General features: G+C 41.0%; 5 protein-coding genes, 1 long non-coding RNA gene and 2 pseudogenes across 7 annotated transcripts; 3 read left to right on the forward strand and 5 right to left on the reverse strand.

The window, feature by feature from the left end:
* The first annotated feature begins 3,547 nt into the window (after positions 1 to 3,547).
* Positions 3,548 to 7,000, forward strand: LOC143136787 (mucosal pentraxin-like; annotated as a pseudogene).
* A 39,822-nt stretch (positions 7,001 to 46,822) lies between these two features.
* LOC143136567 (C-reactive protein-like) lies at positions 46,823 to 59,570 on the forward strand. Its single transcript, XM_076297282.1, has 6 exons — positions 46,823 to 46,859; positions 47,023 to 47,094; positions 56,253 to 56,415; positions 56,804 to 56,928; positions 58,484 to 58,586; positions 58,863 to 59,570. The coding sequence occupies exons 2-6, from the start codon at positions 47,037 to 47,039 to the stop codon at positions 59,368 to 59,370; spliced, it is 957 nt and encodes a 318-aa protein (XP_076153397.1). The 5' UTR covers positions 46,823 to 46,859; positions 47,023 to 47,036; the 3' UTR covers positions 59,371 to 59,570.
* Positions 59,571 to 63,846: 4,276 nt separating this feature from the next.
* On the reverse strand, positions 63,847 to 66,904 carry LOC143136568 (angiopoietin-4-like). The gene is made up of 7 exons (XM_076297283.1): positions 66,793 to 66,904; positions 66,318 to 66,395; positions 66,182 to 66,209; positions 65,977 to 66,068; positions 65,584 to 65,701; positions 64,848 to 65,033; positions 63,847 to 64,664 (listed from the first exon to the last, which is right to left on the reverse strand). Exons 1-7 carry the CDS (start codon positions 66,793 to 66,795, stop codon positions 64,363 to 64,365), a joined length of 807 nt encoding a protein of 268 aa, XP_076153398.1. The 5' UTR covers positions 66,796 to 66,904; the 3' UTR covers positions 63,847 to 64,362.
* A 2,763-nt stretch (positions 66,905 to 69,667) lies between these two features.
* Positions 69,668 to 70,608, reverse strand: LOC143136788 (protein adenylyltransferase SelO-1, mitochondrial-like). Its single transcript, XM_076297463.1, has 3 exons — positions 70,322 to 70,608; positions 70,030 to 70,195; positions 69,668 to 69,886 (listed from the first exon to the last, which is right to left on the reverse strand). Exons 1-3 carry the CDS (start codon positions 70,606 to 70,608, stop codon positions 69,668 to 69,670), a joined length of 672 nt encoding a protein of 223 aa, XP_076153578.1.
* A 6,577-nt stretch (positions 70,609 to 77,185) lies between these two features.
* On the forward strand, positions 77,186 to 78,895 carry LOC143136569 (uncharacterized). Of its 2 annotated transcripts, XR_012989345.1 has the most exons (3): positions 77,186 to 77,595; positions 78,296 to 78,388; positions 78,793 to 78,895. It is a non-coding gene; the product is annotated as an uncharacterized LOC143136569 (long non-coding RNA). The 2 variants fall into 2 exon arrangements; XR_012989344.1 differs by lacking the exons at positions 77,186 to 77,595; positions 78,296 to 78,388 and adding an exon at positions 78,473 to 78,567.
* A 26,247-nt stretch (positions 78,896 to 105,142) lies between these two features.
* LOC143135992 (angiopoietin-related protein 5-like) lies at positions 105,143 to 108,035 on the reverse strand. Its single transcript, XM_076296391.1, has 7 exons — positions 107,947 to 108,035; positions 107,587 to 107,664; positions 107,451 to 107,478; positions 107,246 to 107,337; positions 106,853 to 106,970; positions 106,114 to 106,299; positions 105,143 to 105,870 (listed from the first exon to the last, which is right to left on the reverse strand). The coding sequence occupies exons 2-7, from the start codon at positions 107,662 to 107,664 to the stop codon at positions 105,569 to 105,571; spliced, it is 804 nt and encodes a 267-aa protein (XP_076152506.1). The 5' UTR covers positions 107,947 to 108,035; the 3' UTR covers positions 105,143 to 105,568.
* A 4,183-nt stretch (positions 108,036 to 112,218) lies between these two features.
* Positions 112,219 to 120,047, reverse strand: LOC143135991 (protein adenylyltransferase SelO-1, mitochondrial-like; annotated as a pseudogene).
* Positions 120,048 to 121,702: 1,655 nt separating this feature from the next.
* On the reverse strand, positions 121,703 to 125,594 carry LOC143136789 (tetraspanin-7-like). The gene is made up of 2 exons (XM_076297464.1): positions 124,489 to 125,594; positions 121,703 to 121,751 (listed from the first exon to the last, which is right to left on the reverse strand). Exons 1-2 carry the CDS (start codon positions 125,592 to 125,594, stop codon positions 121,703 to 121,705), a joined length of 1,155 nt encoding a protein of 384 aa, XP_076153579.1.
* Positions 125,595 to 144,179: the final 18,585 nt, after the last annotated feature.

Below are 144,179 nucleotides of genomic sequence, written 5' to 3' on the forward strand. Positions count from 1 at the left end.
AATGTTTTTGACCTGTCGTGGTCAGAGTCATCTTGTCTTAGTAGAAAGGTGGACTCATCCAGCGTTGTCTGGCGAAAACGCACCTGCTGCAATATCTTTTTCTTCGACTTTTTCATTTCTCCCTTCAGCACCTGAGAAGTGTTGCCTGCAAAGTTTCTGGGAAGAGATCTAACGAGACCTGCCACCTAGTGATAAACCCACGAAAATAAATGACCTGATTTTGACCTGGCGTGCATGTCACTGATAGGCTAATCAGTGACTGATTCGAAACAAAGCGGCAACCATCAAAAGCCGAGTTAAGATCAAACATCCAGATAAAATGTCCAGATCTTGTGTTTTCATGAGTTTTCGATCGTCATATATTTCATTTCCATTCATCACAGAGTTCCCAAAATCACATATAAGGTGTGTTAGAGTGTCTAGTTTCGTAATTTAAAAAAAAGCTAAAAACGTAATATTACGTTTTTGGCACTCAACGCATTGGCACTCAATGAGTTAAGTACAGCAGTCAGATTATCACCACAACTCACCTTCAAATTGTAACCCTATATCTTTTAAATATCCTTAATGAAACACAAAGCCAGAGAGAGGTCAGTGGATGAGGTGTCCTCACACAGACTTCACCATCATTCGAGTGGCTTGTAGGGAGTACGGGGCCGGGCCTTTCCACGTGCGCCAGTGCACCCCTGACGCCCAGCCTATGTTGTCCCCCGCTGGGTGCCAGTCTCCGTGGAGGTTGGCTGAGCCACAACGGCTGAACCACAAGCCGCCCCCACCCTCTGATGAGCTGCATTCGCTCTCAGCGATGTCTCCAAAGATGCACGGGGAGCAGCCGTCATTGTCTCGGTCCTTTGTGCTGAATCCAAAGCCATTCTGGTCAATGCCACCATAGACATAATGCCACTGTATGCTCCGTGTATAGCATCACCTGGTGGTCACTATGAAGTTACAGAAGAGGTCAGGCAGTATAGGGACATACAGGAGAAAAATAACTTCATAAAATTACGCAAAAGTTCTAAGGAGGAGGTCAGGCACAGTATCAACATAATAGAGACTCTGCTTAATTATTGTTTATTGCCGGGGGCCAACATCTTGAATTTCCCCTAGGGATCAATAAAGTATCTATCTATCTATCTATCTATCTATCTATCTATCTATCTATCTATCTATCATTTATCTCCCCCTCCGGCCCCTGACCCTTCATATTGAGTAATGCTACTTCATATGAGTAAAGCGCTGCAACGTGAGAACAGTCTAGTAAATAATAATCTGATGCACTCTAATAATTATTATAACACCATAATCAGAAACGCACCGCCACCCCTACTGCAGATCAGCATTAGTCCTCCATGGCCTGGGTCTCCTTCAGAGGGAGAGTATAGACTCAACCACAAGGTGGCAGCATACCAGACAGGAGGTAGATTGCAAGTCCCATGGATGGTGAAGTGGAACATGGTTGAACTTCATAACCACTTCTTGCATGCGCAAGCCATTACAGTTCTCTCAGTTGCTAAAACACTAAAACCCATTGGCTGAAGAAAGTTCTCAGTGCTTGAACTCATTAAGCTACTTGTTCAGTCTGTTGTCAATACCTTACCATTTCACATGGTAAAACACAATTTGCAGATCTCACTTACAATTTTTAGCAAAACTTTGAACACATTCTCATTCTCAAAACACATTCTGCACTCTAATGCACATGCCGGTAAACACAAGTGGCAAAAATTAAATAGACAGACATAAACATGTCATTGATCACACAACCATTTAAAATTTATTTCCCTTGTTTCAAATGATGTGACACAACCAATATAAGCCAGTTCAGAGAGCAAACAGGTTGTTGAAGGTAGGAATGAGAATGGAGAGAAGAAACTATGTGAGAGGACGAGGACGAGTGCATATGTGAGATGAGGGACGAGGAGGAAGGAGATTAGGGCAAGAAAGAGGATTTGTATTGGACACTGTACTGTACAGTGCATTGTAGGCTGTTACTGTACAATACTGTAAACAAGTCATATGGCCCTGAACATTGTGCTTTCCATTTGTTTACAGTACTGACTGATTTTGACTGGTTGCAAGTTCACATCAACAAAGAACAAGAATCAAAGGACAAGTTTGTGAGATGAAGGGTATTGTAAAAATAGGGGTACAAGGAGGAGGAAGAACAAAAAAAATGCAAAGAGCAAAGCAAAGTTATGTAAGTAATGTTGTAATGTTGCAAAATACTGCAAAGATTTCCTCTAAAATGCTTGAATTGTGAGGATATGCATTTCTGAAGGAGACATGTTTACTAGTAGTGGATGTTTCACAACAACTGACAATTACCATAAAAGCTAAGAAATTAATATTATAAATGCTTTCCAGTGAAGCACTGTAAGGATCTGTTCCTGTCTTCCTTGTCTGGTGTTTTTCCATCATGTCTGCTCCTCTTGTGTCTTCCTGTTTGCTTTGTTTACTTCCTGTGTCTTGTGCCATGTGCTCCTTTGTTTGATGTTGTAATGTGGTTGTCCGTATTAAAGATTCCGGTTTTGCGCCAAGCTTGCCTCTCCTCAACTTGCCTTGCACTTCGGTCCAGCTCTCCCCAGCAACCGTTACAAGCACATATCTGAAGGCACTGTTCAATATATGAGAAGTTTACAGATAAATGCTTGCTGGTTGAGAATTATATAATTGAAAGTCACCAGGGAATCATACCATACCATCATACCATCAGAACCATAAGAGAAAGCATAAACATGTTTGACAATATGTATTAATTATCATCATGTATTTTCATCATGTTTAGCCGCATGTAGATGGCATCTGGCCATATCCGAGGTTCCAAATGCTTAAGGCATCATGTTGCCACTATTTGCAATGGAAATGCCCTCATGCCATGTCATGTGCAAGGGAGATGTATTTGCAAGATGATGCGTGCCAGCTTAATCCCTTAATTGGGTGTTGTGCAAAACATTTTGTGAGGGGCATGGGGTTCTTCCCCAGAAAAACGATCGATCTTACATTTCATATAGATAGATACTTTATTTATCCCCAAGGGGAAATTCAAGAAATGAATATATTCAATGCTCAAAGATTTTGGGGATGGGTTATTGTAAAACTTAACCAAATCTGTTTCTGTAACTTGATAATCTTTCACTTTACTGTATATTTGAGAAATACTGAATTTATTGGTAGATGTAATTCATGCTGCTATCAGGTTACACCACTGATTTCCTTAGCTGGTTCAATGTCTTGGGAAAGCCCATAGAGCATTTAGATTAAAAACATAAATGTGAATGTGGTAAAAATGGAGGGGAAATCATAAAGCTCAGCTCTTTGTAGTGCGCTTCAGACTTCAGCGCTGACCCCAAAAATAGTCTTAGCGGTCTTGTCAGCCTCAAAATGAGCGAACCAATCAGCCACCACAGTTGGCCTTTTCTATTTATGCTCCTCCCTTTGAAGCTTGTTTAGAATGGAACATTTTTCCAGGTATATTCTAGTTAAAGGTATACATGTTAACAATTGTTAATAGTTATTATATTTGTTATGGTTGACTAAATACTGTTTGATGAACCTGCAGTCAAATCCACCACAGTTCACACAAAGAGGATTTTTAAAAGAAAAGTTCTGTCCCCCAGTTATTCAAAGCCTACTTAACGGACCTGAGGGTAAATCAAACAGTGAAACCACTGATAGAGAAGGTGAGTTACTTAAGAAAAAAATAGTGAAAACAGAGTAGATGATATTCAAATCTTCACACAAATTTGTACCCAAGGGTTTGCCTATTGAACTGAAACTTAAGATCACTCCTCTGAGCCATTTGATGGTAACATAGTCAAATGTGCTATAATCTACTTTGGAGACAATATGTCCTGATGAGATATTGTAATATAATTGGATTCACTTGGTAAATATTAATATTCCTAAAACAAGGTAATGAGCATTTCTTTGTAGTCATGATAAGGACTCATTGCAGTTAGTCACTGGTATGAACAAATGCAGTAAGTGCACTTGCAGTTGTGGGGTAGAGACATGATAGGTGGGGCACAACAGACGGCAGGAAATGTGAGCTTTATTGATGCCTGTCTTTCTTGACAATAAAAGATCCTACACAAAACAACCACACTCAAACAAAGGAGTCATTAATACAACTTGTTACTGACGCACTAATTGTCACAATTAATTAATTTAAAGGGATATTCCACCATTTTCCACCTCCCCTCGAGTTAACCCTCAGAACCCTAGACTGCTTTAAGGGCATTTTCACTACCTGTAGTTAGAAGCATTTATCCTGGTCATACACACATGCTATATATATTGTTTTTACAGCAGAGGCTAGGCTACTCAGATCTGCCACAATTTAATATATTGTAATAAACCTCCTGGGTAGGAAAAGGTCCCCCTCTAGCGACCCCCTTTGTCCCCCAGATAGACAACTCAGAGAATGGGCAGACCCCACACCACCACGGATAGTACAAAAGTAGCTTTATTTCATAGACGCAGCCAGGCGGCTCCGGACATTATAGCCCATCAAATGACAGATTTGGGGATCCTCACCAACAATCCGTGCAAAACAGCAATCCAATAAATAAGCACAACAATTCATAAACACCACAAAGAGGAAAACGTCTCCATTCGAGTATCACAGCACACCATTCCAGTGTTCACAATAAAAGGTTCCCCGCACCCCTGTCACTAGGGTATGACTGGTATAATTACAATGTGTACACATGTCAATGTAAAATGCAACACATTGTTTTTCTAAGCATATACTTCCTTGGAACTATTCTCATTCAGGCGAAGCACTGCTATACTGCAGCTTTTCAGATGCTGCGTGCAAATCACTCTCCGCAAAAGTAGCAGTGTTTTTTTCTGAATGAGAACATAGTTCCAAGTTTGTATACATGTATGCTTAGAATACTGCCTATTTGTAGCCTATATTTTGTATCTATATGTCACAACATGTAAATGGAAAAATCCCTTTGTCATGATGCACTTCCTGAACTCGTCTCTCACGTGCGTTCATGCACATGGGAAAAACATTTTTCCTAGTAAACACATCATTCACGTCACTTTATAAGGGAATAAGAGGTGGGAAAATGGGGGAAGATTTTGCTACCTGAGTTGCCCAGTTGGGGGCTCGTAGTCCATGTGACCTTTCATGTCCAACAATTTTAATGTGAACTTGGGAATTTTCCATTTTTATTACTTGAAAATTGCATATCTTTAACAAACGTCTTACACCATGGACCCCATTTTGGCAATTAGAAACGGATGGTCAGAGGCGTAAAGTTTCTTAAAGCTGAGCTGTGCTTAAATTGTTCAATAGGCCTACATGATTTCATAACAGGCCAAATATAAAATAAATATAAATATTAAATATAGCCTAGATATCTGTAAATATTAGATGATTAGATGATTTACAGTTCTATGTAATATGTCATGTTTCATGTTTTTGTAATGTTTCATACAGTGATGCAGGTCTACTGCTGTGAATAGGCTAAATACAACTTTGATCATTTTTATAGCCTACTAATGTACAGTTAACTTTGGCCTTGGTGCCCTGACATGTGGCCTTTGTGCCCCCCACCAAATATGCCCAACTGAAGGCCAAGTGGCCTTGCCCCTAAAATTGTGAAATTCCAAGCCTGGTTGTGCATCCATGTTTTTCACACATTCCAACAGCAAATCACATGAACACTCGCAGTGACGAAAACAACGTAATCACAGGGGCGGTCCCTGATATTCCAGACCATTATTCATCTCTCGTAGTCTTATGATCTCTTCATGCCACCTGGGAATATCAGGGACCACACTTGTGATTGTGTTGTTTTTCTCGCTGCAAGTGTTCATTGTGCTTTGCCGTTGCTTTAATATACAGTAAGACGCTTCTGAGAGAAGAATATGCAGCTTTAAGTGACCAAAACGGCAAATTCCCAAGATCACATTAAAATTGGACTACAAATTAACTACAACATAACGACAAAAGTGACGAGAGCACAACTCAGGTAGCAAAATCTTCCCCCAGTTTCCCACCTCTTATTCCCACATGAAGTGACATGAATGACAATGTTTTCACATGCAGCTAATTAATTGAAATAATAAATTACATTCATGACATCAAGCTTAGCATGAGCCTTGAAAATATTTCTCACAATACATCACTTTAACAAATATCATTTTTATCACTATTTCCAATCACTGTTTTCTGAATAGATCTATCAGGCAAAATGTTCACCTTTCCTGAGGAGTCCAACACTGCTCGAGTCAAACTCCAACCATCACAAAATAATTTCAGCTCGGTGACAGTCTGCCTCTGGTTGGTGTCAGTTCATATTCATGATTTTTTACTAAAATTGCTTTGAGTTTTTCTTTTTTTTTTTTAATTTGAGTCATCTTCTGTTTACTTTATTTCAGTCTCCATGTCATGTGTCATATATTGTTAAAACTTAAAATGTATCCAACAGTACACTGCAAAATTCATCCCTACCTACATAAACCATGGCATTGTATTTTTTCTTTTCCAGGTTCCTTACTCAACTTGCTCGAGACTACTCTCTCTTTTCTTTGGCATCCGATGCCAGTGATAATGACTAATTAATCTATAGAAATAAAGGGGATTTTGAGGTGGAAACACGTAGCAGAATTGTTAATTTTCAGGGCCTACCAAATGAGCAAAACGCCTGGTACTCCATTTGTGCCACCTGGGAATCCAACTCTGGATTGTCTCAGATTTGGATCAATGGGAATCCAAGTGCAAGGAAGGTTGGATTCAACGGTACTCTGGATAAAAATCCAACTATCATCCTGGGTCAAGAGCAGGACCGTGTGGACGGAGGTTATGATTCTAGCCAGTCATTCGTAGGGAAGATGACTGATGTCCATGTGGGACTATGTCATCTCTGCTTGTGAGAGCCAGCGGTTTGCTAACAACTTGAATTTCACCCCTGGTAATGTCCTCAACTGGAAGGCCCTTGATTTCACCATCACTGGAGATGTTACAGTTGAGGACGAGGGTTAATATTTGCCAGAGCAAGCTGGAGAATGCTCCGGAAACCCTAGAATTAAACCCATTTTCTGTAATATTTAATGTTTTCACTCATTTCTCATTAAGGTTTTTTGTAAATCGCTTGTTTGCCTATGTTTGATGCATTTAAACCAGCAAAAGTATAAATATAATGTCATGGTTAATGTACGTATGGATGGCTTTCTGTAAGAAATGTACAGTATATAGCATTGATTTTAAAGTATTCCTGCTGTTTTTTAAATCATTGCATGAAACAGGGTCCAACTATCTAGGAGACATGTTCCATCATATGCCCACTCAACCCATTAGATCACAAGAGAGACTTTTACTGGTTGAACTCCCAAACCAAGTGTGGTTAAGCTGCTTTTAGTTAGTATGCAGTACAGTCAGATTGTGGAACCAACTATAACCACAGCAAAATTGCCCTGACAACTTCAAGACTAGATTTAAAACATTTTTTTCCCTCTTTTGCATTTTCTTAGCTGATCTTATGTATTTTTATACATTTTTATTCAAATGTATTTTACCTCTCTTGTGTTTTTCTTTATATTTTTATTTATCCATTTTATGTGTTCATTTGTGTTTATCTAGATTTATTTAAATGCATTTTACCTTACTTTTATCCTTTTGTTCTTTAATCAGAGAGAGAGAGAGAGAGAGAGAGACTACAGTAACAGCATCAACTAGAGCCTCAAATAGCCGTCTGTTTTATCAATCAATGAATCAAATCATTATTTCAGACGCCAAAAGGGTCCATAGCATTAAGAAAATGTATAAATATATTGGACATGTACATGAATCAGGCAGCACAACTATGCAAAGTGATTATGCACCTGGTCATTTGTCATGGTTCAAGAATATCATTTTGAGAATAAAAATATGAGCAATGAGTATATTTGCATAAATCGTTTTTTATTTTCTGCTTCTTCCTATGTGAAATGATTTATTTCTGTTCAGTGCAAGATTTTGCTTATTAGCAAGACCAACACTGTACAGTGTTCGCTTTGTCAGTTTTGAATCTTGCAGCAGATTTGCTCATTTCCTCATTTGAGAGGATGCAATGACTCCTTGTAAAAGGTGTTTTGTGTGATCATGCCAAAGACTACATCCATAATGACCCAGAGATGCAAGGGACAGGAGGTGCAAACAGAAGTAGCACACAGAGATTGAAACTTTATTTATACTTAATATACACTTTATTCCTACATAATATCCACTCAAAGCATAGTCAGAGCCCAGTTAGTAATACACACAGAACGTAGACACAAGGCACGTGGAAGAAGTTCCCGTTAAAATAATCAGCAGTCATAGAACAGAACCTGATCATAAATCAAAATGCTCACAAAGCAAGTCAAAGAACATTCCAACATTTAGAAGAGCAGAACTCCCACTAAAAAGATCCAGAATGGACGGCCAGGCCATAATTGAAAACAAAAAAAAACCCAATGAGGACATAGGAGTGGCCCATTTATGCACAGTACTGTATGTCGGGCCACTTCACAGGGTATAGACATTTGTTTGTGATTACTGTATGTATACTCACTCCTCTAAAGTAGTAATAGTCTTATAACAGCAGTCACCTCAACTAGATGTACTGCAAAGCTGTGCGTAATGCAACTGCCGCCATATAAAGTGAGAGATTGAGGAGAACTAAGAGAAATAAGAACACAATTTTCACTCAATGAAATTACTGGAGCAAGCACAGAAATCTTACTGAACCAGAAGCCTGAGTGTCTCAGACTAAACCCTCTGAGTGTCACACTGGATGAGGTTGCCTCACACAGACTTCACCATCATTCGAGTGGCTTGTAAGGAGTATGGGGCCGGGCCTTTCCATGTGTGCCCCTGACATGATTACTAGTAGTGGATGTTTCTCTACAATTGTCAATTTATTAACACCATAAAAGCTAAGAAATAAATATTATAAATGCCTTCCAATGAAGCACATGCTGTATATCAAGTAATGAAGACCCCACTGATCAATAGAGACATGAGAACTTTACAGATAATTGCTGGCTGATTATGAATTATTGTACGGTATCCTCAATTGAAATTATTTTTACCCAATAAGAGAAAGAGACACAATAAAGTCTTCATGGTCACTGGTTTAACAAAAAAATATTAATATGAAGCAACAAATGTTTATGACAATATGTATTAATTATTATCATGTATTTTCATCATAAATGTTTAGCCACATATAGATGGCATCAGACCATTTCCGTGATTCCAAATGAATAAGCCTTCATGTTGTCAGTATTTGCATTGGAAATTCCTTAATGCCTCAAGGGAAATGTATTTGCAAGTTGCGTGCCAGCTGTCTACAGAATACGTGTAATACCTGTTAGGTTTTAATACCTTAATCCCAGGTTGTTGTGCAAAACAACATTTTGTGAGGGGCATGGGGTCCTTCCCCAGAACAAAAATAAAGATGCAATTAACATACATTTCACATGCTCAAACATGTGGCCGCCACTCCCCATACCCAGAGTACGCAGAGCGTGTAGGGCCCCAAATACCTGGCAGGGGCCCCCAAAATTAAGGTTGCTAAAAAATGTTATAATTATTACATTACAAAAAATATATAAATTAGTTATGAACAGGTCCACAGTTGTTGTTTTTTCTCAATTGTGTACCCTATCACTCAATTTGGGCAAATTAGGTGTTTTTACCTAATATATAAAAAGAGTTATATAGTTATAAAGAAATTATATAATCTAGATTTCACAATGCATCATGTGACAAGTTTGCAAATAGTTGACAGTTGTCAATGTATTGGGCGCCTTATATGAAGTCAACAAAATGTTAGACTAGCAGTCTGTGCGTGCAAAGTGCACTGCAAGATTAGAAGTCCCTCTGCCCTGCTTCAGTTCAAAGCCTTTCTGCAAAGGCTACGGTGACAACATGATCAGTGAACAGAGATTAGACAGGCAGAATTTTTATTTAAGGCATATGCATGTAATATATCCATTAGATTTTAGAATTGGTCGTGGTTGGGCCAAAATATAGTATCTTCACTTCACTACAAAATGCATCCATTTTTTTGTTTAATGTGTACAATTACAGTATATAGACATGTAAGGTTTTGTATATGTTCCACTAAGTAAGGGATAATGTATAGAACGCCGGTCATTATGGGGAAAACTAGATGTACCGCATATCGGTACAAAATATGACCGCCGCTCAGTCCTGTAGCCTACATCCATTCCGCGAAAATAAATCATATTAGTGAATTTGTCTCCATCTTCTTCAAATGAAATACCAGTAGTCTAAAACAAAATGCCGTTTTACCCAGTGGAGCAAATAACTGACATGTCCAAAAGGGCCTTCATGAAATGCGTTGCGATACTGTTCATACACATTTTAACGGGCAAAGTTGAAGAGCTACTGTCCGTTATTGTTTGTGCAAATAATATGCTGATTCGTGTTCCCTTGCAATTTGCAATCTTTTGACGCAATCTTTTGATTTTCACCCAGCCTAGTCCATTCTAGGCGCCCGATAGAAATATTGTTTAATTTTGCGATTGAGATATCCACGCACTGGCGCCCCCCCTGCGACGTGTTCGCCCCCCGGTTTCAGAGCTAAATGCAAAAATGCATAGAGGGAGTTATGACAAAACCGTGACTGTTAACAAATATAAGGTAGGCCCTATGCTAGGCCTATTACACAACACAAATTGTCAATATGCTGGCGACCCAAATAAAATCTCCTTTGGAACCAATGGCTTACACCCTACAGTATCAAGCTGCCACCTCTTGGGGAAAAGTTATGCATATCAGTAGTAATACATTTCAAGTAGCTGTGTGAATCACCGAAAGGGCGAATGAAGTGGACACTTCTAAATGGAACCCAACCCACTGTACAGTAGCTCAAGGTCTGTGGCTAAAGCAGCCATAATGAAAGCGTTATCATTGTTTGGATACTTCACACACACGTGTTTTTTAATCGCATAGACTACAACTACCAAGCTGGAATCAAAGCACATCGACTCCCCTCTCACACCCTAAACACGCACTTCGAACAAACAAAAAGCGCCTCAGTCTCACGATATAGCCATAGGCAAAACTGTATCTGACCGGTGTAACGTTGGTACTAAATCATTCATCGCAAAGAATGATTTTTGTAGCACGTGCAACAAATATGTGTAGGTAGCCTACAGCCCTGCCCTGAATACATCTCAACGTGCGCTCTAAAACATCTGGTCTAAATGGAGATGTAGATCATCACGGGTGCGTTAATAAATCTACATTGCGGCGAGTTGACACCAATTATTCACTTTGACGAATTTATGTAGTTTCAGTTACTTTACTTTGAGCCATGCTCTTCCTTACTTGAATCACCTTTGAAAATAGAGGATTGAAGTAGCCTATATGGGTGTTTGGGAATGAACGTTGACCTTCAAAAAGCATCTGAGTCAACGTTCATTCCCAAACACCCATATAGGCTAGGCTACTTCAATCCTCTATTTTGAAAGGTGATTCAAGTAAGGAAGAGCATGGCTCAAAGTAAAGTAACTGAAACTACATCAATTTGTCAAAGTGAATAATTTGTGTCAACTCGCCGCAATGTAGATTTATTAACGCACCCGTGATGATCTACATCTCCATTTAAACCAGATGTTTTAGAGCGCACGTTGAGATGTATTCAGGGCAGGGCTGTACCTACACATATTTGTTGCACGTGCTACAAAAATCATTCTTTGCGATGGATGATTTAGTACCAACCAGAGCCATAGAAAAAGAGAGTTGCGACACTCCCATAGACTTCCATAGGAGACAATGGCGGCGCCTTTTTCACGCTACTTCTGCTTTATGCTGAGCTCAACAGTTCCTAACTTTGACATTCATGGCTGTAGCCCCATTCACTTCCATTGCTTTCTGCCTGATATTGTCAGTGGTAAATAGACGAAGTTACGACGTTTTTTTAATTGGCATATGCATTTCCTATACCAACTGCACTGCTAGATACTGGTATTGTTCTTTGAGGTTTATGTGCTGCTTGTTTAACTGATATTTATAGCTTAAATGTTGACCGACATTTCAAAGCTAAAAGTTAGCCTGCAAGCCTTGATACTTAAAGTTAGACAGAAATTGGCAGATTCGCAAGATTCGCGTTTTGCGGTTCAATAAATCATAGCAGAAACGTTTTTATTGCACAATAGAGAGCTCAATCTAACCGTAGTAAGGTAGACAACAAGCTACAACCCTGTTTTCATCCGAAAGAACCGTGTACATATGTGGATTAATAAAACGCATCCCTGTGAGCGTTAGCTTTCAGCCGAGCGTCTAGGGACCGTCTACAAAGTGCAAAACTGAAAGTGGACACAAAGATACATTTGAATAGCTTCGCTGTTATTGAGCCTAGAGCTTCCAAAATCATAGCACACAGCTAGTGCTCCCCTAGAAACACACTACACCTGCCAATTACAGGAAAATTGACTCACCCTATTTATAATATATATTATAATTAATAATATTTTATTGGGGGTAAAATTCAATAGCTTCACTGTTATTGAGCCTACTGCTTCCAAAATCACAACACACATCTAGGGCTTCCCAAGCGTCATACTACACCAGTCAATTATGGAAAAATGGACTCGCCCTATTTATAATATATTTTTAATGGGGGAAAAAATTCAATAGCTTCGCTGTTATTGAGCCTACTGCTTCCAAAATCACAACACATGTGTAGGGCCTCCCAAGCAACATACTACACCACCTAATTTTGAAAAAGCTGACTCAGCCTATTTATAATATATTATTAAAGGGGGGAAAATCCAATAGCTTCGCTGTTATTGAGCCTACTGCTTCCAAAATCACAACACACATCTAGGGCCTCCCAAGCAACATACTACACCTCCTAATTTTGAAAAAGCTGGCTCAGCCTATTTATAATATATTATTAAAGGGGGGGAAATTCAATAGCTTTGCTGTTATTGAGCCTACTGCTTCCAAAATCGCAACACATGTGTAGGGCCTCCCAAGAAACATACACCGCTTAATTAGGGGAAAATGGACTCGCCCTATTTATAATATATTTTTAATGGGGGAAAAATTCAATAGCTTCGCTGTTATTGAGCCTACTGCTTGTTTTGGGAAATTATGCTCAGCCTATTTTTAATGATTTTGTATTGGAGAATAAATTCAATACATTATAAATTCATTATTGAATTTAGTGCCTCAAAAATCACTCCACAAATCTAGGGTCTCCCTAGGAACATACTACACCTTGTAGTTTGGCAAGATCTGGCTCAGGCTATTCTTCATGATTTATTTCAGAGGAAAATGTCAATGGCTTCACTGTTATTGAGTCTAGAGCTTCCACAATCCTTCCACACATCAAGGGTCTCACTACGGTTTTACTACACACATCTACAGTCTCTTTATTGTGACAGCCCAGCTCTAACATGCCAGGTCTGTCTTTCTCCCTGGATGGCCTTGCCACTTACCTTGACTTTTTCTTCAATAAAGATTAATGAAAGATAGGCTGATCAAGAACTTCCCAAAGTAGCAGGTGTAGCACGATAGGGAGACCCTAGATGTCTGGAGTGACTTTGGAAGTGCAAGACTCAAAAATAGTCAAGCTATTTATTTTTTTCAAATAAAAATATATTAGAAATAGGGCGAGTCAATTTTTCCATAATTAGCTGCTGTAGTATGTTGCTTGGGAGGCCCTAGATGTGTGTTGTGATTTTGGAAGTACTAGGCTCATTAACAGTGAAGCTATTGAATTTTCCCCCAGTTAAAAATATGTGATAAATAGGGCGAGTAAATTTTTCTATAATTAGCTGCTGTAGTATGTTGCTTGGGAGGCCCTAGATGTGTGTTGTGATTTTGGAAGTACTAGGCTCAATAACAGTGAAGCTATTGAAGTGAGAGTCCATTTTTCCATAATTAGCTGCTGTAGCATGTTGCTTGGGGGGCCCTAGATGTGTGTTGTGATTTTGGAAGGAGTAAGCTCAATAACAGTAAAGCTATTGAAAATGTCCCCCATTAAAATATATTATAAATAGGGCGAGTCCATTTTTCCATAATTAGCTGCTGTAGCATGTTGCTTGGGGGGCCCTAGATGTGTGTTGTGATTTTGGAAGGAGTAAGCTCAATAACAGTGAAGCTATTGGATTTTTCAACCTTTAAAAATAGATTATAAATAGGGTGAGTCCGTTTTTTCCATAATTAGCTGGTGTAGTATGTTGCTAGTCAGGTCCTAGATGTGTGTTGTGATTTTGAAAGCACTAGGCTCAATGACAGTGAAGCTATTGAATTTTCTTCCCAATAAAAATATATTAGAAATAGGGTGAGTCCGTTTTTCCGTAATTGACAGGTGTAGTGTGTTGCTAGGGAAGCACTAGTGTGCTATGATTTTGGAAGCACTATGCTCAATAACAGTGAAGCTATTTAAATGTATTTGTATCCACTTTCGGTTTTGCACTTTGTAGACGGTCCCTAGACGCTCGGATGAAAGCAGAATGCTCACAGGGATGCGTTTTATTTATCCACATATGTACACGGTTCTTTCAGATGAAAACTGGGTTGTAGCTTGTTGTCTACCTTACTACGGTTAGATAGAGCTCTCTATTGTGCAATGGAACTTTACCGAAGTAGCCTTGATGTGGAGAGAGGCTAGCTTGAAGATAATGTTCCTATGTCAATAATGAATTTCAGACAAAACACATTTGGTTAGCCTATTGTAGTAGGGCAACTTTAGATGATAGGTTGGTTGTCAACAGGTTTTTATAATGATTGCGTTAGCTTACGTTAGCTAGTCAGCTCATTCACGTACATTGTGTTAACGCTATACATGCTATGAGGGGGAACACAAACTTTATCTTGATAAAAAACATTTCATTCAGCATGATAACTCATGGTATTCAGATGTGCTATTATCAATGGGTTTGTGATTAACGCTTTTCATGTGAAACATGGAGCAAATGAATGTGATTATTGTCTTTAAACCTGATATAGATTAGCTTGCTAGATGGCGAGTTTTATGGTGTGAACTGAACCGTGGGCTGAACATGACATGAAGTAGGCTACTGTCCACTACTCGTGAACGAGGGGATTTCAGTTATGAATTTCAGGGGAAGCCGTAGGAGCAAAACCTAGACTATATTATAAGTTACTGTTGTTGCTACTGGTGCGTGGCTCTTGTATCTCTTGCCAGCCCAGTCCTGTGCCACTATAACGTTACTGTTCCAAATAGGACAGTGGCACAAGCGGTAGGCTAGTGTGGCACGAGCGTGGTCGTGGGACAGTGTAGCCTACAGTAGGAGTTTTTGCTCCAACTGATGATCGATTTCAGGTTTCAGTTAATTTAGTTTTAAGTGATTTTACATTTCGTATTGGTGTTGGTGTAATAATTTTGTCTGCCAAGTAATTTGTCAAATACATAGCGAAGTTTGCATGAAAGAGACTGACGTGACGAGGGCATTGCCTTTCATTGGGTCAGTGATCTTTGTCAGTAGGACAAATGTCTTTTTTGGACAACTGAAAAGTGTAGTCAGGTTGATAGGGCATAGATCACTCTGAAAGTGATCCCCAACAAAATCATTGGGGGCCAAGCAGCGAAGCTGCGAGGCAACCCATAGTGATTCTACGTATTCTTATTGGGGGCCAAGCAGCGAAGCTGCGAGGCAACCCATAGTGATTCTACGTATTCTTATTATTATTATTATTATAACGAAACGCTAATTTGCCATTAAACCATACAGTAAAAAGTTGGGATATTCGGCACATTGATTCGGTTCAGTCATATCTTTAATTTATCAAAGTTTCAAGTCTGCACTTTGAGTGCTCTAGCGCCACCAACATTTCAAATTTTTTATTACATCTATGCACATAACGTTTGAATGGTACACCACATTTTGAACATTAAGGTATATTTGGAATCCTTGGATGAGACCGAACTCAACGCAGATGTCAATTTATGGGGTAAACGTAATTGATCAGGCTGCCATATTGGATTTAATCAAAAACACCTAAAAGGCATCAAAGTTCGCAAAGTTTGTCCGATTTTCACGAAACTTGACGCAGATGATCTTCAGACTATGACTCACAAATGTTATTGCTTTTCGGAGCCATATTCAAAACCCATCGCCCGTCGTGACCAATCAAGTTTGGCGGCGAAGCCGCCAAACAGGAATTGAAGTGATCTCAGCAAGGCTTTCGCGTATCAACACCAAACTCAGTACAGGGTCTCAGGACCCAATTAGGAGGAGGCTCAATAAATTTGGTGACTTTTGACCTATAGGTGGCGCTATAATTACCAAAATTACGTTTTAGCCTGTAACGGGTCATGTGTTTGGAATTAAAGCATATTAGTGATATCTGTTAATACCTTGAGAGGTCCTTAGGCCGCCACATGCCAACATGTGACGTCAACATAAATGATCCAACCGCCATATTGGATGTCATCAAAAACACTTAAAAGGCATCAAAGGTCACAAAGTTTCTCCGATTTTCACGAAACTTGACGCAGATGATCGTCAGACCATGTCTCATAAATGCATTGCTTTCTGGAACCATATTCAAAACCTGTTGCCCGTGACAACCAATCAAGTTTGGCGGCGAAGCCGCCAAACAGGAAGTGAAGTGATATCTCAGCAATGCTTTCACATATCAAAACCAAACTAGGTATATAGGTTCAGGACTCAATCAGGAGGACACTCAAGAAATGTGGTAAATTTTGACCACTATGTGGCGCTATAATCACAGGAAGTGGGCTCATATTTCTGCAATGCTTTCACGTATCGAAACCAAACTTGGCTCATTGACTCGGGACCACATCCTGAGGACATACAATAATTTTAGCGACCTTTGACCACTAGGGGTGCTATAATTTGCAACACTTTCTCGTATCAACACCAAACTTGGTATATGGACTCGTGACTACAACCTGAGGACGCACAATAAATGTGGTGACTTTTGACCACTAGGGGTGCTATAATTATCAACACTTTCTCGTATCGACACCAAACTTGGTATGTGGACTTGTGACTACAACCTGACTATGCACAATACATTTGGTGATGTTTGAGGTATGCATATGTATGGGGGGTTATTGGGGTGTGTGGGAGAGGAAGTTTATCTTTGTATATGTGTGTGTGTGGGACGGGTGGTTAATTGGGTGTGTGTATAATGTAGCAACATTGGGTTGCCATGACAACTCCTGCTCAACTGCTTGGCCCCCACATTGCTGCTTGCAGCTATATTTATTATTATTATTATAACGAAACGCTAATTTGCCATTAAACCATACAGTAAAAAGTTGGGATATTCGGCACATTGATTCGGTTCAGTCATATCTTTAATTTATCAAAGTTTCAAGTCTGCACTTTGAGTGCTCTAGCGCCACCAACATTTCAAATTTTTTATTACATCTATGCACATAACGTTTGAATGGTACACCACATTTTGAACATTAAGGTATATTTGGAATCCTTGGATGAGACCGAACTCAACGCAGATGTCAATTTATGGGGTAAACGTAATTGATCAGGCTGCCATATTGGATTTAATCAAAAACACCTAAAAGGCATCAAAGTTCGCAAAGTTTGTCCGATTTTCACGAAACTTGACGCAGATGATCTTCAGACTATGACTCACAAATGTTATTGCTTTTCGGAGCCATATTCAAAACCCATCGCCCGTCGTGACCAATCAAGTTTGGCGGCGAAGCCGCCAAACAGGAATTGAAGTGATCTCAGCAAGGCTTTCGCGTATCAACACCAAACTCAGTACAGGGTCTCAGGACCCAATTAGGAGGAGGCTCAATAAATTTGGTGACTTTTGACCTATAGGTGGCGCTATAATTACCAAAATTACGTTTTAGCCTGTAACGGGTCATGTGTTTGGAATTAAAGCATATTAGTGATATCTGTTAATACCTTGAGAGGTCCTTAGGCCGCCACATGCCAACATGTGACGTCAACATAAATGATCCAACCGCCATATTGGATGTCATCAAAAACACTTAAAAGGCATCAAAGGTCACAAAGTTTCTCCGATTTTCACGAAACTTGATGCAGATGATCGTCAGACCATGTCTCATAAATGCATTGCTTTCTGGAACCATATTCAAAACCTGTTGCCCGTGACAACCAATCAAGTTTGGCGGCGAAGCCGCCAAACAGGAAGTGAAGTGATATCTCAGCAATGCTTTCACATATCAAAACCAAACTAGGTATATAGGTTCAGGACTCAATCAGGAGGACACTCAAGAAATGTGGTAAATTTTGACCACTATGTGGCGCTATAATCACAGGAAGTGGGCTCATATTTCTGCAATGCTTTCACGTATCGAAACCAAACTTGGCTCATTGACTCGGGACCACATCCTGAGGACATACAATAATTTTAGCGACCTTTGACCACTAGGGGTGCTATAATTTGCAACACTTTCTCGTATCAACACCAAACTTGGTATATGGACTCGTGACTACAACCTGAGGACGCACAATAAATGTGGTGACTTTTGACCACTAGGGGTGCTATAATTATCAACACTTTCTCGTATCGACACCAAACTTGGTATGTGGACTTGTGACTACAACCTGACTATGCACAATACATTTGGTGATGTTTGAGGTATGCATATGTATGGGGGGTTATTGGGGTGTGTGGGAGAGGAAGTTTATCTTTGTATATGTGTGTGTGTGGGACGGGTGGTTAATTGGGTGTGTGTATAATGTAGCAACATTGGGTTGCCATGACAACTCCTGCTCAACTGCTTGGCCCCCACATTGCTGCTTGCAGCTATATTTCTTCATGTTATTGTTATAGTTTTTGTGTGGATGTGTGGCACCCCCAACCAGCCTTGCAAATGGTTGGCTGTGTATGGGTAGGCTATGTAAAACTCTGGCCTCTTGCTGGAGATGGCCTCTTTTAGGTTTCTGCTAATTACTTAATGTGTTGTCCCAAGTATACACTGAGTGTTACCTGCTCTGTTCTCTCCCTCCATTCTCCACTGTGCCTGTTCTTCTTATCCAGGACCAAGGATGCAGAGGACAAGAAGGGTACGCGATATATGACTGGAATGGTCCGATAAGATCATTTTTTATGTTTGAGGTCCCCACGATGGGACCGTCTTACACAAAGGGAGTTGTGTTGATCCAGCATCTTCCACACCTCCCATAACACTCCTGACTCCAGCCAAATCTGCTGCATCCTCCTTACCATGTCCCTCTTATAGTTGTACAGAGTATATGGAGAGCTACCCATCCCTTCTACATTGTGTCTTTTGTGTAGTTCACACACAATTGTTGTTCAAACTTTGGAAACTGAAATCTTTTTTTTTTTTGGAAACATAAATGAGTGTCAGACCTCCTTTTTATGTTACAGTGTCACCATACCTTCCTCTCAGTCTTTTTTGCCTTTGTTCCTGTTGTTTTAAACAGACATTGCAAACGTAATAAAAAATCTATTGAACATGTATCAGTCATCCTTTTAATGCTGTAGTCTCACCAGCCTGCTGAAATATAAGTTATAAGTATTTTATTGAAACTGTTGATTGCTTATTGTGTAACAAGTGTGTTATGGAAACAGTGGGTGTCTTATCTTGCAGTATTGAGCAAACTTTTCACATTTAAGTTGTTATTGATTCTAATTTAGCCTATGTGTTTTTGACATGTTTATGGCTTAGTCTTAATGTTACCAAGGCTGTGTGGTGGCAACCTCTATGCTATTTCTCCAAAAGAACTGAATAGATTTAATGCATTGATCAAACTTTAAAAATTTAAGCTGTTAGGCTACTGATTGCTATTTATATATTTGATAGACGTTTATTGCTAATCTTACAATGACCAAAGTTGTGTGGTAGATGGGGGTGGGGGGCATCTTCATCTCACCAAACGAACTGAAAAGGACTCTGTATCTAATGACCACACACAAAAAGGATACAAAATGCATAGCCTACGTTTTTACAATGTAAGTGAAGTATATGTAGCATGATACAGGCAAATGTAGGAATCCAATAACAGCTTAATGTCCAGCAAGGACACAAACGTTCAATGTTAGAACTACCAAATAACATATTTTAGATAGATGTTGCAGACCAATTATACTCGCAATATGTAATTGACACTATAATATAAGCATGTTAACACGTAATAATACTCGTTTTTGGTTTGTTGTAATGTTTCCCGTTCAATAACGCACTCGCTGCTGTCTCTCCCATTGATAACACGACACGCAAAGAGCTGTTTGGAACTGTTAAAGCGTACGTGAACCACGTGACCGCGTGGCGGCGACTTCAAAGAGTGTCACAACTCTCTTTTTCTATGGCTCTGGTACCAACGTTACACCGGTCAGATACAGTTTTGCCTATGGCTATTCAGTGAGACTGAGGCGCTTTTTGTTTGTTCGAAGTGCGTGTTTAGGGGTTGTGGCTAGATGGGATACAGCTAACAACGGAAGTCACGTAACAGATAGTGAAATCTCCAGTGAAATCTCCATAGAAATAAACAGTATCAGGACAGGAAGTAACCTAACCCTTAGCTGTATCCCTTCTAGACACCACCGTGTTGAGGGTCTGAGAGGGGAGTCAATGTGCTTTGATTCCAGCTTGGTAGTTGTAGTCTATGCGATTAAAAAACACGTGTGTGTGAAGTATCCAAACAATGATAACGCTTTCATTATGGCTGCTTTAGCCACATACCTTGAGCTACTGTACAGTGGGTTGGGTTCCATTTAGAAGTGTCTACTTCATTCGCCCTTTCCGTGATTCACACAGCTAGCCTACGTGAAATGTACTGATATGCAAAACTATTAACTTTTCGCTAAGAGGTGGCAGCTTGATACTGTAAGGTGTAACGGTGGGTTTCCACCATAGACAGTAAAAGAAATGGACGAACAGACTCCGTCGTTTTCAATGGGAGGGCACTGAGTCAAATAGAACGATTTTTCAGTTGGTCCCCCCAGTACTGCGCAGACTCACACATAACTTCGTGACGTTAGCCATCGAACTGAATCTTGTAACTCATATGATAGATACACAGAAATTCTTCTCACACTTCCTTCGCCTTCAAAGTCATCAAAGTTAAACATTTATTTATGTATTATCATCCTCACCAAGTCGAGTTAATGTTGAAGCTACCACACATGATCATCTTCAAAAACAGTCATGCTAAAACAAAACAAAGTTATAGCCTTGAAGCTAATCTTCTTTCCACTTTTCTGACCTACGGTCAATCCATCGAAAACCTCTGAAATGATTAGTGCCCTTTTTAAAAAAAATTAGGTTTACTTTTTTTATTATTATTAGGTTCCCTCTGTCGTGTATGCTAGGTTTTGCTTATGAGTTACCGTCAGACAGTAAGGTGGACTGAGCTTCTTATCCAAACAATACGGTTATCTCCCTACGGCGCGAAAGAGAGATTACGTCAAAGCTAGCTTCCCTCCAACCGAACAAGCTAACCGTTCTTCTTACGGGTAACCAACGTTACGGACGAGGTAGTGGAGTCTGTTTTGCCTTTGTAGTGTTTATGTGGATTACACAGAAGCTACAATACCGGCACAGGATATATGTTATATGAAGTTATGGTATTTCAAAAAAATCCTACAATGAATGGACTTCTATGGGAATTAGCAGAGAGGTGGTCCCTCCAGCCTACGTCGATTCTTCTACTTCCGGGAATTCGCCTGCCCCCTTGGTTTCCACACAGCGAAACACCTCGCGATTTTCGGCCAGCGAAATTTCGCCTCGGGGGCGTGACGGCGAAACCGCTAGCTGCTAACCTTTTGACTGCAGTGTCTAGCCAGTGGTGGCAAGCGAGCTAATTAGGCTAATCAGCTAATTCAAACGTTTAAGTACTTAATGAAGATATCCAGGGGTCTTTATGCCTCGACTAAGTTGATGTTGCCTATAAACAACAATTCACGTTCATAGAAACAACAAGGTCAATAAGACATAATATATTTCATACCTGTATTGCAGCATGTAGCCTAGCTGTCTAGCTAGGTTTACAATGCAATCCAATGTCCTAAAATACTAGCATTTCGCCTTTCAGCTAGCTAAAAAGATCGAGTGCTTAAACTAACATATATAGTGGTCTATTTAGTGGTGTATGTGCTCTGACTAAGTTCGTGTGGCATATAAACCACAATTCGTGTTGATACAAGTGCCAATGTTCGTGTACAAACATTTTAATCACATACAAATGTTCGTGTTACAGCTCAGGTAGTCTCCGCCATCTTGGTCAGACTTTTTTGTAACTCCCGCCTCCAAACACAAAGACGCGGACCTGATTGGTTCTCGAATGGTCCTCATTTAAATAAAGTTAAACTTTGGCCAACTTTGTTTCGCCTGCCTCTGCGATTCGCTTTCATTTCGCCCAACTAGGGCGAATTTCGTCTCCATTCAACCTCAATGAGAGCGACGCGAAATTTCGTTGTGTGGAAACACACCGTTAGCCATTGGTCCCAAAGGAGATTTTATTTGGGTCGCCAGCATAGCCTAGTGACAATTTGTGTTGTGTAATAGGCCTAGCATAGGGCCTACCTTAACAGTCACGGTTTTGTCATAACTCCCTCTATGCATTTTTGCATTTAGAATAGCTCTAAAACCGGGGGGCGAACACGTCGCAGGGGGGGGCGCCAGTGCGTGGATATCTTAATCGCAAAATTAAACAATATTTCTATCGGGCGCCTACCATGGACTAGGCTGGGTGAAAATAAAAAAATTGCGTAAAAAGATAGAGCTTAACCATGGACCTCATAGTTGCAAAATGCAAGGGAACATGAATCAGCATATTATTTGCACAAACAATAACGGACAGTAGCTCTTCAACTTTGCCCGTTAAAATGTGTATGAACAGTCTCGCAACTCATTTCATGAAGGCCCTTTTGGACATGTCAGTTATTTGCACCACTGGGTAAAACGGCATTTTGTTTTGGACTACTGGTATTTAATTTGTGCATTGACAATAAAGCTGAATATCATTTGAACTAGATGACTAAACTTATGCATATGTAGAAGAAGAAACTAGAGTTCTCAACGGGCCAGAAAATTACAACCCGACCCGACCCGGCCCGTGGCTTTTAAAGCCCGGACCCGATGTAACCCGACACATCAACATGAATTATCTGCCCGAACCCGGCCCGCGGCCCGACGTAAAACATAGGCTACGTTTTGACTGTTAAACCCTGACTTTATTTAGGTGAAGATTCAACACATTAGCGTGACAATTTACTTAAAACGGTGATTTTCTCCTCTTCTGGCGTATCGTGACGGAAGAACCATGCACTCTAAACCCGAACTAGTTGTCATTACTAGAAAATTGCGTGGAAACCGATTGCCTTAAACCATTCTAGTTTTTACAAAACATAAAACTAAACATGTTTAGTTGTGTCAACTAACAACCTTATGTTAATGCTGTAGACAAAATAAGCTTACATTAGTAGTCTTTACTAAAAACCTTTAGTTCACTTAACTTATTGTTTCATAAGTTGCAGTTGTATAAAATAACTAGGTTAAAATGCATGTTAACAAATTCATTAAAATATGAACTAAGTTCTGTAGATAGGCCTATTGTTTTTTTATTTAAAGATTAGGGTACTGTATTAATTTAATTGTTTTATTAAAAATTGAAAAGAAATTCATCACAATGTATAGGAATGCCTTTTATTATTGATAAAACATAAACAAACAACATTTAAACTCATAAATATTCCACATCCACTGTAGATGAAGAACCTATAAAAAAAAGACGAAGAACCTATAAAAAAAGAACATAAGAAAACAATTTATTAGTCCATGTTCATTTACACAGTTGAAATAAAAGTTTGTTATATCACCTATGAATGCAACAAATAAGAGAATGGACATCGGCTAACATTAGCCAAAAGCTAACCAACATGTGCTGCTATGGTTAGCTAAAACTGTCTACAGACAGAAACACCTATTTCAATCATAAAGTCTGAATTAAACTTAGTAGCACCAAGACAAGTATATTTACACGAAAACATATGTGATATTGTTATAATCTGGCATACACACCCATTGGAAGGTAGCTACCATGAGCTAACTGTCTGAAAGACTACTAGCATGCTAACAACGGAGCTAATGTTACCTTACTTTTCTCAGGTTAATGTAAGTTAATCACGTAAACAAACATTTAGCTAACTATTGGTCAAACTGAACATAATTTTCGGTTATTTCATCAGAATTTTAATTTTTCAACAAGTTCATCAGAAAGTTCACCCACCATTTAATGTAGTAGCCTATTTGGCACAGCAGCATGAGGCATGGAGTCATTCATCTGGACTGAGAAGCAGAAGGAACGGTTGATGGGCAGAATTTTTTGAGACCCCTCCTCTGCCTTGCAAAAACATAACATTTATCGTTGTCTCTGCTTAACATGATCAGTGCACTGTATATTTCACTTAAATAGTACAATCAACTCATTTCTTTTAGTTATGACATAGAGTTTTCACAAAACACACAAACATTAGTAGTGACCACCTAACATATTTATTACAACTAAATCTGGGTTTAGAGTGTGGCAACTTTGGATGCGGTTATCTTAGTGATACTTTTTGCAATAGGCCTACCCTCGATATAGCCTACATATCGTTGGAAAGCTTAGTTAATGGCCGTTCCTGTGAGCACAATAACTTAATTTTGTAAATTTTACCAAAGCGACTGGTTTCGCCTTGCAGGGTCACATATTTCATCCGCACCATGCATTTTGAGCATTGCACACCTGTAGAATTTTCATCAGAATCCAGCACCACTCCAAACACTTTCCAAACCTCTGATTTCCCCACTCCTGTAGTAGTGACGGTGAATTCACCTGCGGCAAGTTTAGCCTAGGCTACTCTTCACCAACTCCATCTTCTTCTCCAGGCTAAAGGCGTGCACGCAGCGTCTGCCCCTGCCCCTCTCCATGATGCACGTTGCACGCAGCAGCAGACTTTCTTTACGTGAACAGCTGCGATGATTAATAAATGTTTTTTTTTTCACTGAGCAGAAAAGATTAAGCCCGAGGTCCGACCCGAGTCATTTGCTTATATTTTCGACCCGAAACCGGCCCGAACCTGCGGGTCCCGTCGGGTTTGTCGGGCCGACCCGACCCGTTGAGAACTCTAGAACAGTGTTTCTCAAACTTTTTCAGACCAAGGACCACTTAACCAATAAATAGAAACCTCACGGACCACTAGCTAAAAAATAAAAAACAGTAGACCTACTTCAACAGTATATTACACAATAGACATAGCCTACTCACTGAACAACCTTTCTTATTGTCTTGGCACCTTGATTGTGTCAGAGGACTCATGATTTAAACTGGCGTAGCTTACACAGTGTTGCAGAACTGTTTGGATTTACATACAAGTTGGTTCAATATTGCAAACAACTCATCTATATTATATTTTACCACGCCTGCCCGCGGACCACTTGGGATAGCTTGCGGACCACCAGTGGTCCCCGGACCACACTTTGAGAAACACTGCTCTAGAAGAAACATTCACAAAAAAACATGACATGACCTCTCTTCTTGATAGCTGTTGAAAACTGCATGGAACTGACGGATTGTTTTGTTTAATAATAAATAAATAAATACATTATGCTGCTACCTTCTGCTTTTCCCAAATACAATGTAGCCTACAGGTGTACCTTTCATCAGTCCAGTTGCAATGGACTTGTGATTGTTTAGAGATTTTAAAGGTTTTATAACAATGTTACAAATTTTTTGGCCCAGAAACAAATCTATTCACCTTTGCAGCACCAGTAGGCTACTTTGTGTGCGGAATGTGTGCAAACACACATTCCAAACAAGCATACACAAAAGTTTCAAGAGTGGGGGATGGAGTAGAAGATGGAGACAAATTCATTAATATGATTTATTTTTGCGGAATGGATGTACAGGACTGAGCGGCAGTCATATTTTGTACCGCTATGCGGTACATCTAGTTATGTTTCAGTTCATCAACTTCCTAAAAAAATGAGTGTGAATAACTTCTAGTTTAGAGCAGTAATTACTTAAAATGTTTGTTTGTTGAAATTATTTGTTTTAATGTTGTTCATTTTCTCAAAGATTTGGAGTCTTAAGAGCTTGTCTGACTAATGTAACAATAACTTAAAACATCTATTTCTCACATTATTCTTTTTAATTTTATCCTTGTCCTTAAAGATTTTGAGCATTAAAAAAGTCTCATTTTTGCTGCATTTTTTAACATAGCTAAATATTTTGAGGTTGTGGTGTATTCAGAATAGACACTCTGTGTTCTATTATGTATGTCTAGTTACCATCACCGCCAGGGTGATTGATTACTCTTGTCTGTGTAACGTTCTATAGTTGGATGTTCAGTAAAAGCCAGAGAGAAGACGTAAGAGTTGTTTGTCCGGTCGTTTCATTTATTATATAGTGTTTAAGTGTTTATTCAGTTGAATGAAATAGCCACCCTCCACTTGGGTCGTAAGTAAGTATTTACTAAGAGAACATAACATGGTGTCAGAATAGCGGAACTGAGACACTTACACCGAAATATTTGTTGAAGAGTTTCTGACTAGAATAGTGGCGGGAACGGTTAGTTGACGGCTCGCGGAAGATGGAGCAATTCAAGCCACCGTCACCTCTTCTTCTGACCGGCAATCTGGCTGAAAATTGGCGTCGATGGGAACAGAGATTCCAACTGTACATGACAGCAACAGGTTCGTTGGACAAGCCCGAAGAAGTCAAAACCGCCATTCTACTTCACACCATAGGCGAAGATGCGTTAGAAGTGTACAACACACTCACCGTTAGCCTGGTGGATGGAGAGAACGAGACGATGGAGGACGTGCTAACGGCATTCCGGGACTACTGTAGCCCACAGAAAAACATAGTTTTCGAGCGGCACCAATTCTGGACACATCCAATGACAGAAGGTATTTCAGTTGACAAGTTTGTGACTGAGCTGAAACAGAAGAGTAAAGACTGCGAGTTTGGCATAAGTGAACGGGATATGCTTAGAGACAAGTTAGTGTTTAGCATACAGAACTGTCAGCTCAAGCAAAGACTTTTGCGGGAAACTGACTTGACGTTAACTCGAGCTTTAGAATTGTGTAGGGCTACGGAATTAGCCAAGACACACATACAGGCGATGCAAGGGACTGCGGCTCACAGTCACGATAGCCAAATAGATGCCATATACACTACAAGAGGGGCACAGGGCAGAAGCGATCAAGTGACAACAAGGGCGAGAAGAAATGGGCAACGGGAGACTGTCGTAGGTGCGGGAGAAGACATGACCCACGTCAGTGCCCAGCGTACGGAGCGGTGTGTAACAGCTGTGGAAAGGCTAACCACTTCGCCAAAGTTTGTCGAGCTAACAGCGCCGGCACCAGCAGCAAGACCAAAACAAAGACAGTACACAACATAGAGACTGAGCTTGAGTCCATATACATCGGGACGACCGCAAGTGCGGGTGTACGCGCCATAGGCAGCAAGGCTGAAGACAACGCCTGGTACACAAACGCCACGCTTGGCGGCGCAGCAGTAAAATTTAAACTGGACACAGGGGCAGAGGCAAACGTGTTACCTAGAAGATGCCGAGTCCACCGCCTGTCAAGCCTACGTCCACCGTGTTGGTCACGTTCGGGGGCGCTCGTCTCATCCCAGCAGGTGTCATGTCGGTGAAGTGCCGGACTGCCAAGACAGAAGCTACCCTGCAGTTCTACGTGTCACCTCAATCAGACATGCCCATCCTCGGCAGAGCCGCGTGTGAAGATCTACAGCTGGTGAGGAGGATCGAGACAGTTGCCACAAAGCCTGCAGTCACCAGAGAAGAGCTGCTAGAGATGCATCCAGACATCTTCAAGGGGCTAGGTGAGTTCCCCGGCGTCCATCACATCCACATCGATTCATCAGTCATGCCAGTGGTCCACGGGTGCAGAAACATTCCCCTCGCCATTCGTGACAAGCTGAAAGAGATATTACAGGACCTGGTACAACGCTCAGTAATAACACCTGTAACAGAGCCAACAGAGTGGGTGAACAGTTTAGTCGTCACAGAGAAGAAGAACGGTGCGCTGAGGGTGTGTTTGGACCCTTGTGACCTCAACATGGCGATAAAGCGGCAGCACTACTCCATCCCCACTCCTGAAGACGTGCGCAGCAACCTGGCAGGAAAGACCATCTTCAGCATCCTGGATGAAAAGGACGGCTACTGGCAGATCAAGCTGGATGAACCATCGTCGAAGCTGTGTACATTCAACACACCATGGGGCCGATATCGCTTCCTTCGGCTCCCATTTGGCATCAAGTCGGCGAGCGAGGTGTTCCAGCAGAAGAACCATGAGACTTTCAGTGACATCCCAGGTATACACGTGATCGCAGACGACATGATCATCGCTGCATCATCAGAAAAGGAACACGACGAGATCCTGAGCAAAGTCATGGCGAGAGCACGAGAGGCCAATGTGAGATTCAACGGCGACAAGATCCAGTACAAGGTCAACACTGTGAGGTACATGGGTCACATCATCACCCCAGAGGGACAGAGACCTGATGACGGCAAGATCAAGGCAATCACCAACATGCCACCTCCAGTTGACAAGCCAGGCCTGCAGCGACTGCTTGGTATGACAAAATACTTGGCAGTACATACCCCACGAAGCTACACTCACAGCACCTCTGAGACAGCTGCTACGGAAAGATGCTGTGTGGCAGTGGAGCGCGCATCACAGTGCTGCATTGGAGAGCTTGAAGGCCGCCCTCACCAAAGCACCTGTGTTGAAGTTCTACGATCACAGACTCCCACTGACCATACAAGCAGACTCGTCGAAAGATGGACTGGGAGCGTGTCTTCTTCAAGCAGGTCGCCCTCTGTGCTACGCTTCCAGAGCACTCACTGAAACCGAGCAAAGTATGCACAGATAGAGAAAGAGTTACTCGCGATAGTCTTTGCAAACAAGAAGTTCCACCAGTACATATACGGCAAGACGGTAGCAGTGCAGTCAGATCACAAGCCACTAGAGATCATCGTGAAGAAACACCTGTCCAAAGCACCGGCCCGACTGCAACGAATGCTGCTACAGCTCCAAAGGTATGATCTTAACATCCCAAAGCAAATTGTTAATGACAATGTTCCATTCGGCAGCTACGAAATGAAGTCGTTCGCTGCAGCATGGGGGTTCACACTCACACACTCTAGCCCAGGGTACCCACAGTCGAATGGACCTGCAGAAAGGACTGCTAAGACTGTGAAACATGCCCTGAAGAAAGCACTGCAAACGGGTACAGATCCACATCTTGTGCTACTGTCACTGAGAAACACGCCAGTGACAGGTCTGAACGAGTCACCCGCACAGATGCTGATGGGAAGGGTCCTGAGGAGCACACTTCCATGCTCCACTGCTTTATTGCAGCAGTCCTCGCACACACATGCACACATACACACCCGACTACAAGATCTGCAATCCCGCCAGCAGCACCACTACAACCGTCACACCAAGCCACTTCCAGAGCTGGCCCAGGGTTCCACAGTGCACATGCACGGTGCACATCAGACCTCTTGCTACACAAGAGGTCTGAGCCACGGTCTTACACCGTGCAAACACAGACAGGACAGATCTTCAGAAGGAATAGGCGTCACCTACGGAAGATCCACCAGAGTCTGTTCAGAGACACAGACCCTGATGAACATTCAGAGGACACACCACCCCAGCGACTGCCAGCTGACCCGCCATCGCAAGATCCTCCGGCTGAAGCAGACGACTCCTCTGTGCGCCACACCAGAAGTGGTAGAGCAGTGATACGCCCTACCAGGTTCAAGGACTTTGTGATGGAGGTATCAAAAGACTAACATTTCAGTCTTAAACGTGTGTCCCTAAAAAAAAAAAACAGAAAGAAAGAAATGAGACAATGAGAAAAAAAATGAATAGAGAGGCACATGTATTACTCAGTTTCTACACATGTTTTACATTGAATGATTTAATGTTATTGTTGTATTATTGAATGTTTTGATGTTTTACTTGCAGGATGCAGAGAAATGTTTTAATTGCCTAGTAAGTTTCACTGGAGGCCGATGAATGTTTGAAATGAGTAACCCTTGATTGCAGTATGAAATGTTTCTATTTATTTCTAAAGATACGGTATACTTACCATAAGAAGAATCGAATGATAGTGAATGTGTATGATTTACATAGAAGTGTATTTTGATACTGAATGAGTAAGATTTAGAAGTGTATGTTGAATATTGATGTGATTTTAAAAGTATGCAATTGAGTAAGTATGGTTTAACCTCTATGCCATGTTCTCTGCTTGAAAAAGGGGGATGTGGTGTATTCAGAATAGACACTCTGTGTTCTATTATGTATGTCTAGTTACCATCACCGCCAGGGTGATTGATTACTCTTGTCTGTGTAACGTTCTATAGTTGGATGTTCAGTAAAAGCCTGAGAGAAGACGTAAGAGTTGTTTGTCCAGTCGTTTCATTTATTATATAGTGTTTAAGTGTTTATTCAGTTGAATCAAATAGCCACCCTCCACTTGGGTCGTAAGTAAGTATTTACTAAGAGAACATAACAGAGGTAATCAGTTTCATCAAATATTTTGAGTTCATTGAACCTGTTGGGGTTTACAGTGTAGATGATGAAGAGATGAATGTGCCATCTCCAACAGACCCCGCCCTTTGGCCTGCACATATTTCAGACACTGCTGATGTTGCTGTTATTTTGTTACTCTATGATGGCAGGAACAATCTTTTGCCTTCTTTTTTACCCTGTGCCCAAAAAAGTGGGAAAGGGTGGCTGAATGAACACACCTTTTAAGGCACAGTCACCCCTATATCAGTTTATGGCTGATATTACAAACATGCTATAATTGGCATTCAACTAGGTTAAACAGTAGATTAACGTAACAATAACGAATCATGTGCGTGCTTGCACAGCATTATGGACATAGCCTATCACGTCAGTAATGAAAACAGCCAAACCTGATTCACTTGGCACATTACTTAGAGTGTCCTCATTGACCCAAGCCCTTAACAAAAAATCTCTCAAACGTACCGGCAATTTATGTGGCCGCTACATACACCCTGATGCCGTGGCAGCAGCTGGTGGAGACGGCATCGGTGTGAGTGCGGCGGTCTCAGTTTTACAGTCAGTTGCCTGTGCCAGTGGACGATACGGAACCAACCGACCGCAATGTAGGACCACGGTCCTCTGTCGCCCCAACACCCGTACCTTAGTAGTCCTAGTCCTTGCCGGGTTCTTTCACACAAGGTCAAGGCATGCACAGCTCTCAAGGTTCTCCCTTTACCTCCGGCTCACCATCCGTGTTTATGATGAAGGGTCGTTGAGGGTCGGGAAACGCCAGTACTGGAGCCTCAGACAGCATGTCCCTGAGCTTGTGGAATGCGGCATCGCAGCAGTGGCGGCTGGCCCTTGTGCATCAGCTGGTGCAGTGAGCTGGGTATCGTGGTGATGTTCTGGACATATCGCCTGTCATAGGATGCGAGCCCAGTGAAGCTCTGTCGCGTCGCAGGGAACAGGTCAGTTTCTCACTGTTTCTACACTCGCGGCCCCCATGACATGGCCCGGGAACCCAGTCTCTTTCCTGAGCAGGTGGCATTTCTTCAGAAATAGCTGTAGCCCAGCCCCATGGATGGCCTCAAACGCATCCCGCAGATGCGCCAATTGCTTTGAAAATTGGTAGCATTTCAAAGTATGTCGTCAAGGTAAACTACACAGCAGCTACGGAATACCCAACAAGACCCTCTCCATCAAGCGTTCAAAAGAGGCAGGCCCGTTACAAAGCCCAAATGGGAGAACTCGGAAACCCAGGCCATAAACCCTGGCCTAGTGATGGCCCGATGCCGATACTGGCATCGGGGATCGGGCCGATACTGGGCCCATATACTCGTACTCGTACTCGTAAAAAATCCCCGATACCACCCACCGATACTTAGGCCTACACAGTTTCCCCTAAATCATAGTAGCCGCTACGCTTTCATGAAGCCTACTCTCGACGCTTAATTCAGTCTTCAGCATTTGAAAACCTACAACTAGCTAGATTCACGTATCTGCAGATGCAGCTAATACCCTGGCACGTGGTTTTCTGTTTTACTATAGCTCAGCTAAACTATGCGGTAGGGGTGGGCATATCGATCCAAATATCGATAGTATCGATTCTAACATTGGTATTGGTATCGGATCGATACCAGTGTGATGGGATCGATACTTTAATTCCAGTTCACTTCCAATATCTCTCAATTTGTTAAAAATGCATTGTTCCTGTTTCACCAAGGGCTAGCCTACAGTCAAGCAAACCATTCCTTTCACATCTTGCATGCCCGCTTTGCAATGTTTCGTTGCTGAAATGTTTGTAAATTATTAACAATGGAAATCATAAAATCATTAGCATATTGATGTTTTATTCATGTCATAAATCATAACACACTGTTCGGCCCCTACATAAAAGTATATAAACTGCTTTTAGTTACAAATATCAGTATTGGTATCGGTATCGGCAATACTGGCCCTATATTTAATTGGTATCGGATCGAAACCAAATTTTACAGTATCGCACACCACTACTATGCGGCATGAGGTCTGTACTTCCCGCTAGTTGGGGATAAGTAGCCTAGCCTACAAAACAAACTCTGTGGGGTTTCCGTTTCAGTAGATAAATCTGATAGTGTTTTGTTTAGCACACATTTTGGTCATTTATACTGAGAATTGTTGCCTTCCCTGCCTTTATTTCAGTCCAAATCGTCACGTTAGTCGGATCATTATATACTCGAGACCAAAGTCAGTGCCCAATTCAACAGGCAACAGGCAGATGCAAGACATAGTGTGCGAGGAATCACCACTTTATTCAATGGCCAGTAGTTTAGACAATGCATACTGTAAGTAGTGTTGTCACGATACCAAAATTATGACTTCGATACGATACCTGCCATAAATATCACGATGCTCGATACTGAAACGATACTACGGCAAAATCCTAAGATATCTGGAAAAGAAAGGACTCATACCTCCTCCAAGTGTATTGAATCATTTGTGTTGAATTCGGTGCACTTTTGTAGTGTGCAGGTCAACTCTGGGTTCTAAACTTCCTACATAATTATCATTTTTTATAGTCAGTAAAATAGTAGGCCTACATTGTGTGATTAAGTCCTTTATTGTTTGTTATAGTTAATTTACATTGTGTTGTTTTGGCAATAAAGTAGCTTTAAATAGCCAAACTAGGCTAGATCAAGGTCAGTGTTGAAATTACTGCATGCAAATCACTGAATGCTATGCAGAGGGGCCTAATCTTTAGGCCATCTTATGTACAGTATAGGTAGGGTTGCCAACTTCCTCAACCCCAAATGAGGGACACTTCACTTCAAATGCGGGACACCCCCCCCCCCCCCAAAAAAAAAAAAAAAAAAACTAATTTACAAATGGTGTACTGTCACTTTAAGAGCATAGTCTACTCTACACAGTATTCATAATATTTTGCCAGCTCCATTCAAATATAGCCTATGGTCATTCCACAAACTAACATTGTTTGTGCCACATTTAGGCCTATAGCACAATTATAAGTATATTAAGTTGGTGTAAACAACCTTCATTCCTGTGGAAATAGAAGCATGTAATGATGCTAGCTAGATATTTTCTGTTTGCAATTAAAAGTGAATTATGAACCTGGTAGCCACCTAGCTATCTAAGTGGAAAGTGTTTCAATTGGCATAGTTATCATGTGCTTCATGTAAATGCTTAGTTTAAGGGAAACGGATTATTGAAGATTTCAAGACTCACCAATTCCATTACACAAAGGCAATTGACCACTCTTCATATTCTATCAGTCCAAATCACAGTGCGTGCAGCCTATGTCAAAGTGCCCTCACATTGTAAATGGTCAGTAGCATAGTGTGAACCGGATAATTCCGCAATCTCCTCGCGTTGTTTTTGTTGTTCTCGTGATTTCCTTTTAAAAGTTTCTTATATTAAAAAGGTGAAATCAATTACCAATGACCACGAGCCAGCTGGAAACTTCCACCCTCTCTCCCTCTCGTTCCCAATTAAAACGAGTAGCATAACGTTCAAGTTAGATCTGCTGCATAATAGAGAGACTGAGAGGACCCAAAAAGTATCATCCTTATGTAAGATGCTTTTGCTGCATTTTGACATTGTAATCGTTCTCTAAGAAGAGTGAAAAGCAGTTTGCAGTAAAGCTTTTCTGGCTAAATTGTGGTGCCCCTTCTGTCCCTTTGTGCCGTGCGCACAGTGCGAGATGCGCCTGGTTGCGGCGGCACTGGACACTTTGTTCCAGGTGCGTTTACAGTAGCCTACTATTGACAAGTTAACAAGGCCGATGAGCTGTGATTGAAAATCGGGAGTGGCGCTGTCCCTGACGGGACAAATCAAAATCACCCAAAATACGGGATGTCCCGCCCAATTCGGGACGGTTGGCAACCCTAAGTATAGGCTACCCTAGGCCTTCCCGTGTTCATGGGATTTCTTTGATAGTTGCAAAGGTACAAATGTGAGGATAGTCTTCTTTGCGCCCAGTGTACAAGTACGACATTCCAACCACTCAGGTCTGTCAGATACTGTAGGCCTACACCATTACCATACCTGTTGCAATATATCTGTGTACATTCCTACATTACGTCTATTTCTTTGATAACATGATTTGCTACCACGTAAGCCGCTATTATTATTAGGACTCAACACGCTTTGGTGGTATGCCGTGGGCTTTAATTAGCGCATTTCGGGTATCCCATCTTACATCTGGCCAATAATTATTAAACAAATTGCAGTCTACATGCCATGACAAATATTACCAGACCGAACATGAAATAGATTGTTTACAAGTTATGGTAATGATATTCTGGCGTGAACATTGCGCTTTTATCACGTTAGCACCCTATGATTACAGCTCGTTATGTCTCGTCAAAATGATTACAGCTCGTTATGTCTCGTCAAAATGCATTGATGAAGGAAGGTTCGCTTTATCTCAGAGAACCATATACTCGTTTCACTTAGGCTAAACTAAAACAGAAGAGAAGAACTTGGCACTAACCATGTAGTCGTGTTTTCTATAGCATATTCGTTAACCTGTCGTTTTTTGAACTCTTTAAAAATGTTGGGATATGTCTGCGAGGTGTTTAGCCAAGTTCCATGCGTAGCCTACTGCTTTTAAATGACTTTGAAACATATTTTACAAACGGGCCTCTGTGTACCTGATGGCTTGCCTTCACTATTCGCGATGTATCTGAAATAGTTGCAGATTTTACTTCACCTTTTGTTTTATCCACAAGGCCGAAGACTGTCGGCAAAGAACTATGTTGATGTTGGCTGCGCACTCACTCACTCAGCGCTGCCTGCTTGACACGCCCACTTGCCTAGATGCGTGCAAGGAGCAGTGAGAGCAGCAGTTCACACAAACACAGAACGTTATTATTTTAATAAAGTATCGATTCTAAAAACGTCGAAAATCGTATCGTTTTTTGCGTGAAGGCATCGTGATACCTTTTTGGTATCGATACACCGTGCAACACTAACTGTAAGTCTTGTTCATTAACTGCAGCAATCAGTAGACAGCAGAAGCATCTTCTCTCTTTTCCTCTCTCGCCAGGTGGCCTATACGTTCTTAAAGGAGCCACACCAATTTCACAAAGGTCTTTGCAGTAGGGTCACGTGGGATGACGTTTTGTTGCCCTATCAGATTTAACTACATTACATTACATTTGGCTGACGCATTTTTAGCCAAAGCGACTAACAACATGGTAAACAGTTTAAGTTTTAGAGCAATTCTCAACAATATTAGGACAATTTAAAAAACATTAAAGTACAGTAAGAATAAGTGCATCAGTGAGTGCCGTTTTTAACAGTTACGTGTCAGTTTAAGACGGCTGGTGAGTGCTAGGATCAGCAAGACTTGTTGTAAGTGTTGCTATGAGAGGAGATGTTCTCTAAAGAGCTGGGTCTTCAGGAGTTTTTTGAAAATGGAGAGGGATGTCCCTGCCCTTGTAGGAACTGGCAGTGTGTTCCACCAGCGAGGAACAACAGATGAGAAAAGTTTGGATTGGCCTGAGCGTACCGGAGGTAGAGCTAGACGTCGTTCGTCTGAGGAGCGCAGCGGTCTGGAGGTAGCGTATGTCTGTATGAAGGCATTCAAGTAGGTGGGAGCAGAACCGGAGACTACTTTGTAGGCAAGCGTTAGAGCCTTGAATTTGATGCGGGCCGCCATAGGTAGCCAATGTAGCTGGATGAGTAGCGGGGTAACATGTGCCCTCTTGGGTTGGTTGTAGACCAGGCGCGCCGCCGCGTTCTGGATCATCTGAAGTGGTTTCACTGCGCAGGCTGGGAGACCTGTCAGGAGGGCGTTGCAGTAGTCGAGTCGTGAGATGACTATTGCCTGAACCAGAAGTTGGGTGGCATCTTGATTTAAGTAAGTCCTGATTTTCCGTATATTGTAGAGTGCGAAACGGCATGACCGGGCGACTGAGGCAACATGATCTGAGAAGTTTAGTTGGTTGTCGAGAACAACTCCTAGATTTCTTGCAGTCCTGGTAGGTGAAACAGACAGAGAGTCAAATTTGATGTTGATGTCGTGGTGTATGGTAGGTTTAGCTGGGAGGACCATTACATTACATTACATTACATTACATTTGGCTGACGCATTTTTAGCCAAAGCGACTAACAACATGGTAAACAGTTTAAGTTTAGAGCAATTCTCAACAATATTAGGACAATTTAAAAAACATTAGAGTACAGTAAGAATAAGTGCATCAGTGAGTGCTGTTTTTAACAGTTACGTGTCAGTTTAAGACGGCTGGTGAGTGCTAGGATCAGCAAGACTTGTTGTAAGTGTTGCTATGAGAGGAGATGTTCTCTAAAGAGCTGGGTCTTCAGGAGTTTTTTGAAAATGGAGAGGGATGTCCCTGCCCTTGTAGGAACTGGCAGTGTGTTCCACCAGCGAGGAACAACAGATGAGAAAAGTTTGGATTGGCCTGAGCGTACCGGAGGTAGAGCTAGACGTCGTTCGTCTGAGGAGCGCAGCGGTCTGGAGGTAGCGTATGTCTGTATAAAGGCATTCAAGTAGGTGGGAGCAGAACCGGAGACTACTTTGTAGGCAAGCGTTAGAGCCTTGAATTTGATGCGGGCCGCCATAGGTAGCCAATGTAGCTGGATGAGTAGCGGGGTAACATGTGCCCTCTTGGGTTGGTTGTAGACCAGGCGCGCCGCCGCGTTCTGGATCATCTGAAGTGGTTTCACTGTGCAGGCTGGGAGACCTGTCAGGAGGGCGTTGCAGTAGTCGAGTCGTGAGATGACTATTGCCTGAACCAGAAGTTGGGTGGCATCTTGATTTAAGTAAGTCCTGATTTTCCGTATATTGTAGAGTGCAAAACGGCATGACCGGGCGACTGAGGCAACATGATCTGAGAAGTTTAGTTGGTTGTCGAGAACAACTCCTAGATTTCTTGCAGTCCTGGTAGGTGAAACAGACAGAGAGTCAAATTTGATGTTGATGTCGTGGTGTATGGTAGGTTTAGCTGGGAGGACCAGCAGTTCAGTCTTTGAGAGGTTCAGCTGGAGGTGGTGTGCCTTCATCCATGTAGCTATGTCTGAGAGGCAATCCGAGATCCGTGCTGAAACCAAGGGGTCATCAGGTGGAAAGGACAGATAGAGCTGTGTGTCGTCTGCATAGCAGTGGTATGAGAAGCCATGCGAACGGATAATCTGTCCCAAGGAGGTGGTGTAGATAGCAAAGAGAAGGGGGCCCAGTACTGAGCCCTGGGGGACCCCTGTGGTGAGATGGTGAGGTGCAGATAGCTGACCAAGCCATGATACGTTAAACGAGCGTCCTGTGAGGTAGGATTCAAACCAGGAGAGAGCAGAACCGGAGATTCCCATGTTAGCGAGTATAGAGAGAAGGATGCGGTGATTAACCGTGTCAAAGGCAGCCGATAAGTCAAGCAGAATGAGTACTGATGACCGAGCGGTCGCCCTGGCTTCTTTTAAGGCTTCTGTTACAGACAGCAGAGCCGTTTCGGTAGAGTGGCCGCTTTTGAACCCAGACTGATTTGGATCCAGAAGGTTGTTCTGTGAAAGGAAGTCAGAGACCTGTTTGGAGACTGCTCGTTCAATGCCTTTGGATAAGAAAGGCAGGAGTGAGACAGGGCGGTAGTTCTCGACTTGAGCAGGGTTGAGAGAAGCTTTCTTAAGTAACGGTGTTACCCGGGCCGTTTTGAACGCTGTTGGAAATGTGCCGGAGGTTAGCGAGGCATTGATCACGTGTGTGATAGCTGGTGCGATGGTCGGGCTGATGGACTGAAGTAGGCTCGTAGGTATAGGGTCCAGCGAGCATGTGGTAGGACGGCTGCATGTCAGGAGTCTAGATACTTCATTCTCGGAGAGAGGCGTGAATGCTGAAAAAGATGATCTAGCAGTCCCTAGAGGTTGTAGGAGTCCGGTATCTGAGTCCGATGCGTTGAGTGGGCATGTAGAGAATTGACTGCTGATTGCCGCCACTTTGTTTGTAAAAAATGAGGCGAGGGTATCTGCAGTAAGGCTGGATGGAGGAGGAGGCATCTGAGGGTTGAGTAGCGATTTGAAGGTTGAAAAAAGTTTTCGAGTGTCTGTAGCACTGTTGATTTTGTCATTGTAGAAAGCCGTCTTAGCAGCAGTGATGCTGGCTGAGAAGGAGGCCAGGAGTGTCTGGTAGTTTTTGAGGTCATCAGTTAGTTTGGATTTGTGCCATTTCCTCTCCGCGGCTCTGAGTCTGGTGCGCTGCGATCGGAGGGTATCATTTAGCCATGGATGAGAGTGTTTGGATCGAGCTGGCCTTGTGGTAAGAGGGCACAGCTCGTCTAGACACGAGCTCAGTGTGGAGCAGAGCGAGTCTGTGGCCTCATTAACCTCCAGAGAGGAGAAGGTGTTGAGTGGAGGTAGACCGGAGGCAACCACAGAGGAAAAGTGCGTTGGAGACAGGTTCCGGATGTTGCGGCGGAACGTGACCATCGGCTGAGGAGCCGGAGGCTGTTCTGTCAGGCTGACGTTGAACCGGATGAAGAAGTGGTCAGAAAGATGGAGAGGCGTCACCGTGAGGGTGTCTGTGCTGCAGTTCCGAGTGAAGATCAAGTCAAGCTCTTTGCCAGCTTTGTGTGTCGGTGGGCTTTGAACCAGTTTGAGGTCAAAGGAGTGGATCAGGGCCAGAAAGTCCGCTGAGCCTGGGGCATCTAAGTGGATGTTGATATCGCCGAGAAGAAGAAGCGGACAGTCATGCTCAGGGATGGAGGACAGCAGAGTGTCAAGTTCATCCAAAAAGTCGCCTAGTTGGCCTGGAGGGCGGTAGATGACCAGCACGTAGAGTTTTGCTGGGGCGGTCACTGTGATGGCATGGAATTCGAATGAGACATATTTGTTTGAAGGCAGTAGCGGGGTGAATTTCCATTTGTTGGAGATCAGCAGGCCCGTCCCACCTCCTCGTCCAGATGGACGAGGGGTGTGGGATAGTGTAAGGTTAGTGGAGAGTGCAGCCGGGGTGGCTGTGTTCTCTGGTTTGATCCAAGTCTCAGTGAGAGCAAGGAGTTCCAACGAAAGATGGTTGGCATAGCCAGCTATGAAGTCCGTTTTGTTGACTGCGGATTGACAGTTCCACAAGCCCATGGAGAAAGAGGTTTCTGTAGGTGAGGACCGTTTAAGTTGCTGTAGGTTAAGGCGATTTCTGCCCCTTTTGGCATGATGCCGTTTTCTGCGATGGCCGGTGATAACAGATATGGTGGAATGGCACATTTTTGCCTTTGTCGGCGCCTGTGCTCGGTGAACGGAGGACCAGCAGTTCAGTCTTTGAGAGGTTCAGCTGGAGGTGGTGTGCCTTCATCCATGTAGCTATGTCTGAGAGGCAATCTGAGATCCGTGCTGAAACCAAGGGGTCATCAGGTGGAAAGGACAGATAGAGCTGTGTGTCGTCTGCATAGCAGTGGTATGAGAAGCCATGCGAACGGATAATCTGTCCCAAGGAGGTGGTGTAGATAGCAAAGAGAAGGGGGCCCAGTACTGAGCCCTGGGGGACCCCTGTGGTGAGATGGTGAGGTGCAGATAGCTGACCAAGCCATGATACGTTAAACGAGCGTCCTGTGAGGTAGGATTCAAACCAGGAGAGAGCAGAACCGGAGATTTCCATGTTAGCGAGTATAGAGAGAAGGATGCGGTGATTAACCGTGTCAAAGGCAGCCGATAAGTCAAGCAGAATGAGTACTGATGACCGAGCGGTCGCCCTGGCTTCTTTTAAGGCTTCTGTTACAGACAGCAGAGCCGTTTCGGTAGAGTGGCCGCTTTTGAACCCAGACTGATTTGGATCCAGAAGGTTGTTCTGTGAAAGGAAGTCAGAGACCTGTTTGGAGACTGCTCGTTCAATGCCTTTGGATAAGAAAGGCAGGAGTGAGACAGGGCGGTAGTTCTCGACTTGAGCAGGGTTGAGAGAAGCTTTCTTAAGTAACGGTGTTACCCGGGCCATTTTGAACGCTGTTGGAAATGTGCCGGAGGTTAGCGAGGCATTGATCACGTGCAGTGTAGCCTATCATTATTGAGCCTATGTAAAACCTTTACATAAACAGGAACAGAAAGTCCTCGAATCACGTCAGCCAACCCATGACATCGCTTATCAAAAAGGCTAGCCTACTGCACGAAAAGAAGTGTTGAACTTTTAAGAGAGACAGTGCAAAATAGTCTAGTTAATCATTTGTTTAATTAAGATATGGACACAGTGCCAGTGTGTCCGCTTGTTTTAGACAGAATTGTGTGTTTATTTTTTATTTGAAATAGCCTGCTTTTTATTTGATACTCATTATTATTTATTTTAACAATCAGAGCAGAGAAGAAAATTCATTGCAATTTTATGCTAGCTATTTTGTGGCAGAAATATTGGTATCAGTACCCGGCAGTGTTGTAGGCTAGTACTCGAGTCCGAGACTCTAACTCGAGTCCGAGTCATTAGCTAAATTTAGAGACTCGTGACTTGACTTGGACTTGAGCACGGATGACTCGAACTTGGACTCGGACTCGTGCATTCGCACTCGCGATGACCAGGGGCGCTAATACCACCCGAGGCCCCTGGGCTATATGTTTTTTAAGGCCCCCCCCATCCCCCCCCCCCCCCAACCGCACATATCAATTATGATTAAATGATACCTGCCCCGCCTATTTACATAGCGTGCGCTTTTGGTTAATAACATGCAGCCTATCATTATTGAGCCTATGTAAAACCTTTACATAAACAGGAACAGAAAGTCCTCGAATCACGTCAGCCAACCCATGACATCGCTTATCAAAAAGGCTAGCCTACTGCACGAAAAGAAGTGTTGAACTTTTACAACACTGGCTGTAGGCTAAGTTAAAAGATGGGTACACATATGGACGTTTAAAAGCTTTTCAAAAGTGCATGTGTTTGTCGTGTCGGGGGGTTCCCCAGGAGTTTTTTTTTTTTTTAATTCTGTCTACTTAACACACCAGTTTAACGCAGTTTGGGAGGGACAGAAATACGTTTAGCCTACAGAACAAGCTGGCTCATGTGACGTGAACATGCATTATCACTACAGTAGGCCTACATGACATATCTCACGTTAACAATGGAGAAAACATAACATAGGCTATTATATGTGCGAATGGGTTAGCACAAACTTAGCTGTTGGTGAAGGAGATGCAGATCACCAATTCATTTCTTTGCGCCACAGCCCATGTTCTGTGTTCACTCCAATGAGACATGTGAAATACATGTTTTTAAAGCCGTTTCATTTCCAGGCTATTTGCTACGATATTTACCTGCTATGCATTCTGTTTTCATGGACAGTTACAGGAATCCACGTCATTCGTTTATCGTTGCTTCAATCCTACCCACGTTATCTCCAGAGTTTGTATGATAAGTTTGTCAGTTAGCTCCTCTACACCCGTTAGGATTTATTACGTTTTGTTACATGTTGTTACACTTTAGAATTGGAGAAGACAAAGGGGGCCTCTGCATGGATGTAGCATAATTGTAGAGCAGTGCGATGTGCTCAATTATTTAGGCTAGCTCCAGAGTAGGCTAATGACGCCGCGAATACAGACACGCCGTTTATTATTGATTATCATTATTAGGAGGCCCCTCATTGGTCGAGGCCCCTGGGCTGAAGCCCAGGTAAGCCCCTGCATTAAGGCGCCAGTAGCGATGACTCGACTTTTTTTGGTAATATATCATAAGGCTATAATTGTAGTATGTCATTAGGCTATAATTTGCTATATGATTTTAATTTCTAAATTATTTGTAATACTAATTTTAGTTCAAGGGAATGTTAGGCTACTGCTTCTTGTCGTAGGCTACATCGCAAGTCACATCATGTTCATGCAAAGCAAACGTTAACTTTAACACCAACGTGCCTGGAGATATGTAGTAGGCTATTGCCAGGCAATATTAGTTCTCATACATGACATAACATTACCTAAGATTACACTCAGCCTAGGCTAAACAACACACACTGCTGCTGGATAGCTGATCATCGTGACTTGGTGAACAGTGTTTTCACTGACTGACGCGAGAAGCGAGGTTCCATTCATTCATTTTCATTCGGGGCGTGCCCTGCCTTGCTTCTGTCTGTTAATTTGCAGCAGGCTATTATCGGATGAAAGAAAAATAAACTAAACGTTTTCCCGATCAAGATATAGCATATACTTCTTAATTTTGGTGTCATAAAATATAGAAGCATAACATTAAATTGCCTAGTAGAGTGTCCATGTAGTGTCAACGTGTCTGCTCAAGTGAAACTGACAAACTGAACCTCTCGTGGGTAGGCCAGAAACAACTATATTTAAATCCACGAATGAACTGGATTACTGTTACTGTTCAAACGAGCGATTTGATAGCCTAATCCACTGCACGAAAAAAAAGGAAATAGCAACGTGTTCTATTTCTAACAGGTGAATATCGTAGCAAATAGTATGGCGATGGCAGCTTAAAAAAACATTTATTTCACTCATCTCGCTGAAATGAACGTGGCCTGTTGCACAAATAAATTAATTAGGCAGATGATCTACATCTTCGTTAACCTAAAGCTAGTTTTCATCTCTATTGTTGACGTGAAATATGTCTCCATAGTGTCAGTGAAGTGATAACATAATTATGCAGTTGCCGGTAGCCAGTGTTCACGTCACGGGAGTCAGAACGAAGCTACCAAGACGGGCCCTGCTGTTTCTGTCCCTCCCAAACTGCGCTAAAATTGTGTAGGCTATTTAACAGCCAGAATAAAAAAAAAAGCCCTTTTATGATCCACACTACCTCTTACAAAATAGGCCTACTCCAACGTTCATCTAGCTCTACTGCCTATACAATTGTCAGCAGTCAGTAACAGCATAATGTGACTTAATGGCCTGTGTGATTGGGATGTGGATTGTTCATTTATTATGAGTAGGCCTATAGGCTATGGTATAGCTATGGTATGGTATTCTCTCCGATATAATAAATACAACACATTGGGTTTGGCAAGAAATTTGGCAATATTACTTTCACACAAGTGATGGCACCCCTGCTTGGAGACAGAAGATTGTCCGTTTTGCTTTTAAGGATTTCATCTGCAATGGAAAAAAATGGAACGACATGTAGGCTATGCTTACTTTAGTGCTGGACTTGGACTCGACTTGATCAATAGGGACTCGACTCGGACTCGACGTGGATCAATAGTGACTCGACTCGGACTTGACTCGGATGAGTAGTGGACTCGACTCGGACTTGACTTGGAATTTTTTTTTAATGACTTGGACTTGACTCGGACTTGAACACTGAGGACTCGAACCTGGACTCGGACTCGAGGCATAGTGACTTGACTACAACACTGGTACCCGGTATCGGCAAGTACACAAATGTAAATACTCATACTCGTATCGGTTTGAAAAAAAATGATATCGGGACATCCCTACCCTGGCCGATAGTGAATGCAGTCTTCGAGCTCTGAGAGTGAGCTCCACTTGCCAGTAGCCACTTCTTAAGTCTAATGAACTAAACCAGCTGGAGCAGCAGACGTTATCTAGCATGTCATCAATGTGGGGAAGGGGGTATGAGTCCTTTCTCGCTACCTGATTGAGGCGTCTGTAGTCCACACAGAATCGGTATGAATGGTTCTTCTTTCTAACTAGGACTGCAGGCCCATGGGCTGTTGCTACGTTGCTTGATCATCTCCGTGTCCACCATTTACTTGATTCTCTGTTTGGCTACCACTCTCTTGGCAAGTTGCAGCCGGTGAGAGCGAAGTCGGATGGGGTGGGATCATCGGTGTCTATATTATGTTGAACTAAACTTGTGCGTGTACAGTCCTCATCTCTGGTGGCGAAGTTGTCTACATACCGTTTGAGTAGCTGTCGTACATGGCCTTGTTGATGCTCATCAAGCCTTTTGCAGCTGCGCAGGCACAACTCTTTCAGAGCTTGTGCAGTCTCCACGGAAGGTGGCGTGCCACATATGTGTGCCTTCGGATGTGGTCTTGCTTCACAGTGGGAGAGCGAGTCTGTGTCCAGGCGTAGTTGTGCCCACGCCACATCCACCATAGCCCCCAACCTGCTTAACAAGTCCAGACAACGGATGCACCGGTCTGCACTGGTCCTGAATGCTGGCCAGCCAGAATTGGTGTTGGTCATTGACACACACTAGCACCACTTCCTTTCCCCTCTGTTCGGCCTGCTCTCCAGTGACTGGGGCTGTGTGTTCTCGTTTCTTCCCACCCCGGTGGTCTTGTTGACAAAGTGCTGGGGAGTATACCAGGTCGCATTATCGATATAGTTGAGCCTGTGTCGACCAGTGCGCGACACAGAACCCCATCTAACGCACAGTCTATGTAAAGTCCCTTGGTTTGTCCCAGCCGCCCTACCCGTAGGTGGTCATGTGTTGGAAAGGTGGTCGTTGTCACTTCACCTGATGTACGCGATGTTTTAGCTCTACTGAACACAGAATATGCTCCACTCGCTCGGCTTCATCCAGAGCTACAACCAACATATTACATCCATATTACCAACATATATAACGTCTCAATTTTGATTTTTCATTTTTTAACTATGTAGCACTATACCGCAAATGAGTGGTTATGGGAAGGGTTGAGATGGTCCCTTGAGACCAACATGCGTGTTATTTAACTCAACTGCAGTGTGAATTAATCTCTAGTGAGGGACTTAGTGAGGGACTTTGTGGCCCAATCTCACCCAATCCCTTTCTCTTACTCACTTACTGTCACTCTCCCCACTATTCTGTCAAAGTTTAAAGCCCCATAAAAGCCCCCAAAATAAAAACAGTGGAAAAAATAACATATACAGAACAAACAAAATATTGTTTCTCTTCGGTGTCAGTAGTGCGTTTAAGTAAAGCCAGTAATAAATAAGTAATTAAAACTAACAAATTCACAGACACACTCATTACATACTAGCACACACACACACACACACAACAAAAGTGCAATGTTTGTAAAGTTCTTGGGTGTTTTTTCAGTTCAGTATGGAGTCATTAGGTTTGTGTGTGTGTGTGTGTGTGTGTGTATACACATGTGTATGTTTATGGGGAGGTGGCAGTGTCGCAGTAATGTTTCGGTACCTCCTCCTGGAATGCATGAGGGAAAAGATGTGGTGTGATTGAAGGGTGGTTGAGGTCCTTGATGATGGTGGTGGTTTTACGAACACAGTGCTGGTGGTAAATCTCCCCCAGCAAGGGGAAGAGGCACCCACGACCATGCTTATTGTCTTCACTATCCTGTTCAGCTGCTTTTTCTCCTGTGCACTACAGCCCCCAAACCAGGAAGTGAAGCCGTAAGTCAGGACACTTTTGATGGGTCCCCTGTAGAATGTGATAAGATGAGAAGTGGGGAGACCTGCTTTCCTCCATCTCTGGAGAGGATGGAGCTGCTGCTTTGCTTTCTTAGTGACTACTTTGGTGTTGATGGTCGAGGATAGGTCATCAGCTAAGTGGACTTCCCGGAATCTCACACTGCTGGTCCTCTCCACAGCAATCCCATTGATAAGCAGCGGTGCATGTTATTCCCACTCTGAGTCTTTATGGGAGAGCTAGACATGCCCTACTGTTCTACTGTACTTGACAATTGATTTATTTGACATCTGAGCTTAGAGACCTGGTTGATCACCAGTTTAGGTGAAAGTGGATCGATTTGGGACTGTGATGGTATTATAATAGCAGTTTGCCAGTTGGAAGGGGATAGAAGGTGGCATGGGGTGTGGAAAGGAGCAAAAACTGACTTATCTAGTTGAACAGTGTCATAGCTGAGTCCAGGGTGCAGTTTTGGTTTGAATATTGGTTATATAATCACATGGAGCCATGGTAATATAGCCACACAAAGGCATACTCAGAAAGCAGACCATACATGCAAATGTTGCACACCTTTTTTTGCATTTTTTGAATATTGTATCATCTTGTCATAGCTGAGTTTAGGGTGCAGTTGTTTTGGTTTGAATATTGTTTATATGATCACATGGCGCCATGGTAAAACAGGTCTCAAATGAACAAGCAATGTCACTACACTACAACGTACAATAGACAGGGATGTCACATTAGTCCCCAGCACATACCTCTAAATATACAGTATCTCCACAGACCTCTTACTTAGGACAGTACATGTCACTGTCTTGAAAACAAAAAGAAAAAAGTCCACATTTATGTGTATTGTACTGTACATGCTATATACGCATCAAAAGACGTGAATTTCCTTCTCGGAAAAGCCGGCTTGTTTTGATTAATTTCATATCATCCCATCTTTCTCAGTGGAACGGCACAGACCACTCGTCTGACCCCTCCTCTTGAGGGGACGGCCCTGCTGGCCCTGGTGTTGAAAAGAAGCTGCCTGGCCAGAAATAAATAACAGTGTCAGTAATCATTATAGTCATCATAGCGACATCTGCAAGCAACAGGTGAAGGTGAGCATGTTTTTTAAAAATATAACCAGTCATTTGTTTCTAGATTGAGCAAACTTCATCATTTTGATGTATTAATTAAGAGTTAAGTATTTGACCCATCAACACTAAAGTGCTCTAAGTGTGTTTTGAGGAATTATTGGCTAAAAGTATTTTTTCTCCTCAGTTCCCTTTTGAAAGATGCAGAAGATTTTCATCATAAGCATCCTACTGACAGCCTGTGGTATTGCTTCTAAAGGTAAGTATCATGTGGAAAATTGTTAATTATTTCTATTACAGTTTTCTGTCATTTACTCAGATCAGAATTGAAATTGTCAAAACTACTTGTTCATAACTAGCGGGGGCACCAATACTATTTCTTTCAAACCGAGTACAAGTACGAGTATTTGCATTTGTGTACTTGCTGATACGGAGTACCAATATTTCTACCACAAAATATCTATTAGACTAGTATAAAAAGCAATGAATTGGAACATAGGTTTCATTTTATTCTCTGCTCTGGTTGTTACAATAAGCCTATAAATATAAATGATAATGAGTATCAAATAAATACAAATAATAAAATAAATATAAATAACTAGATGTACCGCATAGCGGTACAAAATATGACCGCCGCTCAGTCCTGTACATCCGTTCCGCGAAAATAAATCACACTTCAATTTGTCTCCATATTTTACTCCATCCCCCACTCTTGAAACTTGTGTGTATGCTTGTTTGGCATGCCTGAGTGTGTGTGTGCGGCTGCACAGAAAGTAGCCTACTGGTGCTGAAAAGGTGAATAGATTGTAGAATAGCCAAAGAAGATGTAGCATTGTTATAAAACCTTTAAAATCTCTAAACAATCACTAGTAGGGCAGTTCATCACAGTTCATCCATTGCAACTGGATTGATGAAAGGTCACTTACACCTGTAGGCTACATTGTATTTGAGAAAAGCAAAAGGTATCAGCATAATTTTATTTATTTATTTATTTATAAATAAACAAAAACATCTCTGTCAGTTCCATGCTGTTTTCAACAGCTATCAAAAACAAAGGTCATTTTTGGATGGATGGATTTTTTGTGAATGTTTCTTCTTCTAGGCTACATAAGATTTTAGTCATCCTTAGTTCATGTAATACTTTATTGTCAATGCACAAATTAAGGAACAGTAGTCTGAAACGTTATTGTTAATGCACAAATTAAGTAACAGTAGTCTGAAACGAAATGCTGTTTTACATCTAACCAGTGGTTCAAATAACTGACATGTCCAAATGGGCCTTGATGAAATGCGTCGCTAGACTGTTCATACACATTTTAACGGGCCAAAGTTGAAGACCTGTTGTCCGTTATTGTTCGTGCAAATATAGGCTGATTCATGTTCCCTTGCATTGTGTAACCGAGCTCCATGGCTAGTCTGGCTTTCACCAGACCAAGCTCAATCTTTTAAGAAATCAAAAAATAAATAGCGGGCAGATCAGGCTGGGTTCACCCAGCCTAGTCCATAGGCACCCGATATTGTTTAATTCTCCGATTGAGATATCCACGCTCTGGCTATTCTAAATGCAAAAATGCATCAGGGAGTTATGACAAAACTGTAACTAACAAACTAGATCCTAATAGAAAGCTGTTAGCTTCCCTAAGCTACAGGTAGGCTTATAAGGTAGGCCTATTTACAACATAAATTGTCAATAGGCTAGGCTATGCTGGCGACACAAATAAAATCTTCTTTGGAAACCAATGGCTTACGCCTTACAGTATCAAGCGGACTTAAACTGCCATATCGTGGCGAAAAGTTGTAATAAAATTCACGCAGCTCCATGAGTCAAGGAAAGCGCGAATGAAGTAGCCACTTCTAAATAGGACCCACTACACAGTAGCTTAAGGTGTGATGCTAAAGCAGCCATAATGAAATGAAGGTGTTTGGATACTTCACAAACACACATGCTTTTTAATTTCACAGACTACAACTACCAAGCTGGAATCAAAGCACATCGATTCCCCTCTCACACCCTGCACGCACTTAAAACAAAATAAACAGGCGTCTCAGTCTCACGCATGTAGGCAAAACTGTATCAGACCGGTGTAACGTTGGTAAATCTTCCATTGCACAGAATGATTTTTGTAGCACGTGCAACAAATGACAGTCGAAAGATACAATTACAGTGCTGCTATCAATTTGCTTGGTATAACCGCATTTATAGTTTTCTACAAATGCAATCAATAAAATTGGCCTCCATCACTTAACCAACGCTAACGGTAACATTACCTAGGTCCTTATTGATATCATAAGATTAACGTACCTGCAGTAAAAACCAAGCATGTCCGATAAACATCCTCAGATTTATTTCGGCTTCAAGAAGAAATGGGAATTACATTTCATGTGAACATCGTCCTATCCTTATTAGACGTTCTCTGCGGTAAACAGTCCTTGTAGGAAGGTCCATTGTTTTCCAACCCACTTTTAACTTCCAACAAAATTACGTCTCACTGCAACGATGTGCCATCTAGTGGACAAACGACTACTTATCGCCAATACTGGAAATGCAGCCATGATGATGATGATGAATATTTATTTATTTATTTTGGCTTTCTTTTAATCCTACTGAATTTGTAATTATGTATTGGCCGTTCTAATACCGATATGTGGGTGCCTGTGTGTGTGTGCATGTGTATATGTGTGCACCGCCATCTACAGGCCAATGAGTGTACAGTCACTAAATGTACACATAACCTAATTTTTTTAGGACCCCCCCATGGATGAAATTCTATGAAACTTGGCATACCCCCAGAGAATGCCAGGTCAATCATACACATACAATTTGGTGCAGTTCTGAACATCTTAACTGAAGATAGGGGCAATTAAAGCAGAATAATATTGCATTTTCATTTTTTACCGGGGGGGTGCAAATCACAAATGAGTGATTATGGGCCAGGTTGATGTGGGCCCTTGAGACCAACATACCATAAAAGATTCTTCATGCTCAGTGCCACGGTTCAGGTAGTTATTTAGGAAAAACTGTTTTTTTTGCGGTTCGGGGGGCCCAGCACGGGGAGGGAGTGGCCCCCGGGGACGAAACGAAATTTTTCCGTAAAAGTCTAGTGGGGCTACATACCCACCAAATTTCATGTGCCCCGGTGGTTCGGTGTCCCGGGTATCGTTGACCAAAAATTCAGGAAGTAGATGACGGGACCGTCGCTAGCGGTTATAATATCAACTAGATGTACCGCGTAGCGGTACAAAATATGACCGCCGCTCAGTCCTGCACATCCATTCCGCGAAAATAAATCATATTAATGAATTTGACTCCATCTTCTACTCCATCCCCCACTCTTGAAACTTTTGTGTATGCTTGTTTGGAATGTGTGTTTGCACACATTCCGCACACAAAGTAGCCTACTGTTGCTGCAAAGGTGAATAGATTTGTTTCTGGGCCAAAAAATCTGTAACATTGTTATAAAACCTTTAAAATCTCTAAACAATCACAAGTAGGGCAGTTCATCATAGTCCATCCATTGCAACTGGACTGATGAAAGGTACACCTGTAGGCTACATTGTATTTGGGAAAAGCAGAAGGTAGCAGCATAATGTATTTATTTATTTATTATTAAACTAAAACAATCCCTGTCAGTTCCATGCAGTTTTCAACAGCTATCAAGAAGAGAGGTCATGTCATGGATTTTTGTGAATGTTTCTTCTTCTACATATGCATAGGTTTAGTCATCTAGTTCAAATTATATTCAGCTTTATTGTCAATGCACAAATTAAATACCAGTAGTCTAAAACAAAATGCCGTTTTACCCAGTGGTGCAAATAACTGACATGTCCAAAAGGGCCTTCATGAAATGCGTTGCGAGACTGTTCATACACATTTTAGCGGGCAAAGTTGAAGAGCTACTCTCCGTTATTGTTTGTGCAAATAATATGCTGATTCATGTTCCCTTGCATTTTGCAACCATGAGGTCCATGGTTAAGCTCAATCTTTTGACGCAATCTTTTGATTTTCACCCAGCCTAGTCCATGGTAGGCGCCCGATAGAAATATTGTTTAATTTTGCGATTGAGATATCCACGCACTGGCGCCCCCCCTGCGACGTGTTCGCCCCCCGGTTTTAGAGCTATTCTAAATGCAAAAATGCATAGACATTGCATGACAAAACCGTGAAAAAACTGTTAACAAACTATAAGCTATATAAGGTAGGCCCTATGCTAGGCCTATTACACAACACAAATTGTCACCAGGCTATGCTGGCGACCCAAATAAAATATCCGTTGGAACCAATGGCTTACACCTTACAGTATCAAGCTGCCACCTCTTGGCGAAAAGTTAATAGTTTTGCATATCAGTAGTAATACATTTCACGTAGCTGTGAATCACGGAAAGGGCGAATGAAGTGGACACTTCTAAATGGAACCCAACCCACTGTACAGTAACTCAAGGTCTGTGGCTAAAGCAGCCATAATGAAAGCGTTATCATTGTTTCACTTTCACACACACGTGTTTTTTAATCGCATAGACTACAACTACCAAGCTGGAATCAAAGCACATCGACTCCCCTCTCACACCCTAAACACGCACTTCGAACAAACAAAAAGCGCCTCAGTCTCACGGAATAGCCATAGGCAAAACTGTATCTGACCGGTGTAACGTTGGTACTAAATCATCCATCGCAAAGAATGATTTTTGTAGCACGTGCAACAAATATGTGTAGGTACAGCCCTGCCCTGAATACATCTCAACGTGCGCTCTAAAACATCTGGTTTAAATGGAGATGTAGATCATCACGGGATCATAGACAGGTTATCTTTCAGGTAGCCTAGGCCTATATATTTTCCATTAAAAAACCATCACGTAGCGAACGTGTTGTGGCTAACTCACTTAGCTCCTGTTAGTAGCCTAGGTTATGGTCATAAGCAAATGAGATGACAGTCGAAAGATACAATTAGTGCTGTTATCGATTTGCTTGGTAGCCTATAAACGCATTTATGGTTTTCTACAAATACATCAATAATCAAATTGGCCTCCATCACTCAACCATGCTAACGGTAACATTATTTTACCTACGTTCTGCTATTGATAGGATTAACGTAGCCTACCTGCAGTAAAAAACAACCATGTCCGATAAACATTCTCAGATTTATTTCGGCTTCAAGAGGAAATGGGAATTACATTTCATGCAGAAATCATCCTACCCTTAGACGTTCTCTGCGGTAAACTACTGTAGCCTACAGTCTTGTCCTTGTAGGAAGCATAGTGTCTTTCTAACCCACTTTAGATTAACTTCCAACAAAATTACGTCTTACTGCAACGATGCGCCATCTAGTGGACAAACGACTACTTATCGCCAATACTGGAAATGCAGCCATGATGATGATGATGAATATTTATTTTGGCTTTCTTTTAATCCTACTGAATTTGTAATTATGTATCAGCCGTTCTAATACCGATAGTATGTGGGTGCCTGTGTGTGTGTGTGCATGTGTATATGTGTGCACCACCATCTACAGGCCAATGAGTGTAGAGTCACTAAATGTACACATAACTTAATTTTTTAGACCCCCCCATGGATGAAATTCTACGAAACTTGGCATACCCCCAGAGAATGTCAGGTTAATCATACACATAAAATTTGGTGCAGTTCTGAACGTCTTTACTGAAGAGAGGGGCGATTAAAGCAGAATGATATTGCATTTTCATTTTTTACCAGGGGGGTGCAAATCACAAATGAGTGATTATGGGCTAAGTTGATGTGGGCCCTTGAGACCAACATACCATAAAAATTTCTTCATCCTCGGTGCCACGGTTCAGGTAGTTATTTAGGAAAAACTGCATTTTTTGGGTTTCGGGGGGCCCAGCGCGGAGGGGGAGTGGCCCCCGGGGACCAAACGAAATTTTTCCGTAAAAGTCTAGTGGGGCTACATACCCACCAAATTTCATGTGCCCCGGTGTTTCGGTGCCCCGGGTATCGTTGACCAAAATTTCAGGAAGTAGATGACGGGAAAAAAAAAAAAAAAAAAAAAACTTTGACAATCCCTATATGACCGCTTCGCTAGCTTCGCTAGCGGCGGTCATAATAAGGACCTAGGTAATGTTACCGTTAGCGTTGGTTGAGTGATGGAGGCCAATTTGATTGATTGCATTTGTAGAAAACTATAAATGCGGTTATACCAAGCAAATTGATAGCAGCACTGTAATTTTATCTTTCGACTGTCATTTGTTGCATGTGCTACAAAAATCATTCTGTGCAATGGAAGATTTACCAACGTTACACCGGTCTGATACAGTTTTGCCTATACATGCGTGAGACTGAGACGCCTGTTTATTTTGTGTATAAGTGCGTACAGGGTGTGAGAGGGGAATCGATGTGCTTTGATTCCAGCTTGGTAATTGTAGTCTGTGAAATTAAAAAGCACGTGTGTGTGAAGTATCCAAACAATGACACCTTCATCTCATTATGGTTGCTTTAGCAACACACCTTAAGCTACTGTGTAGTGGGTCCCGTTTAGAAGTGGCTACTTCATTCGCGCTTTCCTTAACTCATGGAGCTGCATGAATTTTATTACAACTTTTCGCCACAATATGGCAGTTTAAGTCCGCTTGATACTGTAAGGCGTAAGCCATTGGTTTCCAAAGGAGATTGTATTTGTGTCGCCAGCATAGCCTATTGACAATTTATGTTGTAAATAGGCCTACCTTATAAGCCTACCTGTAGCTTAGGGAAGCTAACAGCTTTCTATTAGGATCTAGTTTGTTAGTTACAGTTTTGTCATAACTCCCTGATGCATTTTTGCATTTAGAATAGCCAGAGCGTGGATATCTAAATCGGAAAATTAAACAATATCGGGTGCCATGGACTAGGCTGGGTGAACCCAGCCTGATCTGCCCGCTATTTATTTTTTGATTTCTTAAAATATTGAGCTTGGTCTGGTGAAAGCCAGACTATCCATGGACCTCAGTTACACAATGCAAGGGAACATGAATCAGCCTATATTTGCACAAACAATAACGGACAACAGTTCTTCAACTTTGGCCCGTTAAAATGTGTATTGAACAGTCTAGCGACGCATTTAATCAAGGCCCATTTGGACATGTCAGTTATTTGCACCACTGGTTACATGTAAAACAGCATTTCGTTTCAGACTACTGTTACTTAATTTGTGCATTAACAATAACGTTTCAGACTACTGTTACTTAATTTGTGCATTGACAATAAAGTATTACATGAACTAAAGATGACTAAAATCTTATGTAGAAGAAGAAAGAAAGAAATTCACAAAAAATCCATCCATCAAAAAATGACCTTTGTTTTTGATAGCTGTTGAAAACGGCATGGAACTGACAGAGAAGTTTTTGTTCATAAACAAACAAACAAACAAACAAACAAACAAATAAATACATAAATAACATTATGCTGATACTTTTTGCTTTTCCCAAATACAATGTAGCCTACAGGTGTAAATTACCTTTCATCAATCAGTTGCAATGGATGAACTGTGATGAACTGCCCTACTTGTGAATGTTTAGAGATTTTAAAGGTTTTATAACAATGCTACATCTTCTTTGGCTATTCTACAATCTATTCAACTTTTCAGCACCAGTAGGCTACTTTCTGTGCAGCCGCACACACACACTCAGGCATGCCAAACAAGCATACACAAAAGTTTCAAGAGTGGGGGTGGAGTAAAATATGGAGGCAAATTCAAGTGTGATTTATTTTCGCAGAACGGCTGTACAGGACTGAGCGGCGGTCATATTTTGTACCGCTATGCGGTACATCTAGTTATACAAACTATTTACTAGACTAGTCTCCACTCTCATTAATCTGATAGGGCAACAAAACATGATACTTCACCATAGACTGTAGATACCTTTGTAAAAGTGGTGTGGCTATTTGTGTAAATTGTGACTCATAGAGCGAGCGAGAGAGGAAAAGAGAGGATTGCAGCCAAAGCAGAGTTATGCTTAGTTTAAACATTTGGCCATTAAATAAAGCAGTTATTTCTTGCACAGTATGTCTTGCATCTGCCTGCTCTCAACCTACAGTTGAAGTGAATTGGGCACTGACTTCGGTAAGAGCTTATAATGATGATGATAATGACTATGGTCTGAACTGAGGGTAACATTTCTCAGTGAAATGTACTAAATTTAACCAAATAAAATGCTATGCAAATTAGATTCACCTACTGAAATCTCTCCACAGAGTTTGTTTCATACTTTTCCCAAACTAGCGCAAAGTGCAGAGCTACACCAACACACCATAAATGCACAACAACTACACATAACAAAGTGTAGCCAATGCAACTTGCATAGGTTAGGAGAGCTATAGTATACAAGCCCAAATCATAAAAAGTTGTAATGTTGTGTAGAATGTGAATAAAACAGAATGTAATAATCTGCAACTCTCATACACTCATATTCAGTGAGTTTCAGTTTGACTATTTCATGGGACCTAATATATGTTAATTTTGAATTTGATACCAGCAGCATGTATCAAAAAAGTTGGGATGGAGGTAACAAAAGGCTGTGAAAGTTGTGTAATGAAAAAGAAAACAAAAGGATTAATGTTTCATAATTAATTAGGGTAACTGGCAACATGATTGTGTGATACAAGCAATGTAGCTTGACTACACCACCCAATTGGAGAGCTGGCACTCTATTCGGGCTTTGACACAAGCAGACAATAATCCATGCAACGATCATGGCAACAAAATAAGACAATCGCGACTACCATCCAACAGTAAAACGTAGGGAACAAAGCTGCAACAGCAACAGAATTCACAAGGTATCAGACGAACACACCAATTTGTGGGCGTTCTATATGAGGTCAGATGACTGTAGCTACTTGCAGGAACATGCGCCACTTTCTGTTCACCTGACAACTGCTACTGGCAACTAATTAAGCAGCACATGACGTGCACCTGGGTAGCACTATAAGACTTGCAATAATTTCAAACATGTTATATTTATTTGAAATGTGATTTGATAAAGACTGACTCTGACTTAAAGCAGCTAATGGCCACCTTACACCAAAACATTTTGACAAGATTTGGGAAAGATTTTTGAAAGATTGTAGTCTTTTAACTAATGCCACCTATTCAAGCTTTACTAAAAACACTCCAATCTTTCAAGAATCTTTCCCAAATTTTGTCAAAGTTGTTTGGTATAAGGAGGCCATTAGATTGCCACCTTACATTTAACAATCTCACTGAAGGGAGCGCACCGCGACTCCTGTAAAACTCCCATGATTTCATTCCTACTTTGGAAATTTTGATTTTGATTTGATTTGATAGATACAGGAAGTCCGTATTCCAAACTGTTGCTACTTGCTAGATTAGACTGTGTATAGCCTATTTAATCTCTCCTCGATAGTCTGTTTTACATCTGTTGTTTTGAACTCTTTTTCTGTCACATTCTCAGCCTCTGAGCCTCCAACTCTAGTGCCAGACCTCACTTGTTTCACTGGCAGTGGCAGCGCTTATCGAGGAACAGTTAACATGACGGTATCGGGGAAGGCTTGTCAGATGTGGTCTGTCCAGTCTCCACATAAGCACGATCGAACTCCAGAAAACTACCCATCCAAGTAAGATCTGTTTGGAGCTACACTGTTGTACTTACTTTCCAGGATTCAATGTGCTTTAGAAGTAATTCCAACTTGAGAATATGTGCTATTATGCTCTTGTAGTGTTCATTTTGTCACCTATTTTTAATTTAGTCTTAGTCTTAGTCTTGTGACAAAATGTCCTTTTTAGTCTTTGTCATATTTAGTCATTCAAATATCATTTTTGTTAGTCAAGTTTTAGTCAACAAAAAGTCTCATCATTTTAGTCTAGTTTTAGTCAAAAGAAAACTTCTTAGTATCTTAGTCTTTTTAGTCTTAGTCAGTGTCTCAGGACATTAATGGCGTCTCGTCATCGTCTCGTCGAATATATTTCCTCTCGTCTCGTCTGACGAAATTAACACTATTTTAGAGGCCTTGAAGGAAACTACTGCAGAAATCCTGACGGTGAGGGAAGTCCCTGGTGCTACACAACATACTCTAACTCTAGGTGGGAGTACTGCAAGGTGCTCAGCTGTCGAAATCAACCTGGACTTGGTCAGTGTAACACCAGTCATCATTGGGCATAATACTTATATTGGGCATAGGGCATTTCAACAGTAGGCTATGTAGACTTGTAAGCATTAAAACTCGTAATTCTGATTCTTCAAAAAGTGTGGGGACAGTTGAGTTGACTCCCTGGGAACAATAGACAGCGCATAGCTTAGCATGCCTAGCCCCAGGCAGTATCAGACCAGCTAGCATGCTAACTAACTGCAAAGTTACGCAAAATAACAAACAAAATGCCTCATGTGGTGGACATTTTAAAATTATTTGGTGCTCTTGCAAATCAATCCATATTTTTAAGGGGCACAGCATGTATAGTGATTATATAAGAGCATGCATTTAGACTTTGCTAGTTTACGTTAGCTTAGCCTGCTATCTTTCTGTGTGAATGCATTAGGCTATCCATCATTGTCTATGTCATGAGACGCTGTGGTATGCGTGTTCAGATTGGTTAATTTTTAGTAAATTAGACTGAAAGACAATGTAAGGTTATGAATATAACCCTGGTTCTCTGGAGAACACAATATGTAAATGTTTGGTCCCATGGGCACTCTGGATCTGGTATATGAATAGGCCTTATGCACAAAAGGCTCTTAAGGTAGCTCATTTGTTTTCAGTGGAACCAGCTGTGTTTGAACCTGCCTCTATTGTTAATGTAATTAGTGTCTACACGGACCTGGTTGGTTGTTGCACCTAGTGAATCACCACATTAAGATGTAAAATGATTTATGCATGTGCTAATATTGTTATTATTGGGCAAACAATATTTTCATTGTTGGAGTCAACATGTAACGAGCAGAATATAACAGCTGTTACAACACAGCTAACGCTCCACGGGAAACAAATTAGCTACTTGAAGAGCCTTTCGTGCATAAGGCCTATTGCTTCGCAGTGTAAATGAGGACTGGATATTGTGGTGCAGATATATAACCAGTAGCCTGCAAAAAATCACTAGTGTGATTTTCAAAGGGTATGTTCAAACTTGGCCTCTTTTTCTGACAAGAGAAGTTGTGCAGACCTCTTTTTCAGTTAAAAAAAAAAAAAAAACTGTCATGGTTTTTGTTCCAAAAACCAGCCGGAAGCGTCATTTTGTGCTATGCAAAGTATTCACTTTTGGTCAGCTGTGGAAAAACAGTGTTTTAAAAACAGCTCTGAGCTGCATAAAAAGACGCCCGCAATTACGTTTTAAAAGAAGCCGAGGACTTTTCTGAGAACACGGTCTACTCCATAGGATTATAATGTAAAACGGATGGAGGTAGCTGCAAAAAATACACCTAGTCTGCACGTAGGCCTACCCCAAGTTGGAGATTGGTTCAGGTTCATAATTTGAGAATGACTTCCCGGTTAATGTCTCATGTTCCCGGTTAATGTCTCTCCTTCAGAGGTGTTATATTGATGGTCCAAGAAATTCACCAAAGTGAATGAGAAAAACTAAACTACATCAATTACATTAATGACATCAAGCTTAGCATGTGGATTTCTCACAATACATCACATTAACAAATATAATTTTTATCACTATTTCCAATCACTGTTTTCTGAATAGATCTATCAGGCAAAATGTTCACCTTTCCTAAGGAGTCCAACACTGCTCGAGTCAAACTCCAACCATCACAAAATAGGTTCAGCTCTGTGACAGTCTGCCTCAGGTTTGTGTCAGTTCATATTCATGATTGTTTATTAAAATTGCTTTGGGTTTATTATTATTATTATTTTATTATTATTATTATTATTATTAATGTTATTATTAACAATAATTGTAATTATAATATAATTATTATGGATACTAGCAAGTCATCTTTTGTTCACTTTATTTCAGTCTCCATACCATGCATCATATATTGTTGTTAAAATGTACTCCACAGTACACTACAAAATCCATCCCTACATTGCATTGGCATGGCATTGTATTTTTTCTTTTGCAGGTTCCGTACTCAACTTGCTCGAAACTACTCTCTGTTTTCTTTGGCATCTGATGCAGATGACAATGACTTCTTAATCTATAGAAAGGGGAATAAAGGGGATTTTGATGTGGTAATACGTGACAAAGTTGTTAATTTTAAGGGCCTACCAAATGAGCAAAACACCTGGTACTCCATTTGTGCCACCTGGGAATCCAACTCTGGATTGTCTCAGGTCTGGATCAGTGGGAATCCAAGTGCAAGGAAGGTTGGATTCAACGGTACTCTGGATAAAAATCCAACTATCATCCTGGGTCAAGAGCAGGACAGTGTGGATGGAGGGTATAAATCTAACCAGTCATTCGTAGGGAAGATGACTGATGTCCATATGTGGGACTATGTCATCTCTGCTTGTCAGATCAAACGGTTTGCTAACAACTTGAATTTCACCCCTGGTAATGTCCTCAACTGGAAGGCCCTTAATTTCAACATCACTGGAGATGTTAAAGTTGAGAAGAAGAGCAAGGGTTAATTTTTGACAGAGCAATCTGGAGCACGCTCCAACACTCAGATTTGGGCCGGCACCTATTTCTCCGCAATCTCTTTAATCACTACACAAATCTATAGCATTAAATACATTTTCTATAATATTTAATGTTGTCGCTCATTTCTCATTAAGGTTTTTCGTAAATCGCTTGTTCGCCTATGTTTGATGCATTTAAACCAGCAAAAGTAAAAAATATAATTTCATGGTTTATGTATGGATGGCTTTCTGTAAGAAATATATAAAATATAGAAATATATTAAATCATTGCATGAAACAGGGCCCGACTATGCCCACTAGACCCCTCAGATCGCAAGAGAGACTTTTATTGGTTAAAGTATTCCTGCTGTTTTTTAAATCATTGCATGAAACAGGGTCCAACTATCTAGGAGACATGTTCCATCATATGCCCACTTGACCCATTAGATCGCAAGAGAGACTTTTACTGGTTGAACCCCCAAACCAAGTGTGGTGAAGCTGCTTTTAGTTATTATGCATTCAGATTGTGGAACCAACTGCCTAACCACTGCCAAAGTGCCCTGACAACCGACAACTTCAAGACTAGATTTAAAACATTTTTTTTCTCTATGGCATTTTCTTAGCTGATCTTCTGTATTTTTATACATTTTTATTGAAATGTATTTTATCTTTTTTATTTATTCATGTTTGTTTTTCCATTTTTAGTTTTAAAATAGTTTATTTTTTATTTTTGTTTATCTATTTATTTAAATGTATTTTACCTTACTTTTATTCTTTTATCCTTATTTTACTTCTATTACTATTAATCCTTATTTTTTATTCATTTTACCGGTTTAAATGAATAGTTTGAATAGTGCTTTTATTTTATCTTCCATTCTTATTTCTTTCTTTCTTACTTATTTCATTACATTCACCTTATTCATGTTTTTAGTTTTTTTATTTAATTCATATATTTTATTATTTCTTATTCATTTTTTAAAATCATTATACTACTTTTATTATATTTTGAATGTTATGATTCGCTGATGCTTGCTGAGTTCAACTGATGATGTAAAGCATATTGAACTGCCTTGGTAAGAAATGTGCTATATACTGTCAATAAAACTGCCTTGCCTAAATCGAGAGAGAGAGAGAGAGAGAGAGAGAGAGAGAGAGAGAGATACACATGATTTTGAAAATATACCACCCAGTCCAAAATATGTATACTACTGGGTGAGAACAAAAATTGCTCAAATATAGCTGCAGATTACATAATGACCTGCCACAAAGCCAGAGTGTCATGTTAGTGTTTTATGTACTAGTGTATATGCATTTCGATAAAATCAATATTTCAAGTATAAGGTTAGAGGTTTCCTTTTTTCCATATGGTTAACTTTCTTTTAGTTTTATGTTTTAGAAATATAAGTTTAAGGTCATAAGTTTTCTTTTATTTCTGTAGATTAGGTTAGTTATAAGCAGTGTTGGTCAAGTTACTTGGAAAAAGTAATTAGTTACTGATTACTTATTTTCAAAAGTAATTAGTTACTTTACTATTTACTTTGCTTAGTTACTTTACAAAAACACACTAGCTATACACAACCTGAATACGCTTTTTTAAAACTTGGTTTTATTAGTTTCAATCTTAACTTTTTGGTGTGTATACTCCTTCATTCAAATAGATGTAAATAAAATACAGCAAAAAAAATATTAAAACCAAAGTCTCTATTAACATTTACATCTTTTAACAGTTGCAGTGCAGAGAGGAGTAATGCATTTACCAAAACAGAAAATGATGTTGCATGCCACATTTAGGCTGTTCTAATGTCAAGAAGAGTATGTGTTTGAACTGTGTGTGTGCAGTGCCGCTGCTGGCTATTTTGGTGCCCAAAGCAGAACTGTTAGTTTAAAATATTTCTTAAGAAATACTACTAATTTGATGCAGTTTAACTCATTTATAAATGGTGCACTGTCACTTTAAGAGCATCTATACAACTCTCATAATGATCAGCTCCATTCAAATATAAGCCTATGGCTAGTCCACAAACTCCACATTTGGCACTATATTAGCAATAGTCATGATATTAAGTTGGTATAAACAGCTAGCTAGACATTTTCTGTTTGCAATTAAAAGTGATAGCCTATATGAGCCTGGTAGCACCTATCTGAGTGGAATGTGTTTCAATCGGCATAGGCTACTGTGCTTCATGTAAATTCTTAGTTTAAGGCAGTGGTCTGAAACTTTTTCTTTCATTCCCCACTTTGATCAAGGGGGCCTTTTCGAGCCCCACCTGTCCCTCCTTGCTCTAAGAAAGTGGTAGGTCAAGCTTAAAATTGTCAAATGTATTGAAATAATGACAAGTTCTAAATAAATCCTCTTCAGCAGAGTTAAAATCAGCTGGTGCTGCAGATATAATAATAAAGAAATACATAATGTGCCATTGTAAATTAAACACACATATTTCTGTTTTCCATCACAAGAGTGGCTCCCGAAGCAGACGTTTCAGCGATTTCACTCAGATTCTCAAAGGCATACTGTTGCGATCGAGGCGCCTGTCCCATACCTCAAGTTTTTTGGTGAATGCAGTAATCTTATCTGCTAGGTGAGGCAGGTGCTTGTCTTTGCCTTGTAACTGGATATTTAACTCATTGAGCTTTCCAAATATATCGCAAAGATAGGCCAGCTTCAAGAAATGTTCATTAGTGAACGTGCTTGCAGATTCAAACATGCGCTCACGCTGCCTTGACACGAGCGCTTCCCTATGAATAACACATGCGTCCATTGCGCATCGGGTGCTACCTGGGCCTAGGCTACAGATAAAAAAATAAATTAAAAAAACCTCCTGTTTTTCGCGCCCCTGGCATGTCTCCGCGAACCAGTAGAGAAACGCTGGTTTAAGGGAAACGAATTATTGAAGACTTCAACACTCACCAGCCCCATTACAAAAAGGCAAAGACCACATTATATTTTTGCCCATTTTCCAAATCACAGTGAATGCAGCCAGAATATTATAATGCCCTGGCTCCTGTTATAACGGGCCAGTAGGCTACAGGGAACCCGCTATGTCCTCTATTTTCACCTGTTGCTGCAGCCTTCATGTCGGGATCTGGGGGTGTCTCAATGAGTTTCACATTTCTGTGCTGGCTTGCTAGGTGCTTGCTCAGATTTGAGGTGGAATTTTTCGCTGTAGACAACATGTTTCTTCCCATGAAGAGTGTACAGCGTTAATGTTTTTTTCGTAATGTCTGAACTGCAATGCATTAAATGCTCCATGTTCGCGCTCTCTCCCACACTCCATGTCTTGCACACGTGTGTCTGTTGTTTACATCTATATCACGCAGCTATAGCCTACATCATTGTCACGAGTTAGTCTCACAAAATCCATATGGCAAAATCCGCTTCGCGTCGGGGCCGTTTTACAACCTCGACCGTGCATTAACTTCTGTGAACAGACCACCGTGTCGTCCATTATCCCTTACATAAGTTTCCTTTCTTCATGTAGTATAATTATTTTATGAGTTTCCTTTTTATGTAGGTTAATTTATTTATAGGTTTCCGTTTTATTTAGGTGCATTAATACGTTTTCGTTTTTTAATCATAGCTCAATTTTGACATAGGCTCTAAATTTATATTTCCTTTTCATTTTGATATGACCAAAAATATGGTGAATCTTAGTTACTAGTTTAATTTTATGAATGAATTTATTTATTAATTTAAAAAATATATGTTTTTAGATAAATGTCCTTCCTCTGTGGAAAAGTCTTATTGTTGAAGTTTACTTTTCTTAGTTGGTGTTGTTTTTGTTGTGTGTCTGCTTTGGCCACATGGTCATGCCAATAAAGCTGTTGAATTTGAAAATTTGAATTTGAATTTGGAGAGAGAGAGAGGGGGAGAGAGAGAGAGAGAAAGAGAGAGAGATGTGAATGCTCAGGTTAGGCAGTGCACGCAATGTCACAGGACCTAACAGCATCAACTGGCCCAAGCCTGGTCTCTATCAAATAACCGTCAATCCATCAATCAATGAATCAAATCTTTATTTCAGACACCAAAAGGGTCCATAGAATTAAGGAAATGTATAAATATATTGGGCATACATAAATCAGAACAATTATATAAAGTGATTATGCACCTGGTCATTTTTCATGATTCAAGAATATAATTTTGAGAATAAAAAAAATATGAGCATATTTGTGTCTTTTTCTATGTGAAATGATTTACTTCTGTATTGTGCAAGATTGTGCTTATTAGCAAGACCAACACTGTACAGTGTTGACTTTTTCAGTGTTGAATCTTGCAGCAGACTTGCTTCATTTCCTCATTTGAGAGGAGAATATGCAATGACTCCTTGTAAAAGGTGTTTTTGTGTGATCATGCCAAAGACTACATCCGTAATGACTCGGAGAGGCCAGAGACGAAAACAGAAGTCGCACACAGAGATTGACATTTAATGAGACTTTATTCATACTTAATATATACTTTATTCCTACATAATATGCACTCAAAGCATAGTCAGATCCCAGTTAGTAGGCCTAATACACACAGAATGTAGACACAAGGCATATGGAAGAAGTCCAGAGCGTTAAAACGATCAGCAGCCATAGAACAGAAACTGATCATAAATCAAAACGTTCACAAAGCAAGTCAAAGAATATTCCAAAATCTAAAAGAGCAGTACTCCCACTAAAAAGATCCAGAATGGTCGACCAGGCGATAATGTGGGGTGGCCCATTTTATGCACAGTGTGTTGGGCCACTCCACAGGGTACATATGTGTGTGGTTATGTTTACTGACTCTTCTAAAATATTAATAGTCTGATCATATCAGTCACCTCAACTAGATGTACTGCAAAGCTGTGCGTAATGCGACTGCCGCCGTATAAAGTGAGAGATTGAGGAGAACTAAGAGAAATAAGAACACAATTTTCACTCAATGAAATTACTGGAGCAAGCACAGAAATCTTACTGGACCAGAAGCCTGAGTGTCTCAGACTAAACCCTCTGAGTGTCACACTGGATGAGGTGTCCTCACACAGACTTCACCATCATTCGAGTGGCTTGTAGGGAGTACGGGGCCGGGCCTTTCCACGTGCGCCAGTGCACCCCTGACGCCCAGAATATGTTGTCCCCCGCTGGGTGCCAGTCTCCGTGGAGGTTGGCTGAGCCACAACGGCTGAACCACCAGCCGCCCCCACCCTCTGATGAGCTGCATTCGCTCTTAGCGATGTCTCCAAAGATGCACGGGGAGCAGCCGTCATTGTCTCGGTCCTTTGTGCTGAATCCAAAGCCATTCTGGTCAATGCCACTGTATGCTCCCCGTATAGCATCACCTGGTCAGTATGAGGATTACAGAGGTATTCAGGAACAATAGTCGCTAGTTTTTGACTTGAATTATTTTTCAGGAAAAATACAAAACAAAACAAAAAAAAATAAATCAGCTTTGTTAATATTCACAGACATATTAAAAAGTTGAGAACATAATCTCATTTAAATTTGAAGTCATATTTCCATACCTGCAGTGCCTTTATAAGTTCCGACACTCAGTTTGTAGGCCGCCGCCTCATCGCCAATTCTGAAATCTCTGTACTCTGCAAAAGCTGATCCCCCCTCAAAGTCCCACAGGTCTACTCTGAGGATGGACTTCTGATCATTGCTCCTGGTAAGAGCCCACACTTTGGCCAGGCCCAACCAGTGATCCTCTGAAACGAGAGCCAGTTACAGTTACGTGAATGCTAGTAGTACTGTACTTCATGGCACTGGGATCCACTGATCTTGATCTTAGCACAGCTGGAGTCATCTCTTGCAAATGTGTTAACACTCTTTTTCGAACCACTTAACATAGCTTTCAAAGACTCCAAACTGTGTGAACAAATGGGAAAGATTTATTCAGCTATCAGATATTGCTTGAAAGTCTTTTACACAATTCTTCAATCAGCAATCACTCCTCATTCATAAAAGTTGCTATTGCACTAAAGTGACTAAGTACGCATACTGAGCAACTTACAGGCTTTTGCAGGCAATCCACTTAATTATGCTGTCTGTATGGATTGTTCTGAGAAATACACTTATTGTGCAAATATTAAGGATGATTAATGCACCTTGAGAAAAGCGTAAAGGTTTGTTTGATGGGTATACTGATCATATATACGGTATATCTGGTGGTAGTGATGCTGTAGATCAAAAGGATGCTTATAATACATCAAGAATTAATTAATAAATAAAGGCAACAGAGCGGTCCCAGGGCCTTACTTTTGAGGTATCCAAAGCCATGTTTGTACTCTGCCCAGTTTCTTTGGAAGGATACTTTCCCCCCTGTACGTCTCTGGAACACTGTCCAGCCCCCATCGGCCAGCATCTCACAGTACACCTGCGTAAGGGTCAAACAAAAGGTACGTACACTGTCAGAAAAAAGGGTACAGTTGAGGTTCTCTAAGGTTCAACATTTGCCAATGTATTCCACAGGGGTCACAATTGAATGCGTCTCAATTATACATGTACATAGCTGAGGTAAAAAAAAGAAAAATAACTCTGCATCAATTTGATGACATACACTGTACATACATTGTATTTTATGGAACAGTTTAGGAACAGTGTCTGGCTGCATATAATCATTGAAAGAACTGGAAACATTTTCACCAGTACCTTGAAAGGTTTATGAACTCCTTTGGGCTGTATAATGTAAATTCCACTTTGAGCATTAGGACTGGAATTTTTGATGGCTGTACAGTCTTGGCCTGAAAATCATGAGTGGAGAAGATTATAATCTAAACTTGTTTGAGGATTTAAAGCAAATGGTTAATTTGGAACTTTTTATTGCTCACGATACACAGACTCAGTGTTGCAATACCTTGAGATGTTAATGTGGGTTTTTGCACCTGGAAGTTGATTAAATAGAATTAAAATGAGCTATAATGTAAAAAATTAACTGATGAAGTTAAAACTGAAGTCATTCTCTGGCCAGCATGTCTTTAGGATAGCCTTACCTTATGCTGATGGGTCTGGTCAGTAAGGGTGCAGCAGAGAAGCAGCAGTCCAGCTATTGCTGACAGCTTTCTTTCCATCTGATTGCAAAAGAGAATTAGTTCACATCTAAACTGGGGAAATCATACCAATCCAGTCATTCAACATTAAAGAAACTAAATTGTGTTTTTATGAACATTTATTTTCTGCATTCCCTTTTAAAGATTTGGGAGATGATATGTGCGTTTACATGCTTCAGTTTTCATATATATGTCAATTGATCTGACTACATCCAACTGAGAAAAGACACAGTCCAGGACACATACTGTTCCACACACATCACAACTACCAGCACTTCTCTCACATTTAGCAAGACACTCTGCTTGTCATTAAACTAACATTTAAGCAGCTGATGAGAGAGAATTCTTCCATTAGAATTCAAAGTATGTCTTCACTAGGAAATGACTCAAATGCTGGAAACTAAACGAATGTGCTTACCATGTGAAGTTATGCTTGTTCAAAGGTTAAAACTGATTCCTGCTGTTCAGTAAATTCCTCTTTTTCTCCTTATCTCTCCTGAGTGGTTAGCAGTGCTGTTCTTACAGGCCTGACTTCACAAACACAAAACCAAACACACACATACACACATATTGCACACCAATGAAATGAGGGTGGAGCTTAAGACGTCATCCAATACAAGAGAGCCTTTCAACTGCTATGGGGCTCTCCAATCAGACTAATTACACCTGGCTGTTCAAAGTGTGAGTATAAGTACAGTGATTGTGTTTTTCTGAACTATGAAAAACATAATGTGCTGGATATTATACTAGAAAAGTTACATTTTACCATGTACTGTCAATGAGAGTTAAAAAGTAACAAGGAACCTGTATCTTAGTGGATAGATTTACAATTGCTAGTGTAACGGATGCCAACTAGCTTAGCTGTGCTTGTGGAACGTTGGTAAACCTCACTCCCCGACGCCTCAAGAGTGCTGCTGGCATGGGAGCCAGTAGCCTGGGCTATTGGCTCAATTGTTAGCGCGCTCGCCTCCCGATCCGAGGTGCTACTGTTCGCGGGTTCGAGTCTGGGCGTGTGCAGGGCTGAATCGCGCAGGTTCAACATAACGCAGGTTACATTGGTGCCGTGAGCCGGATCGGGAGTGAGGTTTAGGGGGGTGAGTGTAACGGATGCCAGCTAGCTTAGCTGTGCTTGTGGAACGTTGGTAAACCTTACTCCCCGACGCCTCAAGAGTGCTGCTGGCATGCGAGCCAGTAGCCTGGGCTATTGGCTCAATTGTTAGCGCGCTCGCCTCCCGATTCGAGGTGCTGCTGTTCGTGGGTTCGAGTCCGGGCGTGTGCAGGGCTGAATCGCGCAGGTTCAACACAGTCATGAAACACCTACACTGATAGTATTAAGATGAGACAGGACACACCTCCTATTAAGCCACAGCTGTGTGTTGATGGCCTACCTAAACAAATAGTAAGGCACTTAGGATACAGTCTGAAAGCTCACTACTGTAGACTGCTACGGTCACACACTATGCATCCTGTTAAAAACAAACAAACAAAAAACCCTGAAGTTATATAATACAGAGCCCCTAAAAGTCCAGTTAAAATAAAATAAATAAATATAAAACAACTAATATATTGTGAGGTCAGTTTACTTAAACATGCACACAGAGATTATAAATTGTGTGCAGAATACAGTTTCTATAACTTACTCGTGGGCACATTAAAGTAAATTGTGTGTGCATTAGAAGAATCATTTTCAGCGTACTAAAATGTGGGCACATTATTAAATTTAGCTCACAATGATACATAGAGTGCTCATCTAAAGTAAATTGTATGCACATTACGTTGTGACCTCAATTCACTAAATGGGCACACATGATAATAAATTATGCACACATTGTAATAAATTGAGAAAATTTGGCTAATCCACACAGTGGATGTCCCCTATAATCAATAAATCATGTCAAATATTGTTAAAGCCAAACATTTTAAAATTGCAAGTTACACAAGTTGGTCTTTTATGCTGTAATAGTTTCTGAGTTGCTCAGTTTGTACAATTTACTCAGTTTCTTCTCTGCTACGTAGCGCTGTGTGACATAGATTGTGATCAAAGATTTAACTAATATTGGAATCACTGTGTGGCACCACAGTTAACTACAATGAATGACTGATGTCACACAATAACCCAGTTGTCCAAAGTGGTGCCTCTGTATCCATTGCAGGAGACATAAGCATAATCCCATAGTAAAACAGTGGCACCAACAAGTATATGTATTTATGACAAAACAGAAGCAGACACAAAATATATGAATATATGGTGTATTTGCATTAAGCATTACAGATTTACATACTGAACAAGTCTCTAGTCCAGAAATCAGTGAGCTTTCTTCAACTTAATTATATGAGCATTATTTAAGGTTGTTATTTAGGTCAATTTAGGTCCATACATATTTAAGCTTAACATAAAAATGTATGTTTTATAGACTTTCCTTGTCATGACAGATGTAGTACTGCAGGCATGATTCAAGTACTATAGTGACTAGATGTAAACAGTATAATGACACATACCGAAAATTGAGGCGCTGACGACGTTGTAAAGTACAGCAATACAAGAGCTAAGAACTTCAGAAAATCAGTAATTCTAATATAGCATGCTGTACCTAGATGGTTATGTGTTTGTGTGCATGTATTTAAAAGCTTAAACAGAACAGAAACACCCTTGTCCATCATGTTCAGACCTGTCACTGTCGACTGGTGGTCTGAGCAGTCATTTTCAACCACAAAAATGCCGAGTTTTGTGTACACAATGCAAGAGCACAAACCCAACCATGTGAAGTTGTATGGCATGTGCACACAGTGGACAGTCACAGGAAATGACCCGTCCACATCACAGTTGTCATCAAACGTATTACAATTCAAATCAAATATTTGGATACAAAGTGCCAGTACACACTTCAAAGTATTCACAGCAATAACACATTTGACATCTCTGCTTCAGATACACAGTCTCTATGCATAATGTGATTACAAGGGTTTCCTGCCAGCTGCCTCTCCTCCCATGATAACTGCTGACTGACTGGGTTTATGATATAAACTCTCTTTATTCTTGCTGTGTTGATAGACCCCCCGCCAAGGGAAAAATTCAGTCAAACCATCTTTCTCCTAAGGCCCATGGCATTTGCACATAATAATAACTTCCTCAAATGCCTTGACTGAATTCAACCACCAGTGTCAGCCTCAACATACGTGACCTTGGTGACTAGCACAAGTAGGCTGATTCTGGATCAGTACCGACCGGGATACAGTCTACAACCTCAGCACCTTCTCTGCAATCAGCTGGGGTTGGGGAGGGCCTATGAGGATCATGTAACGCAGACCTCCCTCGCCCAAGAGGGCGGCTTGCTGTCATAGGGGAGGCAACGTGCCACTGAGTCTGGATCCTTCCCGTTACGCTCCACTTCGGCTCCACCTGGTCCGCCAACACCACATGTCCCTTGATGAGCTTGCCCAAGCCAGCCAGGATGTTCCACACCAGGCTGTGCGGAGTAAGGCCTCTCAAGAAGCTTCAGAACCCGCTGAACCTACAAGCACCAAATTTTACATTTTACACAATTTTACAAAAAAGTCAGAAAGAGACGAAGTCTTGTCTCAGTTCTCTATGGTTTTAATAAACTAAAGTGAGTAAAAAAAAAAACTAGAGACTAAAGCGGATTTAGTATCTGACCTCTGAGAAGTCTCCTTTCTCTGCAGCTTCAATTGCATTCTGGGCAATGTAGTTGTGAAGAATGAACCGTGGTTTGGTGCTGTCCATAGTTTGGATCCTCTTCATGTTTAGTCTCTCCACATTGGGCTTGTCACAGCCCTTCTCACACTCACGCGCCAACCTCCTCCTATGCAAGTTCAAAGAGGAAATGCAAAACAAAACATGCCATTCATAACATATCTCTACATCTTTCTCTGTACAATTTTGCTCACAAAAGCCTCCAACGTGCACCAGAGTTTGCATGTCGCCTAACCTGTATCGCTGGATCCACCGGAGCCAGTCGCCCCTCTGCTTGGCCGCCAGATCCTCCTTGTTGGTCTCCAGCAGCTCCTTCAGCCTGCCGAGCTTCCGCAGCTGCTTGGCCACCTCCGGCTTGCTGGCCATGATGCTGAACATGGCTGGGTTAGCCTGGCTCATGGAGAGCATCATCTCCAACTCACTGCACACAGAATGCCGGACAGGGGAGAGGTGGAGAATGACAAAGGATAAGATGAAGTATACAGTGATCTTGTGTCTGAAGTGGTGAGCAGCTGTGTGCATATGGCAAAGCTACTTAATTTCCATTACCTAGGCCATTGGTTCCCGAAGACTAGGTCGCGACCCACGGGTGGGCCGCAGGAGATTTTATTTGGGTCGCCAGCACAATTTATGTTGTGTAATAGGCCTAACTTATACCATTTAGCCAGGAAAGCTAACAGTTTTTTTATTAGGATCTAGTTTGTTAACTACAGTCATGGCCCTCTGTGCAATTTTGCATTTAGAATAGCTTTGAAACTGGGGGGCGAACGCGTCGCAGAGGGGACAGCATGGACATCTCACTTGCAAAATGGAACATTTCTGTGGGGCACCTGCCATTGACCTCGCAGTTGCAAAATGCAAGGGACATGAATCTGCCTTTTTGCACAAACATCCGTATACCGGACATGGCATCGTGCAAGTATGCTGATTCATGTCCCTTGCATTTTGCAACTGCAAGGTTAATGGCAGGTGCCCCACAGAACTGTCCACGCTCTGGCACCCCGCCTGTGACGCGTTCACCCCCAGTTTCATGAGCTATTCTATATATAAAAATGCACATAGGGAGACAAAACCATGACTGTGGTAGTTAACAAACTACACCCTAATAGAAAACTATTAGCTTTCCTGGTTAAATGGTATCAGTTAGGCCTTTTACACAACATAAGTTGTGTTGGTGACCCAAATAAAATCTCCTACGACCCAGTCTTTGGGAACCAATGGTTTAAGGTCACGAAGTATTGTCCGTAGGAAAAAAATACATAGTTTTCTATTAGGATATAGTTTGTTTACCACAGTCACAGCTCTAGAATAGCCCTGAAACCGTCGCAGAGGGGACAGCGTGCATCTCACTCGCAAAATATAACATTTCTGTGGGGCGCCTGCCATGGACCTTGCAGTTGCAAAATGCAAGGGACATGAATCAGCGCAAACATTAGTGGACAGCTGCTTCCGTTGACCGATTAAAAAGTAGTTAGTTACCATGCTGTCAACTAAAGCAGAGATCCGTATACTGGACATGGCTATTCAATTTGAGCCATAGGCCATTTTTTCATGTACAATCTGTATAGTGCTTTATATTCTCAGATTAATCTTATTATGTCTCAATTAAATTTGATCCAAAATGCCCCCCTCCCCCCCTTCCGCTTTTGGTGCTACCCTGACTTCTGGCTGCAGTGTAGCTGCAGCACAATAAGTAGATGCAACATATTAGGTACTGAAATATTCACAAGAATCCATAGAAATTGAATCTTCATGTTGTGTTATCCAATATTAGTTGTACAGATGTCTATCTTATACACACTCATTGAACCAACAAAGTAAATGCAAAAATAGAGACATTTTTGTAATCATTACATATTTAGTGTAGTCATTCCATATCAGAACCCCTGAAGTATAATCCAAATACAAGCATGAAACCTCAAAGTGTTACCTTTCATTTGAGACCATGATTATGCTTCTACACAAAGGGGTTCATGTGCAGTAAGCATTTGATTGTCAGTATGCATTTTGGATAACAAAAAGTCCTATGGGGAGTATCCATAGGCATTTTACAAAACGCATGGGCATACCTTGGCAAATAATAGTCTAAAGCACTCATATTTTCATTCTATATTGATCTACTTTTGCACACAACTTCACAAGACCTGGTGCTAGGGCTCAGTTGTGTTTCTAAGGGATATCAAGAGACCTAGAGGGCTGAAATGTGGTCAGTTCAGAGATGCAATCCGGTAATAATATAAAACTATATTCTAGCCTCTGTAACTCTTAGTGAGTACATCACACATTTATTTTGACTGTTTCCTACGAAAACTAGAGGTTCTCAGCTTTCTATAGAGGTCCAACATTTGATGGTAGGCCCCAGAAGAGGTGGGAACAATGCCCTTGTAAATAGGCACAGTGCAATTTCAGGCAAAAACTTGAAATTCTTTTTGAGAGTTATGCTGTTAAAACGCACTACAGTGCATTATATTAGGCTACAATTTAAATGGACATTTTAAACGCTATTATTTCCTCTCGTTTTCCACCTTGTGAACTCTACTAGAATAGCCTACAATAAAGGCTATTGCGCAAAAGCCTCTTGTTCCATTCTTACAACATAGCCTGTCACAACATACCGTGACAGGCGTATCTTTTCAGTAGTCATTTCCAACTTTCCACGCTGATGATGCTCAAAATGCAACACAAATATGCTCAAAGCAGGATAAGAAAAAGCTGAGGTTGTGTGTTTGTACAAAACTTTTTACAGCTTTGAATATATTAACATTGTTTCATGTGTAATTGAGATTGCAGAATTGCGGGAAACCGAGTCAGTGCATCACCAATCCCTGTAATAGTAGTGGTAGTAGGCGCTATTACGTATCTAGATATGGCACTGTAGAATGGTTGGGGGGGGGGGCATAGACAAGTTTGATAACCTGTGGCCTAAAACAATATTGGTGGTTGCATGTTTGCTCTGAAGTAAAATGGGTCGCGATGGTCTGTCATTTTTAAAAAGTGGGTCCCCAGAAAAAAAGTTTGGGAAACACTGAACTAGACTACTCAAAAGGCTGTGCACTGGTCATTGAAAACTGGTCAAAATAGCAGTAGTAACTCAGTCGTAGTAATAGTAAAGCAGCAGTTTTGTTTTGTTTTTTTGATCGAATAAAAGCTACACTCTACTAAGACACTAACAAAGCGTACTCTGCACACTTTGTCATGCATAGACAATGCTATTTATAAGAATGGGAATATGACCCTTCCTAGTATAACCAAGTGGATGGGAGGGCGGTTTAATGAACACAAGGGCTTCTCTCAGTTTTAAGTAGCAACTATTTTTGTTTTCAGGGATGCAATTAGTGCCAGGTGAACAAAGAAACTCTTATCAGTGTTTTCACATGGTTACTTGAGAGAAGAGACTGACAAACACAGACAGGCATTGTTGGCTCAGCAAGCTCAGTAAACCTGACACTACAGTAAGAACCTACCAATTCTCCAGTTGTGCTTGTCTTGCTATGCACTGCAAGCATTGTATTGAAAGGAAGACAAGGTATCATTAGGCAACAGCATATTCTCAATTACACTTTCCAGAACATTTAAGTTTTTACTTCATTTCTATGCACAATTGGCAAATGTGTTATTTACTGGCGACTTCTAACATATATTTGAACATTTCTAAAATGTTACAAATATACTAAGACACTTTTGTGAACACTGATTTCACTAATACATTTGATTAACAGGCTAGACTAGGCTACATGGCGATCAAGCACACTGAAAATGTTTTCTGTTCATTGTATCACATTTTATTTTCAGTTGTCAAACGTTATGAGGGTAAAATTAGTGATAATCCCCAGTTCAGAAAATCATGCTTATGTTCACCCTCCAAAAAGGACGCACAAGTCAGCACTCAGTATAAACGTAGCATGCCTATGTAAAGGCTTTGCAGTAGAATTGTCCAATGGTCAATCTATTGCTCCAATTTGTGTTTTATGTGACGTGCCAATGCTGGGTTCATGGCGTTTTACGCAAGATTAAAATATTTATCGACTGCATAATTTGGTCAATCTATTGTTTCTGAATTGTGTTTAATGTAACGTGCTGAAGCTACATTCATGCATTGTTTAGATAGATAGATAGACAGGGAAAGCTTTAGGGTTCTGATGACGTGGCTAATTGGTGGCGTAATTAGGAGTCGGATAAAACCTGGACCTCGCAGTCCGCGAAAGACCTCTTGCTGGCTTGCTTGCTCGACATCACACTTGCGGTTTGCCCATTTCTGGCACATTTCCTGCTTGGCCAGTAGGTGGCCCCAGCAAAGCAGGCCGATTGGGTGTCTAGGCCTGTAGTCATTTAATCCTGTGATGGAGGATTTTTTGGGGACTGGGATGATGGTGGAACTTTTGACCATCACACCAAATTGAATGTGTATGATAACTCTGACAGCCTCTAAGTACATACCAAGTTTTGTTGAATTTTGTCCATGCGGGGCCGTACAATAAATGAATATGTATGCACACACACACCCACACACCATTACTCCACACCCCAGGCTCGTGGATTTTTTCCGTTTCAATTGATCCTTATGGCAGATAAGTCCCACCCGTGAAGCAGTGACCGATTGGGCAGAATTTCACACTTCCTGCCGTTGAATATGATTGACGCAACACTCTGGCCAATCACTGTCTCCATTAGCTTGCCATCACTTTTCAGTTGCCTTCAGTGACCTTACTAGTTTCATTATAAATTGTGTAATTCATTCGCATAGTTTGTTTTACATTCATTTTGTAAGGTACATCGGATTTTTTTCTGTGTAGGGGAGAACGTTTTATTTAGGATTATTGTGTGTAGCTCTGTATTTTCTAACATCAGCTAGGGGTCTCCCCCACCAGTCAGCTAACGTTAGTGACTCGCTAAGTCCTAGCAAGATGGTTTCGACGGAAGTTTCAGGCGATGAACATCGTTGACCGCAACGTACAGGATTCTTTACAGTTTTTTGAAATGAGGACCTATGAGTGAATGCAGAGGGGAGACCAAGAGACTTCCTGTGAAATTAACACAGTTCGTGGGTGCTACTTTGGCTACGGTAAGGATAAACTTGATAAACTGTAGGCTACAGTAGGCTATGCATTAGAAAGTGCAGCTTCTCAACGTAGCCATCCTGTAAGTTCATTGATGTGTTATGATAACATTAGCCTATGTTATGGATGTGTTATAGGCCTAACGTCTTGGCTTCCCATTTTAAAACCTCAACTTTGTCAAAGACAATTCAGAACAATCTGCTTGAAGCTAAATTTCAACTACCATTTACAGACATCCCAAGTCTCCCGGAAGTTCCGGGAGTCTCCCGCATATTGATAGCGGCTCCCTGACGCCCGCAAATTAGATAAAATCTCCCGGAATCTAGAGCGAGCGATCAAGAGCGCGCATGCGAGCGTGTGCATCTGAGTGTAGCGCGCACACGACAGGGGAGAGAGAGAGGGGTGGTGGTGCGTGTGTCTGAGCGCATCCAAGACAGAGAGCATCCTGATCAGTTCAGTGTATCTAGGAACAGGAGAGTCACGACAGAGTCAGTGCCCCCAAAAAAGGAATATGTAAGACCCATTTTAAAGTGTACCCTTGTTTATAAGAGTAAAAAATAATGATAGGCCTAATCTTGCATGCTGCACTGTTTGTAACAGTGTTAGCATTGCCCATGGTGGGTTAAATGATTGCAAAAACATGTTGAGGTGAGTTTAACTAGTGTCAATTCATGTGCATATTATTCAGGCCTATACTAGATGGCTTAGTTGCCAAGGCTACATGAAAAGACCAAACTGCAAGATCTACATATTTTATTTTCACAATTAGGCTACTATCTATAGGCCTTCCTTATTTGGTGTACTGACTAGACATTATTGAACAAAAAAAATAATCTCTATTTCAGTATCTAAGTAGGCTAAAGTTGTTTTTAGTATTGTTATTTATGTATTTGATTTATTTATTTTTATTTTATTTATTTATTTATTTTATATATATATATATAAATTTTTTTTTTTTGGGGGGGGGGGGGGGGCATTATACCTCCCTGAAATGACTTTTTGCAGGTTGGGATGTCTGCATTTAAAAACGAAATAGACACTGATTTAATTTAGAAAACGGGGATGGGTTGACATGCCCTACGGTTATCGAGATATTCACAGAAAACTGTCTCCGGCCACCTACAGCTCCTGTTGGTGTATAGTAACATAAATGAATTTATTGTGTGGCCCCCCATGAACGGAATTCCACGAAACTTGGCGTGCATACAGAGGGTGTCATAATGATCCTACACTTCCAATTTTGTACAGTTTTGACTTTGTTAGGTCACAGATACCTTCAATTACAACACCTCATTTTTACTTTTTTGTGTTTAACTAGGTGGCGCTATACATGAAATGAGTGGTTATGGAATGGGTTGACATGGCCCCTTGAGATCAACATACAAAAAAAAAAAGGTCCTCCTAAACCCTACGGTTTTCGAGATATTCACAGAAAACTGTGTCTGTGACCGGGGGGGCTACAGATCAAAACGAAAAATGACGGTTCCATGCTATCCATGTGGGGTTACATGCCCACCAAGTTTCGTGTACCCCGGTCTTTCAGTGTCCCGGGAATCATTGACAGAAATTTGGGCATGCGAAAAAGAAAAAAGAAAAAAAAAATCTGACTAAACCTATATGACCGCCGCTTCGCTAATTTCATAACTGCTTCACTAGAAAAAAATACCACCAGCCGCCACTGGTTGGTAGCCTACACCACACAAACCTGTTCTATGTCCACTATTCCTTGTTAATACAGCCAGTGTACCTGATATACGGGGCAACGAGGTGAGATCAATCAATGGCAACTAATGTGGGCAACAGACAAATAACTAAGCTACCGCTAGTTAGCCAAATCCCACTCAATCTCAATGTAGAATAGCAATGGTAGCTAAATTTTCAGTTTAAGCAGCATACAAGTGCGAACGGAAATGTAGTGTGTGGATGGATGGAAATAAATAACAACACTCAACATACTTTTGAAGACATTTTGTTTCAAGTTTGTAACAAATGCGGTCAAAGTTTTAAGGGAGTTTGTCAGTCATAAGGTGGCTCAGCATTATTATCAAGAGGTGTGCTAACCATTAGGCCTCGTATGCCAGGTCTACCTCCAGATTGTGAGGTGCTACTTCGGACTTGACGAACTCTTATAGTAGGCAACAGAAACTCCTTACTGCAGAAAAACCGTAGTACTGTAGGTTTGATGCTCAACAGATTGCTCTGGAGTTAGTTATAAGTTAATAATAAGTATCCATTGATATGTGTGACAAAACATACCAACTGGTGTCAACATCAGCTAGGCTATGTTGGCATTTTCTGATGGTTCTTCATGACTGATCATAAGGTACAAAATAAATAATACAGAAATACTGTGCTGGGCATTGGTAGACACATTCATCTGTCTATGTATCTATTTCTTCTGTGTAAGCAGGTTCTTATGGATCCCCAGTTGCTGCCTCCTTCTGAAGCACAGGTGGGTCATAAAATATATTTTAATGTCTATGAAAATAGGTCGCCGCCCGATGTGAGTTTCAAAAAGCATACCTTTTGAACTTGTTGACGGCAGTATTCTTACTTAAAACAACATCCTCGGATGTGTATGTTTTATATTTTGTAAAAGTTAAAGAGAAATCACTACTATTCTATCTTTAAAAGTCAGTTTATTTTCAAACATTTTTGTTGGTTCCTGTCAGTGATAGATCATTATCTATGATAAATTTATCTACACTGGCAGGTTATTAGAGAGGCTGAAAACCAGACTGGAACAGGCTCTTCAAAGGCAGCCTCTGGAACTTCCTTTCACCTTCATTATTGTATTTGGGTGAAGGGAGAAGTATAATTCAGATGTTTTTTGTTTTCACAGTGCAGGATTGTATGTTTATGAAGCACATTTGAAAAAAAATATTGACTGTTACCACATACAGTGGGTCCCATTCAGAAGTGGCCACTTCTTTCGCACTTTCTGTGATTCATGCAGCTGTTTGAAATGTATTAAAACTTTTCGACACAAGGTGGCAGTTTAAGTCCACTGTAGTATTTGTAAACAGGGCAGTGGAGTGCATTCAAAGGCGTTGCAGTGGCAGTGAGATACTGTAAGCAGAACGAAACTGAAGATCACCTTGTTGAAGTCATACAGTAGACTAGGCTAAATCTGCGCACTGTTTTTGTTGCAGATGATTTTGAAAAGAGTGGTTTGACCAGATGAAACGGAGGTTGACGAAGATGAAATGGAAGACTCATGCCGTGCCACAGCCAGACAATACGTTGTAAGTGGTATGACAAATATTTCCTAAGACCCCCCCCCCCCCCCCCCGATTTTGAAACCTGGCTGATCAAAGTGATTTGGATTTGATGAGAGATCTGTACTTGAACCACTCGCAGACTGAAAAATATGTGAAAGTATCCCAATCCGTGAATTGGTGAAACACACTGAGCACACAGTGAGGTGAAGCACTCACTAATCCCGGCAGTGAGCTGCCTGCAACAACAGTGGCGCTTGGGGAACAGTGAGGGGTTAGGTGCCTGCTCAAGGGCACTTCAGCCGTGCCTACTGGTCGGGACTCAAACCGGCAACCCTCCGGTTACAAGTCCGAAGCGCTAACCAGGCTAGCATTGTATAACAAACAAACTACTAAAAGTATTTTCTGATATTGTCTTTTAATTCTTACAGGTTCTTTAGAGACATTGAAAGACCTGGTGGTCTTCTGGACGGGACACCTTCAAAGAAGCTATGGATGCAACGCTGAAATAAAGCAATTATGGTTTTGGCTTGATCTAGTGTTTTCTGCAAGTTCAATGCAGTATAGTCAACAATTTCAGTATTTCAGACGGTGACCAGAGTTCCAGTTGTTCAATGAATAAACTATGCAATGAGAAACTGTATGCCGATTGCTATTTTTCCTAGTTGTATATTTAACTACAATGTGTGCACCATATGCAGTAGCCAGAAAAGTTGTGATTTTGTTTCTCAGCTGCCACAAGGCACCTACGTGTATCCCCAACTTGCTCTGAGAAACTGGCTCTGGTAAGAATTGATGTCTAAGTTGCTTTGGATAAAAACGTAAGCGTAATGAATACAATTATTTATTAAAGTTCACATATCCCAGCATTAGGGAATAATATTTAAAAATGCAATTTTAAATTTATAAGACAGGACAGGGGAGAAGTCTAAAATAATGGTGTTCAAAGACTAGAATACAATAGACCTAAGAAACACATTTTAAAGAACAAATATAGGAGGGAAGGAGATGTATTTTCTATTCAGTGGTAGGCTACATGTTCTCCATGCTGATGTAGAGAATGGTCCAGTGATCCAGTAGAGTGATCTTGAAGGCCTTTGATAAGAGATATTACATCAGTGTTTCTCAAACTTTTTCAGAACAAGGACCACTTAACCAATACATAAAAAAACCTCACAGACCACCTAGCTAAACAAAAAATTGGATTTACATAAAAGTTGTTCAACATCGCAAACAAATCATCTATAGGCCTATTATATTTTAGCATGCCTGCTCGCGAACCACACTTTGAGAAACACTGGCTTAGGCTACATGAATAGACAAAAACAACGATGCATATTTACATGCACACTGAAACACTATGTAGAAAGAGAGCATTCTGGAAAAGCATGATTGTATTTGTAGTAGTTTATCTGCACAGGTACAGTTGGCAAATTATCAAAGTTAACGAACCATCGGAAATGTAAAACGATGACTGTAATTAACATAGCTTAAGTCGCCCATTTGAAATGTAAATAAATTGATAACTTAACTACCTAGGAACAGCCAGAAAGATAACTGCCAATAGAGAGGGGAAACATTTTGTTAACTACTTGCCCCGTGTATCAGGTACTCTGGCTGTATTAACTATCAATGTACCTCAAGGAATATAGGAAATAGCATCGGAGCCCGTTCCCTAGACATTCGTGCTCCAAGCGTAGACTCCAAGTTTGGTTGCACCCACACAACTATCCACGACGACGGCGCTGCTCCTGCTCTGTGATTGGTTTGTGAACTGAGATTCATGGTTGGCTAGCCAAACCTGAGGATCGCCATTGGCTATTCAACAGGAAGCGCCAGAACAGTCTCAAAAGTATTTGTGTACTTGTAGAAAATACTTGTGCGAGCAGCAGAGATTTGTAATGGCAGAATAGTTTCGTAATTGAAAGACAGCAACTGTGGAATATTTAATACCTGTGGAATATATTTGTAAGTGAACGACATATGAGTAATGCTTAAAATTGTTCGTGTTATTTTTTTGTTAAATCACAAATCATTTTTACAGTTACAAATCCTGTTACACACACACACAATACATATGAGACACTTCTCATCCCTAAGGTGGTGCAAAAGTCTGTACACCTGTAGAAAAGATTTGTAACTGTAGAGCAGCTTTTTGTGCGTAGAATATTGATGTGTAATTGTAGAATATATTTGTAATTGTCAGGGTAGTTTTTATTTCTTGGTGGTACCATGATATAGAGTTATAATGACGTTCCGAAAATTTCACTTAGCCTAATTATTTATTATTTATTTATTTGTTTATTTACTGTATTATAGTCTACTTATCAAGCATTCACTAGGACTTATTATCACTCTAGTATCACTCTTTAACCCACCTGTATCTGTTTTTGATTATGAATAAATTGCACACTTAATGCACTTAATTTCAACATTTATTTATTTATTTAGCCTATTTACTCTGCTCGCTCCAACTTCCAATCGTTTGTTTTATATAGCCTACTGTATATCATGAAACACGTTTCTTTGAGTCGTGCCTTTTTATTTGGGAGACTGCAACATACTTATGTCCGCTAAAACACTTTCATTACTGCTGCGCAAGACCTGGTTAGCCGTACACGCGCTGTCTGTCTCTTGTCTCTCCAGCAAAACACTGCACACATAAAACCAGAATAGGCTATTAAACATCAACATATTTTTCTTTAGCCTGTATGTTTTTTTTTATTTGGGAGACTTTCCAAGAAACGTCCGTCTGCTAAAACACTTTGGATACCAGTGCACGTTGGCGCAATTACTGTAGGCTACTGTATGCGCGCTATAGCTTGCTCGTTGTCTGTCCAGCTGCACGGGAGGTTTAGACACAATTCAGATACAGTTCAGAACGATGTATATGAAATATATTTTGGGGGAAACGTGTTGCTTCTGGTAATTTGACGTTAGCAGTCGTGTTGTCATGCTGAAAGTGCTATATTTTTCAGCGACAGTATAGTTTTCTTTCCGGTACGGCGTACCCTCTCCAAATATTTTAGTGGTACTCCGTACCGGCCAGTACCGGCTTACTTTCACCCCTGGTAATTGTAAAATAACAAATTAACTGTAGGATGATTTGTAGCTGTAAAACCGTTCCGTACCCGTAGAATAGATTTGTAAGTGTAGGGCATATTTGTGATATTGACAATTACTTGTACAGATAATTTTTACAGTTACAAATAATTTCTACAGTTTCAAAACGTGATACACACGTACAAAACTTTTGAGTCTAATATTCTTCCATACTATATGTGACGGGCAAACGCTTTCGAAAATCAAAAATCCTTCTGGTAACTTTTGTGAGGCTTGGTCCAAGGATAATGTACGTCAAGTTTCGTGGCGTTCGGACCAAATTTGTGACCTGTGAAAATGTAATTTCGCTTTCTGTTCAATCCAATATGGCGGACGAACGACACGCCCACCTGACGTCATCTTTATCAATAAGGAAGTCATTGTCTTTGGTTCTGGATGCCAAAGAAAAGAGAGAGTCTACATTATTTGGTCTAGGAATTTTGAAAAAATACCTGCAAAAGAAAAAATACAATGTCATGGTTTATGAAAGTGTCCATAATAGTATCACAAAAGAACAAGAGAACAAGATATTAGCATTATTATTAATAATAACATTATTATTATTATTATTATTATTATTATTATTATTATTATTATTATTATATTATAAACCCAAATCAATTTTAGTGAAAATCATGAATATGAAACCAACACCAACCTGAGGCAGACTGTCACAGAGCGGAGGCTTTTTTGTGATGGGTTTGACTCGAGTTTGACTCGATCAGTGCTGGGCTTCATGAAGTTGAAAATTTTGCCTGATAGATCTGTTCAGATAACAGTGATTGGAAATAGTGATTCTGTCGTGGCAGATATTCAGACTCGGGCCAGAAATTAAGTCCAAACATCTTGCCCACAACGTAACAAAAATACACCATTATAAGTGCCGAAGTCAAAAACTTGTCCCAAAAAGAAGGCTCAAAAGTCCGGCAGAGTTCCGTGCAAAAATTCCTTTAATGACTACATAGCGCAAAGCCTGAGTGGATCGCACGATCGCACTCCCGAACAAAGGTAGAACTCTCTTACTTATACCCCTCCAAAATGCTGACACAACACTACCCCAAACGAACGTTTTACCTTAAGTTTATGGAAAGTTCAGGGGTGTACAGTATAGAGTGATCACAGGTCATACATTGTGCATGGGTTAAATATCGTTCGCCCCCCTGCACTCTCCTACTGGTTGTTATGAGTAGAGCTCGCCCTGTGTATGCGGTATCTTGCAGCTTCAAGGCCGACTCAAAAGGCCTAGGCTAAGGCAGCATGAGACACAGTGCAACAAAATGAGACACAGGGCAGCAAACAGAGACATAGGGATACAGAGCGCACATAGGGGGAATTCTGGTAGAATAGCTTCAGTATGTTAATAGTATTAGTTAAACTTGTTATTTAAAATGTTATAAGAGTATTATGGTTAGGAATAACTTCAGTGTATTACTTGATTATGATTAAGGTTATATGAATACATGCTTTACAGTTTCAAACTCGTTCTCTCATCATGATGTCTACAACCCATAGGATAATTTTATACAACAATTCATTTAAAAATAATATTTGTTAAAGTAAAGTTAAGGATGTGTTTGTGTGCCAGTTGATGAATGTGTGTGTGTCTTTGTGTGCGGGTGTGTGTGTGTGTGTGTGAGTGGAGGGGTTGGAATGGTGTGCGTGTGTGTGTGTGTGGGGGGGGGGTTGTTACTGTGTGTGTGGGGCTGGGGCCTGCATGTGATGGAGTAATGGGGTGTGTGTTATCTGTGTGTGGGTGGGGAGGTGGTGTGTGTGTGAGAGAGGGGGTCGAATGCATGTGTGTATGTGTGTATGTATGTGTGGAGCAGAGGAGGCTTCTATAAGACTACAGGTGAAGCAGTGCTTCACCAAAAAAAAGTAAAAAACAAAACACAAAAAAAATCTTACAATTATCACAATTTTACTCCTTTGAAACCGAAATACAGTTACTAACACGAGCTGTTTTCCTGAAATCAGTTCTGTGAGTGACAACAGCGCCATCGCACCCGCAGTGAAACAGAGAATTACAGTGAATCAGACTGCTTCACCAACTTTTCGTTTTGCTTCACTACCATAGATATCTTTCCCCATTGACTTCAATGTAAATCGACCAACATACCTCAAAGAATACAGGAAACTAGCGTGCTCCAAGCGTAGACTCCAAGTTTGGTTACACCAGAGCCCGTCTACTTATTAGACATTCTCTGGTTACACCCACAACGACGGCGCTGCTCCTGCTCTGTGATTGGTTAGTGAACTGAGATTCATGGTTGGCTAGCCAAACCTGAGGATCGCCATTGGCTATTCAACAGGAAGCGCCAGAACAGTCTCAAAAGTATTTGTGTACTTGTAGAAAATACTTGTGCGAGCAGCAGAGATTTGTAATGGCAGAATAGTTTTCGTAATATTTAATACCTGTGGAATATATTTGTAAGTGAAGGACATATGAGTAATACTTAAAATTGTTCGTGTTATTTTTTTGTTAAATCACAAATCATTTTTACAGTTACAAATCCTGTTACACACACACACAATACATATGAGACACTTCTCGTCCCTAAGGTGGTGCAAAAGTCTGTACACCTGTAGAAAAGATTTGTAACTGTAGAGCAGCTTTTTGTGCGTAGAATATTGATGTGTAATTGTAGAATATATTTGTAATTGTAAAATATTTTTAACTGTAGGATGATTTGTAGCTGTAAAACCGATCCGTACCCGTAGAATAGATTTGTAAGTTAGGGCATATTTGTGATATTGACAATTACTTGTACAGATCATTTTTACAGTTACACATAATTTCTACAGTTTCAAAACGTGATACACACAAAACTTTTGAGTCTAATATTCTTCCATAGTCACAGCCAAACAAAATCGGCGGCGAAGCTCCGAAACAGGAAGATGCCATATCTTAGGAACACTGTCACATATCGATACCAAATTTTGTATTTGAACTGGGGACTCCAATGTGAGGGTGCATAAGCTAAAAAAAAAAAAATATATATATATATTCCAAAAGTTTCCATCATTTCACAAACCACCCACAGGTATATGGTAACTCTCACCATTCACCTTTTTACCATTCACCTTCTATCACAATGCCTTCCAAGTATGCACAATGTCTATGGGCAGCCTTGCCCAACCATGAAGTCCTTGCTCAGCCATGGGATAGTATGGACTTACGAACTAAAATAGCAAGGTGAACATTGGCTATTTATTGCTGACATAGTACAGTTATTTTCACATTGACGGTATTCAAATTACTTTTTTCATTATTGTTAAATATCATGATGGGAGAGAATTATTAAAAAGTATGCAAATGCATATGTTTACGGGCATTTAGGTTTTACTGTGTTGTTTTGTTATAAAGACATGCAAGGCATTCTGGGCCGTAATGAACAGTGGTCGGTAGTGATGTGCCCAATGAAGCGAGGCTTCGGAGCTTGTGTCGAGCAGAAAGGGGCGTGCCAGATGAAGCCCCGGTTCGAGGCTTGTGTCGTTTCCATAAAAATCACGTGACTGATGACAAACGAGGCCTCGGTTTGTGAGTGTGACGTCTGAAGCTTCGTTTGGGACACACACCCACGTGACAGCTTCGAAATCTGATTCAAAGGCTTTGAATTGCGCGAACCACAGGGCACCCGCTCTAGTGTCGGAATGAGTTGTGTTGTATTGCAAGAGCCAGGCGAAATTTGTGGGTAGCCCTGATTTATATAGGATGCTTTTTTTTTGTTTGTGAATTTACGTTCTTTTCCTTCCGGAAAATGTCCATAATCCATAATATCATGCACATATAGAAATAAAGAAGAAATAGCCTAGGCCTAGCCTAAAGCTTTGCCATTTAGAACAATGACATTAAAACGTGTCTGCATTGCAATCTTGTCTCAACTTCAATCATGTCATTTAAAAGCAATACAGGCTAATAATTTCTATGTAGGCCTAACAATAATGGCTGACATAATATTTTCCTTTTATTGAAAGTTTGATTCATGAAACGTCAAACTATGTCAGGCCATGTAGGGTTTGGTTTAATTAGGCGCCTGGTCGTTTCCTTTTCACTCTCGTCCATAGCGTGTTGAGGTTGATAATACTTCGTCCTGTTTCAGAAGCTAAGTAGTGTCTACTGCGGTCGTTAAGTGGATGGGAGACCGATTGGATCGATCATTGACTGGGATAACATGATTTCACGCCTCCACGGAAACACCAATCTTCACGTGATAACGAGTGACGGGATTATGTTGCCTAATCGTATTTTATTGTATTGAATTGAGACAAACAGAAATGCACATTTCTTGCAACACTTTTAATGTAATGAAAGAGAACATTTCGAAGCTTTGGCATTGTGTTGAACGTTGTAGGCATTCTTTTCACTAGTCTGTGACTGCGGGGCTTTATGCAAACCACCAGATGTCGCTGTGTTTTCCTTATCTTCCATGTTTCGAAGCTTCGACACATTACTCGGCACATTAGGGAAATGTGCCGAGTAGCGCTCGAGGCTTCATTTACCCATCACTAGTGGTCGGCAGCACTCCATAGGGTACGTATTAATATGAATAGGTGTTTCTGTAAACCTAGGGACAATAAACAGCTATCTCTGTTACAAAAACGAGCTGGTAATTGCTCATTGAAGAGGGAACTATGATAAAAAGATTGTTTTCCTAAAAGCATGGAGTTGACGAAAGAATAAACAAGCAATGTCACGTTAATGTTAAATACATCTGAACACTAGGTGGCAACGTTGTATTACTAAATACGGTGGCATTAGTGAGCTTCATAAGTAAGGAAGGTGCAAATATGTAATTTATCATGGGAAATTATTGGAAATGTTATTTCTTGTTTATTCTAATTGCAAACCACACACATCCATTCGTAATCACTCGTACACTTTTGATACCATTGGTATCAAAGACTGTCATTTAGTTTATTTGTTGTTGCCTAGCAACTCTGGGAACAACAGAGCAAAGATTCTAGAACAGAGCTTCAGAGAGACACGTTTTGAGTTTGTGGCCAAGTGCCTAAAATATCGGTTTCCATGTGTATGTGCTGGATAGTGTGCGTCCTTTATGAAAGTAAGTGTTTTATACAGTTACAGATATAATGAGTCATATGGTAGTGGTCAACATAAATGTGCCCCTTCTTATATTAGAATGCTAAGCGGAGAAGCATGCTAAGCAGAGATTTAACATTATTCATTTCTTGTGTGGCTAGAAGCTAGGGAGGAGATGTTGCTGTATGGGATTTATGTTGCTTAGCATGATGCCATGGTCATTAGTGGGTTTGATCCAGCAAGACCACAGCATGGCTGAAAGCCCACTATTGTTCTTCTTAAGTTTTCTTTATTTCTTTATTAGTGGGTTTGATCCAGCAAGACCACTATTGTTATTCTTAAGTTTACTTTATTTATTATTCCTTTTCACCCACTTTTTGGCCGAACTACTGCTCCTAGACCGTTTGAGCTATCGACGCGGTTCGAACTCCAAAAATTCAGGCCCGAACCGGTGTAACTTGCTTGTTAATTTCGTGTCGCTGGCCCTTGTCGTTTTCGCGGTATTCCCGTTTGTCTGCGTTTTTCGGCCCCATTGAAATGAATGGCGGAATGTTCAAGGATTCTAATTCGATTGTGACATCACAGCTCTAATTGCTTAAGCTTGCACCTGGAAGAGTTCTAAGCCACCTGGCAGAGCTCTAATGGGCTGGGCTGGGCTGTCTGTGTATATGAAGGTGTGTGCATGTAACTTTTGACCCGTATAGGCCCGAACTGGTGTAACTTGCTTGTTAATTTCGTGTCGCTGGCCCTTGTCGTTTTCGCGGTATTCCCGTTTTTCTGCGTTTTTCGGCCCCATTGAAATGAATGGCGGAATGTTCAAGGATTCTAATTCGATTGTGACATCACAGCTCTAATTGCTTAAGCTTGCACCTGGAAGAGTTCTAAGCCACCTGGCAGAGCTCTAATGGGCTGGGCTGGGCTGTCTGTGTATATGAAGGTGTGTGCATGTAACTTTTGACCCGTATGTCCGATTTTCATGAATGAGGTACCGTTGGAATCCTTGAATGAAGCCCAGTTCAATGCCTTGCCAGCACTAAGTGTAAAGGTAATGTAAAAAAAGATGAGACAGCGCGAACCATGTTCATATAGGTCATTAAAAAAATAAATAAATAAAGTATTTCACCAATCCATTCAGCCCAGTCCTATACCCAGCTAGCTCCATTTGAACTTAGTCATGTGTACAGTTGTATAGATTATTACATTGAGAAACACACTTTCATACAGATATCATGCATATTCACGCAGCATTACTAATCAAGTTACTCATCATTGCCCAGCAAGAAGTCCACAATCAATTCAATTGTCTTGCCACGATCTGTGGAGCTTACAGACAACGTTATATTACTATTGGTTCTGTATGCTATTTAAAGCCGACCTAACGCTGAGTCCCTTCTAGACGGTGTGTTGCAATGCATTCTGGGTGCTGTGCTGTGATTCGACGGCTCGTCACCTGACCCACCAAACAACAACTCTCTGGGATGTGGCGTAAATATCGCGTAAAAACCTTGTTGCCGGTGTTGTGTGCCTTCTGGTTTTTCCCACCTACTGGTTTCCTTGCGCGTGCTCGCGTTGCTCACCACAGCTGCAGGAGTTGTCAAACATTCGCAAACAAGTTGTTTTCGGCGGATTTGAAGTCGCATTTCATATCTATCCCATGATCATTACACTACAATCACTCGTACAAAATACATGTAAAATAAAGGCTATAATTTTGCACTTTATAGCATTAAAATGGATTCGAACCTGCAATAAATACGCACACCTATGAACCAGACCGACCTATTCAGCGCATTATCTCTTTGAGCCACTCCAATTCGCTGAAAACCGTCATCAGGTGACACAAATGGTATTGCCTTTATCTTATAACTCCTTGTCTGAGCGACTATCAGGCCTATGGTTTTGAAAAGTCAAAAGTTCCCTGACAAAGACATTCGTAAGAATGTTTATTGACTTGAAAAATACGCAAATTTTTGCAAACTCCCTTCATTCAACCCTTGAAGACATCGCGGTCTGGTGCACTAAAATGTAGATCGTTTCTTCTGTCGTACCATTTAATTTCTAAGAATTTAGGTCTACTAGACTACTACTACTACTACTACTACTAGACCTACAATAACGTCATCACCAAATACATATTTTATTTTTATTTGATCAACCACAAAGAGTAGCATACTGTGCACAGTGCACTGACGGCCGTAGCAGCCTAAGGTAACCAGTTGTTTTAGATGAAGGGCAACCACTTGTTTCAGATAGCCTGGACAACATGTTACCTAGGTGTTGCCTACGTTATTAATTGATGGTAGCCTACAATAGTTAATTGTATCGCGTAACAGCCAGGTATTAGTTGGCTCAAGGAGTAGGGAATCAGACTGGAGAGAGTCGTGCATGTATTGCTTTTGCGGTATCGAATCCAGTTTAATGCTAGTTTTCAAAACATATATTTTTTTACGTCTTTTGTCCGAGTGGCTGTAATGTAGTCGAGCGCTCATGGCGTATATGAAAAGCGACTTCAAACCGCCTAAAAACAACTTGTTTGTAAATGTCTGACAACTGCTGCAGTGCATGCACGCGCAAGGAAACCAGTAGGTGGAGAAACCAGAAGGCACACAACACCGGAACAACAGGGAAGAGGCAACAGGATAGCAGCACGAAAGATACACAGGATACACACGGAATTTTGATGGACGTCCTTATCAGTCTATGGTCTAACTTATAAACGTGTCGGGTCAACGTCAACGATAAGTAAGTTAGGCTAACGTAAACGTTAGCTATTTGCTGTTGTCATATGCTAGTGCTATATGCTTTAGGCTACATGATGGCCATTTATCACACTAATTTTAGGTACTACTTTTACGAGGTCTGTAGTTCTGTCAAAATGTATCTTATCGTTGAACAGACTACAAGGTTATCTTCCTTAGACTTCGTAGATGTAGTTACTACAATTTGGAAGCGAATTTCGAAGTGTAAATATGGTTTTAGTGTGTAAACAGACCAACCGCGATTTTGCAATGAAGTTAATGGAGCCTTTTATGTAGGGCTTCTAGGCTACTTTCACGAAGTCTGTAGTTCTGTCAAAATGTATCGTATCTATGAACAGACTACATGATTATCTTCCTTAGACTTCGTAGATGTAGTTACTACAATTTGGAAGCGAATTTCGAAGTGTAAATATGGTTTTAGTGTGTAAACAGACCAACCGCGATTTTGCAATGAAGTTAATGGAGCCTTTTATGTAGGGCTACTAGGCTACTTTCACGAAGTCTGTAGTTCTGTCAAAATGTATCTTAACCATGTAGTATGTTTATAGATATCTTCCTTAGACTTCGTAGATGTAGTTACTACAATTTGGAAGCGAATTTCGAAGTGCAAATATGGTTTAAATGTGTAAACAAGACGCCTGATGTTTAATGTTAATGAATGGGCACAGTATTATTGTGTACAGTAATGGGCTATCAGTAGTATGTAAACAGTTCATGTGTTATGTGATTTACATAAACTAGTAAACAACATAAATGTTAAAAGCTGGTATTGTGTTTCCTGAATTCTTACATTCAGGCATTCAAATGAAATGTAATTAAATAGCATATCAATCATGCAACAATGCAAAAACAATGAAACTAGTGTAGGCCTAATTATATTTTACATTAGTAAAGCAGTACTCTGATGTGCATGCTTTCACAAACTTTTGTGAACAATCTTAGCACTTTAAACATTGACTGTTTTGAAGTGCATGTATAGCAATATAGTATAAAAATAATAATAATTGTGATGATATTACAATTTGATGGGGGGTGGGAGGAGGGGGTGGGTTCATGTAGGTGGGCCCTATGACCCCAAAGTATGCCTTGACTGGGCCTCAGGTCAAAGAAGTTTGAGAAAGGCTGATGTAGACGACAAAGCAGCAAGGAGGCGTCGTGTGATCATTTAAACAAGTTTTATGACAAGGTCGATGAGGGTGGGAAAAATCGTACATTTCTGTGCAAACTTTGCCCAAACTTCAGTCACATTGTCTTTTAAGAAAATGCAGTCCATTTTTCGGTTTCAGCAGTCAACAACCTTGACTATTTGAAGATACTAATCTATTGTGTACAGTAATGGGCTATCAGTAGTATGTAAACAGTTCATGTGTTATGTGATTTACATAAACTAGTAAACAACATAAATGTTAAAAGCTGGTATTGTGTTTCCTGAATTCTTACATTCAGGCATTCAAATGAAATGTAATTAAATAGCATATCAATCATGCAACAATGCAAAAACAATGAAACTAGTGTAGGCCTAATTATATTTTACATTAGTAAAGCAGTACTCTGATGTGCATGCTTTCACAAACTTTTGTGAACAATCTTAGCACTTTAAACATTGACTGTTTTGAAGTGCATGTATAGCAATATAGTATAAAAATAATAATAATTGTGATGATATTACAATTTGATGGGGGGTGGGAGGAGGGGGTAGGTTCATGTAGGTGGGCCCTATGACCCCAAAGTATGCCTTGACTGGGCCTCAGGTCAAAGAAGTTTGAGAAAGGCTGATGTAGACGACAAAGCAGCAAGGAGGCGTCGTGTGATCGATCATTTAAACAAGTTTTATGACAAGGTCGATGAGGGTGGGAAAAATCGTACATTTCTGTGCAAACTTTGCCCGCACTTCAGTCACATTGTCTTTTAAGAAAATGCAGTCCATTTTTCGGTTTCAGCAGTCAACAACCTCAGAACTGACCCTTCAGGCCTCTCAGGAGGCACTGGCCTTCTAACCTAGCGACCACCTGAGCAACCAGCATGATTGCCCTAGCAACCAGCATAGCAACCACGTTATTTATGCGTTTTAGCTTATTGGATGTTGCGTTGATGCAGATAACTTTTGATCCGTGTGCCCGATTTTCATAAATGAGGTACCGTTGGAATCCTTGGATGAGGCCGAGTTCCGTGCCCCAGATCAAACCCACTCTTGCAGTTCCTCGGAACCGCAATTCTAGTTTATTATTCCCGTTCACCCACTTTTTGGCCGAACTACTGCTCCTAGACCGTTTGAGCTATCGACGCGGTTCGAACTCCAAAAATTCAGACCCGAACCGGTGTAACTTGCTTGTTAATTTCGTGTCGCTGGCCCTTGTCGTTTTCGCGGTATTCCCATTTTTCTGCGTTTTTTGGGCCCATTGAAATGAATGGCGGAATGTTCAGAATTCAAATTTCGATTGTGACATCACAGCTCTAATTGCTTAAGCTTGCACCTGGAAGAGTTCTAAGCCACCTGGCAGAGCTCTAATGGGCTGGGCTGGGCTGTCTGTGTATATGAAGGTGTGTGCATGTAACTTTTGACCCGTATGTCCGATTTTCATAAATGAGGTACCGTTGGAATCCTTGGATGAGGCCGAGTTCCATGCCCCTGATCAAACCCACTCTTGCAGTTCCTCGGAACCGCAATTCTAGTTTGATATGAGATGCTTGTACTCGTAACTTTAGGACTCCTATTTCTTTTTTACTAATAGTAATTCAGGAAGCATTTTAGCCCTAAAAGTAGCGCCTGAGTCTGTGACAGCTTAAAAGAAGTCGCGAAGACTCCTAAGACCGAACATTTTTTTGTGGCGGCATTTCACGTCGCGATGTTTTGAAATGCGTCTGCAGGAGCTAACAATCGTGAGGGAACAATTTTGCATTATATAACTAAGGGATGCAGTAACCCCACCAACAACAACCAAAACTAGCCTACTCATTGTCAACATGTACATTAAATGTAACGTTTCATTGTGAATCAAATTAAAATGTTCTCCTTGCAAACGTTGGCATAGGCATATGGTGATAGATTAATTTAATAATGTTGCTTAGTGGATCACGGTAAGTGTGAATGAAGTGGCCACTTCTTAATGGGACTCCCTGTATGGAAGTAGGCTAAGTAAAATAGAGATGCTTCAAATAAGATAAGGTTAGGATATGCCCGCTTGACAACGGCAGAGATACGTTAGACCGGCACATCCGGGAACTTGACTCGTGACAAACGTTCCCGCCCCTTTCGGGGGGAAAACAAACAACCCCTCTCATTAACTCCAACGCAAATTAGGGTCAATAAACGTAATTCGTACAGAAATCGTAGGAGTAAATAATAACAAAAAATACCACAAATCAATATGACCACTCAATACATAACCACTTTGCCGGTCGTTGACCGTGAAAGATACCTACAAAAGCTTAATTCAATTAATATAAAAACATGTCCCTTCAGTCTCCCGAGTACGAAGTGGTGCAACAACCCCACTCAGTCATACCCGGACATTTACTCGTAGCCTAGCCTATCTCATCGAGTCTCCAGGTAAGTAACTAAATTGTTTTCCTGTATTTTTGCCTTCATATTTGAATTTTAATGTAGTGTAGTTGACTCACAGGCTCAGATGTAAAGTATGTTAGTTAGATAATTCCGAGATATGATAATTTCTGTCATAGCCGTTAAGTGTTAGCCTAGCTTTCTGTTTTCTTTGGTCTGATTCATTTTTGGTGTAACGTTAGTTGTTTGTCTTTTGAAGACTAATGAACGATATTATAATTTCATAAAGATTTAATAACTAGGCTAATATTTATTTGCCAGCAAAGCTGTAGCCTAACCCACCTGCAACTTTTCGGCATGTCTACCGGTTCACTTTGGCTTGTTCTGAGGGAATGTTTTCCCCTCAAAAGGGGCATGGCGCAAACAACCTGCTCTGTGTGACGCGGGTCCGGTTGTAAGTATAGAACTGGCCTTTGGCCATAGCAACCATCCATTTAGAACGACTGGCCTTCATAGCAACCAAAGATCTTAGCTGTGATTCATGTAGCCTACAGTATGCATTCAATGTGATGCAAAGTATAGAAAGGTGATGAAATATACAGAGACAGGTCAAGAAATATAGTGCAATGTAGACAGTAGTATACAGTTGATTTACAGAAGGTGGTTTAGAGTAATATGAATTAAATATAAATATTTGCAGTGTATTAGCAGTTACCTCATACAATAAGTAGAATAATGTATGTAGATGTAGCAGTAACAGTATAATAGTAGAAATAATAATATAGATATACGCAGTGTATTAACAGAATATAAAAAACAGAATAATTATGGATATTCAATATGACAAATATATAACAGATATGTACATAACATACAGCTATGTGCAGTGTGGAAACAGTGTCATTGTAGTGCAGAAACAACATCATAAGAGTAGTAAGAATAAGTCTATGTGCAGGATGAATAGTATGAAGATCAGTAGAATAACTGTGTATAAATGTAATTACAGTAGGCCTATGTACATTTGTAAATAAATAGAAAACTATGGGTGAGAGGGATAAATTAATTTTATTTAATCGTAAAAGTAAATTGCATTCAATTAAATTGCAATTAAAAATCTTTCCAGTAGGCTTTAATGTCACGCAAAAAGTACAACCAAAGCTGAGCTTGATCAACTACAACGTCTAAAGAACCAGAACTTCAGTGTAGTTTTTTGCTGGGTCCCAGGCCATGTTGGTCTGAGGGGAAATGAGAAAGCGGACAGTGCTGCTAAGCAAGCCCTCAATGAAGAAGTCACAGTATGTCAAATCCGTGCCCCAGACCTTAAACCTATACTGTACTGAACTCTTACATCACAGATAAGTGGCAATCTGAATGGGATTAATGTACCAACATCAAACAAGGAATGTGAATTTTGGCACGTTTTCGTGATCCACTGGGTCGTTATGGGCCACACAAAATACGGTGTTGCTAAAATTACTCCTATTGTGGCTATTAGAGACATGCATTCATGAGTATTCAGCTACATTTAATGAGTTAAGTAAAATACATTCACACACAAAAAAAAACATCACTAATGTTGTGGACATTACTTTATTCTGAGATACATCAATAGGCTCTCAAAACATAGAAGCTAAATTCAAAAGCAGGCCACGGGTAAAATCCAATGAACCGCATTCACCCCACAAGCCAATAGTTGAATAGCCCTCTCCTAGAGCTTTTGCGGTATTGCCACTGCTCCAACACTGAAAGGCACTGTTAGAATGCTTGGATCAAGCCAGGTTCAGCATAGCGTATGCCACTGTCTGCTCACGTTGGTGACCGGACCAGGGCAAGCACACTTTTGCAGTTCCCGCCGGAAATGTAGTCTAGTTCTAGGCAGTCATTCGTAGGGAAGATGACTGATGTCCATATGTGGGACTATGTAATCTCTGCTTGTCAGATCCGCGGTTTGCTAACAACTTGAATTTCAAGCCTGGTAATGTCCTCAACTGGAAGGCCCTTGATTACACTATCTCAACTGGAAATGTTATTAAAGTTGAGAACGAGGATTAATATTTGCCAGAGCAAGCCAGAGCACGCTCCGGAAACTCCCAGATTTGGACCGGCACCTATTTCTTTCGCGCCGCCACTTCTTTAATCACTACAAAAATCTCTAGCATTAAATAAATGCCCTCTCATATTTAATATTCTGTCACTCATTTCTCATGAAGATTTTTCATAAATCGCTTGTTTGCCCATGTTTGATGCATTTAAACCAGCAAAAGTAAAAATATAATGCCATGGTTTATATAGGTATGGATGGCTTTCTGTAAGAAATTGATTTTAAAGTATTGCTGCTGGTTTTTAAATCAATGCATGAAACCCAACCAGACTATCTAGGAGACATGTTCCATCATATGCCCACTAGACCCCTTAGATCGCAAGAGAGACTTTTACTGGTCAAAGCCACTGATAAAACCATGTGTGGGGAAGCTGCTTTTAGTTATTATGCAGTCAGATTGTGGAACCAAGTGCCCTGACGACTGACAGCTTCAAGACCAGATTATAAACTAATCGTTTTCTCAATTTTATTTTCTTAGCTGGTCTTATGTATTTTTATACATTTTTATTCAAATTAATTTTACCTTTTGACTTGTTATTATTTATACATTTTACTTTTATTTATGTAGGCCTATCCATTTTCTTACCTATGTTTTAATTTTAGTTTATCTATTTATTTAAATTAATTTTAAGCGGTCGTATAGGTTTAGTCAGTTTTTTTTCTTCCAGATTTTTTTGGATGGTGACTAATTGACAAGTGTGATTAATTTTTGTGCAGGACTGGGCGGCGGTCATATTTTGTACCACCCTGCGGTACATCTAGTTCTTTAATTTTTCAATCATATTTATTTTACTTCTATTACTATTTATACTTAATTTTTATTCATTTTACCGCATTTACTATGTCTTAATAGTTTTCTTTTTTTAAATGTTGCTTTTATTTTATCTTATTTATTTCAATCATACTTATTTTACTACATTTACCTTATTAATGTTGTTGGAATGTTTGTTTTTATTTCATTCCTATCTTGTATTATTTATTTTTTCTTTTTTAAATCCTTTTACTACTTTTACTATATTTTGAATTTTGTGATTCGCTGATGCTTGCTAATACTGATAATGTAAAACACATTAAACAAATTAAACATTAAACACATTAAACAAATGTGCTATATAAATAAAATTGCCTTGCCTTTTAAATCAAGAGAGAGAGAGAGAGAGAGAGACAGATGTGAAGGCTCAGGTCAGGCAGTGCATGCAACAAAAAGGGTAATATGGGAGACAAATAACAAAATAAGGCCAATCACAAGTGTGGTAGCTGGAACACTGATCTCCCTCGACTGTACGGACATGTAAAGGACTGGCTCCGGCCACTCCCAACAGGTCGCACATGCACACAATTAAAAAAAATTCCAATTGCTAAAACACAATTTTGCAAACTATTGTGGTTTTATCAAAATACTTAACACAATTCACAAAAAAACACACCCAAACTGCAAAATACCTTATATAGACTGCAAAATGAAGCACTGCAACCAAAACTACATATAGCATTATCAAAATAAAACTTTTGCACCAAATGGCACACACTTCATTCATATTACCAGATTTTTGTCTAACCAACTACACACTGTTGGGCATAAAAAGCACTCTCATCTTTAGTATGCTTTGCCATAATACTAAAACACATTGTAGACTATTCTTCAGATTGTTCACATGCACAGAAATATTTGCATACACACATATGCTGTTCAAACACTTTTTTTTCACCTAACAAGTCAGTGCAACATATACACAGCAGATATATTTACATTGGAGTGAACAAAAATATGCTCACAATAAACAGTAAACTGAAAAAGAAAATTGCAGAAAAATGTTGTCTTCTTTGGCCATGAACTCCTCTACCAGCTCTCACTCTTACTCCCCCTCTCCCATGGCCTACTGGTTAGCGCTTCAAACTTGTAACCGGAGGATTGCCGGTTCAAACCCCAACCAGTAGACACGGCTGAAGTGCCCTTGAGCAAGGCACCTAACCCCTCACTGCTCCCAGAGCGCCGCTGTTGTTGCAGTCAGCTCACTGCGCTGGGATTAGTATGTGCTTCGCCTCACTGTGTGCTGAGTGTGTTTCAAGAGACCAAATTTCCCTCACGGATCCAAAGAGTATATATACTTACTTATACATTCTCACCCTCCCTCTTCCTTTCTTTGCAACGTCTTCCATTGTTGTAAGAAAAAGGTGCTCACCTGTGGTCTTTTCATAGTGCTTACTTCCTGATTGAAGTGGTAACAATTAACCATTGAGGTGTTTGGCCAGGTGGCACATATGTTGGCCAATGTTGGCCCTATGTTGTGTAATTTTGAATGGCAGTGTTTTGAAATGGCAAACATGTGACTTTATGTCAGATTGTTGTGTCTTTTGCAGAGAACCGTGTTCACTGCATTTGAAAAGTGCCATTTTGAATTGCAAAATGTGTGTAAAGCAGAAAATGTGTTTAGAATTGAGAAGAGGTTTAGCTCTCTGTATGTCAGTTTAAACTAGATGTACCGCATAGCGGTACAAAATATGACCGCCGCTCAGTCCTGTACATCCATTCCACGAAAATAAATCATATTAACCCTTAGAACCCTAAGCTGTTTTTAGGGCATTTTCACTACCTTTATTCATAAGGATTTATTCTGGTCATTGTAAGTGCCACACACATATATTATATATTGTTTTTTTCAGGAGAGTTTAGGCTATTCAGATCTGCCATCATTTCATGTATTAATACTAGCATTGATTTTATTTTGATTTTTAAAGAATTAAAATATAAAAAGTGTATTATAAAAATTCTTATATTTCGACATGTATCTCACCACAGCAAGCTCACAGCTCTACATGCATTTCATGTATGTGTAGGGCAGACTGTCCTGAATCGGGCAATATAATTGCCATGTTGGAGGGATACTCTGGGGCTGAGCAATTTACAGAAATATTTGCTGTGTGATTTACGGAAATAAATGCCATTTTTTATTTAGTGATGAAAAATGACCTTTCTGCGCTCCATATCTGTGACACGAACTGATCTGACCTGACTTGACCCGAGGTTGCGTGTTAGCCTGCGTGCCTGTGTGTATGCAGTCATAATAATTCTCAACTCTTTACTGCATTGCCATGAACAAAGTAAAGGCAAAAAAGGTGTTTATTTGTTGAAATTGGGATGCAATGTGAGCCTTGAATTGGATGCCATGCAGGAATTTGCTAGGATCTCAAAACCGGAATATGAACATGCTTTGCCATAGAGAAACACATGATAGCATTGGATTATAAACATGCTTTGCCACAAGAACAGACAAAAACGTGGGGTAAGTCCAGCTATATGAAGTTATTATTTTGCTGTCACTTCGTCTGTTTTATAACCCAGAAGGATGTACTTGGTATCAAATGATAGCTCTGAGTCTCCTCTTTCATCTGACATGCGTGGCATATCTATGCGATCACGGGTCCGCGAGTAATTCAAACGAGAGTAATGAGTGTGCAGCATTGGTTTGTGTACATGACGTTATTATTTTGCAGTCACTTCGTCTGGTTTTATAAGCCAGAAGGATCGATAAACATGGTACCAATGGATAGCCCTGTGCCCCCTCTTTCATCTGATATGCTTGCCATATCGATGCGATCACGGGTTCGCGAGTAATTCAAACTAGAGTAATGTGTGTGCAGGTGAATGCAGAGAAGTATAGACTGTAAATATGATGCAATTTGATTTAATTTCATGATTTTTTTTAATTTTCATACTTGATCGTACAGACAAGTGTGTAGTCTCGTTGGAAAGCCCCACTTCTGCTCTGTCGTGCAATAAAGGTTTCATCTCGCTGCGATGAACCGTTCCGGAGCAATGTAACAGAGAAGAAAGGGTGTGTTTTTTGACGCACTTTGCGTCAATCGGGTTCTAAGGGTTAATGAATTTGTCTCCATCTCCTATTCCATCCCCCACTCTTGAAACTTTTGTGTATGCTTGTTTGGAATGTGTGTGCGGGCCGCACACAAAGTCACCTACTGGCGCTGCAAAGGTGAATAGATTTGTAGCACTTGCCAAAAAATTTGTAGCATTGTTATAAAACTTTTAAAATCTCTAAACAATCACAAGTAGGGCAGTTCATCACAGTCCATCCATTGCAACTGCACTGATGAAAGGTACACCTGTAGGCTACATTGTATTTGGGAAAAGCAGAAGGTAGCAGCATAATATATTTATTTATTTATTTATTATTAAACAAAACAATCCCTGTCAGTTCCATGCAGTTTTCAACAGCTAGCAAGAAGAAAGGTCATGTCATGGATTTTTGTGAATGTTTCTTTTTCTACATATGCATAAGTTTAGTCATCTAGTTCACATGATATTCAGCTTTATTGTCAATGCACAAATTAAATACCAGTAGTCTAAAGCAAAATGTAGTTTTACCCAGTGGTGCAAATAACTGATATGTCCAAAAGGGCCTTCATGAAATGCGTTGCTAGACTGTTCATACACATTTTAACGGGCCAAGTTGAAGAGCTACTGTCCATTATTGTTCGTGCAAATAATAGGCTGATTCATGTTCCCTTGCATTTTGCAACTATGAGGTCCATGGTTAGTCTGGCTTTCGCCAGACCAAGCTCAATCTTTTAAGAAATCGAAAAAAGAAATAGCCGGCAGATCAGGCTGAGTTCACCCACGCACTGGCGCCGTGTTCGCCCCCCGGTTTCAGAGCTATTCTAAATGCAAAAATGCATAGAGGAGTTATGACAAAACTGTGACTGTTAACAAACTATATAAGGTAGGCCCTATGCTAGGCCTATTACACAACATAAATGGTCACTAGGCTATGCTGGCGACCCAAATAAAATCTCCTTTGGGAACCAATGGCTTACAGTATCAAGCGGACTTAAGCTGCCACCTCTTGGCGAAAAGTTAATAGTTTTGCATATCAGTAGTAATACATTTCACGCAGCTGTGTTAATCACAGAAAGCGCGAATGAAGTGGACACTTCTAAATGGAACCCAACCCACTGTACAGTAGCTCAAGGTCTGTGGCTAAAGCAGCCATAATGAAAGCGTTATCATTGTTTGGATACTTCACACACACTTGTTTTTTAATCGCATAGACTACAACTACCAAGCTAGAATCAAAGCACATCGACTCCCCTCTCACACCCTAAACACGCACTTCGAACAAACAAAAAGCATCTCAGTCTCACGGTAGCCATAGGCAAAACTGTATCGGACCGGTGTAACGTTGGTACTAAATCATCCATCGCAAAGAATGATTTTTGTAGCACGTGCAACAAATATGTGTAGGTACAGCCCTGCCCTGGATACATCTCTCAACGTGCGCTCTAAAACATTTGGTTTAAATGGAGATGTAGATCATCACGGGTGCGTTAATAAATCTACATTGCGGCGAGTTGACACAAATTATTCACTTTGACGAATGTATGTAGTTTCAGTCCTAGTTACTTTACTTTGGGCTGAAAATATTAGGAAAAATAGGAAGAAGAAATCACGAGCCCGACTAGCATTCTATAAAGACCCATTTAAGTTTGTTAAGTCTTTATTCGTAATGCAGAAGAGTGGTAGTCTTTTGGAACCTAAGCAGAAGCTTGAGGAGTATTTAGAGGGAGTGCACAAAGATAGGGAGAGGTTCAGGGAGATGGTACTTCCTGCTGATATCCCACCTATTGGTGAATTAAGTAGCCAATGCGACGATAGTCCACCAAGGTGGAAAGAGGTGCAAGAAGTAATAAAACGTGCAAGGGCCTCTTCAGCCCCGGGACCTAATGGAGTGCCCTACCGGTTGTATAAGAGTGCACCAGATGTTTTAAGATTTTTATGGCAATTAATGAAGATAGTTTGGAAAAAGCAGAGTATTCCCAAGGCTTGGCGGAGGGCTGGGGGAATATTTATTCCCAAAGAAAAGGACGCAGTGGAGATTAATCAATTTAGGCCAATTAGTCTACTGAATGTTGAAGGGAAGGTTTTCTTTAGTGTGGTGGCACGGAGACTGACAAATTACCTTGAAAGGAATAAACTAATTGATACCACGGTGCAAAAAGCTGGAATTCCTGGCTTCTCCGGGTGCTTAGAGCATACCAGCATGATTTGGCACCAAATTCAATTAGCAAAGCGTGAGAAGAGAGACCTGCACGTTGTGTTCTTGGATTTGGCTAATGCTTTTGGGTCTGTGCCGCATAGTCTGTTGTGGGAGGCCTTTGATTATTTCAGATTCCCAGGTAGCATTAAAAGCCTAGTAAAAGCATACTTTCTGGATATTCAATTATGTTTTACTACAGCTGATTACACCACAGGTTGGCAACAACTTGAGATAGGAATCATGGCCGGATGTACCATCTCCCCACTTGCTTTTACAATGGCAATGGAGGTCATTATTAGGGCCTCAAAATGGGTAGTGGGCGGGGAGAAGTTGCAGGGAGGGCCACGCCTCCCCCCGATTCGGGCTTTCATGGACGACATGACAACCTTGACGACAACCGTTCCATGCACCAACAGGTTGCTGGGTAAGTTAAATAGTAATCTGCAATGGGCCAGAATGAAGGTGAAACCAAGTAAGTCTAGGAGTCTCTCAATTATTAAAGGGAAGGTAACAGATAAGAAGTTTGCTATAAATAAGGAGGTGATTCCCACAGTTCTGGAGAAACCAGTGAAGAGCCTGGGAAGGTGGTATGATGCAAGCCTTAGTGATAAATCACAGGTTGAAGACTTGAGAGAGGTCACTAGGCAAGGTATTGCAAAAATTGACAAGTCGGGGCTGCCAGGTAAGCTCAAGCTGTGGTGTTTGCAGTTTGGTTTGTTGCCTCGGCTAATGTGGCCATTGACAGTTTATGAAGTTCCTCTGTCAAAGGTAGAGAGGTTGGAAAAAATGATCAACTCCTTTGTCAGAAAATGGCTCGGAGTCCCACGCTGCTTAAGCAGTGTAGCCTTGTATGGGAAGGGTATTGTAGAGTTGCCAATATCTAGTCTGACAGAGGAATTTAAGTGTGCTAAGGCTAGATTGGAATTGACTCTTACTCAGTCCAAGGACCCAGTGGTGAGGAAAGTTGCACCCTCAGTTAATGCAGGGAGGAAGTGGAACCCAGAGCAGGCAGTTAAGCAAGCTCAATCAGCATTGAAGCATAGAGATATAATGGGCCATGTGCAGCACGGGCGGGGGGGTCTAGGGGTGGGTGCAAGTAAACCCTTGTGGAGTAAGGCTTCTGCAGGAGAAAAGAGGAAAATGGTAGTGGAGGAAATGCATAGACAGGAGGAGGCTGTAAGATGTACTAAGGCAGTGTCGCAGGCAAAACAAGGGCAGTGGGTGAACTGGGAAGGGGTGGAAAAAAGACAGATTAAATGGAAAGATCTATGGGGCATGGAAGCTAGTAAGATCAGATTTATGTTAGGTGCTACATATGATGTGCTCCCATCTCCCAAGAATTTAAGTCAATGGTTTGGTGAGGATGATAAATGCATACTTTGCTCATGTGTGGGCAGTCTCCACCATATCCTATCAGGATGCAAGGTAAGTCTCACCCAGGGGCGGTATACGTGGCGTCATAACCAGGTATTGAAATGTGTGGCAGCGGCAATAGAGGATAAAAGAAGAGAAGTCAATTCATTAGCAGCTAGTAAAGGGGTAAGGCAAATTAACTTTGTACGTCAGGGGGATAAACCTTGTTCCGCGAAGGCCAGGTGTAAAACCGGCCAGTTGAAAAACGGGGCGGGCTGGGAAATGAAGGTTGATCTTGGCCAGCAGATGGCGGTACCTCCACATATAGTGAGTACTAAGCTACGTCCTGACGTAATTCTATGGTCGGATTCAGAGAAGATAGTTTACTTCATTGAACTCACTGTTCCTTGGGAAGACAGAGTGGAAGTGGCCAATGAGCTGAAGAGAGCTAAATATACTGAAATAGCAGAGGAGGCAGCTAAGCGAGGTTGGAGTGCACGATTAAGGCCTATTGAAATCGGTGCACGTGGGTTTGTGGCCAGATCTGCTATTGGCTTGCTGTCTGAATTGGGCATTTGTGGTCGAAGTCTAAGGCAGGTGGTTAGTAACATGTCCTTAGCAGCAGAACGGGCAAGCGAATGGTTGTGGGTAAGGAGAAGTTACCCTTCCTGGGGCGCAAGCTAAGGTAAGCTAACTGGCTCATTTGTTTTGGTGGTGGGTAAGGAGAAGTTACCCTTCCTGGGGCGCAAGCTAAGGTAAGCTAACTGGCTCATTTGTTTTGTGTTTGTGATGGACTGTGCCTAGGTTGATGGTACTTGGCTAAGGTTCTTTATGGTTTATGGTTCAGTCCACATCAACGGGACGGACCGACCTAGCCAACTTAAACCATGCCTAGGTTGGTTAAGGGTATTTGGATGCTTGTTGTGGTAATATGGGGCAGCATGGGGCGTAAGCTAACTGCTAACTGCTGGCTAATTTGTTTTGTGTTTGGGATGGGGCCTAAGATAATGGGCTAAGCTAACTGGCTAATTTGTTTTGTGTTTGTGATGGGCTGTGCCTAGGGTGATGGTACTTGGCTAAGGTTCTTTATGGTTTATGGTTCAGTCCACATCAACGGGACGGACCGACCTAGCCAACTTAGACCATGCCTGGGCTGGTTAAGAGTATTTTGAGTATTGGATATTTCAATGTGGTAATATGGTGGTAGCATGGAGGGGAGTGTCTCCAGGACGCTGGTTTCACTGTTAAGCCTTCATGAGGTGTCGTGGGCCTAACTTAACGAAACATCGGTGAATGAGGGTGCCCACTTGATAACCCCAATGACATGCCGCATACTATATAGGCTACTGCTGTTGGATAGGCCATTTGCATTGTGCTTGTGACCATTTGTTGGCGAATTTGTGGGTAGTGTGCTTTTTAAAGTTAAACTTGAGCAGGGGCTTCTGAATGTGTTTTTACCTTGGATTTTGGCACAAGGGATTTTAACATCTAATCCTGTGTATTAATGTAATGGGCCATGCTCTTCCTTACTTGAATCACCTTTGAAAATAGAGGATTGAAGTAGCCTATATGGGTGTTTGGGAATGAACGTTGACCCAGATGCTTTTTGAGACTTTGAGCAGAAATGTCCCAGCCCGGTGTTTAGGATGCATCATAGACAGACAGGTTATCTTTCAGGGAGCCTATATATTTTCCATTAAAAAAACATCACGTAGCGATGTTCTTATTAGAACTACAGTCCTTGTAGGAAGCGTCCATTATTTTTCCAAACCACTTTAGATTAACTTCCAACAAAATTACGTCTCACTGCAACGATGCGCCGTCTGGTGGACAAACGACTACGTATCGCCAATACTGGAAATGCAGCCATGATGATGATGATGAATATTTGGTTTTCCTTTAATCCTACTGAATTTGTAAGTATGTATCGGCTGTTCTAATTGCCGATACCGATAGTATGTGCGTGCCTATGTGTGTGTGTGTGTGTGCGTGTGTATATGTGTGCACCACCATCTACAGGCCAATGAGTGTACAGTCACTAAATGTACACATAACTTACATTTTTTTAGACCCCCCCATGGATGAAATTCTACGAAACTTGGCATACCCCCAGAGAATGCCAGGTTAATCATACACATACAATTTGGTGCAGTTCTGAACATCTTAACTGAAGAGAGGGGCGATTAAATCAGAATAATATTGCATTTTAATTTTTTACCGGGGGGGGGGTGTGGAAATCACAAATGAGTGATTATGGGCTAGGTTGATGTGGGCCCTTGAGACCAACATACCATAAAAATTGCTTCATCCTCGGTGCCACGGTTCAGGTAGTTATTTAGGAAAAACTGCATTTTTTGGGTTTCGGGGGGCCCAGCGTGGAGGGGGAGTTGCCCCCGGGGACCAAACGAAATTTTTCCGTAAAAGTCTAGTGGGGCTACATACCCACCAAATTTCATGTGCCCCGGTGTCTCGGTGTCCCGGGTATCGTTGACCAAAAATTCAGGAAGTAGATGACGGAGGGAAAAAAAAAAAAACTTTGACAATCATTATATGACCGCTTCACTAGCGGCGGTCATAATAATTGTGCATGTCATTTTAGTGTGTTAGCAATTGGAAAACACTGTAGTAACAAAAACCAGACAAAGGGAAACAGCACCATCCCAGGGTAATGGAGGGACGTAACAGTTGCATACAAAAATGGTTTTGGGCATACATAAATCAGCCCAACTACACAAAGTGAAATATATATGCCGTTAATGCACCTTGTCATTTTTCATGGTTCAAGAATATAATTTTGAGAATAAAAAAATATGAGCATATTTTGCATAAAATGTTTGTCTTTCCCTTTTACTAGTGACCCCGAGTCAATCTCTTACAAGTTCAAACTTTATTGGAAAGACCAACACTGTACAGATTTTATTTTTTAAGTGCTGAATCTTGCAGCAGATTGACAGCTACTTCATTTGAGAGGAGAATATGCAATGCAATTTTTTGCGATCATGCCAAAGACTACATTGATAATGACCCATAGAGGCCTACAGACATTTGATTGTGATTATGTTTACTCACTCCTCTAAAATGTCAATAGTCTGATCTCATCAGTCACCTCAACTATCTGTACTAAACAGTGAGTGTAATGTGACTAATGTGACCATATATAGATTGAGGAGAACTAAGTGAGAAGTAAAAACATATTTTCCCTCAATGAAATTACTGGAGCAAGCACAGAAATCTTACTGGACCAGAAGCCTGAGTGTAGACTAAACCCTCTGAGTGTCACACTGGATGAGGTGTCCTCACACAGACTTCACCATCATTCGAGTGGCTTGTAGGGAGTATGGGGCCGGGCCTTTCCACGTGCGCCAGTGCACCCCTGACGCCCAGCCTATGTTGTCCCCCGCTGGGTGCCAGTCTCCGTGGAGGTTGGCTGAGCCACAACGGCTGAACCACCAGCCGCCCCCACCCTCTGATGAGCTGCATTCGCTCTCAGCGATGTCTCCAAAGATGCACGGGGAGCAGCCGTCATTGTCTCGGTCCTTTGTGCTGAATCCAAAGCCATTCTGGTCAATGCCACTGTATGCTCCCCGTATAGCATCACCTGGTCAGTATGAGGATTACAGAGGCGATCAGGAACAATATCAACATAATTTCAGGTAATGCTGGCCACTCTATTTTGTTGTGTGGGTAGTCGCTAGTTTTTGACTTGAATTATTTTTTAGCAAAAATACAAAAAAAAAAAAAAATAAATAAAAATAATCAGCTTTGTTAATATTCACAGACATTATTAAAACGTTGCAAACATACAGTAATCTCATCTAAATTTGAAGTCATATTTCCATACCTGCAGTGCCTTTATAAGTTCCGACACTCAGTTTGTAGGCCGCCGCCTCATCGCCAATTCTGAAATCTCTGTACTCTGCAAAAGCTGATCCCCCCTCAAAGTCCCACAGGCCTACTCTGAGGATGGACTTCTGATCATTGCTCCTGGTGAGAGCCCACACTTTGGCCAGGCCCAACCAGTGATCCTCTGAAACGAGAGCCAGTTACAGTTATGAGAATGCTAAGATGTACTGTACTTCATGGCACTGGGATCCACTAATCTTCATCTTAGCACAGCTGGAGTCATCTCTTGCAAATGTGTTAACACTCTTTTTTGAACCACTTAACATGGCTTTCAAAGACTCCAAACTGTGTGAACAAATGGGAAAGATTTATTCACAGCTATCAGATATTGCTTGAAAGTCTTTTACACAATTCTTCAATCAGCAATCACTCCTCATTCATAAAAGATACCACCTTTGGGTTGCTATTGCACTAAAGTGACTAAGTACGCATACGCAACTTACAGGCTTTTGCAGGCAATCCACTTAATTATGCTGTCTGTACGGATTGTTCTGAGAAATACACTTATAGTGGATGATTAATGCACCTTGAGAAAAGCGTAAAGGTTTGTTTGATGGGTATACTGATCATATATACGGTATATCTGGTGGTAGTGATGCTGTAGATCAAAAGGATGCTTATAATACATCAAGAATTAATTAATAAATGAAGGCTACAGAGCGGTCCCAGGGCCTTACTTTTGAGGTATCCAAAGCCATGTTTGTACTCTGCCCAGTTTCTTTGGAAGGATACTTTCCCCCCTGTACGTCTCTGGAACACTGTCCAGCCCCCATCGGCCAGCATCTCACAGTACACCTGCGTAAGGGTCAAACAAAAGGTACGTACACTGTCAGAAAAAAGGGTACAGTTGAGGTTCTCTAAGGTTCAACATTTGCCAATGTATTCCACAGGGGTCACAATTGAATGTGTCTCAATTATACATGTACATAGCTGAGGTAAAAAAAAGAAAAATAACTCTGCATCAATTTGATGACATACACTGTACATACATTGTATGTTATGGAACAGTTTAAGAACATTGTCTGGCTGCACATAATCATTGAAAGAATTGGAAACATTTTCACCAGTACCTTGAAAGGTTTATGAACTCCTTTGGGCTGTATAATGTAAATTCCACTTTGAGCATTAGGACTGGAATCTTTGATGGCTGTACAGTCTTGGCCTGAAAATCATGAGTGGAGAAGATCATAATCTAAACTTTTTTGAGGATTTAGAGCAAGTTGTTAATTTGGAACTTTTTATTGCTCACGATACACAGACTCAGTGTTGCAATACCTTGAGACGTTAATGTGGGTTTTTGCACCTGGAAGTTGATTAAATAGAATTAAAATGAGCTATAATGTAAAAAATTAACCGATGAAGTTAAAACTGAAGTCATTCTCTGGCCAGCATGTCTTTAGGATAGCCTTACCTTATGCTGATGGGTCTGGTCAGTAAGGGTGCAGCAGAGAAGCAGCAGTCCAGCTATTGCTGACAGCTTTCTTTCCATCTGATTGCAAAAGAGAATTAGTTCACATCTAAACGGGGGAAATCATAAACTACCAATCCCAGTCCATTCATTCAACATTAAAGAAACTAAATTGTGTTTTTATTAAAAATAATATTTTTTCGTATTTTCTGCAGTCCCTTTTAAAGATTTTGGAGATGATATGTGCGTTTACATGCTTCAGTTTTCATATGTCAATTGATCTGACTACATTCAACTGAGAAAAGACACAGTCCAGGACACATACTATTTCACACACATCACAACTACCAGCACTTCTCTCACATTTAGCAAGACACTCTGCTTGTCATTACACCAGCGTTTCTCAAACTGTGGGTCGCGGATACATGCCAGGTGGTGCGCGAACAGACGTGAAAAACAGGCGTTTTTTAATTTATTTTTTTATATGTAGCCTGGGCCCAGGTAGCACCCGATGCGCAATGGACGCACTGTGTTATTCACAGGGAAGCGCTCGTGTCAAGGCAGCTTAGTTAGTCCCGACCTACATGAGATTTTGAACGTTGTTGTGAGAGTGGTGAATTTCATCAAAACCCGGCCCTTAAAGGGAAACTTGGCAGGATTTCCCCCTCTGCTGGAGAAATTGTGCATTATGCTATTTCAAACTGTGGAAAAAGGTAACGATAAAGCACATGGATTTGTTTACAAGCTAGCAAAACGTTTAGCATAAGTTTGGCAGACAATGTGGATGTTACAAGGTAAGAAACACGATTTAAAACTAGTTTCTTGTTTCTCACTTATCTTTTCGGGACGGTAGTCTCAATGTTGCAAGGTTGGTTTTCCGCCTGGGGACGCTAGGGACAGCGGGAAAAGTCACCATTTTCACCGGAACATGTCATTTAACCATCCAACTGATTTCTAAACGGGTTTATTACGTTGAAATAGTTGCCAAGTTCCCCTTTAAAAGCGCGTCTATTCTCCGCACTTTGCGAAGAGATAGCTGACCAAAAGGCTGTACTGTTTCACAGCGAGGCAGGTGGCTTTCCCGAGGTAAAGTGCTGTCGCGCGTGTTTGAGCTCCGAGTCGCCTCCTCTTGGAGGAAGAGCACATGTTTGAATCTGCAAGCACGTTCACTAATGAACATTTCTTGACGAAGCTGGCCTACCTTAGCGATATATTTGATATATCTTAGCGATACATTTGAGTTAAATTTCCAGTTACAAGGCAAAGACAAGCACCTACCTCACCTAGCAAATAAGATTACTGCATTCACCAAAAAACTTGAGTATGGGACAGGCGCCTCGATCGCGACAGTAGGCCTATTATGCCTTTGAGATTTCTGAGCGAAATCGCTGAAACGTCTGATTGGGAGGCACTCTTGTGATCCCATGTATTAAACAGTAGGCCTACATCACATCCCTGCAAAGTTTATTTCAAAAATATTTCCCAACCAGCAGTGCTCAGTATGACTGGATTATGGATCCATTTAATGCAGCATATTGGTATTTCATTGAATACTGTATATTGTACAATGCTGTAAAATGGCCTATGCTTCCTAATATGTTGCTGGAAAACAGAAATATGTGTGTTATGTATTTATTTATTATTCTATCTGCAGCACCAGCTGATTTTAACTCTGTTGAAGAGGATGTATTTAGAACTTTATTTCAATAAATTTGACAATTTTAAGCTTGACCTACCACTTTCTTAGAGCGATGAGGGACAGGTGGGGCTTGAGAATGCCCCCTTGATCAAAATGGGGAATGAAAGAAAAAGTTTGAGAACCACTGATCTAGTTTGTTAACTACCACCGTCACGAGTTGGGTCGCGATAGTCTGTCATTTTTAAAAAGTGGGTCCCCAGAAAAAAAGTTTGAGAAACACTGCATTACACTAACATTTAAGCAGTTGATGAGAGAGAACTGCAGAATGAACTTGATTGTGGAATAACCTGCTCATTTCAGGTTATCTCTGACACAGCTGTTGTCAGGAACATGTTGCACAGAAAAAGAAACACTTAATCAGCATATTGCATATTTTTACAATATAAACCATGTTAACTTTACACAGTTGAAAATAGGTTTTTACACTAGTTGACAGTAGGTTGTTACTTGACTAGTCAATGTGACCACAGGCCTATGTTTATAAAGGCTTTGCTAAATGCTAGTAGTGTAAAATACACAATCTGAATCTACTCACAGTTTCTTGTTTAAAAGTTCCAAAGTGTGTTCACTATTGCACAGGCAGTTCAAAGCCCAGCCTTTTATAATGCCCAACCCCAGACGTTCTCCAGTTCCATTAGAATTCAAAGTATGTCCTCACTAGGAAATGACTCAAATGCTGGAAACTAAACGAATGTGCTTACCATGTGAAGTTATGCTTGTTCAAAGGTTAAAACTGATTCCTGCTGTTCAGTAAATTCCTCTTTTTCTCCTTATCTCTCCTGAGTGGTTAGCAGTGCTGTTCTTTCAGGCCTGACTTCACAAACACTTCACAGCAAACACACATACACACATTTTGCACACCAGTGAAATGAGGGTGGAGCTTAATACGTCATCCAATACAAGAGAGCCTTTCAACTGCTACGGGGCTCTCCAATCAGACTAATTACACCCCGCTGTTCAAAGTGTGAGTATAAGTACAGTCAAGGGCGCCTGCAGGAATTAAGGCTATGGTACGCACCCCCCGGGCAAAAAAAAATTCACGCGTGGACAATATTTGTCTGTTTCCCGGTTTACATAGCATAGCAACATTCACATGCAATGATACAACAGCAACGTCTTCAATGACCTATTCATTTGGGACCTATTCATTCAACTTGATACAGCCCTATACAGGCTAAAGTTACCTTTAGTTTTGTTCTAGCTTACCGTGACGTCTGGCTTTAAACAGCTGTCTAATGCAGTCTAACGTTCTGACAAGCAATTGCCTACCTTGTTCTTGCCCATCTGGAATAACTCCCAGCTTTGCTGCATCCATTCTTTCTGTTTTCGTTGTTTAAACTTGTGATGTCCATGATGAGTATTGAGTTAGTGAATTATCTCAACATTGTGTGCTGATAATATAGATAGCCGAGTAAAAGAAAACCAGTAGCCTTGCGTGCCTGCGTGCGTATTCTCTCTCTCCTGCTCAAACAAAATGTGTGCGCGTTAATTTTGATAACGTGTTCAGTAACTTCAATAGAAAATTGTAAATTGTAGCCTGATGGCATGCAGCTAATGGGATACTGTCCATAGTTGGAAAGGTATGGTGGGCCAAAACACACACACACAGGAAATGTTCTCTTGTTGAGTAGCCTGATGGTACGCACAGTGCGTACGGACGTACACCTGCAGGCGCGCCTGAGTACAGTGATTTTGTTTTTCTGAACTATGAAAAACATAATGTGTCCTGTATTGAGCTACAAAAGTTACATTTTGCCATGTACTGTAAATTAGAGTTAAAAAGTAACAAGGAACCCGTATCTTAGTGGATAGATTTACAATTGCTAGTGAAATCTGAAAAAAAAGCACTGTTCAAATATCAACTGAGAAACCAGGTAGTGACTTGCATTTGTTGTGTAATTCAGTAACCAACTAACAGTCATGAAACACCTGCACTGATAGTATTAAGATGAGACAGGACACACCTCCTATTAAGCCACAGCTGTGTGTTGATGGCCTACCTAGACAAACAGTAAGGCACTTATAGGATAGTCTTACAGTCTAAAAGCTCACTACTGTATACTGCTGCGGTCACACACTATGTATCCTGTTAAAAACAAACAAACAAAAAACACTTAAGTTCTATAATACAGAGCCCCTAAAAGTCAAGTTAAAATAAAATAAATAAATATAAAACAACTGATATACTGTGAGGTCAATTTACATGCACACAGATATCATACATTGTGTGCAGAATACAGTTTCTATAACTTACTCATTGTGGGCACATTAAAGTCAATTGTGTATGCATTAGAAGAATCATTTTCAGCGTACTAAAATTTGGGCACATTATTAAATTGAGCTCACAATGATACATAGAGTGCTCATTTAAAGTAAATTGTATGCACATTACGTTGTGAACTAAATTCACTAAATGGGCACAGATGATAACAATCAAGTCAAACATTTTAAAATTGCAGAAGGCAATCACTTTTCCCTGTGTATTCCCCCTAACAGCAGCTACAGAAAATATTGAGCCTTGTATCCAGTTCTTAGGGTTTGATTGTGTTGGGTTTGGTAATGGGTATTGTATGTGTTTTCACAATGACTCACTTCTGACTTTATGATCAAGGGGATTATGTGTGGACCATAGTTGCACAAGTTGGTCTTTTATGCTGGAATAGTTTCTGAGTTGCTCAGTTTGTTGCTCAGTTTCATTTACTCAGTTTCTTCTCTGCTACGTAGCGCTGTGTGACATGTAAAAGATTGAACTAATATTGGAATTACTGTGTGGCACCACAGTTAACTACAATGAATGACTGATGTCACACAATAACCCAGTTGTCCAAAGTGGTGCCTCTGTATCCATTGCAGGAGACATAAGCATAATTCCATAATAAAACAGTGGCACCAACAAGTATATGTATTTATGACAAAACAGAAGCAGACACAAAATATATGAATATATGGTGTATTTGCATTCAGCATTACAGATTTACATACTGAACAAGTCTCTAGTCCAGAAATCAGTGAGCTTTCTTCAACTTCATTAGTATGAGCATTATTTAAGGTTGTTATTTAGGTCAATTTAGGTCCATACATATTTAAGCTTAACATAAAAAGGTATGTTTTATAGACTTTCCTTGTCATGACAGATGTAGTACTGCAAGCATGATTCAAGTACTATAGTGACTAGATGTAAACAGTATAATGACACATACCGAAAATTGAGGCGCTGACGACGTTGTAAAGTACAGCAATTAGGGCTGTCAAAATAACTGATTAATTTCGATTAATTAATTTGAGAAAAAATAACTGATTAAAAAAATTAGTGCAGATTAATCGATTCCGTATGACCTTTGACCCCGAGCTGTTCTAGTCAGTAAAAATTAGACTGTAAAATGAAGGAGAGAGAAGAAAATGTGCTGCCTGGATCATTGATTGGAACATTTACTTTTAAAAAACGGCCTGATGGTGTTGATAAAAATAAAATGTTGAAAATAAAGTCCTTTGCAATGTCTGCAAGTGTTGACATTGAGGGGAGTGTTAATTTATTTTCATTGTGTCCCCTAGGTTATATCTGTGGCCTGAAATGCCTTGTATGTGAAAAAAAAAATTCTTCCCGAAGCACTTTTGAATTTATTTCCTCAGCATATTAGGTCATATCATAGATTATTATGGCCATTATTTGAACAGTGAAAATAATAATAAAAGAGGTTTTGAACTTTAATGTCACTAATGCTGATTATTCAATGATTCATTTGAATTTAAATATTTAAAATACTTTCACAGCAAAAATTATATATTCGATTAATTTAGATTAATTAATCACAGAGTATGTAATTAATTAGATAATTTTTAATCGATTGACAGCCCGAACAGCAATACAAGAGCTAAGAACTTCAGAAAATCAGTAATTCTGATATTGCATGCTGTACCTAGATGGTTATGTGTTTGTGTGCATGTATAAAAGCTTAAACAGAACAGAAACACCCTTGTCCATCATGTTCAGACCTGTCACTGTCGACTGGTGGTCTGAGCAGTCATTTTCAACCACAGAAATGCCGAGTTTTGTGTACACAAGCAAGAGCACAAACCCAACCATGTGAAGTTGTATGGCATGTGCACACAGTGGACAGTCACAGGAAATGACCCGTCCACATCACAGTTGTCATCAAACGTATTACAATTCAAATCAAATATTTGGATACAAAGTGCCAGTACACACTTCAAAGTATTCACAGCAATAACACATTTGACATCTCTGCTTCAGATACACAGTCTCTATGCATAATGTGATTACAAGGGTTTCCTGCCAGCTGCCTCACCTCCCATGATAACTGCAGACTGACTGGGAGAAGGGAAAAGAAAAAAAGAGATGTTTATCATATAAACTCTCTTTATTCTTGCTGTTGATAGACCCCCCCGCCAAGGGAAAAATTCAGTCAAACCATCTTTCTCCTGAGACCCATGGCATTTGCACATAATAATAACTTCCTCAAATGCCTTGACTGAATTCAACCACCAGTGTCAGCCTCAACATACGTGACCTTGGTGACTAGCACAAGTAGGCTGATGCTGGATCAGTACCGACCGGGATACAGTCTACTACCTCAGCACCTTCTCTGCAATCAGCTGGGGTTGGGGAGGGCCTATGAGGATCATGTAACGCAGACCTCCCTCGCCCAAGAGGGCGGCTTGCTGTCATAGGGGAGGCAACGTGCCACTGAGTCTGGATCCTTCCCGTTACGCTCCACTTCGGCTCCACCTGGTCCGCCAACACCACACGTCCCTTGATGAGCTTGCCCAAGCCAGCCAGGATGTTCCACACCAGGCTGTGCGGAGTAAGGCCTCTCAAGAAGCTTCAGAACCCGCTGAACCTACAAGCACCAAATTTTACATTTTACTCAGTTTTTTAAAAGTCAGAAAGAGATGAAGTCTGGTCTCAGTTCTCTATGGTTTTAATAAACTAAAGTGAGTAAAAAAAAAAATAGACACTAAAGCGGATTTAGTATCTGACCTCTGAGAAGTCTCCTTTCTCTGCAGCTTCAATTGCATTCTGGGCAATGTAGTTGCGAAGAATGAACCGTGGGTTGGTGCTGTCCATAGTTTGGATCCTCTTCATGTTTAGTCTCTCCACATTGGGCTTGTCACAGCCCTTCTCACACTCACGTGCCAACCTCCTCCTATGCAAGTTCAAAGAGGAAATGCAAAACAAAACATGCCATTCATAACATATCTCTACATCTTTCTCTGTACAATGTTGCTCACAAAAGCCTACAACGGGCACCAGAGTTTGCATGTCGCCTAACCTGTATCGCTGGATCCACCGGAGCCAGTCGCCCCTCTGCTTGGCCGCCAGATCCTCCTTGTTGGTCTCCAGCAGCTCCTTCAGCCTGCCGAGCTTCCGCAGCTGCTTGGCCACCTCCGGCTTGCTGGCCATGATGCTGAACATGGCTGGGTTAGCCTGGCTCATGGAGAGCATCATCTCCAACTCACTGCACACAGAATGCCGGACAGGGGAGAGGTGGAGAATGATAAGATGAAGTATACAGTGATCTTGTGTCTGAAGTGGTGAGCAGCTGTGTGCATATGGCAAAGCTACTTCATTTCCATTACCTAGGCCATTGGTTCCCAAAGACTAGGTCGCAACTTACTCACATTCCTTATTTATTCGGATTTAAAACGCACTACAGTGCATTATATTAGGCTACAATTTAAATGGACATTTTAAACGCTATTATTTCCTCTCGTTTTCCACCTCGTGAACTCTACTAGGCTAGCCTAGAGTGAAATGAAGTGAAATGGGTCGCGATGGTCTGTAATTTTTAAAAAGTGGGTCCCCAGAAAAAGGTTTGGGAACCACTGAACTAGACTAGTCAAAAGGCTGTGCACTGGTCATTGGGAAACACTGAACTAGACTAGTCAAAAGGCTGTGCACTGGTCATTAAAACCGGTCAAAATAGCAGTAGTAGCACAGTCGTAGTAATAGTAAAGCAGCAGTTTTGTTTTGTTTTTTTGATCGAATAAAAGCTACACTCTACTAAGACACTAACAAAGCGTACTCTGCACACTTTGTCATTCATAGACAATGCTATTTATAAGAATGGGAATATGACCCTTCCTAGTATAACCAAGTGGATGGGAGGGCGGTTTAATGAACACAAGGGCTTCTCTCAGTTTTAAGTAGCAACTATTTTTGTTTTCAGGGATGCAATTAGTGCCAGGTGAACAAAGAAACTCTTATCAGTGTTTTCACATGGCTACTTGAGATGAGAGACTGACAAACACAGACAGGCATTGTTGGCTCAGCAAGCTCAGTAAACCTGACACTACAGTAAGAACCTACCAATTCTCCAGTTGTGATTGTCTTGCTATGCACTGCAAGCATTGTATTGAAAGGAAGACAAGGTATCATTAGCATATTGCATATAAACAGCATATTCTCAATTACACTTTCCAGAACATTTAAGTTTTTACTTCATTTCTATGCACAATTGGCAAATGTGTTATTTACTGGCGACTTCTAACATATATTTCAACATTTCTAAAATGTTACAAATATACTAAGTCACTTTTGTGAACACTGATTTCACTAATAGTGACAATCTAGGCTACATCTGAGTAGTAGTCAGTAGAGTCTTAATTACAACCAATTTAGTTCAAGCCTAAGTTCAGCCGGGTCATGGACCATTCTAAGAGGGTGCTATCATCCACCATGGTCATGGACCATTCTAAGAGTGTGCTATCATCCACCATGGTCATGGACCATTCTAAGAGTGTGCTATCATCCACCATGGTCATGGACCATTCTAAGAGTGTGCTATCATCCACCATGGTCATGGACCATTCTAAGAGGGTGCTATCATCCACCATGGTCATGGACCATTCTAAGAATGTGCTATCATCCACCATGGTAATGGACCATTCTAAGAGTGTGCTATCATCCACCATGGTCATGGACCATTCTAAGAGTGTGCCATCATCCACCATGGTCATGGACCATTCTAAGAGTGTGCCATCATCCACCATGGTCATGGACCATTCTAAGAGTGTGCCATCATCCACCATGGTCATGGACCATTCTAAGAGTGTGCCATCATCCACCATGGTCATGGACCATTCTAAGAGTGTGCCATCATCCACCATGGTAATGGACCATTCTAAGAGTGTGCTATCATCCACCATGGTTCCCTGCCCTCACCGGGGCTCCATGGTGGGATGGTTGGCCACCTTGAGCTCCTCCATTGGGGCACCCTGTTCCAGCAGGAGTCCCACCACCCGCTCCACAGTGGCCTCCTCCGCCTCGCCCTCCATGGGCCACGGCACCTGGCTCAGGAGGCGGAATGTGTTGGTGAAGTCAGCACCTTATGAGATGAGATGAGATGAGATGAGATGAGAGAGAGACGGAGAGAGAGAGTGATAGAGAGAGAGAATGAAAAACAAAAAACATGGATGACACAAAGGGAGAGATATGAAGAGCAGTGACATGAAGCACACGGTCACCAAATCTAGGCAATGAAAGAACATGTAAAGCTACTATCTATCTCCCCTGGGTACTGTCTCCCCTCCCCTGTCTTATGCCTAATATTTCAGATGACTCAGCGTGCACAGTGTACACACCCTCTTTGCCAAGTAAAACAACCCTCTCCAAAGTACGTAGTCTCTTCTTTCAATTTTACAACCACTTTTTGAAGGCCGAACACATTTGAAGTGTACAAAAGAATGATAACCTGCTTCACCCTGTTAAAGTACTTATGTCATCCTTAATCTTCATAGTGTGTCTGCCCCACACACATTCATTCTAATACTAATACCTGTGTTGTACATTGTCTCTAGCAGGTCTTCCACCAGCTCCTGGTCCTCTGGCTCCTCACGCTGGAGGAGGCCCAGCTTCTTCCTCATGTTGCCCATGTAGAAGCGCTCGTACATGGGCATGTAGTCATCAAGGATGGCCCCAGCTTGCGACCCCTGTAACTCTTTCCCAAGAGCCTCTGCCAGGCGGACAAGGTTCCAGCGACAGACGTGCGGTTGAGCCTCGTAAGTGTAGCGTTTTCTCTTGTCTGAGGCATTGCATGCAAACTCAGGGTCAAACCTGACAGAGGGAGCAAAACAAAATGAACAGACAATCCTATGTTATGTGCCAAGTTAATCTCTGAATTGTTCCCAATGAAGACCAATATTTGTACTACATTAATAAGAAAAGTATTATTGTTTAGAACTGGATTAACGTATTGTGCAGTGCAAGCTACAAAATACCTATCCATGAAGCCAAAAGGACCATAGTCTATAGTGAGACCCAGGATGCTCATGTTGTCGGTGTTGAGTACACCATGGCAGAAGCCCACACTCTGCCACAAGGCCACCAGCTTGGCTGTCCTCATGCTCACCTAAAATAACATGATGTCATAAAATGGACATATACATTTCAAACATGCAAACAAAGATCCTTGATTGCTAGCTCCGCTTGAACCCTCTCTGATGCAAACATAGTCTGGAGAATTCCTGATGCATATATATATTTATGACATCAAAATATCACAGGCTCTGTATGGAGCATTATACATTATATTTATTGCTAGTTTGTATGCATGTTATACTTAATGGAGACATGCCATTTAAAATAAACAATTAAGTACATAAAACAAGTTTGGTTTCATGGTTAAATGTTGTGATTTGTTATTTTTTAGCATACCATTTCTTCCTACCTCTTTGAAGAAGGCTGCATTTCTCTCCTTGCGATCTGAATGGCTCTTCTGGATGTTGGGGTAGAAGGTCTCGATCACATAATCCAGCAGCTGGGCCCGGATGTCATGGCGACCCACACTGGGGCCCTGCCTGTTGGTGAAGTCATCAACAGGGTGGAAGATCTCAAATGACCCGAACCTGGGTAAACAAATGACAACAGATTTGTTTATTTACTTATTTGTTTTCAAAACGGTGCATGGTAAATTTTAGTTTCAAGGATGTATACGAGTTCATTAAAATGGGCTTGCATAACTTCAGTGACATAAATTGCTCTAAATGTGTTGCAGTGAGATGCAGCATTCTGATTTAGAAGACAAATATACTCGCCATTTTTATAGCTGCCTCTGTGCCAGATCCAAATGCCTTGTCCAATATTTGATCTGACAGTAGCAATAAATCTTGAGAAGCTCACTCGTAGCTGCAAACAGCTTTATGCTCTTGTTGCCCAGTGACATTTTGGACATTACAAAATCATTGCCCTGCAGTACTGCAGCAAAATACCAGGCCCAGCTCAGCTTTTAGCTTTCCACTGGATCCAGAACAGGTAAGCAAAGTGACCCTTCACCTGATGAATGTCGGGGCGATGCGCAGGACCACTGAGCACCTCTCAGGCTGTGGGTTTCCACTGTAGAAAACATCCCGCATCACGTAGGTGTCAGAGGTCAGGAGGGAGCCTGCACGGGTAGTGGGCACTCCCAGGGCAAACATGGCTTCACTGCACAGAAACTCACGAATGCTGGAGCGCAACACTTTACGCCCATCTGACTGCCTGCATCACAGGGAGAATAAGCTAGTCAAAGTAATAGCAACCAGCTTTACTGATGATAGATGCCAATTGTGTTGACGATCTGTAAATAATGCATTACATTTAAAAGAAAGATCTTTTTTTCCACTGAGTGAGAGGCAGTGTGATATTTCTTGTGCAAGGAGAGCACAATGTGCCTAATCCATTAAGCAGCTCCAGAATGGAGGCAGGCTGCCACATGCTGGCGATTAGGGTATTAGGGCCAAATGGGTAAGGTTCTAGAATGTCTTGAGAACTGTCAGTATTATTCATGAATAGGCCTACATTTTTTTTTATCTTCTGAAAAAAGGCTAACTAACTATGCAGTTAAAATCAACCTGTAGCCAAGCAGTAAATAAAGAAATATTGAGACAAACTGAATTTAGCACTAACATCACAAACCTATAAAAATCAAAAAAAAAACAAAAAAAAACATCAGCATTAACTTTTTCGTGGTTTGAATGAGAGCCTACGTAGGCCTACTGAACACAGTACCTGGAGTATGGTGTCAGTCCAGCCCCTTTAACTTGGATTTCCCATCGTCCACACGGGTTGTCATGATTTTGGCCACGGGATTCCACTTCGCCTAAATAGCAGACCGCTCCATCACCCAGCTGTCCAGCAAACTGACCGAACTGGTGACCGCAATAGCAATGAGCAGCGGGCTCGGAACCTGGCATCAGTTTCGAGCCACTGAGGTACTCTGCACCATGAGAGTCTCTCAATACATCCTCTGCACTCAGTCCCAGCAAAGACAAAGCTGGTTCCGACACTGCCACAAATTTGGGGTTGTCAAGCGACTGCGGCGTAACTCGAGAGAAACAGGCCCCTTTCACGATCCTCGACCCGGGTTCCCTCGATGAATCCACAGGTAGTGTTCGCAAAACAACATTATTAAAAGCGAGACGTTCAAGAGGTGTACGACTGAGCACGGAGCCCATGAGGTCCATGTCGAGAGTGGAAAACACCACTCAAATGCTGACCTCCTCTGGATTACTATTGTGCGTAGCCTAGGCTATGAGTGCAGAGGTCTACGACCGAAAAAAAATAACCCTCAGCTGCTGCTGCAGTTTAGAGGAGGATTAATCCTCTCAAGCACCTGGCACAATGCATTTGCGCGAGAACGAGACGGTTTTGTGACATGTAAGATATGTAACGTGTCTAAATAGTTGCCGACTCATAATTAATCATTCATCCGATCCTTCCAAACCAAACAGTGTAAAAGTCCAAACAACATACTCTTTGACATCCACCTTTTTTGTTTGGTGTAACTTGTTATTGTATCCTGTGTGAAACAGAGACCGAGAAATGAAAGGTGCCATTTGTTCTCCAACCCGTTCGTATCTAGCCTAGGCTATTTAAATTAGATTCAACTTTATTGTCATCGTGCACAATACAAAGCCAACGAAATGCAGTTTGCGTCTAACCAGAATGGCAAAAAAGCAGAAAAGTGCAATGTGATAGAATACAAAGTATAGACAGGTGATGCATAGGCAGGACAAGAATAAAGTACAGTGTAGACAGTAGTATGCAATAGGTTTACAGAGGATGGTTTAGAGTAATATAAATTAGATATAAATATGTGCAGTGTATCAGAGCAGAATAAATATGGCAACTAAATGAACAATGTGAACAACATGTACAGATGTGCAATGTAGTAGCAGTAAGAATAATATAGAGATATGCACTGTATTAACAGAATATATTATGAGAAAAAACAGAATAAATATGGTAGTATGAACCATATAGACATATATGTACAGTATGTACAGCTATGTGCAGTGTGGTTACACAGTACCATTGTAGTGCAGATACAGTATTATAAGAGTATTAAGAATATGTATGTGCAGGATGGATAGTATGAAGAGCACTAGAATAAGGCTATGTATGAGTGTAATTAAAGTATGTATTTGTAAATAAATAGAATACTATGGGTGGAATTGTCCTCAGAGGGTCTCATTGTTGTCCCTTTTTCAGTGGAGCATGATTTCAATGATATGGAGCATGATTTCGATATAGAATAAATTACTAGCCTAATAATGCAAACAGAGTAGTAGTCTACAAGTGAGGTGTTTAATTATGGCCTTCCATACATACCCAATGTCAATGCCACTGTTACCACTGAAGCTTTTGTGTGAATAGTATTTGCTTTTTCGAGTGTCAATTTGTGTGTATTGTCTTGACAAAGTGTATTTGTGCGACTATTATTAGGGGTCCAAGTACACAAGTTGTTCCCTGTAAACTTCTGAAACTAACACCAACTGTATTTCCATTTCCATGCCAACATTTTCCTGCCATTTTAAAAAATCTCCTCAGAGGCCATTCTTCCAAGTGGTAGGCTATACAACTACAGAATGACACCAACAATTGTTTTATTGGTGGCTCCTCTTCAGAGTTACACATCAGTAAAATGTATTTGCCCATAATGGTTCTAGAATCTATTATCATTACCTTCTCAGATAAAGTTCCAATCACAACCAAACCAAACACTAAATTCTGTGAAATGCCACACATGGAGGGTGCTAAAACTGCCACATGTCAAGATCTCAAGATTCGCTAATCGCTTCACGTGGAAATGTGTAATGTGGTGTGCTATACTTTGCCCCATTTCCTCAGTGACCTTTAACCTTTTCCTGCTTAAGCACTTATTCCATTTTGCTTGGACACCAATAATCACAGCTTGCATTTATATTTATTTATATAATAATAATAATAATAATAATAATAACAATAATGATGATAATAATAATAATGATAATAATAATATTATCAATTATGCTGTTTTTCTACACACATCTCAGCTGTCTCTCCAGCTACAGGCCTAAATGAAAAGCACAACAGTGTGTTCCCATAGATCTAACTCAGTCTCTTGAGAGTAAATGAGATGCTGTTTAGATGCCCATTACTCTTCAGCATGTCAGGCCACATAGAGTGGGAGACAATATTGGTCGCCTCTGCCTGAGACAATTTAGCACCTCGCTGCACATGGATTGGGGGGTTAGAGACATAAAAATGGGTTTGCTGCGTCAATGTCTCTTAAAACCAAGAGGATTTTATGGTTCTACTACCAGTTATTTGGGAAAGCGAGCAAGTGCACAACAAAACCATTCAGCTGCAGCTTCTATTTCAGTGTATCTTGAGTTTGGATTTTATATCTCTCACCCGCAATCAACTTCTGTGATCTACCTTGTTATGCTCAGTGAGTTAGAGCGATTTTGAATTTAAACCACATAACAATGATCTTGTTCAGTGCCTCTTTATGAGAGAGTAGGCGCGTTAACTTTCAGCTCTGTGACGGCTCCCACACACAGCTGCGTCAAAGATTGTTAAGGCGGAGCAAGATACTTCATCAGGAGCCACTTCCGGGAACCCGGATCGCACGAGGGGGGGGGGTCAAAATCCCCCTTTATGCAGAGCAGACTGCTCCATTGAAGTCTATGGGCATAGCTCAGAATTTTAGCACATATGCTAAGGTCTTAGTTCTATAGAGTTAGGAATGTGAATTTCGGGCACGTTTTCATGATCCTCAAACCCTTGTGAACATTTCAGGTACATTTTTAGCATTTTTGAGCATTCCAGTCTGGAGAAAATCGACTTTATATCAGGTGTGCGCCGGTTATTTATGCCGCTGCTGTTGGCGGTTTGCAGCGTACGCTCATCAATACGTCATCGACACGCCTCTTTATGCAGACAGGATTCGATCCCCATTTCGCGCCCATAGACATGAACTACGACGAAGTATCTTGCTCCGCCTTAACAATCTTTGGCTGCGTTCCGTCAATGCATGCCAGTGGGTGTTCCCGACGGTAGCTATGCAAATGACTTGAAGTAAAACCGTAATGTGATTGGTTGGTGCCGTCCGTAGATTGGCTTGATTGGCCGGTGCCGTCTGTCGGTGCAGCAACAGCTGAACTCCTCAACGCGAGCGGCGGGAGAAACGCGACGCGACGGACCCACAATTCAGTTCGGCAACGGATCACGTGAGCCCATGTAAAGTGAATGGGATGCGTCTCCAGCAACGCGAAGCACGCAGCTGTGTGTGGGAGCCGTGAGTCTGTAGATGCAGTAGATGTGTAGTGCAGTTATCCTGGCGGCCCTGGACATTTGAATTGATAGGAATGTTTTGGCCAAACTTGTCAGACCAGATCAATTTCAAGTCAAGGGAAAGCCCATGGCCACAGATCTTCGGCTCGCATATAGATTGATTTGATTTATTTATTTATGTATTTATTTATTTATTTTTGTTGGGGGGGGGGGGGGTAATATACCAAGTAATGAATATATAGTCTCTTAAACGAATGTTTACAAAATGTTTGGTGCACAGATTTAGAGGCTGGAGGGATAGGCTACTAGATGGCACAATCATACTACTAACCCAATTTGAGCCATTTTGTATTTTTTTATTCACATACAGCACATCCTTACAGTCTGCTGAACTGCAGATGTTTATCTTTCTCTTTCTCTTTTAAAGTTTTTTTTTTTTCTGTTGCTCACACAAATTCATTCCATGAGGTAAATGACCTCAGATAACTGTTTCCTTCATGTCATCAGTAGCCATCTGATACAGTATCTGATACATTTTATTTGATTTCAACGGCAATAATGTCAGCTAAGACAAGGACAAAAAGATTTGCACCATCCTGATATACAAGATAGATGTGTAGTGACCTCAGTGGCAAATCAAATTCTGATTTATTGTTATCCACAATCAATATGGGAAAAATATATGAATAATCAATTAATAATACACATGACAAGGTGATTCTTAAGTGGGATATACAATAAACAGATATTGATTTCCTTGGCATGTCTTGGCCTTGGCATGTCATTACGTTAACATTATTTCCATTTCTATAGCTATTGCAGTGGATAACAGCCGTATTGCACCTGAACAATTTTCATGATGCATATTTGTAAATTAAAGTAAAATATCACACACATTTATATACATTTCTTATAATACTCAATACAATTTCTACAGATAACTTGTATTTTCAAAGTAGTTATCAAATTAGTAATTGTTTTGTGACAATTAACAATATTTTGTTTTACATACCCAAAAGATGTCCCGTTGTGAATATCCCTTGTATTAATTAATCCCATATTCTCTTGTGTTGTGCTCTTAACTTTTTTGAGTGCTTCTTAAAGGATGTGTTATTATTCATTCACTATCTGAAATGCCTTAAGGATATAATACTTGAAGTAGCGTGAAACATACTCATTTGTAAGTCCATGCATAAATAACTATATACAGAAGTAAATCTGATAAAGGTCTTGGTTACCTTAGTGATAGTTCTATTTAGTTTTTTTCAAGTACAGTTGTTTTTGTGCTGTCTCTGCTGTCCTGTGTTATACAGTATTAACTCGAAACAATCAGAATCAGCAGGATAGAGATGTTGGCATTCCTTCAGTAGGCTATCTATCTAAAGTGTCCAAATGGATCAGGAATGGCTCATGGATATCTAACAATGGTTTCACAATAACGACAGCAATGACTGCAAACATATTAATGGTTTGTCCATTTGGTCGAGACTGTAGTTTGGAATTCAGGTGGTCAGGTGAATTTCGACCAGCTGTGCACTTCCATGGCACAGTCCTGAGGCACAGCCCTGTCCAGTTATGGTAGTGCGGAGGTCACAGGGATCCCAATGGGTACGCGACCCACACATGTTAATGAACTCCTGGTCGCTGTAACCGAGGTGCCAACCGGTTGGCGAGTAGGCATGCCAGTGTGATGCCTGCGACTTGGATGAAAGCCAGCCCAAGCACAGTTGCAGCGATGTGAAAGACATTGTCGTTGACAAAGCTGAACACCTTACGGAAGCATCCGTGCGGATGGATCCCAGCAGCTGCCGCCACTCCTTGGCTGCCCCCCTCCGGCAGCGGTCGGTTGCGACAGCCCTTACGTCGCACGCAGCAGCTGTCGGGCACCGACGTCCAGGTGATGTTCCCGGGCAACACTGCCGAGCCGCCAGAGAAATCTTGGGCTGCCCAGTCAGAGCTGAGCCAGTCGCGCCATCCCTCGGCCCCGCAGCACTCGAGCACCCTCTGAAGGCTGTCCAGGGCGTCAGCCCGACCGTCGTCCTCGCCGTAGGCTGCCACTGCCTGGTGCAGGCCACTGCGGAAGCCCCCGGCAATGTCCTCGCGGTAGAAGAGCCCGGAGAGGCCGGCGGCAAGCCCGCCCATCAGTGCGGCCAGCTGGAAGAAGCCATAGGCGCGTAGCAGGCATGGCAGGTTGGCGGCCACCCCCAGGCAGCCCAGGAATCCCCAGGCGGTGATGGCGGCGCCGGTGGCCAGGAGAATGAGCGGCGCGTTGGGGTAGCGGTTGGACGACAGCAGCATGTAGTCGGCCAGGGAGGCCTGTGCCCACACGCCCAGTGTGAAGATGGCCAGCCCGGCCGCCCAGAACATGCAGCTGAAGGCCAGCAGCGCCAGCCGCAGTAGGGGCATGACGCCCACCGCCCGGCAGCATGGTGGGGCATTGCCCACGTGGGCCACTGGGGGCGCCAGCGAGGCCTCGGAGCACAGCGACAAGGAGAGACGCTGCTGCTGCTGATGCTGCTGATGCTGTTGCAGCTGCTGTTGCAGCTGCTGAGGCTGCGAGTCCTGCTGATCCTGGAAGGGTGAGAGCAGGTATCCGGGGAGCGCCGACGGCCGGCGGGAGACTGCTGTAGGGGTGAGGAGGCTCGGACCCCTGGGCGAGGACAGCCGTCGTGCTGCGTGCTGCTCGCGCTCCCACTCGCTGGATCGGCATGGGCTCGGCCGCGCTGACAGCGAGTCGTAGGGCAGTGCACAGCTCATGGCCCCGGCTTTGGCTTTATCTACCTCCTCTCTCTCTCTTTCTCTCTCTCTCTCTTTCTCTCTCTATCTCTCTTTCTCTCTCTCTCTCTTATGCTCTCGCTCCTCCCTATTGCCCGATTCCCTTTGTTCCCGTGTCTTGTGCAGATGTCCCCCCCCCCTTCTCACTAACTATCAACACGACCAATCCCCTCCAGTCCCCCCAAGATTGTGCTTTATGGCTAGTTGTTAACCCCCCCTCACCATCACCTCACACCCTCATCTCACCGTAAATCTGCCAAGTGGAGGAGGAGAATGGCGGCGTTATCTTCGGCCACAGCAGCCCGTTTCCCTTTGCTGTGTTTAAAATGTTTATTCCGGCCATTCCTTCCACCTGCTTGCTCTCCAGTGTGCATCTCTATCCAAAAAAGCCTGATGTCCGTCTTTCTTTCTCTCACTCGTTCTTTCCTCTTTCTTTCGTTTTCTTTTCTTTCCGTTTGTCCTGCTGGACTGCACAACACATCGGTAAGAAAGGGAATGTGCCTCAACCAAATCCTTCCGGTGATTCGAGAGCCACTGGTCAGGATTTTAGTACCGTGCCTGAGCTGTTGGTTGAACCAGTGGATGTTAAAAAAAATGACTAGTTTGATGGTTAGATTATCATAACTCTTTAAACCCTGGACAGACCACTCTCTTATACATTTTTAGCCACTGATACCAATGTGGAAGACTGGTGATGTCATGGATCAATACTAGTCAAGGACATGTTCTGGTATTTCACTTTATTATACACCTTGAGATTAGATGGGGAAAGCGGCAGCCCCATAAAGAAATGTTGGTCATCCATTCTAAATCAGATGAGCTATGTTAGATGTTACAGAAATGCAAATCTTATTTAAGACTTACTGTCATGTTCTGGGTTCAATATTTAATAAAAGAATAATTACCATTTTGGCCTGCAATTTTGTTACACTAATGCACTCTAATTTTCCACCTAAATATTTATGGCCTGAAATAAATTACATTACAGACATTTGCGCTATAGTGCCATTTCCCTCATAGATTTCTATACCATAATGCAAACAGGATTGATTTTAAGCCATATTCATATCATGATTAAGAGGGCAGGGATATAATTAGCTAATCACACTAGGGTTGATTATATGGGCATTTAAAGGTGAGTGGATAGGAAATTTTGTTTGGTCCACGGTGCTTTCCCTATGACAATTAATGGTGCATAAAATGTTGTCTCACTTGGCTGCTCTCTTGTCTCAGTGTCATACTGAAACAGCAGAGACTGAAGCCTTACCCTTCTACACCATACTGGTTACCATCTAAGCATCTTGCAAAAACAGTGGCCTTCTAGAAACATAATTAAATTGGAGACACTAAATGTATACAGTTGTGGCTGAAATTGTTGTTCCCCTTTCACGAAAAACAAAAAAACCTTGTTTTCTTTTAAATAATTTGAAACTGACAAAAGTAATTGAAATTCATCACTGTTTATTCCATGTTTAATGAAAATTCACAGAATATTTTATATATACCATATATATTTATACATAAAAACAAAATTATGGTGCCCCTCACCTAATAGTGTGTTGCACAAAGTTTAGAGCCAATCACTTCTGTAGCTCTGAATGAGATGTCTGCAATTCAGTTTAATCCACTCTTCCTGAGAAAAGTGCTCCAAAATGTTCTGATAGCCTTTACCTTCAACATGATTCTGCTCTGATCCCCTCAGGCAACTCTGATTTGTTTTAGCCCATGTTCATTTGGTGCACACAATATGATGTCAAACTGTAAAGATACTTTCCCACTTTTGAATAGGGCAGATGACTGAATACAAATACATCTGAGATACTAATTAAGGTGTTAGCTATAAACATCACTAAAGTCATTCATATGTTTGGGGGTGGCAACAAATCTGTCGGTTTGTTCAGTAATCTGAAGTAATCTGAAGGCTAATGTCATAATTTCAGCCCTGACTGTACCTAACCTTACAACCTATTCTGCTTAATAGTTTATCAATGTATAATTTACATAAACACAACAATGCAGACTTCCCAAACCCAGGAACCCACCCAGAAACACTGACTTTTATTTGGAAGCTGTCCTTCTCTTGGGATTGTGGGGAGTTTCCTGGATGCCTTGCAAGTTGCACATTTCTCTCAGCAACAGTCACTTATGTAGCAGCAGTGATTAGCATACGGTAATGTTTATTACCATGAGGGACCTCTGGAGCTCACTCCCACCACAAAATATCACCCCGGCGGTAATAACGAACCATGATGAGCCTCAAAATAGCACAGTATCTCCCCAGGCAGTTGGTAGAAATGGCCTGTTGTGAAATATGTGCCTTCCGTCATGACGCCCACGCTTCCTCCGGTCACCTGCCCCCGGAATCTCGCTCTCACACTGAACCAGTTTACAGACAACCATTAAAGCCCCCCCCCCCCCACACACACACACACACTAATTAAATGCGCTTCTAGATAGACGTGCTCTTTGGAAAAGGACAGGCATAAATCAGGCTGAGGACTTCTCCCGCTGAGGGGAGTTTTCCTACAGACCTGTGTGAAAATAATTATTTGTCTACTAGTGTCTAGCATCAGTCCTTTTACATTTTAATGTCTTAGTATTGGGATAACTATTTTGCTCACTAATATAGAGTAGTATTATTGGGTAATAATTTCAGTATGTTAGTACTGGGTTGACCATTGCTCACCTAAACTTCTTCAGGGCTCCTGTTCATAAAAGCATATGAGTTTATTAATGTCTTGGATGATTCTCTTATTAGTCAGATGATTATTGGGCATTCATAAAACATAAAAAATGACATCAGCTGCATGACAGAACCATGAGAACATTCAGCGATAATAATGTATGGTATCATTTCATGCTATTTTCCATGTATCTTATCTAAAGAAAATGTATATTGATTGATTTTGAAATACAGTTGTAGAGCATTGAGCTTTGATGTGCATTTTTTTCATAATCATCTTAAAATTGTTGTAAATACTGAAGTTGATATTGTGCAGCCACTAACTTAAATGCAGTAACCAAAGGTTACCAATGGAGAGCAGACAATAGAGACATGTATAAACAGTCTTACTGCAATATGCACAAACTATGGATTTATTGTTACATTCATACTGAATGTTATTTGAACTTTGTATGTTGTGTAAATGTAAAATAGCTATTCAGAGTCGGACTGACCAGCTCCTTTTTTGTTACACATGGCTGAGAATATTTGCATAGGAAGCCCATTTTCATAAAGCTCATGGTCTAAAATCTGCAAGGCCAGTGGTTTGGAACAAGGAGACGACCTCAGACAGCCATAGCCACAGCAGAACTTTAAATAACAGTCACCATCTCTGCCTGGATAATGATCCTCTGGAGTCTGGAGTTTTTGAATGCATACTGTAGCAGAGATGAGATCTTGTTGTCAACTATTTTGATTGTTTCCCTATCTTATTTTTTGTGCTCTTCATATTCAGATGTATTTAGATTGAATTGTGAGTTTATGATTCATGGCTTATTGTGATAATTTATTCATGATTTATTGTGATATTTGGTAAGTTAACAGATGGAAAAAAAACAGACCTCTAAATGTGCCGTTTAATTAAATATATTTTTTCAATCCATCAACTTAACTCTTGTTTCAAATTCATGTTGTATGTCTTGCTGCCTCTCCAGGTTCCAGTGGATCTGTAGTTTTGACTCAGTCCCCGGACATTCGGTCTGTCCAACCTGGCGCTACGGTCTCCATCACCTGCACAGCCAGCAGCTCTGTGTACTGTTCGACCCATCGGGTGGAGGAGCTCTCCTGGTACCAGCAGAGAGACAGCAGTGCTCCCACTCTCCTGGTCTCCAAAGTAGGTTCCCTGCAGGCTGGCGTGCCCACTCGTTACAGCGGGAAAGGCAACGGGCTGACCTACACTCTGATCATCAGCTCCGTGCAGATAGATGATGCTGCCGTGTATTACTGTGGACAGACTGCGCACAGGCCATTCACACAGTGGTAAAGAGCTGTACAAAACCCCCCCTCAACCAGAGGGCATGCGACAGCTGGAGGCCTATATGAGGAGATGAGGAGGTAAGGGTTGAGACCATTTTTTTTCCAGAAAGATTAATATGGCTGCCATTTATTTCATTATTTTCATTGTTAATTTTTAACCAATGTATATATTCATAATACAATTAGAAGTGTGAGACTTTTTGTTATCTATTTGTCTTTGTAGTATTTGTAGTGTTAAGTGCGCTTTGACTATTGGGTATAACTAATGTTTTCAGAAAAATGGAAATCCTTGCTGAAATCATAATGATATTCAGGGCTCTATAAGGAACTTTCATCATATAAACAAACTCCTGAAACTTGTCAGTTACTTTCAACATATAGCTACTACATTAAACATAAAACATATGCAAGGATATACATATGGAAGACTACATGGGCCCTATTAAGGAGGAATTATTTACTATCGGTCTGATATCCTGGAATATTTGTTCAGGCTCTTTTTGATGCCATGGAGCGACGGTGGACTTTGGGCCTCTGCACAACAGTTTTGGATGTAAGTTTACTTTCCACTTCAATATATTTCTTCACATTTTCATCAGATTTTTATATATTGTGCACCACATTATTGACTTGTATGAAATGTGTTTGCTCGTTAGCAGGTCACAACTTGCAATAGATTCAGATTCAGTCTATAGGTCTTATAATAACACATAAGTAAAACACAAAGTTTATGCAATACAGTATGTGTAGTAATCAATATTTGATATGATTTTCTGTGAGAATTTTCAATATTTGCTTGTTACTTTTAAAGCAAAACTAGTCTGACTTAAATGCACTGGACACACAGTTTTTGTATAGCCACTAACAGGATTTGTATCATGGTGGTACACATTTGGAAAAGGCGCTAGAGTTGAAGTTGGACGTAAGTCTTTGTCACATGTACATAGACAAGTACTATGTTAATATTACAGTTTTGTGAGCTGTACATATTTACCTATCTTATTTCTACTGACATGTTTTCTGTATAAAAAGTGTTTTCTTTAAGTGTTAAGGATTGTGATTTTTTTTTTTTGTTGTTGTTGTTTCGCTGTTTGTTGTAATCTTATGTATAATCTTATATTATTGTTGTAGGCCTACCCTAGGCAATTAACTTTGAAATACTTCAGATATTTGAGTTCATAATTCTAATTACTACAAATAACATTTTCTGTAATAATAGTTCTGGTAAAATTGCATCATACAATAAGAATTAGCAAGGAATCTAGGGGCAGATGAATTGATTGGTACTGACATTTGCCCTTCATTTTCTCAGTACATTAATGCCTCCTATTTAATGATGTGAAAGCACAATAGCAATATTTGAACATGATAAGCTAATACAGACTGCTTTGTGCGTTTAAAGTGCTTACTGCGTCACTCTGAATATATTTGTTTGTAATAATATAATATGTCCTTACAAACACATCAGTTGGCATTATCAAGTAATGTGTATGAGTGCATTTCTTGTAATCCTCTACTCTTATCAATCGTTCATCCGTATTTTTCTTATTGTTATATTTTTTGTAAATAAATATTTTTGAATTTATGCTCCGCAGTTACTTTCCGTTTTTGGCCATCTCCTATCTTTTGCTCATGTCCCACAAAACCCCTAGGCTGGGACGTGACACCATCTATTCTTTATCAGCCTAGTGTGAGCATTTAGCCATATGAGGCTGATAAAGAATAGAGGCTTTTCATTTCCTGGGTACCACTGCCCCTCCATGCTGGCCCCCTCAAATGCTGGGAGACCAAAAGCAGTTATCGCAGAATAACATGGCAACCATTGTGCCCAAGATTACGACATTTCTATGGTATGTTGGTCTCAAATCAGCCCATAACCACTCATTTGTGGTGTTGTCATGGTTAGCTGGGAAGAGCTGGACCGAAGTGCGAGGCAAGGCAACACGAGCTTGGAGCAAACGGGAGTCTTTAATAGCACTTAGCAAACCACGTGTAACACACGACATGAAACAACTAATAACCGACGAAGACTGAGGGGAGACAGAGGGTTTAAATACATAGGGGTAACAGGGCACAGGTGGACAAGGAACAAGAGACAGGTGGAAACCATAATTAAGCTAACAGACTAATGAGTATCAGGTGAGGGGCGGAGACACAAGCATAAGCAACAGACACATGGCAAAACAAAGGCACACATGGAACAGGACACAGGAAGTAAACAAGAGGAGCAGACATGATGGAAAAACACTAAACAGGGAAAACAGAACAGGAACGGACCCTTACAGGTGTAGTGCCACCTAGTGAATCACCTAGTGAAGTCAATCATATCATAGATATTGCTTATTACACATTGTAGTAGACAACTGGATGTGAATATTTCTTTTCTTCTAATTTTCCCTTCCTACCCAAAACATCTGGGGGGCCATATTAAACCTGAAACCTAATCTGTCCCCCGGGCCTTATGATTGACACCCCTGCTCTAGACACATACCCTGGAAATCCAGAGTTCTTGCGAGAGCACAATGGAATTGTCTCTGCGAGACACTCTGGCAATGAGCAATGATGCATGTTACTTTTTCCCCTTGCATTCCGGGGACCAGCTAAACTGATGAAGACAGCGCTGCAACATTGGAGGACAGTACACATTGGTCGTAGTGTTATCCGATTGCGTCGAAGTTCGAAATCATTCAGAGTAAACATGGTCTAGTGTTATCCAATTGTGTGCAGTGAGATTTTTAAGTGCATGCTTGTTGCCGCCCCTCGAGTTGGGCCATTACATTGTTCGTGGCCAGACCCTTAATCTTTCTAGATTACCAGGGTCTGGATTTTCCAGGCTACTAGACACACACCAAGTTTTGTGAATTTGGTTTTGAAAAATGGCCATGTTTACACCTGGCCCCATTTGCTCACATCTCCATAAGTGTGCAGACTTTACATTTACACACATGCACATACACACACACATGCAGATAATATACACAGACACATATATTGCGCACACGCACACACAGTTACAATGGCAGAGTACAGAAGTTTATACACTGACACTCATCAATCTAAACGTACAGCACAGTGATGTGTAATATGAGCACCGCATAATGGCAAAGTGTACATGTGCAATATGGATACAGATGAATATTTGGGAGTATACAGAATTCAGCAGCCAAACACCCACACACTCCCACACACACACGGACACACAAATGCCTGCACATACATACATACATACATACATACATACACACACACACACACACACACACAAATGCCGCACACAGGTGCATACATACACAAAGGTATACACACACACACACACAGAGAGACACACACACACACACACACACACTGGCAAACTGTGGACAAAATCTATTTATACCATAAAGCAGTTTGTAATATCATAATGGCAGAAGTGTATAATGTGGATACAGAAGTATACTTGGGTGTCACCAAAGGATACTTTGTCCGTTGTTGGAGATTTATCATTGTAGCTAGTGCACACAAGTTTTTGACCATGTAGAGAATATTAGGATGAGTGTGGCTTTAGAACACATATTGTATATTTTTGTACAAAACTTGACTATTTTGTGGAATATATATATTGGAATATATATATATAATCTTATACAGTATATCTGAGTTTCAACAATAATTAAGCAACTATCAGGAGAGCATGTAAAGAGTTGCAGGGCTTGGGGATGGAGAGAGATGGTGTGATTTATTGTCTTCGGACAGTACATTTAGCACCATGTGGCGGCCATGTTATACACTGCTATGTGCGGTGCATCAACCTGTTTGAGGTGTGACCAAATGTGGCAGACCCACCCAATACTCTTGTGTTACCCTTTCTTCAGCAAATAATGACTAGTAGTTACATAACACTTAATCATACACAACCTCCAGCACATAAGACTATAGAAGGAGTGTCTCTTGTGTATACTGATTTATTGGCCCTCTAAAAGTACAATGGGCATCTCACATATAATTGATGCATAATTAATTGGTTGGTTGACTTATCAAGAATGCTTGTGCTTAGATAGGCAAGGGAAGGATATGATTTGATTTCCACCTGCTTTCTAACAAGCTAGCTTTAAAACATTTTTTTTTTAAAAACGGGATTTGTGTGTATTTTAATTTTGTCAATGTATATGCTCCTCTAGAATGAAGCCGATAGCTAAGTTGACATTGTTACATTTAGACACATATTATTCTAAATACACCCAGAAAACAAAGGACAGAACTATGATTCAACATTTTTTTAATTAGCATATATTGACACCTCTTTTCACCTATACTTAGAAACTCAGCACACAGGACCTTGCCTTGATTATCAGTTAAAAAATATTGATTAAGCGATAAAGGCATTGTTTCTAACCCTGATATGACTGTGTGCTACCACACAAAAGGGATATATATATAAGGACACAGAGCAAGGTCTGGAGGAGAGATTATATCCCGGTCTTCGGAGCAAAATGATGTCCAAAACCTGTGTAGCCTGTGTATTTCTGTTGTCCGTCTGCCTGACAGGTAGGTTTGATAAGTAGTTTTCCCAAAACTGTGACTATTTAACAGTTTTGATGTGTACACTTTGGATAATGGAAGACGGGATTTAATTGTGTTACAGGAGCTACTGGCAGTGAGAACCCACAGGGCACTGGCAGCGAGAAACCATGTGAGTCCAGCCAAGGGCAGTCACTGGACATCATGCAATTGTGCTGTGTTCTATTAAGCAGTGCCAAAAATATGTTTGTTTCAAATCAAACTGCATATTGATTGATGGTGGTGGTGATGGTGTGTGTGTGTGTGTGTGTGTGTGTGTGTGTGTGTGCGCCAGACATAATTTAAAAACTGTGTTAATGTTTTGTTTTAAAACAGATGGACCCGAGTCGTTACACATCTCAGGGGCCGATGTGATCACAGAAGGAATCAAGTGCACTTTTGAGTGTTCTGCCAAATGCTACCCAAACTGCACGTACACCTGGAATGTGGATGGGGAGATAGTACATGGCAGTGGGCTTGATTTGACTGCATTAGACTCAATGTCACAAGTCCTCAACTGTGTGGCTACGAATCCAGCCACGGGAGAGAGCGCCAGTATTAACAAGACTGTGCAAGTGGCAGGTACGGAGGCTTGTGATGGGTGGGTGGCTTGGGTGCTTTTATGAGAGACGACGAAGCTCATGCTGAGAATGGAAAAGCAAAGGGCCACGCACATGAGTGCTGGATTACTTAGATTACATTATTTTCTAAACAACCACTGACACCACTCCGGAACCCTTTTGCTGCCGCCATGTAGATTACAATTCAGTTCTATTTTTGTCACCGCCACTCAATAAAATTCAGCATTTACCGAATGTAAGCAGTTGAAAATGTTGGGGCTTATGTGTGTGGGTGACAGAAAGTGTGAGCACACTCATGCTGGTAGTATCATGGCAGTATTATATTTTTAAAAATTTACTTTAGTTTTAACTATTAAATTCAATACTAATGCCAAGCTGATACCAAGAGAGTGAAATAATACCTTACTCTGTAGGGGAAGAGTATTACAGTGACCTATGAATACCGGTATGTCTATTAATGAACTTGCAGCCCTATTTTAAGTTTTTTTGCCAAACATTGCTCATCATCTACTTAGGAGGACACTGTTCCCACATACTCCAACATCGGTAATGGTGAAAAGTTTTTCTAAACAAATTTTTCTAATTCATTGGTTTTGTATGAGCTGGATTATACATCTATCAAATGTATTATGAATAAAACAACATGGATATTCCATTACTATAGGTTCTTACTGACATTTCGAGGTCATTTATGCTGGGTTGGGATAGCCTATTGCCATCCATGTACAACCAAGAATGAAAGGTACAGATAGGCCTACCAAGTCACATTTGTATCACTATGGTGCTTCGTGATATGGTGCATAGAATTGATGTACAGAATGGGGGGAGGAGGGGGGCACTGTAACAAAACCCCTTGCAGGGAATAATGAGACTAGCTATACTTATCTGATAACTACTAAAACTATATCAACTTTTTCCACTAACAAGATTGCACTGTCAATACTAATCCTTAATCATGTTTCTGGAGCACTAATGAGGAGCATTTGTATTCTTTTCAGAGGGCCCTTTAAATGTCAGCATCACAGCACCTGAAATGCTGGTGAGTGGAGTTGAGTCTACATTTGTCTGCTCTGCTGTTTGCTTCCCATCCTGTAATTACAGTTGGTACATTGATGACCAAACATGGAAAGACTCCAGTAAACTACATTACATGACACCAGCTGAGAGCAGTTCAGAAACTGTGATTTGTAAGGCACAGAACACCTTATCTGGCCTGTTTATGGAATCCATCCATACTGTTTTGGTGGCACGTAAGTAACATCTTTCAATAAGTAATATGTAATTACATTATTATTATTATTGATTGGTGATAATAACAACAACATCAACAACAATAACAACAACAATGATAAATATAGCTGCAAGCAGCAATGTGGGGGCCAAGCAGTAGGCCGGAGTAACCATGGCAACTCAATGCTGTTAGCTCAATGCTGCAATCAGACATATGGCAAGCTGTCAGAGCAAGTTTCATGTCTAGCACGTTAAAAAATACAAGCCAACTTGCATTTTTGCTATTTGAAGCGATCCTAGAGGTCAAAGGTCACCAAATTTCTCTGACGTCCTCCCGATGGGGTCACGAGTCCTTATACTAAGTTTGGTTTTGATAGATGCTACGGTGGATGAGATATGAGCTCAGTTCCTGTTTGGCGGCTTCGCCACCAATTTCGATTGGCTGCTACGGGCAAACGCTTCCGTCAATTTGTTACTAGGTTATGAAATTTGTGACCTAGGGGAAATTTGTTAGTGTTTTTGATTAAATCCAATATGGCGGCCGAATCAATTACCGTAAAACTCCAAATAATAGCCTGGGCTTTTATTTTCCCAAATCGACAAACTGCACCGGCTAGTATTAGAGACAGGCGTCTATATGAGACAGGCCTTTAATTCCCTTTACACAAAACTTTTCCTCTGCAAAGATGGAAAATATTATCAAATTAATTATTTCAAACACACTGAATGTCTACCTATATGACTAGGCTATCTGATGACAATTACGGATCATCATTCATTTAGTGTTGAGATCTTGTTCATTGAGTGAGATACAGTAAGATCCAAATAGCGGGGATAGCCTGAAAAGCCTGGATCACACTGAAAGCCTGGATCACACTGAAAGCTCATATGTCACTAGCAAATAGCCTATATCGGTCCTTTGACAAATACAGTTGCATTATCAGCCCTGACCAAACCGTTTTATTATTCATGCAAAAGTGGAACGTGCTTAATGTTTCATTCTCCCTCCTTTTCGGCACGAATGAAACAGCATGAGAGAGCATGAACCATATTGTTTCTCCCGTTTTGTATTTGCCAAATTTGACAACAGTCTACATTCAAATCATAGCCTACTTCCAGGCTCGCGAGAACATATTTTTGACCAGGGGTGCTGAATAACAAAATAATCATGGATGTCCGACGATTTCTCCCCCAGCATATGATTCGAATTTAGACAGCTAAATACGCCATTTCACCGCCATGTATGAGTAGGTTTAAGAGTGAGAAGTTTTATAATGCCCTGGGCAGCCACATTCCACTGCAACTATGCGCAGCACTTGCCACTCCGACTCATCAATAAAAACTCTGCGCGCACACACCAGTCCCATAGAAGCGCACTTTACATCATTAACTTATTTCAGTAGGTTATATAGCCAGAGAATGTCTGTAGACGGGCTCTGATATAGCCTAGTCTAAGGTAAATTCCTTTTCTGACTTCTTTCTCTTTATCGCCATGGCATTTAGAATAATGAATAACGTTCGCGAACCGTTCTGGTTTTGTTGCCAGCATAAAAACAAGCTTACCATCGGCCTATCCGCAAATTTTAAACACAAGGGATGAATTGAACGATGATGAAGTGGGACATATAGGCATAGTTCATATTGGAAAGTTATAGAATTTGGAATTCTAGCTTTTCCCCACCGCAGTCTTTTAATGCCATCTAATCATAACGTGCGCAGTCTGCGCCATACTTAAGCCCAAATCACACCCAAGATTTGCAACGAGATGAGCAGCAACTTGATGCAACATTCTAAAACCTTGCAACTGTGACCAGACATGTGAATGCTTTGCGACGGCTTGTAACGACGTCCAACATCTAATTCACACTGCTGTAAGTAACCTCCTTTCTATAACGGTTTTGTGTCATTGCGAATCTTTAAACAGACGATCTGACGGGTTTTAGAAGATTAAATACAACCCGAAACTAAAAAACAGACCAGGCCTCTACTGGAGACCGGCCTTTAACCCAAACCTGTAGCCACGCCAGGCGTTAAAAAGAGACAGGCGTCTCTTAGGGACTCTGCGATTATTTGAAGTTTTACGGTATGTTGATGTCATAAGTTGCCATCTGTCGACATAAAGATGTTCCAGTATTACCAGACACCATTAGTACATTGTAATTCTAAGCACAACAGCAGCTACAGGCCAAAAAGCATGTTTCTGAATTACAGTGCCCCCTAGAGGTCAAAGGTCACCAACTTTCTTGAGTGTCCTCCTGATGGGGTCATAAGTCCACCTACCAAGTTTGGTTTTGATAACTGCAAGGGTTGCTGAGAAATGAGCTCACTTCCTGTTTGGCGGCTTCGCCGCAAATTTCGATTGGCTGTTACGGGAGAACGGTAATAGTTCCGAAGACGAAAATCACATACTGAATGAGGCTTGGTCTGAAGATGATCTGTGTCAAATTTGGTGGGAATCAGAGAAACAATGTGACCCCTGATACATTTAATGACGGAAAATCCATCATGGCGGAAAATGACGTCATAGGGTGTGTTGAACTCGGCCTGGTCCAAGGATTCCAATGGTACCTCATTTTTCAAAATCGGACCAACGGGTCAAAAGTTACGTGCGTGACGGCACGTCAAACTTTGGCCTGTTGGTGGCCCTAGAGGGCTCAAGGTGGCGATATGAAACTTGTTGAAATGAATCATGGGACTGTCCCCAATCAGTGTGCCAAATTTCACAACGTTTTACCAGACGGTTCTATGGGCTGCCATAGACTTCAATGGCAGAGGAAAGATGAATAATAAGAATACGTAGAAACACAATGAGGGCCTTCGCAGCTTCGCTGCTTGGCCCCCGATAATAATAAGTATAGTATAGTATATATATTCTTTTGATCCCGTGAGGGAAATTTGGTCTCTGCATTTATCCCAATCCGTGAATTAGTGAAACACACTCAGCACACAATGAACACAGTGAGGTGAAGCACACACTAATCCCGGCGCAGTGAGCTGCCTGCAATAACAGTTTTATTCGGCAGGTATGTGCTCAAGACCAATACAATCAAATCTACCTGATTGGCCACTTGAAATGGCGGCCATTTTCCAAGATGGCCGCCAAAAAAGACCCTAGAAATTGATTTATTGCTCAGAATTCACCAAAGATATTATGATACAAGCATGAAATTAGGCATGTATGTGCTCAAGACCAATACAATAAAATCTGCCTGATTTGCCATTTTTAATGGCGGCCATTTTCCAAAATGGCCCCCATGAAAAACTCTAAAAATTGGTTTGTTGTACAGAATTGACAAAGGAAATTATGATACAGCCATGAAATTTGGCAGGTATGTGCTTAAGACCAACACAATACATTCTAACTGATTTTCCAGTTTAAATGACGGCCATTTTCCAAGATGGCCGCCAAAAAATACCATAGAAATGGATTTGTTGCACAGAATTGATCAAGCAAGTTATTATACAAGCATGAATTTTGGCATGAATGTGCCAAAAAAACAATACAATCAAATCTACCTGACTCGCCACTTGAAATGGAAGCCATTTTACAATATGGCCGCCAAAAGACTGAATTTAGCCCAGAAGTGAGCAAGAAAATGATGATACAAGTATGTAATTTTGTGTGTTTGTGCTAAAGAGCAATATAATGAAATCCACCTCATTTGCAACTTGAAAATGTAATATGGCAGCCATTTTTAAAGATGGCCACCAAATAAGACACTAGAACTTCATTAATTGCAATTAATTTAGAAGATGTGGCCCAAATCAATGTTAACATTCACTACATTTCTGTTTCCTTCTATGATGAAGTCATTGGAAATTCAATTCATTCCTGTGTCAAGTCTTGCACAATCAAGTTTGATAGGCAATGCATTAAGAGAGTGGGAGTGGGATATTTTTTGCTAATAATGTATAGCCATCTTTATCTGTCTTTGCAGGATTCGTATCAGGAGACTTGTTCTTTTGTGTCCTGCTGACACAGACAGCACTTTGACCAGTCAGTCGTTGTCCATTGTTTAATCTAAAAAATCAGATTGAGATATGATCTTTTGATCACCTTTTGAATCCATGCATGGAACAGTTATTTAAATTTCAATTCGTTTTGGGCTGATTGGCAAAATGTGATTCAGAATTTAGTGTAGGTATTTTAACAGAAAGACGCACGTGTATAAAAATGCTATTTGTTTTTCAACAATGTAAGCCTGTTTTAACAAAGCTGTGCAAACACATACAGCAGGTGGAGAAGAAGAAAATGCCTTTGATGAGTGGTGTGGCAGTATATCAATATCAATTGCTGATTATTCTGACCATGTCACAAGTAAGATGTTATATTTCTTTACCCACCCTCACCTTGAGGATGGAAAAGGGCAATGTTGCTACAGTTAGTCAAACCAAACTTTTTTTTTTTGACGTTGCGGTCAGTCAGGCCTTCAGAGTGGTTACACAGAACACTTATATGCTAGTATGCCTCATATATAATATTCCTGTCTGTTCTTACTGCCCTACTTTGTAGCCTACTCTCCTACCACAAATTACACTGTATATGCCGTTTTACATTTGAGTATATGCACTGTATCACTATCCATATCCTTACAATATTTAGACCAAAACTATCGGAATTAAACCAGCCACTGAGGTTATTCGGAATTAATTTTAGTCACTTACAGCGACATTGGACCACTGCTGATTGATTCACTCTGGTCGCCTTGTTCTCTAACTCTGGGGTAATTGTGGGGACAGTCGCAGAGAGCACAAATTATAGTGAGCGGCACATTATTACCATATTATTACCGTTAGTACCATTAGCACGTTATTAGTGTTTTTAAACGCCCATATCGAGAAAATCATAAATTACCGTTATTAGCATATTATTACCACAATGGTATCGCATCACGCACCACCCTCCATTGACATCAAGAATTGTCATTATTAGCATGTTATCACCATGTTATCAGTGTGTTATAAGGGGCTTATTTGTCGTTAATAACTGTTACCGCTGTTATTTGCATGTAAAACCAAAAGCGACCTATGCGACCGGAAAGACGGAAGTCATTATTTGTCTATGGAGGGTCGGCGAATAAAGCGACCAAAGTGAATTCGCCTGGAGCGAACCAATCTGGACGACCAGAGCGATTAAGCGATTTAGCAATTAAAAGTCAGCTAATATGATGGTAATGAGCGGTTCGGCAAAAAACAATTGGAATGCTCTTATCTTCGAATGTCCCAGGCTGACAAGCCAGAGCCGTTATGTGATTAGCTAAATCAAACATCCAGAGCGAAAAAAGCGAATTCATGACAAAGGTTCTTCAACGACCTTGGCTACTTTGTAGCTGAGGTTGTTTCTGGTGTACACGCATCTTTTGCAGCAACATCGAGAAAACCATGAATTGCCGTTATTAGCATATTAGTGTCATTATATTATTAGCATGTCATAACCATTTTATTTGTTTGGGGGGTGGCATCACGCAACACCCTCCATTGACATTAAGAACTGGCATTATTAACATGTTATCACCATGCTATTTGTGTGTCATAAGTGGCTTATTTGTCATTGTGGAACATTTTTAATATCTGTATCACTTCATCATCTATGGAAACATATTTAAGGAGAGTGAACAATTATTTACACCACATTTGCAATTTGCACATTTGAACTTTGCAAATTTCTCGGGTCTTTTTGGACGCCATCTTGGAAAATGGCCAGCATTTCAAGTAGCAAATCAAGTGGATTTGATTGTATTGGTCTTGATCACATCCATGCCAAATTTCATGCGTCCATCATAATTTGCTTTGACTATTCTGTGCAATAAATCAATTTCTAGGGTCTTTTTTGGCAGCCATCTTGGAAAATGGCCACCATTTCAAGTGGCCAATCAGGTAGATTTCATTGTATTGCTCTTGAGCACATACATGTTGAGTTTCGTGCTTGTATCATAATTTGCTAGGTCAATTCTATGCAATAAATCAATTTCTGGGGTCTGTTTTGGCGGCCATCTTGGAAAATGGCCGCCATTTCAAGTGGCCAGTCAGGTAGATTTGATTGTATTGGTCTTAAGCACATACATGTCGAATTTCATGCTTGTATCATAATTTGCTAGGTCAATTCTATGCAATAAATCAATTTCTGGAGTCTTTTTTGGTGGCCATCTTGGAAAATGGCCACTATTTCAAGTGGCCAATCAGGTAGATTTGATTGTATTGGTCATAAGCACATACCTACCAAGTTTCATGCTTGTATCATAATTTGCACGATTCTTGCCAAATTGGCCTTGTAGCCGCTCTATAACATAAGAAATCAGATTATTAGGTATTTCCTCTATTTGGTAAAGCAGCTTGATCTTCACGTGATTGATGTTCTTCAGAGGGGCCTCAGGAAGCAATCATTAGAGGACCATCATCTGTGATGGTAGGGGACACAGTCACCTACTATTGCTTTGCTGACTGCAATCCTGCATGCAACATCACATGGCGTTTCGAAGGGAAAACCTTGACCGGCGACCCAGTGTCTGTGTCGATTCTCCAACGAGAGGAGGCGGTGCTGGGCAACAAGTTGGACGTCAGTGTGGAGAACTTCTTTGAAACACAGCTACTGGAGTGTACCGCTGTCAACGTTCTGTCTGGCAAGTCTGATAGCATCACCAAGGTTCTTAATGTGACTGGTAAGGAACAACGCACAATTTCTGTGCACTGTTTAAAACCTTTTAACAGCTTTTTAGTTTGTACAACAGTGACAATGGGTTCAGCACTGGATAATACCTGAGCTGCTCACATGAATCAATAAAACAATCTTTCTTCCTCTCCTCCACCAGATACAATTGCTGTTCAGTCCAGCACTGCAGCGCAGCCAATAGCAAATAGCTCCTACTCTCTGCAGTGTGTTGGAGCAGAGGAAGGGTCTGATATTCAGTGGACCAAAAATGGGGAAGCATTGTCTACAACTGACGGAGTCCAGCTTTCTGATAATAATGTTGTCCTCGTATTTGATCCACTCCGTCAATCGCACACGGGCGTATATCAGTGTGTTGTTGAAAAGCAAGGGAAAACCATCCCTGGAATCCCATATGAGTTGAATGTCATCTGTGAGTACATTGGAATGCATGATGTGGTTGTAATGACAAGTCCAGTGGTGTATTTTTGGTCAGATGTTGTATTCCAAGGGTTGTATTACATTGTTGTTATTGTTGTACGTCACTTTGGACAAAAGTGTCTGTGAAGAAACATAAATATAAACATATTCCATGTGTGCATTGTGTTTTACAGATGGGCCAGAAACTGCTGCAATGACTATCTTCGGTGGAAATCTAATTAAAAAGAAGTTGATCAATGACCTTCTCCTTCTCCCTGGATCATCTGCAACATTCACCTGCTCATCTGAATGCTACCCAGCATGTACCTACGCGTGGACTTTGGGGGGGGGAGTTGTATCCACAGATGCCACTTTCTCGATCAGCTCAGCAAGTGTGGCTGATGAGGGTGTTCTACTCTGTACGGCCTCCAATCCAGAAGACCATACTGTGCCTATAAGCTTTGCCTTTGCTTCTGTGCTCATTCAGCTGATTGGTGAGTTGGCTAACCTCCATGAAGCATTTTACCACTCCTACAATTATGTCTTCTGATAAGAAAAATGCTTTGAGAAATGGGTGTGTAAAAGTCGCCTAGATAACACATTATTATATTCATGAAGCATATCATTCAGCCTTGTACTTGAGAGAAACTGTGATAATGAATGTAATCATTGTTGCATGTAATGCAATTAACTGTTTAGGAGTAGATGCTTGCAGACACTCATAATAATCCTCATTCCGTGCAGATGGCCCAAAGAATGTCACTATCACTGGACCAAACTCACTACAAGTAGGGGTGAAGGCCACTTTTGAGTGTTCAGCTGTCTGCACCCCACCTTGTTTCTACACATGGGAGGTCTATGGGAGAACACTGCATGGCAGTAAGGTGGACCTCACCATCAGTAAATATGTGGCCACTGAAACCCTGATATGCAAAGCAGAGAATACATTCACTGAAAAGGCCATTACTGCAAATGCAATAATTGACGTTACAGGTAATAGAGTTTCTTTATGAAGCTTAAAATGTTTTACTTTGATTGCTTTGTTTAATACATGTATATGTTTTCTGTTTCTGTCTTCTGCAGATCCTGACCTGAGGTGTGGCTGTTAAATTCTGATTTGTTGCTGAAATAAATATAAATGGTTGTTTTAACAGTGCTTCATTTAAATTAGAGAT

Source organism: Alosa pseudoharengus, unplaced genomic scaffold, assembly GCF_046254945.1.
Source record: "Alosa pseudoharengus isolate Yale_2024_CS ecotype anadromous, Long Island Sound unplaced genomic scaffold, YU_APseudo_1.1 YU_APseudo_1.1_scf_20, whole genome shotgun sequence".
NCBI classification, from domain to species: Eukaryota; Metazoa; Chordata; class Actinopteri; order Clupeiformes; family Clupeidae; genus Alosa; species Alosa pseudoharengus.

What these genes read in the sequence shown, in the direction of transcription:
- LOC143136788 (XM_076297463.1), bottom strand. Translation starts at nt 70,608, where the DNA reads ATGCACACAGCTGCTCACCACTTCAGACACAAGATCACTGTATACTTC. An exon ending in CGGTGGATCCAGCGATACAG is followed by an intron (nt 70,196 to 70,321) that starts GTTAGGCGACAT and finishes GAACTTGCATAG; the next exon opens with GAGGAGGTTGGCGCGTGAGT. An exon ending in AGAAAGGAGACTTCTCAGAG is followed by an intron (nt 69,887 to 70,029) that starts GTCAGATACTAA and finishes TGGTGCTTGTAG; the next exon opens with GTTCAGCGGGTTCTGAAGCT.
- LOC143136568 (XM_076297283.1), bottom strand. An exon ending in ACCCACATTAACATCTCAAG is followed by an intron (nt 66,069 to 66,181) that starts GTATTGCAACAC and finishes CATGATTTTCAG; the next exon opens with GCCAAGACTGTACAGCCATC. An exon ending in TGGCTTTGGATACCTCAAAA is followed by an intron (nt 65,034 to 65,583) that starts GTAAGGCCCTGG and finishes CTCTCGTTTCAG; the next exon opens with AGGATCACTGGTTGGGCCTG.
- LOC143136789 (XM_076297464.1), bottom strand. Translation starts at nt 125,594, where the DNA reads ATGAGCTGTGCACTGCCCTACGACTCGCTGTCAGCGCGGCCGAGCCCA. An exon ending in GCCAACCGGTTGGCACCTCG is followed by an intron (nt 121,752 to 124,488) that starts GTTACAGCGACC and finishes AAATTGTCTCAG; the next exon opens with GCAGAGGCGACCAATATTGT.
- LOC143136567 (XM_076297282.1), top strand. Translation starts at nt 47,037, where the DNA reads ATGCAGAAGATTTTCATCATAAGCATCCTACTGACAGCCTGTGGTATT. An exon ending in CCAGAAAACTACCCATCCAA is followed by an intron (nt 56,416 to 56,803) that starts GTAAGATCTGTT and finishes ACACTATTTTAG; the next exon opens with AGGCCTTGAAGGAAACTACT. An exon ending in TCGAAATCAACCTGGACTTG is followed by an intron (nt 56,929 to 58,483) that starts GTCAGTGTAACA and finishes TTTTCTGAATAG; the next exon opens with ATCTATCAGGCAAAATGTTC.
- LOC143135992 (XM_076296391.1), bottom strand. Translation starts at nt 107,664, where the DNA reads ATGGAAAGAAAGCTGTCAGCAATAGCTGGACTGCTGCTTCTCTGCTGC. An exon ending in GAGTTCATAAACCTTTCAAG is followed by an intron (nt 106,971 to 107,245) that starts GTACTGGTGAAA and finishes ACCCTTACGCAG; the next exon opens with GTGTACTGTGAGATGCTGGC. An exon ending in TGGCTTTGGATACCTCAAAA is followed by an intron (nt 106,300 to 106,852) that starts GTAAGGCCCTGG and finishes CTCTCGTTTCAG; the next exon opens with AGGATCACTGGTTGGGCCTG.